Here is a 133,032-nt window from a genome sequence, read left to right as displayed (position 1 = left end):
TACAACAATAATGTGTCTCAAACTGTGTTTCTTGATAATGTTTCAGGGAACGTTAGCGAAAGACTATCGCAGGAATCTAGCGCCAAGTTCTGCGGGTCACTTGGTGCTAAGACTGGCGGATAAAATAAGTGATGTAATGGTAAATTCCAGATAAACAGGATAGCACTGACACCAATGTTCTTTATGTTCACATTGGAATCTGGAAGCAGGGTAGATTTCTTCCTCCTGTCAAAGAAATGATTTAGTTTTTCAAACCACAATTTTTAGCGTATTTACTCGATTAAGCAAGGCATGTACGGGTTTCAAACAGGGATGGTAGTCGCGTTCTTAGCCTGGCCGCAGCGGGCATTTTTTCAAAAGAGCTTTCGTTTGTGAGGTGAGAAATTTTCAAAGGTTCTTATTCAAACCCGTTTTGTGTGAGCATACGCGTGTACGTCGTCGAAATTTATGCCCAGTTTCGTTCTAACTTCCAGTCACGCGTCACGACACTGAGTAACCTCTCTCTGGCGCCGCTGTCATATATCATGCGTGGCTATGTTTTCGATCGACAGGTTTTCATTGGGTAGAGAGTAACACGCCATTAATATAATAAGATTTAACGGTACTCTTTCTTGACAAGTGAGTGCGCGTCCTTTTCGCGGTCGATGGCCGCATCGATGAGACAACTTCTACGCGCTCAGGATGTTAAAAAACGCCGTTTTTCACACCAAGTTTCGTGATGTTTGAGCTTCCAGAATCTCAAAGTCCAGTACTATGAAATTACTGTGCGTAAAAATTGACATGAGATGTGAGATGCAGAATACACTTGCTTCCCTAGTGTCGTCTCAAATCGATTCCCCCTCCCCAACCCCAAAGAAAGGGGCCAGCAGTCGTAACTTTTGATGATTTTTTCACTAGTTTTGTTTTGTAGGTCAATTGCGAAATCTCGGCCTGCTCCCAAAAGCAAGTTCAGGTGCCTACTTTTTTAGCTTGCCAACTCAACTTCTATCCCATGTAAGATTCGCTGTTATTGTTTATATTTTGAATCCTAGTTCGGGTCAGAATCAACCATAACATCGCAGTTTGCACAATGTACAGACTAGTTGACAAGCTGAATATTGTGCATCTCTTACATTTTGGGAAGTAGCCTAATATGGAAAGTAATGCCGGTAAACGACGAAAAGTCAATATGTGCACGTTAAATCCCCCTTCCCCCCCCCCTCCTCCCCGGCCGCTCATGCAAAAAATTCGGTGATTACATGCACCCTGGCTCGGTGTTGTTTACTGAAATTTTTGTATTACATTTTGTTCGATGGTGCTTTTTTTCACACAGTCGAAGTCCTTGCCAATTGTTTGAGAGTTCAATGACCCACTAGACACAGTGACAGTTTGAAGAGTCTCAGGTGACATCCATTCCCATAGGTGCCGAGCCGAGATGATCAAGATTGCAATAGACGAAGGAACTTATCTCAGTCAGAAGGCTTAGTGTCAGGAATCAAATGGATACCTTTCATCTCGAATCTGGAATACCTTCGATCGTATCCTACTCAATCCCCCCCCCCTCATAATGGGTAACCGATGAAATCGCTGTAGTATTTTATCTTTCTATTTGCTAATTGAGCTGTCCACTGGATTACTGCGCCATCATGAAAAAAGCTGAACCTTTGTATGCAACAATATGAACCCGAAAAGCTGAAACATGAATAAATGATTTCGTTTGTTTGTTTGTTTGTTTGTTTGTTTGTTTTGTTTGTTTGTTTACATAGCCGATCCAATAAGATTGTTTATTCTTTCCAGTGTAGAAAGAGGGCGTGTCGTTGCTAACATCCACCGTATAGAGTATAACAAGGGCATCCTTTTGTGATATGTGCAAATACGTGGATGTGTATGAGATTCCTTACGAGGAGAATAGAAACGCGTCACTTGGCAATCGTGATTTCTGTCACGACCAATGAATTGGGCGCTAGATCTGTACGAATGGATATTATTAAGACTGGGGATTAAGTATAACTTTTTGCAACGCGTAATTTTACTTTCTTATCAGTAATGTCTGATTACCGAAGTTAGTATATAGGATTCGGAAAAATTATTATGAAATGCCTCCAGTGCCATCGAAAACGATTTGATTAAAGTAGCCTTCAGCCTGGCGGGACTGATTAGTATTGATCAACGTATTTCCATTTCGTCACGTAATTACTTCTGCATTTACGAATTCCCATGGTCATTTACATCTCCAAATTGTGGCACCCCCGGTTTAACCTGTCAGATAAGAAGGCAGTAAGGTATGCATTGTAGTTTTGAAAGAACATAATGCTGATTAGCCTATTGACAGTTAAATGAGTCGTTGTTTTCGCCATCTCCTTAAAATGTCAAACGGGAATTAAATCGTCCAGTCCCCCTAAAAATAACGGCAACTACTTCGGACGCGATATTGCGTGATGGGTGACAGACCAAAAAAGGGGTAAAATTGAAATAGAGACTATTATGATTCGGGATAGAGTTCGGGAATTTTCCTTCAGCCATGTGTTCTCAATATCATTGGCTAATTGCATATTCGAAAGTTTTGACCCGTTAGCCAACTTCTTGCGCTCAGACCTTTAGAGTGAGACCCCCCTGATCCGCAGAATTTGACAAATCGATGCATGCATGCATACAGTAGCTCATCGATTGATCAGTTCCTCTCGCACAGAGTGTCGTGCGCTCACACTTCCTCCGCGCACCCGATACTCGTAACTCAGCAGAGATGGCGTTCCAGGGCAAGTGGCTCCACTTCAAGGATGACAACGTCGACGCGTTTCTGGACGCAGTCGGAGCCGCGGAGAGGGGCAAACAGATCGTGCGCGAGACTCACCCGGAGCTCGAGATCGGGCGAGACGGCGAATACTTCACCGCGAAGCTGGTCTTTCCGGGCGTTAGTGATATAGAGACCAAGTTCAAAGAGGGCGAGGAGTTTGATCACCCATCGAGCATCGTGGATGCCTCAAAGACCAGGCGCGCCGTCGCGACAAAGTTAAGCGACAACAAGTTCGTGATCAAGACGGTTTCCGGCCAGCCCGATATGACGGAGACCCGTGAGATCGTTGGTGACGAGCTGGTGACCACATTAGAAGTGGGAGAGGCCGTATGCAAACGCTATTTCAAGAGATTGTGAGGAGTACAATATTGCTCTGTAGCCGTTGGAGTGGCGTAGTTTACTTTACTAGTTAGGTATAGACTTTTGTGACTTTTCTGTGAACTCGATTTGCAATGAGGTACTCAGCTTTAATAGCCCACTCTAGAACTTTTGCCTCAGCCCAATATCATTACACGTTATGACGTCGTTCGCGGTGTTTCCTGGGAATGGTAGCGAGACCCAATAATTCCGAAGGTGTCGCTGATTAACTGACTCGCCCAGTTCTCGAAACATTAAATTATGTTAATTTATTCACACTGCGGAGCAAGCTTTCGGTGCGCGTCCCCAGTGAGGTCACAAACTCTAAATTGTGCGGTGTGATCACATCAAACAGAGACAGCTCCTTGGCTAGCTAGCTGCAGACGTCCAAGTCTCCTCTTTGATAACTTAGTCGCCACTCGGCACAGCAAATCCAAAAGCATGGCACTGCTCGGCGAATGGGTCCACTACAAGGACGACAACTTCGGTGCGTTTCTGGATGTCATTGGGGCTCCGGAAGAAAACAAAAAATTGGCCTCTTCAATCCACCCAACGGTCGTCTTCATCAAGAACGACGATGATACCTACACGATGCAGGTTAAAGGTCCCAAGGAAACGATGGAATCTACGTTCGAGTTGGACAAGGAGTTCAGCCACATGGCAGGGGTTGGGTCGTTGAGCGGCCGCCGACGTCGCGCCATCGCCAAGAAGCTGGGAGAAGGTAAATTTGAGATCAGAGGCCTCAGCGCCGATACAGCAATAGACCGGGTGATTGAGACTCGCGAGGTCGTCGACGGAGATATGGTGGTCACCATCGAAGCGGACGGAATCACGGCCAAGAGATACTTCAAGAGGCCGTGAGTGCATGGCTGGACGCTACCGAGAACCAAGAAACCCCCTCTCTTGACACCCTCGTCACCAGAGGATCATTAGCAATGAACTCTGAACTTAATTTTTAGATGTAGTTTACTTCAAGAGAACCGCAATACATTTGACTGTGCGTTGAAGAACTCTATATTTTCGCGACCTTATAATTTTTCACATTTTTATTCGATATTCCTCCGTTTATGTCATGTGACTTTGGACAAAAGTTGCCATGAATATTAAGAGACTGCCAATAGTAAACCATGATTTGCGTTTATCGTTATTCGCTTAATACTGCCAGTGTCATTATCATGGTCGCAATGCGAAAGCTCAGCTCGATTGATCAGTTATCTAGAATGACAAATTTCTTTGTTGAAAATTGACTTTTGCAGTTTCGTGCTGGTCGACCAGCTGTAGTATCATTCTCTGTTTTGTCATGGTTGGAATAAAATGTGCGTTGCATGCAAATTCTCTCTTTTGCCAGTGTCGTGTTTGTTGATTTGCTCGTCAGTTTGTTTTCGAATGATTCAACCCATTCAAAATGCACGGATACGTACCAAAGTGACTCTTCGTAACAAACGAAAACGAAATGCATGTGACTGTATCACATCTTGATATCATATGCAATAACTCCATGCCATCAGCTGTGGGATTAGCTAGTATCTCCCAATCAGATTACGCTACTGAAAAAACATTCGTCAAAGAAATTCCCCTTGCTTATGAAAAGATGACGCAAAAGTATGCCGGGGCCTCTAGCACGCCTAAAAGCATAATAAACGTGCCTTATCAAGTATTTTGATAGGGATCAAGTTAAGTGATTCCGCAATGCAGTATGTAGAAACTTCTTTACTGTTAAATTGAATCAGGTTGATGCGCGCGTATCAACGTCAGACGACAAAAGAGGCGTGGTCGCCTAATTTCCCTGTGTTCAGTCCTCGGGGGTTAGCACGGCGTACCTGCTATACAAACGCAGTCACTTCGCCAAAATGTTCGATACAGGGAACATGCCGTTGGAGCTAGTTCTGACTTTTCAGTGCCCGCCAATCAGTATTATAAACGTCGACTCGGCGGCATTTTCTGTTGCGTATTTCTTGAGAACTATCTAAATATCACCTTTTTACAAATAGTACGTAACGTGTGCGAGTCACTTTGATCATCTGAACGAGAAGAGCACGCTTTCTCAAGGACCAAACTCACCAAGGTTTGGAATTCTACCTGAAAGCCTCAAGGTGTTTATAGCGTTTTCAAAGATTCAATCAGATTTAAGTAGCTCACCGAGATTCAATTCCACCAAGACCGTCTGTAATTTTCTTAAGTCTCCGATTTCAATGAACATGGGGGAGCTGAACAAAAGAACGTCTCTGTACGGTTCACCGTTGCCCTTTTCTATGCAAATCTCGGCGGATAAATAGTCCTTTAAAAATTGAACCGCTTTCACATGCTGATAACCCAGACATAACCCTGGCAAACAACAAACATGTTCTCACGATACACAGCACAAGGAGCGACACAATCACGGGTCATATATGGTCATCGGATTTCCGGTGGGCGGTCTGCAGTGGTGGGGAAAACACGACGCTGTCGAGCGGTGAAAGGCCGCACCAGATAATTTTATCGTCTTCACCAAAATTCACCTGGTTTGCTAGTACTCTATCCACCACACCTTTGGGACGCCAAACTTAGGTTATATGCAATTTCATCACGTTTCAGCGCTTGTCAGGAAGCACAAACGTACAGGACATTATTTTCAAAGAACTTGCAATAAAAACGAGTTCACTTTTTTTTGGCTTGGTGGTGACGTCATAGGCAAAAATCTCGCTAGAGGCAAACAGACTGTGGTGACAACACTACACCCACTGAAAGTAATTTCCCTTTATTTGCACCTTAAAGATAGAACCCCAAAGAAATGGAGACTTGGGTTCCGGTACAACGATTCGACCCCTATCATTGGCATAGTCTTTATTCATTTCTCTCTAGTGACCTCAGCAGGTACAATGACCCCTATCTCGGCCCTGGTCATCTCTCATTGCAAACGACTGGTCCTTTTTTTTCTCTTTTCTGTCTCATTACCTCCATCCTTCAGCGTCATTCATCTCCCACCATTAAACAATTATCCCAGGCGAACATCACTCCGCAACAAACTCATATAATTGCAGTACAGGAAGCAGTACATGATGTGGTTGACGTTTAAGCTAGAGAGTTCAAATAATTTTTGAGAGAAATTTTGAATTTTCGTGACATCAATCCTGTACTGTCCGATTCTGGGCAGCCTGAAAATGCCAAGCAGACTTAACTGAGATCGAGGAAGGGGCGTGTAGACCGCGAGCTAGCTCAAATGCTCTGAAGGCCCCCTTTGAAAATGAGTGCATCCTTGCTACTTTCGTCAGCTAATTAAAATCTTAAGTTTAGATTAAAACACAAATATTGTATATTATAAATTCAGAGACTTGGTATACAACTTTTCCGAAAACTAAACATGAACAGCAGTACAATGAATTCATTATGCGAAAGGATTTTCATCGACACATCTATAATGGGTTGAAGTGGGACCTACATTTCCATACGAATATATTTTGGTTTGCTCCGACTCCAATAGTCTGAGTACTGTGTGTCCGCAAACACCACCTGTTATTTTGTGGCGTCCTTCCTGATCCGCTGATGAGATATTCATCAAAAATCTTCCGTTAAGATATGATAATGACGTCATTCTGTCGAGTTTCATGCCCGTACCGTCGATAGTTTGTGTCTACCAAAATAGAGAGAGAGCGTGAGAGAGAGAGAGAGAGAGAGAGAGAGAGAGGGGGGGAGAGAGGAGGGGAGAGAGAGAGTGATGGAAAGAATGAAGAAAACTTTGAAACGGTTACTGGTTTAAGTTGCGGCAAGGAAGGTTGGTAACATCGATTGCGTTATCATGCTAGTCGAGAAGTAGAGCAATAGCAATGCGACGCTCTCTCTCTGCGATCCACTGACACGCAAGACACAGTTCAGCCGGTCAGAGCGTGCGCTTATTGAGAACGTGTTCACAATCCTTATAAGACTCGGATACATTGTGTGAAAAATTATATCATTCGACTAAATGATACTGGTCAGTCAACGGCATGTAATGAGATTTCAGCCCTTTTGCAAGTTAATAGTGTTTTCAGCTCCCCAAATAAAATTCCTCCCATGCGCACACCTGTACATAACACGAAAACGGACGATTTTTAATTAGTATCAACCGGATCCAGATCAGCCTCCTTTGCTCCGTTATACCAGTATAATATTGGATGGGCCCAGTTCTACGTTTTAGAGGTGAGTTTGGGTGGAAACGGTCTGTCTCCTGGTGTTAACACTTTGTAGCACTTTCTTCGACTGTACGACGGTTTACTAGGGGAAAGTTCACAACATGGTTCGCAAACAACCTGGGGTAGTAAAGGTCACTCGGTGAAAGGGTAACAGCAGGAAGCGACTCCTTGCTGTACCCTCTAATCCATGGAAATCTTGCTGAATCCATTCTTTTGTATACGTGAAGATACGCTGTATTGAATTGTTTCGACCTGTGTGTTTTGTTTCTTTAGATCAACGACCGCACTTTGTGTAAAACTATGTTCAACCTTACACAGTATAAGGTACCCTCACTGTCTGTGGTTCAACCAACGCCCGGTACTTCATTCATGTCGGTTTGCAAAATGTGCATTTCAAGGTATATTGTGCGTGTCGCGCCGTTGAAAGACAGTCAAATTTTATTACAATTATTATAGCACCTGACATTCACGGTGACAGGTTAACGGGCCTGAAGCTTTAGCACCGACTCTGCATTTTCGTAGATTCGTTATGCCTTGCTTTACATATTCCAGTGCGGTCCATCTAGTTGTCACGAATCTATGCAGCTTACCACAGTAAACCGCATGCGCAAGTCTTGATTCCAGCTCATTTCGATATGATGCCGTGTTTTCATTTATCATGCTTCAAAGTGTGTATAATTGGTCCACTTTTGTCCACTTTGCAAGTATGGCAGTGATGAGTTGAATAAATGTTAAGCCTTGAAGGCAAAGATATTTGTCTCAATTCAGTGATCTCTTTAAAAATAACCATTGCCCTAAAATGTCTCCATGGACCATCGGAGTCATTTTGACGTAAAAATAAACTCTGCCCGGGGTACTTCTGGCATTACAGTCAATTATCTTTTCAACCTTGTTCTGTACTGATTTATTGAATTCACCGAAACATAGACTCTGGGTGGCGTAATCATTCCGTTTTGTTATAACATACTGTCTGTAATCAAAAACTAGCCCGGCAGAAAAGTACATGTACGCCCACAACATCACTTGCATGTATATGCAAACAACGATGAACTCTTAGCCAATCATTGAGCGACAAGTAGAGTTATCGAAGTTTATGATGCGTAATTGCACTGCGCGTCACAATTTAACTCTATATGCACTCAAAATATAACGTTAAAGTATGTTATAAAATCACGAAATGATTATGCCACCCAAGGCTTTTTGTTTTGTTTTTAAATCATCAGTTGTCTGTACTGGGCCCTAAAGTCTTAAATGTTGTCTACCCCAGCAATTATGAAACAATTATTAATAACCACAATCGTCATGCCGCCAAAAAGTCACTGACGAAGTAGCGATTCACTGAAAAACCCTGGCAGTGTGTATATCTCACCTACTCACGTTTAGGTGTTTCCCGGTGCAACGGGATTTCGTGTTCATGCGGGGGATGCCAATAACCAAGCGTTTGGACGCATGCGCACGTTTCGGTTCACGCTTTTTCCAACGACCCGGCTACAAACTGTCTGCGATCGGCCCGCTTTGGTTGATTTCTCGAGTATGACAGAGACGGATTGCGTATTCATGAACGGAAAACTTACTGAATCAATGCAAGCATTCATCTCCATGATCAGTGTTTCTTTAAATGACCGTTGTCTGAAAAAGGTCTCCATGGACCATCGGGTCTGATTCGCTTTCCACGTTAAAATAAATTATGGCCGGCGGACATGCGCAGCTTGCGGAGCTTTTCAACCTGTTTTTTCTAAGATTTATTGGGTAGAAATTAAGCCGTACAAAAGAAGGACAGTAATGAAATTTGGTGAAGTATGTGTACGTAACTCCGAGTTCCAATCAATCAAGTTCCAATTTAAGATGTACTGAACGTTTAAAATGTTGTCTACCAGTAGGCCCGGAGAAACTCGAGGGGCGTTAAATTTCTTCGCAGAAATCGGGGATGTGACAATAAAACACCGCGCGACTTTGAAGGGGAGACGTAAAAATACAAAAAGGTATGACTAAAGATTTATAGATGTACATCAGCAATGTTCGCCATGTCCTTATATAATTCGATGGATGGCAAATGATATCATTATACATATTTAACTTTTTATGGTGTGCCTGACACAAAGCTCAACTTCTGCTGGTACAACATAAACTATCCATTTTACTTTTAGAGTGTTATAATTGTGCCGGCAACACTGTTGTAAAGTTGTATGCAGTCTCACATAAGTAAGCTTTTGCGGGCTCTGTCGGGAAATTGCTCCTTTAACCGTTAGCAGTAAAACTACAACGACAACTCGTACAATTTCCGGCGTCTTTTACAGTCGGTAAATGTATTTGAGGTGACTAACAAGCCTTCTTCTTCGAAAAGCGACCGACCAAACTGTGACTATAGTGCCCTCTGTGGTGACAAAATCAGTGTCACTGTCACTCTGAACTGCTCTTTGAAAGCTCACATCAGTTTCACTGCCGTCACCATCGGTGAGATCAATTATTTCGTCAAATCACATCTGTGTCTGATTCTGAATCCCACGCTGACTTTTGTCACACTTATTCTGCGATCTGATCTGCGATATTCTGAGAAATTGCGTGTAACTCCTCCTCGCGGCTATTCTAATAAGTCTTACGGTCAGAGAGCATTTTCGTTATGTGTTCCTTTGCTGTAGAATGAACTGCCTTCAGAAATTGGTGGCGTCAGGGATGTTACATCTTTTAAACGTTGTTTGAAGACTCACCTTTTTAATAAATTTTACTCGTAATTGTAGTTTTTCGAGTTTTTGGCTGTCTTTTGTATCTTTTAAACAGTTGTGTACAGCCCACTGAGACGTTTGTGGAGTGCTTTTTTTTGAAGAATTAAATATTACATTATTATTATTATTATTATTATTGTACTTGGGCCTCAGCCCAAGTACATTTGTTTTCATTCCGTGGGAAAAAACTGTAAGGTATAACCATTTCTGGCTGAGACCAGGGAGGGCAAAATGTATTGGCTTCATCTTTCTTGGCATAATAAATGGCGTAATGATGTTAACTGAATGGAAGTGCTGCTCTCAGCCAGTCTTGAATAAGTGAGATGTGAATATAAATGCTTCTCTATCTGAGTTCTGGCCACAAAATCTTCTGAATATAATCAAAATGTGCATCGAAATGCAACAATTAATGCACCCTCCGTTTCCTAGGCGATGGCACGACCCTTGCTACACCCACTGGACGAGCCAAAGTGGGAGGGGTAATTTCGGTTTGGTCGAACAGGAGGGCTCGAGACCAGAATTTAACATTTAAACTTGAAACATGTTTAATCACTGACAAGATGTGGATTAGTGTTAATCAAAGAGAAAGTTTGAAAAGGAAAGGTTTTATATCCCGGACACAATGAAAAACATTACGACTGGAAACTGTACCCCCGGTTGAGAATAGTAATGCCCACAGCGATGGAGAACACTTATCCTTGAGCTGAGAAAACCAGACCATCATTTCGAAATAGAGCTGCAGATTCGAGAAGCTCGTTGAAAATAGCTAGGTACACCCCGTAAGGGGTGGTTTCGCGTCTTGAGGGCAAATTTCGCCTCCTTCATTTAGAAATCGTACGTTTGTTTTTCCAGGGGAACACATCATTTGACACAAAAATTTGCATGAAAAGGGGTCGCCAGTAAGCACGTGGTCAAATCTGGCATAAGAAACAATATGAAATGTTGGGTAAAGCCAGTCCAAAATAAACTGATTTGAACTTTTGTGTTTTGTAATTTATACCACTGCAGTAACATGACTTTTTTTTGACAACATCACACAATGTAATACGTTTTGAAACTGAATACTCCGACGTATTCTGTGTCCCCTTTGCTAGAAAATACGGTATGCCGATTACCATGTAAGGAGATGATGACGTCAAGACAGATTTGTAGTGCGTTTGGTCTTGGATGGTGCACGAAGTTTTGTCGAGGTAGCTTGTGTATTTATTTCCTAAATGGGAGATATTAGGGTCGATCTAAAAGAAGGCCGAAAAATGTTATGATACTCTAAGCGAGCTGAACTCCAATGCGAATGGTTGGATAATTTGGAGGATGTCTAGACTGATCTCGTCTCATTAAGATTATTTGGCGGTCAGTATTGAATTTCAACTGCGTCACAAGTTTGCGTCGAACGGTCAACGAACGATATTTTAGAAATCTGGAGACATGGCACATCGCAGTTTTATTTTAGTATTTTATATTTTACAAAAGATGTAAGAAGCTATGATTTTGTTGAAAATTCTGAAAAAAATATAGAAGATTTGATCGCGAACACATTTTCACTTGGGGGTCAACTAGCCCTGCGTACGATGCTGTGTGTTCCGCTACAGCTAACCGCCCCGCTCACCACAGCCTGCAAAGACCCGTACGTTGGGTCGGTGACTTCAAATCCATTTTGGGACTTGACGTAAAAAGCCAAATTACTGCCGAAATTCAGCGTTCTTGGGCCCAAGTCGTATCCCAGCCTACCTCAGCTACTCGATCGCTTCCAAAAATGACAGTCTTTTATTCACTTCTCGTAAATAACCGTCGATGTCGGCAACTCTCTCGCTGGCCCTGCGTACGATGCTGTGTGTTAGCTGTAGCACATAGCATCGTACGCAGGGCTAGGGGTCAACATGGGGTCGCAGCCATGTTGCCTCAAAACCTATTTCTGTCTGCACTCAAAACTCAAAAATGTCGCATATGAACCTGAAAAATCGATGTAATTTTGTCAAACTTCGGCGAAATTTCAGCCTATAGACAAAATTTCATCTAGGTAAGGTAAATTTACTGAAATTTGATCGACAAATAATCCTGAGCTTGAACGTGACAGCTCGCATCCGGCCAGCTGCCCATATGGCCGGGTGCATGAGATTGTTTTCAAGCGACGGCGGCAGACCGTACGGGGCTCTGGATATGAACCTACCGCCGGTGTAGCTGTAATAACTGTTGCGTTGTTTTTAATCACCATGGACGAAGTCCGAGGGGACTTATAGGTTTGGTCATGTCCGTGCGTCCGTTCACGCCTAGTACCCAACCCCATACAGATGCACGTCGATTTGTTTCACAATGCTTTCAAATTTGGCCGTGTTAGAGGACTTTTTAGTTACACCTCCATAGACTCCCATGTATAAGGCAGTTCTCCATAGATTCGCATGTATGATGCCAAGAAAAATAAAAATTTAGTTTCTCATCGTATTCATATTGCCTAAGGGGAGAACCATTTGATTTCTGGGGGGGGGATATGGAGGATTTTGAGAAAAAAAAATTTGTTGCAAGGTGTGATAGAAGAAAAAAAAATTTGATCCTGTCATGGCCTGAGAAAAAATAAATTGTCATAACATACAGAAGTGAAAAAAAAAATTGTCACAATGAACCAGAAATTAGCAAAATTTGGAAACCATATTCTCAATCATGTATTCTTTGCCGGCGCGCCGCCATAGGCGGCGCATATGTTTTTACCACAAGAAATTCTTATGTTGTTTTTTTCCTAGCACTTATGATAGAAGCATACACTACATAGGTCTACTTTACACCTCAGTACACTCAATGTTTTCCTTCCCTTCTCTGACCAAGAAGTCATATTTCAGGACTTCTGTTGCAATATCTCAATGGCATAGGCACTATCTAAAGGGGACCATTTGACTTCTGTAATTGTGAAAATTCAAAACACAAGACAGGAGTCAATAAACTAGTGTTAAAACCAATATATTATTCTCTCAATATAAATATGTTAGAAAGATGTACCTTGACAATGAAAAATTGAGAAACAACAAATATATGAAATACAATGTGTGAGCCTTGTTTCTCTGACCACAAAAGATATCATCTTCCCTGAGAACTTACATCTATGCTTGGTCATGTTAATCATAATATGACACCAGACGCCGGATCGCTCACTATAGAGTCCGTCAATAGTGGCGAACTTTCTCAATAACTAATCTGGCACAAGAATGACGATGACAATGTAAAAAATATCAGTGTTCAATGTCATTTTCAAAGAGTTTTACCAAGTGCAAAATAAACTGAAACTCCTCTCAGATTGCACCATTAAACACATAAATTTCTCAAAATTTCCAATACCAGAGGGGGAACCCCCCTCTCGTGCTCTCCCCCTTGGGGTATTCTAACAGTTTCACTTAGTAACAAAATTAAAAAACACCTCTCCGATTGCACCAGACTGCACCATTGCACACATCAATATCTTAAAAATTTCCATGCAAGATAGGGGAAAGCCCCTGTGACACTCTCCCCTAAGCCTCTCGCATGTTCTCCCCCTGTACTTTCAAATTCTGCCCAGTCAGATATCCTAGTGAAAACCCTGTCATAATACCCATCCAAACCAAACAATATACTATATTGTTAGATACTGTGTGAGCTTTTAAATCTTTATTTTATTTTGACTTTGAATTTCATTTTGATGTGTTCACCTTTTTTGAACCATCATGAGATAACTGATGATAGTGTAGCAGGGTACATTAGGATTTGAAAGGTCTTTACTGTTGCTGTATTTTGTAAATTTTACAATTACATGTATTGGTATTTAACTTTTCTAAGTGGGGGGGGGGGGTCAGTCAAAATTTCAGAGTTAGAGAGGGAGGTTACTCAAATTCATCAGGGTTGGCGAGGAGGGGGGGTCACTTGAAATTTTGGAGTTTCAGGCCATAAATAATGACAGCTCCCTTATATACAACGCATTACAAACTTGATGACCAATAAAAAAAAATTTGCACTGCTACTCCATTTGAAAAAAAAATTGATGCAGGTCAGACAGTAGAAAAAAAAAATTGCTGTCACTCTGACAGGAAAAAAAAATTTGCTCCCATACCCATTTCCTCCATACCCCCCCCCCCAGAAATCAAATGGTTCTCCCCTAAAGGATGCAGTGACACAGTTTTTTTGTCCCCCAGGATAAAGTCCAGGGGGCTTATAGATTGGCTCATATCCGTCCGTGAGTCCATCAGTGAGTCCATCGGTTCACGCAGATATCTCGGATATTTTGACAAAATATCATGTGACCTTGGTGACCTTTGACCTCAAATATACATTATTGTCCATAACTCAGTAACCACAAGTGCTAAACCTTTCATATTTGGTATGATGGGACACCTTATGACGCCATATATTGTACCTCATTAATTATGTGCATATCTTATTTTGAGCGAGCCAATAGAGCTAGAGGTCTGATTTTTGGTATATAGGAATAACTTAGCAATACAATTATTATGACAAAATGTGACGTGACCTCAATGACCTTTGACCTCAAATATATATATTTGTCCACAACTCAGTAACCACAAGTGCTACATCCTTCATATTTGGTATGATAAGACACCTTATGACACCACATATTGTACCTCATAATTATGCGCATATATATTTTGAGCGCGCCAATAGAGCTAGAGGTCTGATTTTTGGTATATAGGAATAACTTAGCAATACAATTATTTTGACAAAATGTCACGTGACCTCGATGACCTTTGACCTCAAATATATATATTTGTCCACAACTCAGTAACCACAAGTGCTACACCCTTCATAAATGGTATGATGGGACACCTTATGACACCACATATTGTACCTCATTAATTATGCGCATATCTAATTCTGAGCAAGCCAATAGAGCTGGATGTCCGATTTTTGGTATATAGGGATAACTATAGGGTAGAAATCTAAATATGCCCATCTAAATATTAGACATCTACCATCGAGAACAAAAGAAATTTGCTGTAATTTGAATATTTAAGGAGTTTAAGCAATTCCCGCTATAAATAAAGAACCCCTGCCTCAAACTCCACAAAAGTTGCTAGACATATTTTGCCGTTGTCATGCCATTGCTTCGTTTAATAACCAGTTAATCAAATGCCTCATTGACAGGAGGAAATTCAAGACCATATTTGAATAGTAGTATATATTGTCCTCAAAATTACTCTATCACGGCCCAAGTACTCATTGCCTTCAGCAATACTGCCTTGTTATTATTATTATTATTATTATTATGATTATTATTATTGTTGTTGTTGTTGTTGTTGTTGTTGTTTTCAAGGTATACGAATTTTCTGGATTGAGATCTTGAGGTTGTTTTGACGAGGGCAACTGTGATTTGAACCATCATCTCCCCAATTCCTTTAATTTTGACAATTCATGTGCACGATCATCAATACGTTTGATTAAGCTCTTTCAAATTTAGATTTTGCAAGATTTTAATATATACGATTAAGTCGCAGTAAAATTCATAGACCTGAAAATTTGTCGCTTGAGGGCGCTCTCTCCTATCGCATCCACCCTCTGTCAAGTACAATTCCCTTTTTTGTCTTTCCTTAAAGAATGTTGGAATACCAACTTTGCTCATCAGTCTAATCGACATACTATCAGATCGTTGTCCTTAACAAATGAATCTTAGTGCATATTGAATTTATCATTGTCAATTGCATGTTGTGTGCATGTTTACATACAAAACAATCGAACAATGTATGCTTTAATCCTTGAACGGTACAAAAAGCATGTTGAGCGCATGTACACGTGGTTAATACACAAAAAATACTGAAATTATCAAAAGAGACCACTAAGATGCCCTGCACATGTAATTGTACGTGGTTTGCTCTCTACCTCTGTTGTAGAGTTGGACCATACATGTCAGCAGCTGGCCCAATTCTCTCTTTTTTCAGAAAAGGTCCCAGAAAACTCATGTCGTTTAGGTTTTGAATACGCGTATCACAGAGCCCGTCCGTGACCATGCTTTAATTCAGGTGCAGCCAACGGAGCTATTCATTAAAAAAGCTGTTCCTTGGGCAATTTTTGAGGGCAGGGGAAATTTTAATTTTGCTTGGGCGAGGGACATATTTTTAGGTGGCAGGGGAGCAAATTTTAGGGGTTTTTTGTCGGGCAGGGCAGATATCGGTTGATTGTCCCGAGGACAGGGCTTGGCGAAAAACGAGGAGAGAGGGAAGCTACAGGGGAAGTAGAGCCATAGTGTTTCCTGTAGAGGGCCACTGCAGTATGTGTCTGCAGTATGTGTCTGCATGAGAATGTAAATTTTCAGGGGAAATTTTTTCACAGGGCAGGGGGAAATCGACAGGTGTTTTCATCTCAGGGTAGGGTAGGTTCATGTCTGCAGGGGGAATGGAATGACAAATATTGAGGGAATTTTTTTGGAGGGCATGGGAAATCGGCAAGTTTTTTTCGCAACAGGGCAGTGGAGCTTCAAAAATTGAGTGTGGGGAGAGGAAACAGGCAAAAATAAGTGGGGAGTGGGTAAAAATGAAGTTTGAGTGCGGGAGGGTAAGTAGAAAAATTTTCAGTGGGAGGGCAAATTATGAACAGCTATTTAATTACTCTCATGACTTAAAAGTAGTCAGTTCATATTACTTACAATTGTCATGCACAATATATCTTGTCGTAGTAAAGACCCCTTTAAAAGTGCATTGTTCGTTGGCTGCCTGCACCTGTTAATTTACAGTAAAGTGCCAGAACGAGTACAGGTACCGTTTACTAGACCAAATAAGCTTTTGATGTCAGAACATGAAGGTTAAAAGTACTATCAAAGGTTCCACGTGTATATGTTAAGCACCGTATGCAACTCTTGAAAATGTGTAAACATTTTACCCGAGCTAAAATGACATCGGTTGATGTGTTGTGTCCTTCAAAGTTGACCACTATTCATTAACTCAATACATGTAGGGTTGTTCTGAAAGTTTGTCTCCACTATCATTGTCTAACAAAGTCGGCAATCTTTTTTCCTATGTATAACAAATGGTATTATTGCGATAAACTTCCCCCGTATTTGTACCTTGGCCGGACGATTTGTGACTACTGAAACAAGCCGTGGTTTCATTATCTCAACTCTACAATGCATTCATTCTACCACACTTAACGTACTGCTTAGAAATATGGGGAAATACTTACACCACTTTCCTTGAACCTATTTACCGCCTACAAAAAAAATTGTCCGTTTGATTACTTTTTCTGATTTTCATGCCCACTCAAATCCCCTCTTTCGTCAACTAAACATCCTTCATATTTTAAATTAAGTAATTACTGTTCTTGCTTTTTGTTTTTGATTTCAAAAATAACGGTTTTCCAATCACTATTAACAATTGTTTTGAACTTCCTCGCCATGGGTACTCTACACGATCAGTAGAGTATAGCAATTATTGTATTCCTAAAACAAGGCTTACAGTCACACAACACAACATTAAAGTATGCAGCAATTAAACATTGGAATTCTCTACCTTCTTCATTTAAACAAATAACATGTAGACAAAGGTTCAAAGTAGAATTAAGAAACTACTTAATGAACATATAACAATATGTATCTTTTTTCTTGAGTTGTTTATGTATCTAATGTATTTTATTTCCTCTTTATCTCCGATATGTATTTTTTGTCTTACTTGAGCCCTTTATGGCATCATCGTTTGCAGTTATTAGCTGAGTAGTGGGCCATGGACTCGACAAGTCCTTATGGACTATTTCTATGGTCCAAACCAGATAAAGTCATACTTTCACAGTGACTGTAATATTTCTTGTAATTGTCCGTTTATCTGGTTGAATAAACAATTCATTCATCTTATATATAAATTGCTAGGTGCGTCTTTCAAGTTGATCATATTGGACAAACATATGGAGGTTTAACTTGCTTCGTGCAAGTTCATCAGTTCATTCGTAACATAATATAAATGTTAAGGGCTGGCGATTATGCACTAAAAACGCAATTCACTAGTTTAGTGGTGGGCGGGGGGAGGTTACGACCCCAATTCGTTTTCCGAGTGTCAATATCGCAAATAGAAGATCCTGCTGTAACAAAATATGAAACATTCAGAGCGCGAAACCATAATCAAGTGTAACACATGAAAACGGAAGAGAGAAACTCGACAGAAGAGAAAGAATGACAATACAGACACGGAACACGTATATAGTATTCGTGGACTCAACCATGACTCAACCGAATGTGACCATGCATACGGCTCCGATACAGTACTATCTCCGCCCTCATTGCGCAAAAATTGGACACAAATTACGACAACCTAATAAACACCAAAAAATGCATAATTTGACTGACAGAAGAACAATACCACTTAGAATGTTGAAAAAGTGTAAACGTCAAGTTTATTTGTATGTGGAGTTTTTACTCAACGTATGCGTTGAAGCAGGTTGGTATTCTCCATAAATAATAAACAGCGCGGTTTTACTGCAACCAATTTCGCATTATTTTTAGAGGAGGTTAACACTAAATTAAGGAATTACGTGTCCAGTGTGTCATCCGTCATAATCAGCGATCTGTCACATCTGTCACATTACAGCCATTTGTTGGCGACTAAAGTTTGAAGATCCACTCCAGATTTTGCCTCCGTTTCCTTTGAACTAAGTGGACCAAACTTGCCTATCACATGGAATATCTCCGTTAGACGTTGTTCGGCTTTGGAATCACATGTAACACAGATTTGTGTTGTCTCTCTGTTTGCGTACAAGCTATAAAAACACAACTTGAACGGCGCCAAAAGCGACGGCGAGAGCTCGTATAAAAACAAAGCAATATTGAGTTTTCACCGACTGCGGCGACAGTTATTCGACAGGATTTAAAAATTGTTCTCACTGTCACAGTCTCTCCACTCACGACCTGTGTCACTGCTCAGCACGACACGTTGTTTCTCGGGTATATCGCTTGGCGCTACACGACGTCATCAGGTGGCGATAAAAGTCCCATCATGAATAAAGGTTCGCAGAATCAACAAATCTCTTCTTTGTTTCACGCGTTTGAATACATTGCGTATCGCCTATATAGTAAATTTAGATTACGAAATATAGTAAAAATGGATTGTCATGAATGAGAAAAGAAATTCATTTTGGGAGAGAGATGATAGCAGAGGTTTGAAACTATAGCTCGTACAGACTTTCCTTTTTGTTAAAGCCTTCAACTACCAATGGCGTATTCGTCTTCAACTGCACAAGAATTACGGTTTTATGGTACCTCCGATGACTAATGGTTAATAGAAAATGCAACTGCTATTCTAAACAAAGGTTGAGTATATGCGAGTAAGGGAGTCTTGTGACAAATAATCGTCGATATAAGTGTTACAGTATTTAACGAAATTTGCATCGCAAATACTCTATTACCCTATCCTTGTGAAAGTAAAGTATGAATAATTTTGATATTCTATGCATTATCCAAATAAGCGAAGTCAGATTCGACTGTATTCGCCTTTATTCTCGACTCGTGATGGCGCTAGCGCTATTTACCGTGCCTTCAATATAAGTTGAACTATTTTCATTGTCAAATGTGACGTTTGCCAATGCCATCGACTGTATTTACTCTGATCGTTAAGTCTTGTGTAAGGTCAGCGCGTATTGTGGAAACGCCCTTCAGGTGAAAGCGCTGCTTGGTGACCTGAACCACTTCGCGTTGAATCTCGTATCGATACGTCTGGCGCGAAGACAGTAGGGTGAAAAGCGATCTAAATCGAGGTCCTACACGATTACTGGTGCTGTACACGAGTTAACGTTGTCTTTGGGTTACTGGTGCTGTGTTAATATCATCTTCGGGGTTTGTAGGAGTCACGCCACTATCGAATTACGTTATCAATATATAGGTTTGAGAAAGTTTGCATGTAAACACGTATTTGCTCGGTCAAGGTGAGTTGGTGTTCAATTTATATTGTCATAAAAGCTAACGCTTTCAACTGTTCTGTGAAGTGCGCAACCTTGTCGTTAATGCTACATTGAGGACAAACTTTGCAAACATGGCAACAGGCGATCGATTTCGGGACCGGTGACTGATAAACAATTTCTTATGATATTTTGTGACACTTTACGCTTGAATACATCAACGCCCTCGGTGAACAACGCCATTAACATTGAACCCGTGTGCATGGTTACCAAGAGCGATTTGATTAGAACTGCGCATTACATTGCTTTGTTCCACGGATCAATCTGAAACCAATGGCTCCCATCGAACGGCTGGTATGTTGTGCTTAGTCCGGCTATATAGAAACTATCAAAATGGACGAGATATGGAGTTTGGCCATTTGAATGGCTAAAATACCATTTGAGCAAACGTCAGCAGTGAAATTTCATTTATTTGCATTACTGTTCACTACTTCGTAGCGGCCAACCTCACAAACTTACTCTCATTTTGCATAAATTTAAATTACAAATCGGTAAAAAAGTCACAAAATGTTTGTAATTCCTTTCTCGCATAAAAAAAGCATTTTCACCAAACACAAACGACACTCGTCTCCATACTGACTTATAGTATGATTGGTTTCTGAAAGCGAAGTAGGAATAGTGGTTTTACGACGCGAAACATCCTTTTCTATACCCACCAGATTGTCAACAACGACATAGAGCGTCTTAGAGGGCATAACAATTCTTTTAACAGCAACTGATTGTTGTTTACTAAAGTGTTTAGTAAAAACAACTCGATAAATACTGTGTAATCAATCAGTGTATGCTATAGCATAATGTCTGTACTCGATGCATTCTGTGTGTTTTATAGTTGACAATGCCTTTTGTGTTATCGTTAGTCGATTGAAAAACCCGATCGGTCTGTCACTCATGTCAAAGTCGAAGCGTTTTAACCCTCCTTCAAATTACCTACTGGTAGTTGTCTCAAATAAAATTCATAACAACGCAAACGAAATAAAATTCTTATAATAGTGTTGCCGGCTGTTTTAACTGTTGACAACCTCAGCTAGGGAATTAACTCGCTGAGAGATATCACAGGATACTACTACACAGAGACGTCGTAAGTTGAAGTGGACGATCTTTATTGCAAACGCTGTCAGCTTGACCGACCAGAAAGTCCTCATGCCCTTACATCTCAAAACTTCTCATTAAATAGACAATTTTTCAGGGCGTAACCTGAACATGTAAAATACATTACAGGAAGTAACTGTACATTGGCTAAAAAGTATTAAAGATACTTGATTGGGTAAAAGATAAAAATCCAAGTACTTGATTGGAAGAAAGTTTCTAAAATATTCAGAATTATTCTGCTGAGTTGGCATCCCAACTAACGCTTTTTAAAATTTATAATGTTCTTTTGACAAATGCCGACTTCTAAACATAATAGTTACTATCGTTGCATGGTCAAGATTTGTGGAGCCAGAATTTGATTATGTATGTATGAGCCATTGTTTCATACCGAAGTCAATTAAATGATGACCACTGTGATGTAGCCATATCGGTGTCACACTTCATTGTTTTAGCTTAATTGTCCATTCGAGTACCAGTATCAATGTCAATGTCAGTAAACATCTTTTGTTCGTATTCATCTGACCGGTAGTGGCATTGTATGTTAATTAACACATTGGCAATGATACTTGAGTTAATGAAAGAACTACCAGTAACAATACTTCAGTAAACAAAAGAAAAGACCCTCCACGTTGTACCGTGTGAAATTGTTTATTCCAGTGAACGTTCGTTATGAGTTCAACAAAATTGTACATATTCCCTGTAATACTTTTACTTTAAAAATTACAATCGTAACAATAGTCGCCTTTAATATATTAACGCGGGTCCATAAAAAGACCGATTTGTCAACTCGCGCACGGTGTATGACGTCATTATCCTCATGCTCTATTGACAGTGTTTCTTTCATATATGCGAGTCTCTACGAGAAGTCGTTAAAGTTCAACAACTCTGTATGGGATGACCTCTTCCGGTTCAACAGCGACGACGTTTTGATGTGTTTTGTTGCTTTGTTTCAGAAGATCGTATCTTGGTAGCCCGCTGGACAATTCTGACTTCTTTGGTCGGCGCGTCGCTTCTTTACTTGTTCCCTTCTGTTTTTGCCACGCTGCGTCCGTATTGTCACACCCAGAGTTCACGCCTGCTCTGAAGAAGAATTGTTCCTGTGCGTCCTCAATGCCGTGGAAACGCGACGCTGAGTGGTGACACAAATTCGCAACGGCTATTGTGCGCAACCTGACAGCGACGTGTAATCATTAATCAACGCTGACAACGCGACAGGTGAGATTGTGTTAATTCGTTTTGCCATTTCTCAATTTTTTATAATAGAATACGGGAATATCGTGGAGCTGTTTTGGCGCAGTGCTATGGCAACAAACAGCTTTTGTTAGCGAGAGCAGATGGCTCAAAGCGGCCACGAAAATTCATGTTCTCAAACACGAAAGAGAAATTATGATCATTCATGTACTGTATGTTACTCAAACTCTACACGATCGATGGCAGAAAAATCGACGTTGAATAACCTTCTAGATAAGCCATATTTTCTTATCTTTTGAAAGGAGAAAACCACACTATCCAGAGGTGACCTAAATAATATTTGACACCGCGACCTCTCTATTTATGCATTGCATATCTTATGGTTAAAGTACCATTGCGACAGGTTGTGTGTTTTTCCACTTGACTGCAAAATAAAAAAGCGGTTATGTTTGTGTGATAAAGGTATAGAGGATACTATTGTTGTAACCGTCCATACTGCCACGATAGTTTGACTGTCGTCTCAAGCAAATCTCCTTTCCTTTTCTGTGTCTTATCTGGCTTTATAATTTTCTATAAAATTTGCCCTATTTCAGGACGAAATATTTTGAAGGTCTTTCTCATCACTGCAGTTTTCCCATTCATTTAATTTTCCCACTTAGTTCCTCTTAATTTTCTGTCGCTTTGTTTAAAAACGTCGTCAGAACTTACCGCCTTTTCTGTTTTCTTTTGGCCATAACAAGTAAAGACGAAAATCAACGGTGGAGATACAAACAAGATTGTTGGGAACCCATTTATGCGTGATTGCGAAGCCATAATACAAAAAACACTAAAATGTTTCATCGCCTTACTTGTGAAGTTGTGTCCCCATTTGTTGTGACTTTTAACTTGTCATGCATTTCCTAGAGTTGATTTGTTTCCGTTTGTAAAACAAACTTTCTTCCTCAACTGTTGAAACCATGTCAAATTATCTGGTGTCCAACTTGTTCCCACAGTCTGTATTTACGTAATTTCCAGTCATAGTAGTTGCGACCGTATTTAAGTTGAACTAATTTCTCAATAACTACGTTTTGTATATTCTACAAAGTGCGGTTCTTTGGATGAGCTGATGACAGTAAGAATTTCAATATATGTATGTATGTATGTATGTATGTATGTATGTATGTATGTATGTATGTATGTATGTATGTATGTATGTATGTATGTATGTATGTATGTATGTATGTATGTATGTATGTATGTATGTATGTATGTATGTATGTATGTATGTATGTATTTATGTGTGTGTGTGTGTGTGTGTGTGTGTGTGTGTGTGTGTGTGTGTGTGTGTGTGTATGTATGTATGTGTGTATGTATGTATGTATGTATATATGTATGTATGTATGTATATATGTATATATGTATGTATGTATCCTTGCATGATTGTATTGAATGATAGATGGATGGAATGCTTAGTTCATGGCTGTTGTGTAGACCTGAACTTGATTCTATGCCCGTTCGTTTGTATAAGCGTAACCATGAAGTCACAAGTTCACACACATGTAAACAGTTTGATCCCATAGACTGGAGTCCAATGAGGCGTGAGAAGCGATGCTGATTATAACTCTGTTTTACCTTGCAGGTACCCTACCATGGCGACTACACTCAGTCCCGATACAGGTATGTAAATAGCAGTCCTTTGTCTGTAAGTTCCTTTTGTCGGGACAATTGTTACGGATTAAGCACCTGAAGGATGAGCAAATGGGACAAAGAGCATAAGTAGTCCATATTGCCAGCCTGTGGTATAAATGAATTGAATTGTACATTCTTAAAGGCATAAAGTTTTCTTCAGAATGTCTTATCGGGTGCAAAATCAGCCCCACTTAAACGCTATTATGCAGCATTGAATCGATCTGTTCACACCTCCAAGGGATGTACAAGTATGCTCCCGATCTAGTAAAGGCAACTCTATATAAAAGATTCTTTTTCTTCCCGACCACGTAGAAATTCCAGAAATCCAAATAAATTACATAGGTATGGTTATCTGCCCTACATAGCGAAATATATCACGAACATGTTCCTCATTCGTGCCGTACTCTTGAACCTTGTACCGACAGTTCAGAATGATTTGTGAGTGATTTGTAAACAGTAGATTGGAACTTTTTAGATTTTTGTTCCTCTTACATGGTGACTGGACATGTCAAAGGCATACATCATCACAATATATCTGTTATTAGGGCATGGCCCCGGACATAGCCCCATCAGTCAAAGTGGCTGAAAATGTACACGCGAGACTTCGAATTTCTTTGAGACTTAGTTCTCAGCGCTTTGCTGTACGAATTAATTCAATGTGATATTTCTGTGTGCTAACTGCGTTGTGATATATAAGTATGGTATTTATATACACAATTCAGTGCATGCTTACTAAACTTAAAGCTGTACATGTCATTATTCCAGTAAATTGATGGTGAAAATACAAATGTCTGATCAATCGAGACGCGAAAACGAGAGTTTTGTATTCGCGATATACACCAGTTAGAACCCGAAACGTGGATCAATTTCTACGATGTAAATGCAAGTTATATTTGAGAAAATTGATGAGAAGTTTATTACGGATTTATCTGCCAACTATATAAGTAAATACACTGAGGTAAAATAAATACAGTAAAAATGTATTATTTGTTCCCTGATGGCGCGTAATATTTTCCTAATATTTGTGATGTCGTCTGCAGCGACGAATCTTCTTGTCACCGGTGCGCGTGCACTTGTCAGCTGTGCAAAACGACGGTCAACTTTTATCGTCCGTATTTCTGGAGTCATATAATGTGCAAACACTACTTGAGCTTTAATCAGAGAAAAATTACGATTAAAACGCTCTCCAAATATTTATGGTTATAGTTTAATAATATAATAGCAATAAACCCCATCGATTGGTAGATCAGTTTGATCAGCTCACCCCGTATACGCACTCGATATTTGAAGTGAACTTCTAAAATATACACATATTTCTACACCCTAAAAACAGTAAAACAACGGGAGTCTGCTTGAAACCTTGTTCTAATACCGCATAGCCCTTGCTTCTGGTCGCCAACTCCAGTAAAGTACACTGGATCATTTTAATTGCTTCAAAACAAGAAATTGTATGCTAGTTGACACGACCAAGCAATAATGAAAAGTAATTGAAAGTTCTTTTCGCTTCACGTCGAAGTCTTGCTAAGAAAGTCCTTCAATAACATGTGTTACACTAACAAAGTTCGAGATATTTTGGAAATTTAAGTGTTTCGGTCTGAATGGCAAATGCCAACATATTTGCAACGGAATGAAATCGATTCGATATTGATAGCCGTTTTATCAATACCAAATGATGATCGAGTATTGCTGTTCACCATATTCCATCGTTTTTGGCACCAGTCTCAACCATCCACAGCTGGTTGCCGCTGAGTCGATTCAAGAAGAGGCCATTACAAGATATGAACACAGCAACTAATATACATGCTCACTGTTTTTTATAGCGAACTTGAAGATCAGTAGGTACATAATAAAATATAATACAAGTTAAATCAATACAGATCTGCTTTGGAGTCAGTGTCCTGCCATATTTTCGAGCTCGGCTTAAGATCTAATCTCGGTTACCCAGACTGCTTTGCGGGGCTCTCCCCGAAGAGCAGTCTGGGTAACCGAGACTACTGGGGATCCTGAGTTCCTGAGGATAGTTCCCTTTCGGAGTAATGTCAACAACTATTGTTGTTCAGTAGCAGTTAAAATGAGACAGCGCCAAGTGCAGCACGCCCTCTATACCCAAACTTATGCGTCGTGCGTGCATTTCTTAATCCGTGTAGGCTGATATGATACGCAATACATGACAATCTGAACGGATTCTCACTTTTTCTTCGTCAGCGACCCAGAATTCATCGTTTGAATTGAGCCCTGGTACAATACAGATGATCGGAGTCAGCGTCGGATTCTGCATTTTACTGTTGGTCGCATTTTTCCTGTTTTCTAACTTAAAACGGTAAGTGGTTCATTATCAAAATCTATAAGAATGGTTTAACTAAAATACATGTATCAAAATATTTATTACATCGAATACACACAATACTGCCCTAAGCTGCTGTCATTGGATTTCGTAATCTGGTGTACGAATACGCTGATATGACAAAGGCAATTCAAGTGACAGGTTTTTTCCACTTGCATAAATGTGATAGCCGGAGTAAAATCGGTTTCGAGTACCAACATCTTGCCAACTTGAAGTTTCCTTTAAGCACTATTTAAGGTAGAACGCGCCTTGGGGACAGATACTCGGACTCTCAAACTTTTACAATATTCTTTTGGCCAACTACTTGTGAAGACTCATATTGAAGCTTATGGAGTTTATCAAGTTATGACCGGCGTATTTTTGAAAAATCGCAAGTTATATGTTCCCCATAGTAATAACACGGGGATGGCGGACACTTTGAATTTCAAGTATCGGTAAATATTGCGCACTTTGTTTCCCTGGTCTATAAATTTGCATGGTGACCTGGTGACCTCTCCCGCCCCCGACCCAAGTTTTTTTAATCTTGATTTTGAGAGACAGTGGTTGAAAGTTTGCTCGAGGAAATTTTGAGGAAATTTTAAATTTTCATGTCTTTCGTTTACGATATTTAAATCGTGGGGGCTTTGTCTCCCAACAAGAATAGGTGACCCTTTGTGGATTTTTTTTTTAAATTCATGATTTCTGGTGTTAGAGAATTGACCATGATAGTAAAATAGATGCCCTGTGTTCTACGTGTTTTGTATGGGCATGTTGGGGCTCTAAGTGATGCGTACATCCCAGGTTTACAAACTGCACCTAACACGATTGTAACTAATTTGGGATAATTGGATTTTCATATTTTGCAAATTTCTCAAAGGTGTTAGCTGCCGTATAGCTGAATGCTGCAATATCGCAAATTACTCATAAAAACAAGTGTGTCATATAAAAAGGAAAGCAGATGAGATAACATTTGTACATTAAATCGGCATTACTTCACCATCTAATTATCCAAAATTAGTTCCAATCGTGTTAGGTCCTTCATCAAGCCAAGAGGAGCAGTTGAAACTATGATTCTCACAAGAAAAAATATCGTAGACTGTTATGTAATCTCTCACTTTCAAGCGTTCTCAATATGCGATAACAATTGTTTTCTTTTCCCACTGACATAAGTCTTCCTATTTCCTTCTTTTGAAATCTAAGCATTGCTTACACTCAGATAACATAACTTATATCTTGCATGCCATTATGATCTTGAATTTCTGAAGTGAAGTTCTTTTATCGCTGTTTTTACTCTTCGCTATCACGATGTGTCTCATATTTTCTAACGGTAATAATATCTCCTTCTATTCTATTTTCTCAACCCTTTCTGTGTAATCTTCTGTGTCTTGTATACAGTGTAGCGGACATATCGATACCTCGGTTACGATATAAGGTAATAAACGGATTGCGATTCATGGCGTTTGCGAAAGTTAAAATGAAAGACAACCAGCGATAGGTCGCTCTGTCGATAATTAACAACGATGTTAATAGGTTGATAAGTATTTTCGCTTGCCTCGTGATAACTTTTTGTGTGTGTGCGTGCTGTGTGGAGCCCATTCGCCTCAAACGTATGATTTCAAGAAATTAACATACACGGGAAAGGAGAAATACTGGCTCGCAAGAGCGAGAGCGCCCGCTATGGCAAAATGAGCAATTGCTATCGCCGGCATCATGCCTATGTGGTCCGATAACAATTTTTTAAAGAAAGACCTGACCAGAAACATTTCTCTCTTTTTTTGGCCTAAAGTGCAGTTTGCTAAACGCATAGAGCCGTTCAGAGAGTTTCCTGTATTTTCCTATTAACATGAATGGCATTGGCAAATGGCAGGAATACGGCAACAAGATTTCGGGATTGCTGGATTGGAAGAAATGCTTTGGTGATTTGATGTGATGCGGTTGGTCTGTGTTTTAGTTTCCTTCAAGGAAAGCGCTATACCATTGCCAAATTTGCATGGTGTTTTAAGCAAAAATATTCGTACACCATTTTTTAGTTTAGTACGATGTTAGTCTCCTGAAACCAACAAACCAAGTTTTAAAGTGGCACTCCCACTTGGTAACATTTTAAAAACATTTTTTTGATGCCAACGGTCGATATTGACGTGGCGACTGCGCGCGGATCACGAGATATCGATAAAAACATGTCCTCAAAAAAGTAAAAGTTTGAATTCCGGTGGCCCACCTAAATTCAGCTTCCGAACATCGAACGTTCGGCACTGGGGCCATTGTCAAGTAAGCTATGGAGTACGAGTCTACGCAAACGCTGCTGTACGCCACAGTAAAACTCGCGTCGGTGATCGGTCATGCCCCGTGGGGGAAAGCCGAGTCTTACTGACTCGGAGAAAAAACGGAAAACAAAGTTTGCTGATTCCACCAGAATTCGCATAGGTGACTAGCACAGATACGAGCGGTTGATACATAGCAGCCGCCGCGTGTTATGCACGCATACCACGCGGCGGCCGCTTTTTATCGAACCACGCGCAACTGTGTGGCAGACAACAAAATGTAGTCATCAGAGGCGGCCAATATTTTACACGTAAAAACTGATATCTATGTGGTATTGGTTAAAAATATAATAGAGCTGATTGAGAATATTGAAAAAGACAAAAACTAAGGAGAAGTTTAAAAAAAAACTTACCTGAAGTAAAGGCATAATGCTGTATATAAAGTCCTCGCAGTGGAAGGTAAATTGATTGCGTCGTTGGAACTTATTATGGACTCCCTAGAATATTGTCAATCAGCACAACAACAAACCTTCGGAGGATTTCGGGTCATAATCAGAAACGATCGTAAAACTTCGGGGTGTGAAAAATACGCTCGGGAAATGACATGTTTTTATCGATATCTCGCGATCCGCGCGCAGTCGCCACCTCAAATATCGACCGTTGGCATTAAAAAATGTGTTTTAAAAATGTTACCAAGTGGGAGTGCCTCTTTAAGCTAGAGATCACCACTAGTGATGCACATTTCGAAAAATTTGTCATGCTAGATCGAACAGTGACCTCATATGACAACATGCTAAAGTTATCGCACTTAAGACACGCAAACGGACGTCTCGTAATCCCCAAGTTAATGTTAAATTTGCGAGTGAGAAAAATTCGACGACAAAATTATGACTTGAATTTCCTCAATACGACTCATTGCTGGAGTAGCTTGTTACAGCTTTTGAACAACAAAATGGTTCAAAAGAAAATCTAAGCGGTGATTACGTACGTACGCATGTAGGGTTACTCCATACCGTGACCGTGGCATAAGGTTAGAGTGACTTTGAAAATTGAAATAAAGCTATATCCGCCCCATTCCCCGCCCCAGATGCTATAAGATTTTGTTATGTGTGATGTGCGGTTTTAGTTATGCACGACCCGAGATGACAAGCACCATTGATGTCCAATACCTGACAACGACACTTCAAACTCTACATTGTGAACATTTTTATCTATGTATTATTGATTTAAACTTTGTTTAATGAGGGTGGTCTGATTTACAAAGTAATTGTAATTTTTATCAGAGCCCTAAAATGCATACAACATCATGTACCTCTGAAATGCAACGTGTGTTCACTGACTAACACACTGTTTTCCTTCTTACAGCTTATCACATCTCCCTATTGGCCGACGCGACTGGACAGATAAAATTCGTACTTTTGCCGATGACGAAAGAGATCAGCGGATAAACGCATTGATGCTCCACATAAGAGCCAACAAAAGCCGTCGACCAGAAGCCCAACAAGACCTCACGACTGTGTCGCCCCCGGGTAGCGTGCCGCCGCCGCCCTCGTATTATGTGTCACCAACTGGGCAGTAGCATAACTGAGCGAACAGCATGGGTAATAACACTGCTGCTGTAGAGACCCGTAATCAAAGCACAGTTGTTTATTAAAATCAGTGGTTCACACTATAGGACATATCCTGAAGATGAAATATCAGTAATTCATGAATTTTGAAAAATAAATATAGAGAACAATTATTGTAAGACAGAACACACAGCTCAACATTACGATATGCTGATACAAGAAAGCTGTTTGTGTTCGAATGCCGATCGTTAAAACGAGTAGTTCGTTGGGGTTTTTTTTGTAGTTGATGGATATTAAAAACACTCCGTCATTTTCACTCAGTTTCACGCACGCACAGAAGTTTTACAAAAACCATGATCAAAGAATTAATGTAGCATTAACACACGCCGTGCTTTACTTGACTTACAAAGGAGATATATCAGTACGATAACTTTTGCTGAATTTTGTCGGTACCATTATTTCTATGATATGATGCCGAAGTGGAACTTTTGAACCATGAAGTATTGACCTATGGTTGAACTCACTGAACTGAATAGTGAATAAGAATGAAATTCTTTCACGCTGTCGATTTGAATTTTGGAAAGTTGTATTGACGACGCGCTTTAAATGCTTGGAAACTCCGCTATACTTCTGTTTATACCGAGTTATGTACCTACCGTCCATGTTGACTATAGATTTCTAATTAAGATGTACTTATACCTCATGAGAGAACGAATTGACTGAAAAGTAAAAGTCAGCTTTTGTTTTTAAGTTTCTGAGTCTAAGAATTAGGTGTACGCAGATGTTGACAACCGTTTTGGTTATACGTGTGTTTAATGTCTCATCCAAAAGAAAGTTAAACGCAAAAAACTATAACATTGTGAGGATCGTTGAAGATGAAAGGAAGCGTTTCTGAACTAGTTAATTACTTTAATGCGGATACCACTATAGTAACAGTAGATCAAAAACAACGTGCGGCAATAGCGCCCTCTTACAACGTCGTGTGAAAAGTCTACCCCGGCAAATGAAGACAGTAGAGTAAAAGGCGTTATAAATCGCGGTCCTATACCGAGTCAACGTTGTCTTTGGGTTACTGGCACTGTGTTAATATTACCTTTGGTTTCAACTGTTCTGTGAAGTGCGCGACTTTGTCGTTAATGCTCTAGTGAGAACAAACTTTACTAACATGGCAACAGGCGATCGATTAGGGACCGGTGACTGATAAACAATTTCTTATGATATTTTGTGACACTTTACGCTTGAAGTACATCAACGCCCTCGGTGAACGACGCCATTAACATTGAACCCGTGTGCATGGTTACCAAGAGCGATTTGATTGGTTTAAAATTTTTGAACCTGCGCATTATATCGCCTTGTTCCGCGGATCAATCTGAAACCAATGGCTCCCATCGAACGGCTGGTATGTTGTGCTTAGCCTGGCTATATAGAAACTTTCGAAATGGACGAGATATGGAGTTTGGCTAAAATACAATTTGAGCAAACATCAGCAGTGAAATTTCATTTATTTGCATGACTGTTCACTACTTCGTGGCAGCCAACCTCACAAACTTACTCTCATTTTGCATAAATTTAAATTACAAATCGTTAAAAAAGTCACAAAATTTTTCTAATTCCTTTCTCGAATAAAAAAAATGTGCTTTCGCCCAACACAAATGATACTCGTCTCCAATTCTTATTTCTAATGACTTACGGCACGATTTGTGTCTCAAAGCGAACTAGAAGTAGTAGTTTTACAACTCGAAATATCGGTTTCTATTCCTACCAGACTGTACATTCAGCCACTGTATAGAGCGTCTCAGAAGCCATAAAAAGTATTTTTCTCAGCAACTAATTGTTGTTCACTAAAGTGTTTTGTAAAAACAACTTGGTAAACACAGTATAATCAATCAGTGTATGCTTTAGCATAATATATCTGTACTCGATGCATTCTGTTTGTTTTATAGTTGACAATGCCTTTTGTGTTATCCTTAGTCGATTGAAAACACCGATCAGTCTATCACTCATGTCAAAGTCGGAGCGTTTTAACCCTCCTTCAAATTACCTTCCGGTATTTGTTTCAAATTAAACTCATAATATACAACGCTAACGAAATAAAATTCTTGAAATTGTCGCCTTTAATATTTTAACGTGGGTCCATAAAAAGACCGATTTGTCAGCTCGCGCATTGTGTATGACGTCATTATCCTCATGCTCTATTGGCAGCTGAGTGTTAGCTTCATATATTCGAGTCTCTACGAGAAGTCGTTAAAGTTCAACAACTCTGTATGGGATGGCCTCTTCCGGTTCAACAGCGACGACGTTTTGATGTGTTTTGTTGGTTTGTTTCAGAAGATCGTATCTTGGTAGCCCGCTGGACATTTCTGGCTTCTTTGGTCGGCGCGTCGCTTCTTTACTCAAGTTACTTGTTCGCTTCTCTGTTTTCCACGCTGCGTCCGTATTGTCACACCCAGAGTTCACGCCTGCTCTGAAGAAGAATTATTTTTGTGCGTCCTCAATGCCGTGGAAACGCGACGCTGAGTGCTGACACCAATTCGCAACGGCTATTGTGCCCAACCTGACAGCGACTTTGCAAGGTTCAATCAATAATCAACGCTGACGACGCGACAGGTGAGATTGTGTGAACTCGTTTTGCCATTTCTCAATTTTTTGAAATAGAATACGGGAATATCGTGGAGCTGTTTTGGCGCGGTGCTATGGCAACAAACACAGCTTTTGTTAGTGAGAACAGATGGCTCAAAGCGGACCCGAAAATTCGTTTTCTCAAACACGAAAGAGAAATCACTGAACGTGATCACTTATATACATATATACTCTGTGCGATCAATGAGAGAAAAATCGACTTTGAATAAACCGTCTAGATAAGCCATATTTTCTTATCTTTTGAAAGGAGAAAACCGCACTATCCAAAGGTGACCTAAATAATATCTGACACCGCGACCTCTCTATTTATGCGTTGCATATCCTATTGTTAAAGTAACCTTGCGACAGGTTGTATGCTTTTTCACTTGACTGCAAAATAAAAAAGGCAGTTATGTTTCTGTGATAAAGGTATAGACGACACTACGGTTGTTACCGTCCATATTGCCGGGGTGGTTTGACTGTCGTCTCAAGTAAACCACCTCTCCTTTTCTGTGTCTTATCTGACTTTATGTTTTTTTATACAATTTGCCCAATTTCAGGACGAAATGTTTTTAAGGTCTTTCTCATCACCGCAGCTTTCCTATTCATTTAATTTTTCCACTTAATTCCTCTTAATTTTCTTTCGCGTTTTCTAAAGAATGACGTCAGCATGTACCGCCTTTTTTCTGTTTTCTTTTGACCATAAGAAGATAAGACAAAATCAACAGTGGAGATACAAACAAGTTTGTTGGGAACCTATTCATGATTGCGAAGCCATAATACAAGAAACACTCAAATGTTTCATCGCCTTACTTGTGAAGTTTCAGCCCAATTGGTTGTGACTTGTAACATGTCATGCATTTCCGTTTAACACGATTGGAGCTAATTTGGGATGATTGGATAGTGAAGTAATTGAATGTCGGTGTAATCTGCCAATATAAGCTCATCTGCTTTTCGTTTTAAGTTATACACTTTTTAGGAGTAATTTGTAACATTGCAACATTCAGCTATACTTTTGAGAAATTTGAAAATTATTATGATTCAATTAATCCAAAATTAGTTCCAATCGTGTTATTTGTAAAACACTTTTTCTTCCTCAACTGTAGAAACCATGTCAGAATGTCTGGTGTTAAACTCGTTCAAACACCCTGTATTTGCGTAATTTCCGGTCATATTAGTTACAACCGAATTTAAGACAGGACTAAAACTCATTTGTCAATACGTGACTTTGGAAGAGCTGACACTAAGAATTTCAATTTGTATATGTATGTATGTATGTATGTATGTATGTATGTATGTATGTATGTATGTATGTATGTATGTATGTATGTATGTATGTATGTATGTATGTATGTATGTATGTATGTATGTATGTATGTATGTATGTATGTATGTATGTATGTATGTATGTATGTATGTATGTATGTATGTATGTATGTATGTATGTATGTATGTATGTATGTATGTATGTATGTATATCTGTGTGTCTATCTGTGTTTATCTATCTATCTATCTATCTATCTATCTATCTATCTATCTATCTATCTATCTATCTATCTATGAATCTATGTATGTATCTATCTGTATCTATGTATCTATCTGTATCTATGTATGCATGTATCTATCTATCTGTCTATGTATCTATGTTTCCATGTATTTATGTATGCTCGCATGCTTATTTGAATGATAGATGGATGGAATGCTTAAAAATGATGGCTATTGTGTAGACCTGAACTTGATCCTGTGCCCGCTTCGTTTGTAAGAGGGTAACCATGAAGTCACTAGCTAACACATATAAACAGTTTGATCTCATAGACTGGAGTCCAATGAGGCGCGAGAAGCGATGCTGATTATAACTCTGTTTTACCTTGCAGGTACCCTACCATGGCGACTACACTCAGTCCCGATACAGGTATGTAAATAGCAGTCCTTTGTCTGTAAGTTCCTTTTGTCAGGACAATTGTTCAGGATTAAGCACCTGGAGGATGAGCAAATGGGACAAACAGTATAAGTAGTCCATATTGCCAGCCTTTGGTACAATTGAATTGTATTGTGCATTCTTAAAGGCATAAAATTTTCTTCGGAATGTCTTATCGGGTGCAAAATCAGCCCCACTTAAACGTTATTAAGCAGCATTGAATCGATCTGTTCACACCGCCAAGGGATGTACAAGCATGCTCCTGATCTAGTAAAGGCAAATCTATATATAGCGTTCTTTTTCTTCCCGACCACGTAGAAATTCCAGAAATCCGAATAAATTACACATGTATGGGTATCTGCCCTATTTAGCAAAATATATCACCAACATGTTCCTCATTCGTGCCGTACTCTTGAACCTTGTACCGACAGTTCAGAATGATTTGTGAGTGATTTGTAAACAGTAGATTGGAACTTTTTAGATTTTTGTTCCTCTTACATGGTGACTGGACATGTCAAAGGCTTACATCATGACAATAAATATGTTATTACGGCATGGCCCCAGACACAGCCCCATCAGTCAAAGTGGCTGAAAATGTACACGCGAGACTTCGAATTTCTTTGAGACTTTGTTGTATGAATTAATTCAATGTGATATTTCTATGTGCTAACTGCGTTGTGATATATTAAGTATGGTATTTTATATATACAATTCAGTGCATGCTTACTAAAAATAAAACTGTACATGTCATTATTCCAGTATATTGATGGCGAAAATACAACTATCTGATCACTCGAGACGTGAAAACGAGAGTTTTGTATTCGCGATATACACCAGTTCGAACCCAAAACGTGGATCAATTTCTACGATGTAACTGCAAACTATATTTGAGAAAATTGATGAGAAGTTTATTACGGATTTATCTGTCAACTATATAAGAAAATACACTGAGGTAAAATAAATACAGTAAAAATGTATCATTTTTTCCCTGATGGCGCTAAAATTTTCCTAATATTTGTGATGTCGTCTGCAGCGACGAATCTTCTTGTCACCGGTGCGCGTGCACTTGTCAGCTGTGCAGAACGACGGTCAACTTTTATTGTCCATAGTTCTGAGGCCATATAATGTGCAAACACTACTTGAGCTTTCAGTCAGAGAAAAATTACGATTTAAACGGTCTCCAAATATTTATGGTTGTAGTTTTATAATATAATAGCAATAAACCCCATCGATTGATTGACCATTCGGTTTTGATCAGTTCTCCCCCGTATACGCACTCGATATTTGAAGTGAACTTCTAAATATACACTGATCGTATTTCTACACCCTAAAAACAGTAAAGCAACGGAAGCTTGAAAACTTCTTCTAATACCGCACAGCCCTGGCTTCTGGTTGCCAACTTCAGTAAAGTACACGCAGAAATTAATCAGTTGTTCCGTGATGGCCAGCAAAATTTCCCTGATACAGGATGAATTTATATCGCTTCAAAGCAAGAAATTGTATGCTAGTTGACACAACCAAGCAATAATAAAACCGAATTCAAAGTTCTTTTCGCTTCACGTGGAAGTCTTGCAAAGACTGTCCTTCGATAACATGTGTTATCGCATTAATAATTACGAAGATAATTAGGAAATGTGTTTCGGTTTCAATGGCAAACGCCAACATACTACAGAATGAAAATGATTCGATATTTATCGCGCCTTGGTTAATACCGAATGACGAGCAAGTATTGCTGTTCACAATATTCCATCGTTTCTGGCACCAGTCTCAATCGCCTACAGCTGGTTGCTACCAAGTTGATTCAAGCAGACACCATTACAAGACATGAACAGATCAACTCATACATGCTCACTGTTTTTATATCGAGCTTGACGTTCAGTAGTTACATATGAATTCTATACAGATCTTCTTTGGAGTCATGTCGTGCCATATTTTCGAGCTCAGCTAGGGATTCTGAGTTTCTTAGGATGGTCCTCTTTCAGAGTAAGAATGTCAACACCCATAGTTCTTCAGTGGCAGTCAAAATGAGAAAGCGCCAAGTGCAGCACGCCCTCTGTAGTACACCCAAACTGAATTATGCGTCGTGCTTGTATTTCTTAATCCGTGTAGGCTGATATGATACGCAATACATGACAATCTGAACGGAATCTCACTTTTTCTTCGTCAGCGACCCAGAATTCATCGTTTGAATTGAGCCCTGGTACAATACAGATGATCGGAGTCAGCGTCGGATTCTGCATTTTACTGTTGGTCGCATTTTTCCTGTTTTCTAACTTAAAACGGTAAGTGGTTCATTATCAACATCTATATGAATGGTTTAACTAAAACAAATGTATCAAAATATTTATTACATCGAATACACATGGAGGATTGATCGACACACAATGCTGCTGTCGGCCCTAAGCTGCTGTCATTGGATTTCGTAATCTGGTGTACGAATACGCTGATATGACAAACGCAACGCAATTCCATTGACAGGTTTTTTCACTTGCATATTAAAATGTGATAGCCGGAGTAAAATCGGTTTCGAGTACCAACATCTTGCAAAGTTTGCTTTAAGGTATAGAACGTGCCTTGGGGACAGATATTCGCACTCTCAAACTTTTACAATATTGTTTTGGCCTACTATTTGTGAAGACTCATATTGAAGCTGATGGAGTATATAAAGTTATGACTGGCTTATTTTTTTAAGTTATATATTAAGTTATATATTCCCCATAGTAATAACACGGGGATGGCGGACACTTTGAATTTCAAGTATCGGTAAATATTGAGTAACTTGTTTCTCTGGTCTCAAAATTTGTATGGTGACCCCCGCCTCCGATTTTTAATCTTGATTTTGAAAGACAGTGGTTGGATGTTTGCTTAAGGAAATTTTGAGGAAATTTTAAAGTTTCACGTCTTTCGTTTACGAAAATTGAATCATGGAGGCCCTGTCTCCCGACAAGAATAGGTGACCCTTTGTGGATTTTAAAAAAAAAGATTCATGCTTTCTGGCGTTGGAGAATTGACCACAGTAAAATAGGTGGTCCTGTGTTCGATGTGTTTTGTATGGGAATGTTGGGCTCAAAGTGATGCGCACATCCCAGGTTTATAAACAGCACCTTCATCAAGGCAAGAAGAGCAGTTGAAATTATGATTCTCACAAGAAAAATATTTCGTAGACTGTTAATCTCTCACTTTCAAGCATTTTCAATATGCGATAACAATTGTTTTCTTTTCCCGCTGACGGAAGTCTTCCTATTTCCTTCTTTTGAAATCTAAGCATAGCATTACTTATATCCCGCAATGCAATCGTAGAGTTGTGATCTTGATGTGAAGTTCTTTACTCTGTCTTTACTCGTCTCTATTACGATATATCTCTTCTGTTTGTAGATAAATTCTTCTAACGGTAACAATATCTTCTTCTATTCTATTTTCTCAATCCTGTCTTTGCAATCTTCTGTGTCTTGTATACAGTGTAGCGGACATATCCATACCTCGGTTACGATAAAAGGTAATAAACGGGTTGTGATTCATTGCGTCTGCGAAAGTTTAGAATGAAAGAAATCTAGTGATAGGTCGCTCTGTTAAGAACTACCTATATAATCAACAATGATGTTATTAGGTTGATAAGTATTTTCGCTTGCCTTGTGATAACTTTTTCTGTGTGTGTGCGTGCTGCGTGGAGCCCATTCGCCTCAAACGTATGATTTCAAGAAATTTACATGCACGGGAAAGAGCGAGAGCGCCCGCTATGGCAAAATCAACAATTGCTATCGCCGGCATCATGCCTATGTGGTCTGCATGTAACAAAATGCCATCATTCATTTTATACCGGAGAGTTTTTATATCTTCTTTCCATTCCATAACCATTGCTCGATAAAAATGATTTTCAAACATGGTACTTTGAAAATACCACCATTTTGTCACCACACATTGGTTTCTAACCCACATAAAGTGCAGCTTGCTAAACGCATAGAGTCGTTCACAGAGTTTCCTGTATTTTCCTATTTACATTTACATTGAGGCACTGGCAGATGGCAGGAATACGGCAACAAGATTTCGGAATTGCTGGATTGGGAAAAATTCTTTAGTGATTTGATGTGATGCTGTTAGTCTGTGTTTTAATTTCCTTCAAGGAAAGCGCTATACTAGTGCCAAATTTGCATGGTGTTTTGAGAAAAAATACTCGTACACCATTTTTAGCTCAGTACGATATTAGTCGCCTGAAACCAACAAACCAAACATTAAGAGATCACTAGTGGTGAACATTTTGACAAATTTGTCATGCTATTTCGAACAGTGATCTCACATGACAACAATGCTAAAGTTGTCGCATTTAGGATATGCAAACGAAAGTCTTCTGATCCCCATGTAAATTCGACGACAGAATTATGACTTGAATTTCCGACACATGACAAATTGCTGGAGTAGGTTGTTACTGTATAACAGCTTTTGAACAACAAAACGGTTCAAAAGAAAATCTAAGCGGTGATTACGCATTACCTACGAACGTAAGCATGTATGGGTACTCCATACCGTGGCCGTGGCATAAGGTTATAGTGACTTTTAAAACTGAAATAAATCTGTACCCACCCAATCCCCCGCCCCAGATGCGATGAGATTTTATTATGAGTGATGTGGGGTTTTCATATGCACGACCTTATAGATGACAAAGCGCCCTTCATGTCCAATATCTGACAACGACACTTCAAACTCTGCCTCGTGAATATTTTTATTTATTTATTCATTCATTTATTTATTTATTTAAACTTTGTTTAATAAGGGTAGTCTGATTTACAAAGTAATTGTAATTTTCATCGGAGCCCTCCAAAGCATACAACATCATGTACCTCTGAAATGCAACGTGTGTTCTGACTAACTGTCTGTTTTCCCTCTTACAGCTTATCTCATCTCCCTATTGGCCGACGCGACTGGACAGATAAAATTCGTACTTTTGCCGACGACGAAAGAGATCAGCGGATAAACGCACTGATGCTCCACATCAGAGCCAACAAAAGCCGTCGACAAGATGCTCAACAAGACCTAACGACTGTGTCGCCCCCGGGTAGCGTGCCGCCGCCACCCTCGTATTATGTGTCACCAACTGGGCAGTAGCATAACTGGGCGAACACCAGCATGGGTAATAACACTGCTGCTGTAGAGACCCGTAATCAAAACACAGTTGTTTATTAAAATCAGTGGTTCACACTATAAGACATATCCTGAAGATGAAATATCAGTAATTCATGAATCTTGAAAAATAAATATAGAGAACAATTATTGTAAGACAGAACACACAGCTAAACATTACGATATGCTGGTACAAGAGAGCTATTTGTGCTTGAATGCCGATCGTTAAAAAAGTAATACATTTTTGTAGTTGATTGATATTTAAAAAACTCAATAGGGTACTCAGTTTCGTGCACAGAAATTTTAGAAAAATCACAATCAAAGAATTAATGTAGCATTAACACACGCCGTGCTTTACTTGACTTACAAAGGAGATATATCAGTACGATAACTTTTGCTGAATTTTGTCGGTACCATTATTTCTATGATATGATGCCGAAGCGGAACTTTTGAACCATGAACTATTGACCTATGGTTGAACTCACTGAACTGAATAGTGAATAAGAATGAAAATCTTACACGCTGTCGGATTAAATTTTGGCGTTTTAAGTGCTTGGAAACTCCGCTACACTTCTGTTTATACCGCATTTTGTAGCTACCGTCCATGTTGATATATGATTTCTAATTAAGATGTACTTATACCTTATGAGATAACGAAGTGACTGACAAGTGAAAAGTCAGCTTTTGTTTTAAAAATTTTCAGTTTCTGAGTCTAAGAATTAAGTGTATGGCGATGTCACACCCGTTTAATGTCTCATCCGAAGTAAAGTTATACGAAAAAAATATCATAACATTGTGAGGATCGTTGAAGATGACAGGAAGCGTTTCTGGACTAGTGATTTACTTTAACACGGATACCACAATCGTAAAAGCAGATCAAAAACAATGTACGGCAACAGCGCCCTCTTACAACGTCATGTGAAAAGTCTGCGCCAGTAAATGCTTTCATTTTTTATTCACTTTACACAAAAGAGGTTGGGGACAACTCGTGAGGTTTTGAAAACTTTTGAAAACGTGAAGTGTACTGTGAACATCGCTTCGGTCGCATATGTAAGTAACTGCTCTCTCTATGCACCCCTGTAATGTGAACTAGATTTTTCGACGCACACACCCATTTGCAAAAAATCGTTGGTATTGTATGGAAACAAAATATTATTTCGTTCTTCACAAAGGCGACAAATGACCTTATCTCAATGACAGGGGGTATAACACATGAGTGTAGAAAGATATAAAAGGAATATGTTGTCTTTTTTTTCAATAAACTCAGTTCAACTGACCCTCTTTCACAGTCCTCGAACTTTGTTTTCAACGATCACTTAGTGCACAAAATGCGACAATAGCGTGAGCTTGTGTATAAGTGGCTTTAGACTAATCCCACGGTCACGTTATAAACAGAAAAGGATTTATCCTTGTACACTGCGTGGGAAGGTCGACACTGCCTATGAAATTAAACTCTCGCTCTTTCAAGCCCCTTCTTCAAGTCCGTGCACGGCTTTTAGATGCACTTAACCAATCTATTGAGGAATGAAACTCCGTGTGACCATGGAGCTCCTTTTTAGTTCTATGGTGAGACTGACTGGAAACTCTTTGACCTTTGACACTAACCCGCGAGCAATGCTTTCAAATGACAGAACTCAGCGTGCATCCCTAGGTATGAGTGCAGACTAAAAACGCCATGGTGACCTGGTGACCATGGCACCCGTATCTCTAAAGAGACAGACTTCTCTTGTTGCCATAGCATTTTAAAATTTCAGGCTGCGTTCTCATTTTTTAATCTTATCGCGTATCCTAACGATAATATATCATACAACAGGTGAAAGGTGGATATTTTGTTAGCAACGGGAAAATTTGTGAACTTTATGTGGACTGAATGCTCCAGCCGAGGTTGACCTCTGACACTAATTACATAAGTTAATATTGCAATTGCTATGGCTGTTCTCGAGTACGAAGGAATTTCTACTTAAAAGTAGAAGATTGCCGTGTCCCCAGAGGTCAAAGTTCACGGACTGTACGCTCTGGTATTATGACTTCAGTATTTCATTTTCGAGGCGGAAGTTATGACAATTGGCGCATATTTGCGCTATTGAGTAAGGCTACATTCCCATGCCATAAAATGTGATATATGAACAAAAAAACACGAATCGCAGAAATAACGATCTCTTTATTTCTTTATAAATCTCTACAATGTTTTTGTTAACTTTTACACTGCTGGAAAACACAAAGAGTGGACGGCCAAGGCTGGATTGGAGTAATTACCCGTCTTTGTTACTTTCTGTCACGTACTTGCAAGCGAGCTTTTAAGAATGCTGTCATCTGGTTTTAGCGGATTTATTTCTACAAAGTAATCATAACATAGAAATGAAATCGACCTTCGATAACGACCCAATCTTTTTTTATACACAGGCACTAATCATATATCATGGTCTCACGTGAACAGGTCACTCAATTCGTGACGAGTCGTACAGTTGAAATCGTCGATAGCAAACCACATCTACGCATGGTCATCGTATTCTAAACTGAAATTCACACATGCGTGTTTATCCTAGCCTCGATAACAAGCGACCTGAACGATCACACTACATTGCAACCAAGACTGCTGGAATCTTACATATGGTATCGTTCGTCAAAATATTAGTTGGATGGCTGAATTTCACACACACCACAAAAAATTAACAGGCGTGAATTCTTCCTTTTAATGATATATTGGCGAATCTGATTTTAAGAACTGATAAACAGGTTAGTTGTTGAGCGCATGCGTAAATGCTATACATGTAAATCAGCTATTGACAATCTTCAACCTATGGAATTTTGATGCGGCCGTTGTTACTTGCGAGGCACTCAAATTGAATATTATTTGCCGATATATCAGATATCCTAGTCGGACTGGAGATGAAATATCCTATCATATTAATACTTTCCTGACTTACATGAAAATATTTCAGTAACTTGAATTTTGAAAAAAACATATTGACTTCAAGATAAGGCAAAAAAAGAACATGAGGTCGATGGGTCAAGCAGTTTTGAAATATGATCAAAAGTTAATGGAAATCACTCAGGAAAATAATTATTCTGATCAACGACAATTTGAAATCTTATAGAGTACACGTCTAAGTGCAAAAGTCGACCCATGACAACACCAATCAACATTTGTATAGAAATATTCTGGTAGCAAATTTTCGATCGATTTAAAAAAAAAACAATTTTGCATTCAATGAGAGTAAAAGTCGTTTTTTTTTCTTTTTTTTCCATGCATTGATTCAAAAGGTAACTGTTATCAGTTTTGGCGTGCCAACAGCAGAGATGACTCATTGTGAATTTTCTAAAAGCGTTGTTCAAACCCTCGCTGTATTTCCAGAATTCGATATTTATGTCAGTAACATCTGCGACGGTACGTATCAACACAGTGTACGGGGATAGGCTACAAACATAGAGACAGCCATCTTTTTTCAGCCCTGGCTACCTACCCACAATGCATCACGTTTTCTGAAAGTCGACTTCTTCACTTTTATCAAGCATAAAATATTTCTTTTACAGAGCAGAAAATATACAATTATAGTGACGCCAAGTACAGAAAAGAATAACATTTTCTTTATACTTTAAAAGACTCCAAAAACTCTAAATGGTAACTTATAATTATCTACCAAAATTATCTGAATTCTAACCGTTTGATGAAAATCTCCTAGACTCACATAAACACAATCTATGGTATGCCATTGGTTTGTTTTCGATTAGTGAGCATTTCAAATGAACCTGCTGTCTTGGAGAGTTCAGTCACCGTGCGATGGGCTGTGTAGTAGATTTCGGCCAAACACAATACCTTTCTGTTCAAAACAACATATTACACTTACGCCCAACGTGACGTGTTTCGCATTGTTAAAACACCCAAAATATTCCAGATAAACGTGTTTGGAATGATGAAAATTACAATTCGTAAGGCGAGAGGGCGGTGTTTTTTTTAAAATGGGATCTTGATGGCATTTGCTCGCGTACTTATTGGTTGCCAGAGAAACTAGCAATGCTCGAGTGCATTGATTAACATAATATTGTGCGGGGGTGTGATAATATATGTCGTAAATTACACTCGTGTACTTTACAGCTGGCTTGTGAGTTCCACATAATATCAAACTATATCAGTAAATGCATACCTTGGCGTGTACTTAATTAAATTTTACACTAAAAAAATTACTTCACGTTTACACCAATCAAGTTGGTCAAGTGATAATAGATCTAACGGTCAGCACATGTACCATGCACAACATTCTGTACTGATATCAGATATTCGACAGGAAATGTCAAAACGATTATTAATGGTGTATTTCACCCCTCCCTAGTTCCGAATGTGTTGGTCCTGAAACACCGCCGAGAAAAAAAAAAACGGATCTTAAACATTAAACAACGAAGTGTTCGATACGGATTTGATTAAAATAGCGCATGGCGGACTTCGGGAGATCGAGGCAGGAATGTCATTTCAACCGACGGCGAATTGAAAACAGTCGAGGCATCGTTTGTGAACAGTGGTTTAAAATTAGCGTGCTATCATTATGTGAGCTGATGTTAACCTATTCACATAAAAATAACATTTGGTGCGTGATAATAGCACTGCGGTAAACCGACTGGAACCAGATCGGTGACGATGATGTCAACGCTGATCAGCGACCCGACGCAGTAATATATACAGTGGCTTTTCACGATTCCATTAACTTTGTGCACGACGAATTATAGTATGCTCTATCGTAACTAAAAATCTGTCCCTGCGTGTTTGTTTCAACAAAATGATTGCATCGCCAAACTACATGTAAGTCCCCAGTTTTACAAATATAATCTCTCCCTTGTTCATGAAACACATTGACCCCAAGATAAAACACACTAACAGTATATTCGATGTAAACCAACGCTTCATCAATTTGGAGTCTGCGTGCGGTACCTGGTGCTCGAATTCTCTGAGGAGCGAGCTGAATCACCCGATCATGCATTGCATTGGTCCCCGAAAACCAAGGCGCACGGAAGACGAATCTCGATACTTCTCGTCCATTTGAATGTTACGAGATCAGATCTATACGCAACGTTGATATTTTAAGTAGGCCAATGGTAACCTCTTATGGAAATTAGTTCGTGACTGAAGCTTCGAAGAATTATAGATTTGGCGGGAAACTGTTTTACCAGAGAGTAATTTTCTGAAACGGTCAGACGTTTAATGTGTATATAAAGTTTTAACTAACTCACGCTCCTCGTCAACTCTCAAAGGCATTTCAAACTACGAACACAATTGATAATTAATAAATTTCTTTTCTGTCATATTATTTTCAAAACGAATGCGTGCTTTTAAATGAAGAATAATGTTGCCTTGGAAGTGGAGCACAGCACGCCATATATATTCATCTAATATGCATTGTATGCGATGAAGAACAAATAATAGAAAACATTTTTCGGGCTATTAAAATGATCGAGAACAATATACTGACATCTGGCGTCATTTTGCAGTCGTCAATAAAAATGCATTGTTCACAACCAGTAATATTTCACACAGAATTTTCTAGTTCACACTATCACTGATGCATCTTAAGCAGGATTACTATTTTGATCACTCCTGCTCGGCAGCGGCGCCTTTGTTCTTTCTAGGACTGCTCTCCGCAGCCGCCCACTCTTGTATCTTCTCTTTCAGGCCGTCGCTCTCTTGAATGGTGTCACTAGCGAGGACGTTATCATTGATGAAGGATTCGCCGATTTGACTGAACCTAACCGTTGCAAGGACATCCTGCAGAGCGGCCTTACGGTTGTCAGCGTCGTAGCGCACCCAGCTCATGATCGCCTCGTACACCATCTCTTCCTTGGGGACGCAGAGGTCATCCGAGGACGTGAGCTCGATGAGGCGGTCTTTGCTGATGTGAGGGAAGTAGTCGTACTGACATGCTGCGATGAAATTCTCCAGGGCGAAGGCCTTTGCCCTAGCGGCGAGCTCTGTCTGGCCAGCGGATTCTGCGGCCTTCAGGATTCTCAGACACGTCAGGGCGCTCAAATGCTTCGACATGACTGAGAGACAGGCATGTGCGGCACCGCTCACCTGCATCTTCCTTGCGCCATCGAACAGCTTGAAGAGCTCTTTCTCGGTGACAGTGAACTTCGACGTGTACATGAAGTCGACGAGTTTTCTCAAAATGTCGGGTTTGATTTCAGGAATGGGAACTTGGTCGGTTTTGGTTTTCTGAGTGAACCACGAGAAGAAGTGTTCGCTGCAGGCGGCCAGGAGTGCTCGGTGGCACGGTAAAACTTCATGCGCCGACTTCAGGACCACGTCCACAAACGAACTCGACGGCCTGAAGTCATTCAAGGCATGAACTACTTTGCCACTGTGGTGGGGATCATGGAAGTTGAAGTTGTCAGTCGATAGGCGTTTGGCAGGTGTTGGCTGTTGCTTTGCATCTTCGGCATCTTCTGGTTGGTCTTGAGGACCTTCTGCCTGTTCGTCCTTTGTTTCTGTTTCTTGACCGGTAGCGTCTTCACTGGCGACAGTTTCGGCTGGTGGAGTGTCTTCTTTTTCATCAGCTTTCTGTTCGTCTGTGCCCCTCATCCCAGCATCCCCGTCGGTGACGAAGGATTGACAAGCGTGGCTAAGCGATTCAAAGTTGAACAGTTCAGCTGCCTCCAGGATTGACGACACTGTTCTCTTGGGAACAGAAATGGTAGCCGAGTAAGCATAGTCGACGATCACTTCAAGAATACTTCCCTGCACTCCCCGTATGTCGATGATATCTGTCTTTGCTGAAAAGGTGTTTGCCAGTGTCTCTCTGAAGTAGCTGCTGCAGGCTGCCATCACCATCCTGTGACAGTGGATCTCCTTATCCTTGACACGGAGTATCAGGTCTGTAAATTGCTTATTTGCTCGGAAGTCGTTCAATCGGTGCAGGACTTTATCAGTGCGACCAGGCTCGTGGTGTTCTATGATATTTCGCACGGCGGCTGCCGTGTGTGTTGGTGAGTTTAGGGGCGATGACTTGGTCGGTTCTGTTGGTGTTAGGTTTAGAGTGTCTGGACGATGGCCAGGAGGGCTGCTTGTTGATTTTTGCGATGGCGATGAATGTTTGGTTGTCCTGACCGTTGTGGTGTGAGTAGGTGATCCGGAGGACTTTTGAACTGTTGTTACGGTTCGTTTTGTTGTTGTTGTTCCACTTCCTGGTCTCGTCGTGCCGGAAGTCTGTCTTGTCTGTGTTGTTGTTTTGGACTGGGGTCTGGGACTTCCTTTCTGAACTGTAGTAGTTGTGGATGAGGAGACTGGGACACCGTCTCTTATTACTCGAGTTGTTTTAGTTAACACTGTCCTCGATGTCGTGGTCGATGAGCCCGCTTTTGAGGGAGATGACGTCGATGTGGTTGCTGGTTTCCTCGTGGTTGCTGATGCTGGCCTCGTTGGGGATGAAGTCGATGCGGTTACTGGTCTCCTAGTGGCTGCTGATGCTGGTCTTGTCGGGGACGACGGTTTTGTCGTTGATGCTGGTCGTTTGGCGGTCGTTGTCTTTGGTTTTGTGGATGAATCAGTACGAGAGGAGATGGGCGCACTTGCTGGTCTCCTAGCCTTGGTCTCACTGGGGGTCTTTGCTGCTGTGGCTGATGTTCTCGGTTTCGCAGGAGAGGTCTTTCTTGGGGGTGGTGGGCCGAAACTTCCATAACCTGATTTTGCTGGTTTAGTATCTCTCGGTGTTGCTGACGATGGGACAGCTGGTCTCGTCTTTTGAGGTGCAGCTTTTCTTGCTGGCGGTGGTCCCCAGCCCCCATAACCCGATGGCTTTTTCTTATCCGCTGCAGTCTCTTTTCTTGGTGAAGATGGGGTCTTCTTGTTAGCAGGTGGCGCACTGACCGGCCTTGATCTTGGAGTAGTGGACTTGTGCGTTTTATTAGGTGATGCACTGGATGGTCTTGTACCTTTAGATGAGTATTTGTCCTTGTCTATTGTCCTTGGTGATTTTGCTTGACTCTCAAATTCTATCTTGTCCTGATGCTTTCTAAGTGAACTTGCTGTCGGAGCAAAAAGTCTCGATGACACTGCTTTCTTTGGGGCTGATTTCTTTTCACCTCCATCGGCAGCCTTTTTAGGATCTTTTGGTTTGGCTGGTTTCTTTGCCTTTTGATCTGTCGTAGGTTTTGTTGTCTCTTTCGATGGAGCTACTTTGACTTTATCTGCAGGAGTAGCGGGTGTCTGGGGTTTACTTTCTTCTTTAGCAGATGCGTCGTTTGCGGGAGTCGGCTTGTCAGCCGCCGCCTCCTCCTGTGGTGACTTTGGGGGCTCCTGAACTTCGATCCCCTCTGATGACGGTGCCGGGGCTGGTTCTTCGTGGTTCTCCTCTACTGCCCCTGTATTTGATGATGGTTGTTCTTCTGACACTGATGTCTCTGGGACCTCGATCCCATCAGATGGTAGTGCCGGGGCTGGCTGTTCGTCGCTCTGTTCAACTTCCCCAGCCTGTGACGGCTGTTCTTCAGACTTTTGTGTTTCTTCAACTTCACCACCGTCCGAAGATGGTGCTAGGGCTTGCTCTTCGCTACTATCCACCACTGACTCAGATCCATTTTCTGCAGCACCGTTTGCAGAATGCCCTGCAGTGTCTGCGCCAAGTCCCTCAGCTGGCCCATTTTCAGCGGAGTCTCCGTTCTGATCGGCAGCGTCCTGCACCTCTCCTCCGGACGAGTCTTTACACGATGCCGGTTTGAGATCGCTGACTTCGGCGCTTATTTCAGATTGTGTGGCCGGCGTAGCATCTTGAATTGCTGCTTCTGTCCCGTTTGGCTCGACGTCCATCTCAACACTGCAGTCGGTATCGCCCTACAAATGACTGGGAAATGAATGAATTCAATTGTAAGACAGATACACTCGTAGAAAGTAGAGAGCTCTAAAAAGTACATGAAAGTAATAAAGTATATATATATATATATATATATATATATATATATATATATTACAGATTTCCCACGAGAGGATATCTGTATATATATATATATATATATATATATATATATATATATATATATATATATATATATATATATATATATATTAACAACGAACAACCGTACCGTTGTTCAGACTGAACACAACCACTCAACGTTTGTAGCCAGCGATACAAATTTGGAGAGAGAGAGAGAGAGAGAGAGAGAGAGAGAGAGAGAGAGAGAGAGGTTCTAAATATAAAGGTCTATACTGACAGTCATCGAGAGGACAAAGGTTGTTTGTAATGCATCGTTGAATTCCTGTTTGGCTGCCAACAGGTAAGTCATTGTTGGTGTACAATGCAGCTTTACCTGTTTTGCAGCATAGCATAGAATCCTATAACCTTGTGTATGTGTTTTGTTTGAATCAAGAGTAATAAACATCATCCGATTTCACCCACTCTTCGTTTTAATATTCGACTCAGTGAGAAATCAAAGAATGCGTTGATTGTTTTAAATGGTCAAAATATCGTGCAAAACATAGACGGGTTAGGTAAAGGAGCACGGAATGAGCATTCCGAACGGGTATAGGCACGCAAAAATGTAAAGTGGCGCTGCAATACATATATTGAGTCCTCATCATTTCGGCAATAGGCTTAAATTTGCAGATTTGTCAAAACACGAGTCGTAGGTGGGATCAATAATTTTTATGGAACCAAATAAAACAAGAATGCAATTAGCTGAGAGGGTGTAATGTCGTCCAGATACAATGACCTTGCGTGACCCCTGCGGAACAATGCATCAAGGATAACGAGGAGCAGACAGTACAATACACTCACATAGCTTGTTTGGTTGTTTAAGATGCTCGCGCTAAACAATAGGAAAAATTTATTGGGCCTTTGAAGTCGACTCCATCCCAATAACTTATCAAAACGGCTTTGACTGGACGAATTGATCACTGCACCGTCGGTATGAAGGATAACTTTTATTATGTTCAGGACAAAGGAGATGGTGTCTTGCTATGCTATTCACGTACAATCAGAGGCGTTTTAGAGTCGCTCTGTAGGCATTCAGACGTCTATAATTACGGTTGTTCCCAGGTTTGGAAAACACCAAGTCCAAACAACACTCTATTTTCCCACGAGTAGCACTGTCTTGCCGGGGTAGGGTTAAGTTCCTCATGTAAATGGCGCACCCTTAGAGATCATATTTTTCGAAAAATGCGGCTATTTTAGCTAGTTTGTGGAGAAGTGCCGAACTCGCCAGGCGCTTGAATAACTGACTCAGGCTTCAAAGGTGGTCTTGCGCGCAGCAGTCAGGTAACTGCCTCGAGAGATCAAGTATTGGGTCCGCCGGTTCTGTCTGGTTCGGCGTTCAGTCATGGCAACCGCCGAATTTTCCGAACTTTAAAACTGTCAGAAATGACCCTTGCCGTTGTACAACTGTTACCACAAGTGGCGTCATTTATTATCGCTGAACCCTCTTGACAGTAAAAATAAATCATCTATATGCTGTCAAGAAACTTTGAACAGCAGGTCCTGCGCACCGATGAATACAGATAATACAACCTTTACATTATGAAATGGAACCACGTAAAGGTGAAGGAGACAGAATCAGCGGAAAAGAAACTAGTTCTGTGTCTTCAAGACTTTCTTTGACAATCTGACTGAATGAAAAAACTGAACAAGCGACAGGCATAGGCAAATAGGACCTTGAAAAAAACAGCACTCTCAAAATGAATAAACATCCCCTCATTGTTGGGTAATCTCCCGGTTTCAAAACCCAGACATGATGAATGACACCCAACGGACTTACCTTCTGTGGAGTTTAGTTGCTGGCGTGGCCGTTTCCTTTTATGCTAGAACACCCTTGCAATGGGACACTTTACGTCTACTTTCGGTTGACGGCTGGCCGGTCGGAAGCGAGCCCTACCTGTCTGAGCCGGACTTGCGGCAAAATGGCGGCTGAGATGTGTAAGTCTATATAAGGTATACTGGGAACAGACTAGCCAGTGTGCGCACAGTTCACCTGCATAACAATGAACCATAGAAATCGCAATGAATGCCTTTGAAAGTGGGGTTTATCTCCGCGAAAGGTTTCCCTTTAACCCGAAAGATCTAGCAAAAGAATAAAGGACAAATCGGTTACCGCAGGCGATGGTATCAAAAGGTGTCCTCACATTTGAGGTTGATGGAAGTTTTGCGGGTTGTAGTATTCTACGGTATCACAGTCCCTATCTAAGGTGAGCTTTGGTGATATTTGACTCCGAGACCTTTAGCCACCGTAAAAGATCACCGTCACACCCAAGCCTGCATCGCCCCTTGCCTGGAGCACACAATACCACGTTCTCTCTCCCTCGATCGTAAATCTCGCGCCTGTCACCAAGTTTCAACGGCAAATTTGGCACTAAACTTAACGCTTCAATGGGCGCATGGCCTTAATCGCGACTGCTGTATGTCCGCTATTAACATCCCTCCATTATCTTTCTCAGGGATAACTTTGTTGTCAGGTGTGCAATCAGCCAAACCACCAACGGTATATCTCTAAATTAGCAACCTATTGTATAGATTTAAGCAGTAATCTGATATGGTGAGCCATCCGCTTTCGAGGGTTTGTCGCTGGATGTGTTAGACTGCTCAGCCTACCTTACGGATGGACCTTGAGGCAGCGGTCGTTGACTCCAGTGGTCAGGCTGTTACTTGAACGCAAGCCTTCGTTAAACCGTTCACTTCGACCGTCCAAGCGTTGAACCGCGCCGCTCTGTTTAAACACTGGTCTGGCGGGAGCAGGAGAACCAGGTGTTGAGGAAAAAAAGTATGGAGGATAGAAAAAAAAAAGAGCTGACGTTTTCAGATCCTGTAAATCACAGCAGGCAATGAGTCATTGGGCAGACCACGCCTCCCATCAACGAACGATACACATGCGATAGTTTAGCCTAACACAACTACGTAAAGATGGGGAAATAGGATGGAACCATATCACGTGACCAAACAACGCTGCACGTATACAATTATCTTATTTACATACTCTGGCATGAGTGTAATGCAACTCTGAGGTCAAAGTGGGAAATACAACGCCGATTAAAGCTGCAGTTAAATGTGCCATATGTCGAAAGTTCACACAGAGTTCAAACGCAGCATGGAGGATCAGTGGTTGCAACCGTTTATACAGAAGGGTTAGGTTATAGCGAAATGTATGTTAACGAGATTTAATACACTCTCTCGTTACCTAGAAAAGTATATTAAACAATAGACAAATACGCAGTATCGATATGTATGTATGTATGTATGTATGTATGTATGTATGTATGTATGTATGTATGTATGTATGTATGTATGTATGTATGTATGTATGTATGTATGTATGTATGTATGTATGTATGTGTGTGTGTATGTATGTGTGTGTATGTGTGTGTGCGTATGTATGTATGTATGTATGTGTGTATGTATGTATGTATGTATGTATGTATGTATGTATGTATGTATGTATGTATGTATGCATGTGTGCGAGCATAGACTAAGATGCGAGCGAGCATGCATGGACAGATGGATGGATTGATTATCGAGCTGAATTTTTTTCTGAGAAATTAGATACAGTAAATTTACTTTTCAATTGAGGAATGCGTGAATAAATGCCTTAGACCTTTTTTCACACTTAATGATTTGAAGAAAACTGTAAACCGCTCGTTTTGAAATAAACCTGGACCACAGTTCCATGATACAATTGCAAAACGTTTTATCAGTTGAAGGTAAACCAGAAAATAACACGCACTATATCATATTTTGTTGTCGTCGTATATTATCGTATTATCTTACAAAAATTTAAAACATTTAGAGGTCGTTCACTTATTCTTAAATCTCTGTGTCAAAGAAAGAGAAGATTATCAACACGAATGATATGAATAAGTGACGACTATACGGCAAGCGGCTGACAATTACAGTGTACAGTTTCAGTGTACAGTTACAGCTCTGGCAAGAAAACGAAAAGCGTACATGACAATCGCTGCTTACTACCAATACCTACTCATTACTGAAACGCTGGTGGCGTTTTCTTGTTTTCATGTTTGTACCTCCTATTTCATATTAAGTTTATAGTATTGAGGCTTGTTTTCCCACGTGCACCAAAAACTTCAAAAATGCAGGACGCGCATCGAAGTGAAATACGGGTGATACGTCATCAACAGAAAGTCAATATTGGGACATATTTTGTCTCGACGATAGCACTGAAGGATTAATAGTCTTGGATTACAATATTCTTGATCTCTTTTTAACACAAAACAATTACATGTCCAACATCGCTATATTTTCCAATGACGTGAAATTTCAACAAAACATATATTCAGTGCAAAATCAAAGATTCTATGAAAGATGCTGTATAAATCACTATTTAGGCTTAACATTCAGACAACTAACAACAAGGACACACACACACACACACACACACATAAACATATATATATATATATATATATATATATATATATATATGTATGTATCTATGTATCTATGTATCTATCTATGTATCTATCTATGTGTGTGTGTGTGTACATTTTATATATGTAAATTTAAGATGCTTTCTTAAGATTTTATCAAGGACTTCCTGCAAAATTCAAAGAATTCTTTGAGAAGTGTTGGCGATTGTGTTTGTCGAGGTTATTTGGAATGCTGTCTCATTTCAAGCAGTTTCATCTTTATGACCTATAACCTTGTTCCTTATTCAAATGTAATGAAACGTAAACAAGGCGTGCACACTGGCAGGGTCTTTTATCTATTTTTAAAGACTATTTGATGACAATATGGGGCACCCAGAAAAACACATATGATATCATTACAAATTGCAACGTGCGAGTCCTCTGAACCCACCCCTGCCCTCAATAATGTATGAAAACTCGCTTTCTTCTCTTACCCGGCTTTTCGGTGACGATGAACAAGAATTCACCCCGACCATTGTGATGGTCGCCCGGACCGAGCATCAGTCTGTTATAAATACCCGCATTTACATGGGTAGACCATGTCTGCACATATAACTTATTCATAATTTAGTCACAGCTACGCGTAGGTGAAATAAAGATGTAAAATAAAATGGCTTATATAGAAAATAACGTTGCCGTCTTGGTAATAAAACCGTACCTACATGCTGACTTGTCTCCGACTCTTTTGAGTTTACACTATGCGCGAAAAGAATATTTCAGATAAATTTCGGCACAAACAGAGCCATTGTTACCACACGTCTAGGATTACTCAGCCAACCAAGGCCTTTTGTTACAATGATATGCTGAACGCGTATTTACACCTTGGTGTTCACGTTGCCCTTCAATCTGTGTACACGCTCCCGGCGACTCGAAATCAGTGTGACACTACCTATAATGTCTTGCGAAGGACAATGTGCCTTACTGACCCCCAGGTCACTACTCTTGATCAGTAATTTTTTTGTTTTGTTAACTTTTCTGTTTAAACATAGATTGGTAATATAAGCCGCCATTTGAGAAAGACTTGCATATCACAGAAACCCGAACCTCGCTAATTTCGTACAGAATCCCATTCATGCATTGTTTAAACTTTATGCTGTCGAATTCTCTCGAATGACAAAAGATGATGTCAAAGCTTCACCGTTAGCGTTACTTAAATAAGGGTAAGCTTATATCTCCAGATATAAATATTTCGGCGGAAAAGCAGAAACAACCATCGTGGTTGGGAATTTTCTCCGTTTCCGTGTAAATCGCGGCGATGTACCCTGTCTATTCGGATAGACGGCCCCTCTACAAATATCTAAATATGATGCAAACTTATGTCAATATGTGTATGCTACACGCGCGTATGGGTATGCATATATATATATATATATATATATATATATATATATATATATATATATATATATATATGTATGTATGTATGTAACATGTATGTATGTATGTATGTATGTATGTATGTATGTATGTATGTATGTGTCTGTCTGTGTCTGCCTGTGTATTCCTACTACATGACTGTCTTTATGTTCTATACCCATGTGTCTTTGTGTGTGTGTGTGTGTGTGTGCGCGCGCGCGCGAGCGCGCGCGCGTTACTGTACGGGCCTGTAACAATTTATCTTCCAGGTATGAATATTTCGGTGGAAAAGCAGAAACAACCATCCTGGTTGAGAATTGTCTCCGTTTTCTCGTTTACCCTAGCTAGGTACATGCAAGATACAATCAGTACAATTTCCATTGCACTGACTGATTGTATCTTCAAGGATGAGGAGAGACAAGGAATGAGAAAAAATAATTTATCGGCATTGAACCCACGTTCAAAATCACGGTTGACTTTCAAGGATTATTTCAGACCCGGATTGCAGGACGACCGCAGCGAGTCGTCACAATATTATTTGCTCCGTGTTTGCGTACTAAATAAACTGTTGTTCTTAATCCTACTTCTCTTATGAATACATACATACTCTCTCTCTCTCTCTCTCTCTCTCTCTCTCTCTCTCTCTCTCTCTCTCTCTCTCTCTCTCTCTCTCTCTCTCTCTCTCTCTCTCTCTCTCTCTCTCTTGCGGCCGCAATCAGACTTATTCTGCTAGAAAAAAACCGAAAAACACGATCTTACCTCATAAGCATCGATGACGAATACCCCATTAGTCAACGATGCCAGGTCAAGGAGACAGTCGAGACGACGAGAATTCGTCAGTTTCCAAAAATAAAGGAGGTAGTCAATGTCAACACTTAATGGCTCACTTTGAATTCTAATTGACTTCAAAAAGGATGGTATTGTTGCCCAAGTGACGCAGCATGTGTGGTTAACATCGCCTGCAAATAAAGCAAACAACTTTATTTGTCAATTGTTTAAACAGCGTTTAGTTAATGGAGGTGGGTAAGAAACGAACAGGCGTGTTATTTTGTATTCAGGTCAGTGAAGGCAAGATCTCTGTCTCACCGTTTTGCGTCGCACTTTTATTTCTAAGAGATTTTATTTTCAATAACTAGTATATATTTCTATTACCGGAAAATATTATCGTATTACGGTGTTACTGACAATTGTGATAATTCGCTCACCCCGACGAAATGGATGACAGGACTTGCATCAAACCATGGAGGTGGAAACAAAAACAATGGCAGACAAACAGACAGAGAGAATGGCAGGCAAAATGGCTGATCGAGCAAAACATATATTTGTTCAATAAATTCATGGCGGGATAGATGGGTAGATAGATAATTGGATAAGAAAATATTATGGACACACACATGCATATACATAGATACATACATAGATACATAGATACATAGATAGACATACATACATAGATACATTCATACATAGATACATAGATACATAGATACGTACATACAACCACACAACCATACATACATACATACATACATACATACATACATACATACATACATACATACATACATACATACATACATACATACATACATACATACATACATACATACATACATACATACATACATACATACATACATACATACATACATACATACATACATTCTCTTACAAAATCAAGTGTCATCGTGTAAAGTTTCGTACTAGAGAAACGAATTACCGAACAGTTACCGGTATTAGAAATTCAAAATGGCCGCTATCTACGGGAAAAATAAAACTTCCAATTTCGAAAAACTAAGTCGGTGAAAATTGTCCAAGAGCTTCAAAATGAGCCCCCCAATTTGGAAGATAAGAAAAGAACTGTAAAAACTATGAGATTCCAAATATTTGTCCTGGGAGGCGCATTATACCTTTAAGGGACTGGTCAGTTTCTTCGGACTGGGGGAGGGGGGGGCGGTGGATTCATGGGAGTCACCCTGTTTTTTACTTTAGTGATAGGGTCACCATGATTTTGAAAAGCCCAATTGGGGGAGGGGAATTTTTTTTTTTTGAATTTCGACACGGGCTCATACTTGCCTAAAATGCATCGTGCTAGCCACAAATTTCATAATTCAGTTGCATTTTACGGTGCGCATAACTTTAATATATATATATGGTATATATATATATATATATATATATATATATATATATATATATATATATATATGGTATATATATATATATATATATATATATATATATATATATATATATATATATATATATATATATATATATATATATATATATATATATATAGTTTTACCTTTGTTGCACGCAGGGGGTCACCCTGTTTTCGAAATTTGGAATGGGGGGTCAGCCACTTTCGACGACGGCAAAAAATAATCCACCGCCCCTCGCCCCAGACCGAAGAAACTGATCAGTCCCTAATGACAAGCGATGGATTTCACGTTATATTGGCACATCTGCACGGGTTGCATACAATCTTGCTTCATCCATCCATACATATACAAACGCTCAATACCTGACCACAAGGTCTGTATCAGAATAGCATTGGCCATGAATGTGAATTCAAACCACGTAAACCAAAAGACAGAAAAGATGTTTTGTTTGTACGGTTTTGTGGAAGAATTTACATGCGCCTAGTGCGCGATGTCGATAGCCTTCCAACCGTGTCGCAAAGGAAGGGAAATAATGAAGATATTCTCGTCTCAAAGGTCGTGTAACTTGGAGCCGGTAAATGAACCAAGACGTTGAGCGGCAGCCTTATCGTGTAACTGACTTCTTATGTGCTCTTGAGCTGAAAACAAGCAACAAAAGATATTCACGGCGTGTGAGATGATAAACAGGCAGCTGTTGATGTGTTTTTATCCAAGAGATATGTCAACACACGCTTCGTCCAGCTATCCCCACTATTTCCCTTATTTACAGAACGAGTCTGCAAGGCCCATGGTAAAGTTACCTGACGATTACGGCGTCTCCATCGGAATGCGGCTGTTTCGTGCCCGACTCCCAGGAAACCTCCGACTTGCTTGCCGTTAAACAAAGGGAGCTGTTTGCCAGCAAACAAGTAGAAGTAGGGGTTTGAGATGGTGAGATAGTTTCACAGTGTTGAGTTTCATAACAACATCTATCACGGAGACAAACAGACGTGCCTGGGCACGACACACAATGACGAGACAGACTGTTTCACAAGTATACTGTATAAAGTATAATTGTCACAAATCCTCGTCTCACTGGGTCAGAACTAAACCGAAGCTTTCGGAATAATAATCATTTATATATCGGTTATGGCTACCTTCAGAATTTTTCAGGCTTAAATCAATGTTATGATGATAAGCTGATAGAAAAAGCGATGACAACAGGTATTTTACAACTACTTTATTCAAAGTGGCTGTTTGAATTTCATTCTTTTACCTCTTCAAGAATCATGAAGATACAAACGGTAAGATGTTCAGTTTTTTATGAACAACACGAGGAAACAACTATTTCTTTGTTATATCGCAGAAATTAATGAAATTTTGACAATAGGTCCAGGTTACAACCGTACAATTAAAGTAAAACAAAAACGTTTAGGTAAAACGTTCAATTCAACACCAGCTCCTGTGACCCGATATTCAAACCATTGGATGCCAAATTACTAAATCATATTTAATCCGTCATGTCCACTCAAAATATATACCTGTATATATCGATGGTACTTTATTTTCATGTGACACTTCGCATCCACGGTTTCGTCTGGGTATCTCACTTAATTCAGTAGGACCGTCGGGTATTTTCAGGCTATTATTATTTCAGGCGATTCGATGATTATATCAATGACGTATGTCGTGACAGAATCCTGTACCTGGCATATTTATCGTGAAGTAACATTAAACATAAGATGATGAGGTGGTTCACTTGTAGTACAAGTCTGGTTGTCATTTCATGGTGATTTATGAAACACCGAGGCAGCGTGCGTCGCACTAATTCAACAAACTCCGGACCTGGGAAAGGTGAGAACGCAGCCAAAGCCGATAAAAACAAAGTCTTACATTTTATAATTTCGACGGTGGCGGCGCCCTAGTGACAGTTGCCTTTGTTATGTACAATATAGTTATCACACGCAAGTGACGTTTCATGTTGATTGTGGATATATCTGCTATCGAAGTTTTATTCGTAAATAAGTTTACCTTTGAAAAAACACTAGTATATTCAAGTCAGACTCAAAATACTCAGAGTTGTCGCTGCATCTATTCTACGTGTCGTGTGATAGAGCAAGGCGAGGGCACACATCCATCAATCTGCTCACACATGTCCGTAGGAAAAGCAACATGCATTGGCAGTGTTAATTACAATGAATATATGAACTAGGAATATCTTTAAAATGATGGATCGCCTAAATTTTAAGGTCTCCGTCACAGAGCTTTGAGACTTTGAAAATATGGATTTTTTACACATATCATGTACCTTCTCAATAGACTGAACAAGTCTGTCGGCAACTACACCAACCAAGCGTGTTTTGTTTTCGGGTAAGGACCGCCCTCAAAAGACAACTACGCCGACATAAGCAAGCCGTTTGGACCGGACGATGGTCTTTCGATTGATATTGGTCAATCACAATATGTGGCTAGCTTGGTGAGAACGTCTCTGGGTGATGATATAACCTTATAGGTCGGCAGAATATTCATTAAATCTGAGGTCTTCAATGCTCATCATTTTGTGATCAGGTTTTAATAGCAAACTTTGCTTTAAATGGATACATGGTATTGGACTTACGTAGTGTACTAGTTGCAAATCAATCGTAGGAATAGGAGAACAATGAGGGGAAATGAAGGGAAATTCTCTCTCAGACTATTAGGCAGGAGAAGCTACGACCTGCCTTCGAGTATCCGTTTTGTGAGGACAAACGAGTGCCAGTGTGTTCATCTGCAAGTACAAATTTAATTTCATTCCGGTCCCGGGGTAATTGGATCGACCATTGGCTGGAGAGCACATACTATCTAGGAGAACCCATTCCCATCAAAAGTGATTGAAATGGGAAGCAAGAATGCCCTAAAAACCCAGACGGCGTAGATGAGACACCACTATCGAGTTACAAATCCCGATTTCTTAAAAAACAAATGATGTCGTAGAGTGTTGGTTACGGGTCACGAACTGGAGTTCAGGTGGGTACCTTGCCAGGTAAGTTTACTCTATCGACTTCAAAAAACGAAATTATAATGACATTCAAACTGAATGACAGCAATAAATGATTACCACAATGCGCGCAAGTCTGATCGAATCAGATTCCCACATTCAAACGGATAACTATTATAGTCGCAAGTAGGCCTATAAACATAATTTGTAAAATTAAATCTCAGCATATTGTCACACTATGTCAAACTGTGCGGCAGTCACGTAAAACAATTGAGGAAGATAAAAATAAACATATTGTTCAAACTTTTAGATGCACAATATCGCCATGCTTAAAGAATGAACAGGATTACGTGGAGAAAGGCAAGATACATTTGGGTACATTTATTTGTGCGGGACTGCCTTTCTGTGGTAAAATTAATTCTCACCGTAGAGGGCGATATTTTGCTAGGATAACAATCGTGAGCATGGTCACCATATTTTCAGAATTCCACAACACCAAAATGAGATCTTACTTTCAAGTCATAAAGAAAAATGGGAGTCTCTTGCTTAAATATGCGGTCATAAGAAAGGCGAAATAGTATGGCTACGGGATGCGAGGGAAGATAACATTCGCGGTCACTGGGTCCCATTGCACAGCAAGAAAGACATCAAATTAAGCGATACCTATTCCCAACGTATACACAAGCCATAAAGACATTCATTTGTTTACAATCAAATTGTGCGAGATTTCAGGATATCTTGCAATCAGAAGTAATTTCAATGACGGAATAGAACTTGCTACTTTCACTATTAGCTACTATGACACCAAGCTCGAAAACGCGTGGAAACTGTGATGCCTTCGCCTAAAACTAAATTGACGCGACATTAGAAAGCAGACGTAATCACAAAGGATTATGCGACGACACTCCATGCATTTGTATCCTTAACTATAGAAACTACGCACAGTTACAAAGCGATCCAAGTCGAAGCACGATAATCTGAGTAGATTTGACAAAGAATAAGCTTATTCGAGTCAAAATTGAATACTTAGTAACAGTTTTGAAAAGGTTTCAATAATTTCACCAAAGACAACGCAACCACAACCACCATGGTCAGTCATTTGAACCAGGAAGTATTGGTATTCTACGTCGGTCCGGGTACAGAAACCATGATCCGAAAATTTCTATTTCAAGTGATGAGAATTATTTGAGTCTTGACCATACCTTGTTCAAATCAACACGCAATTTCGATGCCATGGATACGACCGTAGGCCCTATTCCGGAGCCCTATTACAAGGAAAACGTGAAAACGTAAATTACATTGAAGCAGCATGTTCCCAATGACATTTCCTCTTTTCTACGTAATTGTTGCAATACATCAAAATAAGCGATGGGAGTAACATATCCATGACACCACATCCTGCCCTACCTCGCATGCGAAACACTATAGGCCTACTGCTACAGGCCTGAACAGAATCGTAGAAACTATCGATCGCTTTAAACCTGTGTGCCTAAACCTGTAAACGTTCTTGCTATCTGTAGGCCCTAGTCCCAAGCCTACAACCAGACTTTTTTGAGACGTCAACCAGACAGACTGGGCAGAACTTTTAATGGCTAGTGCGGGTTCAAATGTTGACAATAAGTTTTCGTAAAAGCAAATTAAAGAAGAAACGGACACTATTCGTTTCCGCACAATAATTCATGCGAAAATGTTAGGCTAAATACCATAAACTTGTCGTTGAGTTTGCGTAGCTTTAATAGTATAGGCCTATAGTCCCAGGCCTCTTGCTGCTGCGTCAATGCATAAACAAGGAAATGTTGATATGAAAACAGTGTTTTGAAACATTTTCTACTTAATAAAGCACATATTCAAAACCGCTTTCTTTTTGTTCCAAGCGCCACCATAGTATAACTTGAATTTGGACATCTTGAAACCATCAGATATTATTGATAAACTTATGGCATTTCCAACAAAAAATTAGTGTAGTTTCAATAACTGTATATTTTATTGAAATAGATAAAGATCTTGTGAAGCATGTTAATATTTACAATCTATATTCGTAAGCGCAATTTTACAGATATATATGTCAGAGTTTCATATGAATGTCAGCTTTTTCCTCCCGCTGTTCACACTGAATCACATGTACCACTGAGCGGACACACAGCATGACGGGAAAGGGTAAAGGTCACAATCGCCATATTGCTCACTTCACGGAGACCGCTGCACTGTTTGAGTGTTGTTCGTTCGATGTCGTTCCACGCGCTACGTGCCACGTAAAAAGTCGACATTCTGTCTTGCTGTGGTCGCAAACCCCCTTCTAAATGCACAGAGATGAGTGCAGTGGAGTTAAAAGAGCAAGGCAACAGATTTTTCAGCGCGCGAAAATATGAGGATGCCATCAACAGTTACACCAAAGCCATAGTGAGTATACATATTTATTTATTATCTTTGTTTGTTTTGACGTTTTGTTTTATTTATTTGGTTGTGTCTTTTTCCTGACAGATATCATAGTTAAGTGAGACCTTTATTGTAAGTTAAATCCAGATTCTGTAAGGCATGAGATTTTAATGAAGGATTACAGTACACAAACTGATGTCCAACACAATCGAAGTTCTGAGTTGAAAACTTGAGTGCATGCACCATGGTCCACAGCCTGGATGTGCGTTATAAACCTGTAGGCTGTAGGGCGCAATCTTCAGCTCAGACTTATTTTGACGCGATACACAAGTTCATCACAACCTGTATAGTCTGTTCGACCTGCGATAGTTTTTGAGTTAATGTGCCCTTGTAAACACTCTTCTAACTGTTCACTAACACGAATAAGCAAGGAGTATAGTAGCCCTGCGTACAGGTCTGTGTGTTCCCGGCGTCCTATAACGCCGGGAACACACAGACCTGTACGCAGGGCTGTAGTACACAAGAAGACCACAGACCCTAGGAATTCTGGGGTCTATAACTAGACCCACTGAATCAGTACACTATGAGGAAATATTGCGAGACTGTAGCTCAGTACTACTACACTAAGAAAAAACTTGCAAGACAAGCGCGAGAAAGTGATACTTTCTCCCGATTGGTGAGAATCTCTTGTCATTCTCACCCCTGTCAGTGAGAATTTTTTATAATTCTGTCTGGTGAGCTGTTAGAAATGCACTCCTTGGTGAGAATCAAGTATGATGATGTCAGATTCTCACCAAATGAGACTGGAAATTCTCACCAAGCACAGTGAGAATGGAAATTCGCTTAGTGAGAATGTACATGTATCATAGCCATCATTCACACTGGTGAGAATCAACCAGACTTGCCATTTCTCGATGAGAATCAACCGGACTTCTTGCTCACTTGTTTCACTTTTTGTTTCCTATACTGGTACTTAAAGCAGTTTCTCAAGTTAAGTCCGGCGCTGCTACACCGCGACCATAGTGTCGTCTTCAAGCTCTTGGTTCTATCATTTTTATGCATACTGCTCTTACTTTCCCTTTCCTGTATTTTGTGGCGATGTAAATTTACCCATACACCCACGTATTACCTCCATGTGCTATGGTAAAGGGATCAAAGTCTGAAATCAGCTACATGCATGAACAACAAATTCAAAGGGGTCGCCTTACCTCCATTCACCCATCAGAGAGCATGACTGTTGTTGCGGCTTGTACCATGAGTCTAAGCGGTTAATGTGTCCTTTAGTGTTCATTGTAACATTAGCAGTCGCCTATCAAGTTGTATTTTCATCATTTCTGAACACGTAAAGAAAATTCTGTGTTTGCCGTCTTTGGATTTTTGAAAAACCTACAAGCCAGCCTGGAAAAAGACCAAACACAGACAAAAAACATGAGTGTATTAACATAAGCTCAATTTTAATTTGGTCACTTTTCGAAAAATAATATTTTTATTTGTAATAGCGTTAACATTGTGTTTGTTTTCTTCATTTTCTCTAAAAACGTATAAGCACACAGATGGCAAACAAAGAATTTTATTTAAAGCACGTAATGTAATCTAAACTTTTGCATATTAGAGTCATTTGCGACCAGCCGTATTATAGTAGATCCCACATCACAGGATTTGCTCACACCTTATTTGAGTTCCAGCCATGACTTCCAACCATTGTAGTTGAGTTGAAGTCACAGCATTAGCAAGTAACCAATTTAAGACTGAATACCAGCTGCAGTCAGGTTCAGTCTTTAAATCTTGTACTAACTCTGTCCAATCTCGCTGGGATTTCAATCAGATTTGTTCAAACATAGTTCATTAAATAACTTGTCGCATATAAGGATTAAATTTTGTTGAATGTCATTTTGTAACTACTTTTTCTCTGAAACTATGAGAATGCTAAATCAAAACAATAAATATATTTAATCTTGATATTTCAAAAAAACGAACATCTTTTTTCAAAATTAATGAACATTTAACAAATGACTTATCAAGTCATAAGAACTTGTTGAGGATGGTTTGATCAGCAAGTTAACCTAAATTAGATACTTGTTGAGGTAAATTCAGTGTACATAATTATACATGTAATCTGTCACCTCGTCTCAGGAGTAGCAAGGTCACACTTATCTTGTCCTTTCCTTTCCCTCAGATGAGAAATCCAAACACACCAACGTTTTACACGAATCGGTCTCTGTGTTACCTGAAGCTACAGCAGTGGGAGCTGGCCATGAAGGATTGTAAGCATGCGATAGATATGGACAGCTCGCTGGTCAAAGGGCATTTCTTCCTCGGGCAAGCCCTGGTAGAGATGGGAGGATATGATGAAGCAATGGCCAGTTTGAAGAGAGGTATGTCACCTTTTCATCACAGTAGGTAACTGAAATTTGCAGATGAACTGATCTTCTTGTTGCACTGATGGTATTCTTTTGTCCCTATGATACTAACCCTTTTCCTGCCAAGCTGGTTGAAATTGTGCATTAACTTTCAGGGTGCTGAAGACGCTGGATAGCCACCCGGCCAAGTCCAGTGGTACACACCAGCAGCTGGCTGAAATTTACAGATGAAGCGGTCTAATGTGTTTCACTGTTGGCATTCCTTTGTCCCAATGATACTAACCCCTATCCTGCCAGACAGTATCACTTCCCCATCTGCCAAGTCAGTGAAAAGCAGTATTGAGCCAAAACCATATGTATTTTCACCCACTTGGCTTGATATGTTATAGCAGCTTTAGTCTGTAAAAATTATGTATACAGTATCTCTGTCTTTTGAGGGACCTTCAAATCTTCAAGTCTTTGTTAAAGGCACCATACGGGACATGTTTTGCTTTATTAGCTCCGCTGTCAGCGACATGGAGCTTATCAAATAGGTTGATTTTCCGTCGTCGTCGTCGTCCGTCAACAATTGCCTTCTCCTCTGAAACCGCAAGTCCAATTGCTTTGAAATTTTATATGCAGTTCACTTGAGGTGACCTCACTTCAGTTTATTCAAATCATGGTGAAATTTGCATATTTGTATTTTTGGGGCATTTTTTGGTGATTTTGGTAAAAAAATCTTCTTCTCTGAAATCTCTTGTCCGATCGCTTTGAAATTTTATATGCAGTTTGCTTAGGGTGACTTCAGTCAGATTTGTTCAAATTGTGGTGAAATTTGCATATTTGTATTTTTAAGGCAATTTTTGTCATTTTTGGTAAAAAAATCTTTAAAAATCTTCTTCTTCAAAACTACCAGTCAGATAGCTTTGATATTTGGTACCTAGGTCCCTAGGGATGATCTGTTATAGATTTATTCAAATTGTGCAGAAATATGCAAATTTGCATTTTTAAGGCAATTTTTTTCCATTTTTGGTCAAAAAATGTATTTCAAAAAAAGTACTGGTCTGATAGTTTTGAAATTTGGTATACAGGTTTCTATCGACAAACTAAGTAATATGTATTGAATTTCTGATGAAATCTTTAATTTTTAGCTCCCATAGCCATATGTATATATGGCAATGGAAGCTATTCTTATAGGCTAGGAAAATGTCTGTATGTCTGTATGTCTGTATGTCTGTATGTCTGTCCGTCAACATCAAAAACTCCAAAACCGCTGCACATTTCATCTTGATATTTGGTGTGTACATGGATGATGGGCTGTAGATGAGATTTTGTTCAAATGAAGTTGTCATTGCCAAAAATATGCAAATTAGTGCCAAAAAAGGCGTTTTTGGTAAAAAATCTCCTTCTTCATAACCGCTGGTCAGACAGCTTTGATATTTGGTATACAGGTCCCTAGGGATAACCCAACTTGGATTTGTTCAAATTGTGATGAAATATGCAAATCTGTATTTTTAAGGAATTTTTTTGTCATTTTTGGTTAAAAATTTATTTCATCAAAACCGCTTGTCTGACAGCTTTGATATTTGGTATACAGGTCCCTAGGGATAGCCCAACTTGGATTGTTCAAATTGTGATGAAATAAGCAAATCTGTATTTTTAAGGAATTTTTTTGTCATTTTTGGTCAAAAATTTATTTCATCAAAACCGCTCGTCTGACAGCTTTGATATTTGGTATACAGGTCCCTAGGGAGAGCCCAATTTGGATTTGTTCAAATTGTAATGAAATAAGCCAATCTGTATTTTTAAGGAATTTTTTTGTCATTTTTGGTCAAAAATTTATTTCATCAAAACCGCTCGTCTGAAGCTTTGATATTTGGTATACAGGTTCCTACAGATAAACTAAATATGATATACAGAATATATGATGAAATCTGCAATTTTGTATTTTTGGTGCAATTTTTGCAATTTTTGGTCAAAAAATGTGTTTCTCAAAAACTACTTGTCTGATGCCTTTGATATTTGGTATACAGTTTCCTGGGGGTTCTCTTAGTGTGATATAGTGAAATTTGATGAAATCTTCAATTTTTGTATTTTTGGGTCAGTTTTTGCCGTTTTTGGTCAAAATATTTGTTTCTCAAAAGTTACTCATGTGATAGCTTTGATATTTGGTATACATTTTTATACATAATTATGATGAAATCATCAATTTTGTATTTTTGCAGCTAATTTTGCCATTTTAGGTCAGGCCATCCTGAAATGAGCTATCAAAGATCTCAACCTTCTTCATCAATACATATGTCACAAAACGTTGCTCTCTTCATAACACAGCAGAGCTCTGTCGACCATTGGGTCGTTTGTTAGCTCCCATAGCCATATGTATATATGTTTACAAGTTTACATTTTATTGAAAATCTCAATAGCCACTGAGCAGATTAGATGAAAAATTAGCATGTAAGTACTTTGGGCTGACCTGAAATGATTGTGCACATCTTGGGTCAGTATCTTGGACTTGCTATTTTTCATGAATTTTTTTGTAATTTCTCCATTTTTGGTCAAAAATCTTCTTCTCTGAAACCACAAGTCTGATTGATTTGAAACTTGGTATGGAAGTGCATAGGAGTGACCTTTCTCAAATCTGGGCAAATCGTGGTGAAATTTGCATATTTGCATTTTTTGGCTCTTTTTTTCATTTTTGATCAAAAATTTTTTTTAACTCTGAAACCACACGTCCGATTGAGTTGAAACTTAGTGTAGAGGTTTTTACGGGTGACGTCAGTAAGATTTGATCAAATTCTGGTGAAATTTGTATAATTTTATTTTATTGGGGGAATTGTTTCTATTTGTGATAAAAAAATCTTTTAGCTTGATTTTAGCTTGTTTTGATAACTATATGGGAGCGACCAGTGACATTGTCACTATTTTTTATTTTGGGGGCAATTTTTGCAATTTTTGGTTAAAAATGTGTATTTCCAAAACTGCTCATCTGATAGCTTTGAAATTTGGTATACGGGTTCCTACAGATGAACTAAATGATATTTATTGAAATTATGATGAAATCTGCAATTTTGTAATTTTGGGGCAATTTATACCATTTTTTGGTCAAAACATGTGTTTCTCAAAAAGTACTGGTCTGATAGCTTTGAAATTTGGTATACAGGATTCTACAGATGAGCTAAGTAATATGTATTAAATTTCTGATGAAATCTGTAATTTTGTATTTTTTGTGCAATTTTTGCCATTTTTGGTCAAAAAATGTGTATTTCCAAAATTACTCATCTGATAGCTTTGAAATTTGGTGTACAGGTTCAGTGTTCTCCCCAGGATTTTTTTAAAAGAGGGCGAAGACGTGGTGCGAAGCACCACAGGCGACCGCGTAAGCGGTCGCGGGGGGAGGTCAGGAGGGGGGTGTCCCCCCTCGTGCCGTTGAAGCTTTTGAAAAACAGAGATTAAAATGGTGTTATTTGGTAGCACTTGGGGAGTATTTTTTCAGATTTTTTTCGTATAAAAAACTCAAAGGAAAAGAAATCTGAGACAGTGTTCCACAACTTTTATTCCAGTTCAGTGATTCCAATGAAGATTACATTTTTTGAAAACGAAAACATAAGCTTAGCGACAGACATACATTTATTCATCGATGTCAAAATTATCACCATAGCACTCGCGTGTTCTCATCCTCCGGCGGAGCCTAAAAATAGGTCGTTTTGCTTTGGGAAGGAATACACAAGCGAAATTCTAACCTCCTATAAAAACTTCAGTGTACTCTGCTGTCCTTGGTTCGGCTCAAGCTCCTTGGCATGTTTACTCAGCCATAAAGTCGGTTACCTAATGCACGGTCCCTATGGAGGGACCGTGGCTAACGATACGTTACGGCCTGAGCCATGCAAACATGGTTGCCATCGATGAGTTGCACATGGGCTTATGATCTCGGATGACATCACAAACTCGCGAGATTTGCAAGATCGATGAGAATTACGTTTGCAGCCTGCAGGATCGACGATCACGCTTGCATTTTGCTTGTAAATCACTGTCAACTTTTTCCCCGTACATTTTATTGTTTTATTTTTCAAAAAAAAATAAATATTTTTCATTTCTGGCAAGGGGGCGCTCGGAATTTACAAGAGGGCGCCACGCCCCTGTTACCTTATTCAGGGAGAACACTGAGGTTCCTACAGATGAACTAAATGATATTTATTGAAATTATGATGAAATCTGCAATTTTGTAATTTTGGGGCAATTTATACCATTTTTTGGTCAAAACATGTGTTTCTCAAAAAGTACTGGTCTGATAGCTTTGAAATTTGGTATACAGGATTCTACAGATGAGCTAAGTAATATGTATTGAATTTCTGATGAAATCTGTAATTTTGTATTTTTGGGGCAATTTTTGCCAATTTTTGGTCAAAAAATGTGTATTTCCAAAATTACTCATCTGATAGCTTTGAAATTTGGTATACAGGTTTCCATAGATGAACTAAATGATATTATTGAAATAATGATGAAATCTGCAATTTTATTTTTGGGGACAATTGTTGCCATTTTTGGTCAAAAAATTTATTCTCAAAAATTACTCATCAGATAGCTGTGGTTGACATGTTCATAGGGATGATCCGATGTAATATATTCAAAGTATGATGAAATCTTCAATTGTATATTTTTGCAGCTTATTTTAGCCACTTTTTTCTGGCCTCTGCATCAAGCTATCAAAGATTTCCACCTTCTTCATCAACATGTGTCAAAAATAGTTATTCTCTACATAAACACAGCGGAGCTATATCGGCCGCTAGGTCGCTTGTTAGTTTTAATAATCAACTTGACCTGATGGTGAAATATGAACTTGGCAGGAAAAGGGTAAACTTTCAGAGCATTGAAACATGTCCATTCAGTCAGTAGGTAATTATTCATTATAGGCAGCCAAGTCCAGTGGTAAACACCATAGGTGGGTTTTTAAGGTGCTCAAACTGCATTGGTGACCACCTTTCAAGTTACATTTGTATAAAAGACATTACATTACATTTATATTGAAGACTTGCTGAGTCAGCAATATATGTTATGGCTCAGTAGTGCTTTTTCGTACCTTTGCATGATGGTGTGGTTCTAGGTCGGGCAGGAGGAGCATGGCTGCAGAAACTGCAACTCAAGGAAATTTATTCAAGTTGTTAAAGGGATGGAGTTGTCCCGTCTGTAGCTGTGCAACATTCTTGTTGATAAAAGTCGCCCCTTCCAAGAAATCTGTGAAGAATGTCAGCAAATTCAGCAGTTGATACATGTTCATAGTTCATGAGTTTTGTAGCTTTCCACTCACTGCAAGACTTTGCCAAATAAACTTTGGTTGCATCATATGAAGCTGCTTTGGGTGTGGTCGCTGGTTTCAGTACAGCCACCATTTTGAAAATTTCTGTTATGCACAAGAGATATTATGATATGTTGTGCAACAGACCCATTGTATGTGTGTATGTACAGCCACAGGCATGATGACCCCCTCCCTTTACTGTATACCGGTATGTCATTGTTGGTACTGTTACTCCATATATGATAATGGAAGGCACTTTGGTGATATGAGCAGAAAAAAATCTCATGAATATATTGGTACGGTGTTGGTATGCTGGCATGCATTTACTGGCCTTAACAAAAACACTGATAAAATGTGACTGGTATTCAAAAATGACACAGGCAATTATTATTTTAACTTCAGATTTTGTTTGGTATGTACATATGTATGGATTAGTGCTGTTATGTTATCAAGTCTGTCATAACATAGAGAGTAGACTCGAGGGCTACTGTCTATTGTCATAATCACATGCCTTTGACCTCACAATATTACCATATTCTGAATGAATGGGTGTGAAAGTTTCCCAAATGTATTTCACCTCATGTGTACATGCAATGAGTACATTCATGTATAAACCATTATCCTGACTCCATTTCTTCTCAGGCCAACGAATATTCAATATAGTGATTAAGTATGCTGGTCATATACTGCACTATCTCTTTATCAAATTTTGTGGTTAGATTTATACATGCACTGATATGCATTACATTTGTTCTGTGGTTGATTCAGTGCATAGTGTGGAGTACATACACGTAGCTATTCTGCAGTGATGATTTCTAAGCTGAATATGCACTTTTCAACCACATCATTCTGAATCTAGCCATGTAACATAATTGACTTTTACAGCAATTTCCGTAAATACTTATCTCCTCACTTATATCTTGGTTTGTTTATGCACAAGTGCATTTTGTTTCATATTGGAAAATACTCTCAAAAGTGTTTTTTTTACGAGCAGTGGCATATTTGATGTCAGTCAAGGCTATCGCCATGGTGACTGGTGTAATATTTTGATTCTGAATTATGTAAAATGTCCAAAAATGATTTATTATATATTAAATGATCTATATATTGCATTACTGATGCCCTTTTATCATGCTATTTCAGGAAATAAGCTTTGTGAAAGGTTCTTTGATTATTTCAAATTATTCTGGTAATAGAAAGGAAAATGTCAGCAGTCACGATTAATCAATTTGTTCTCTCTCTCTCTCTCTCTCTCTCTCTCTCCCTCTCTCCCTCCCTCCCCTCCCTCCCTCCCTCCCCACATCCATCCTTTTCCGGAGTCAGCGTATGACTTGGCCAGAGAGCAGAAACTGAACTTTGGTGATGACATAGCTAGTGCCTTGAGAACTGCCAAGAAGCGACGATGGAACCACATGGAAGACAAAAGAATTCAGCAAGAAATAGAGCTACAGTCATATCTCAATAAATTAATGCTTGAAGATAAAAACAGGTACCTATATGCAATTTAAATATGTGTCTTTCCATTCCTTCCCTCGCTCTGAAGGTTGAGAGTGCAGATATTATGTGAACCATAATCCTGCCAAGTTCATATATTGCCATAAGGTCAAATCAGTTAAAACCAGTATGGCATAAAATTAACATGCCCTGTATGCTGTATTTTAACGAAGACTTGAAAATGTTAAGGCAGCTGAAAACATAGATACTGTAATATGCACCCAGCATACCCAGGGCAGGTGAAATTTTGGCTCGGAAAGTGAATTTACCTAATTATAAGGAGATTAAAATAGTTTCCGATATTCAGTTTGCTGAGATGAGAGGTGAGGTATGCCAAGTATAGAGCATGTGAGACCTAATTATTAGGACAGGTAACCAACAAGGAACTTTTCAAAGTCACTTGCCCGGATATCTGGTCGCTATTTTCCCCTAATTTCTTACATTGCTACCTACACCGTGCAATTCTTTGAAAATTAATTTGATAATTGATAAAGGCTGAATTTCCAATGGTTTTGGAAAATCTACCAGTTCTTCCAGAGTGGAATTTTGTAATTGAATGACATGTCTTCTTTCATTTGGAAAGATTGTCTCATGCGAATATGCCATCCAAGCCAATATTTCAATGTCAATCTTCATTAATGTTGTTATTTTACTTCAACCTGTCATCATCATGCCTTGCCTAGCCCAAGTACAAAGAAAGAGCAATAATATCAATGTGGCTCTCCTACAATTGACCAAGTTACTTTATTCTGCTGTCAGAATTACAAGATCACTAAGGTGTGATCGATGGATTTTTTCAGAAGAAATGAAATCGGCTGTTATTAATTTCCTTTACAGGCGAGCAGAGGAACTGGAGAAAACGAGTAACAAAGACTGCAAGGACGAAGCGAAAAAAATTGAGGCAGAGTATGTGAGTAGTCAAGGCAGTATAATTTGTGGTGGTTTGCATCTGGCCATCTTGGTCAGTTTCTTATACTTACAGCAAAAAATAGTAATTTATGTTACAAGATGTAACAAGAAGTTTCCATATTCACCGATTTTACTGCATGTGTACAGAATGTACAAATGCAACACAATATATTGCTGATAGTATAAAAAACTGGAAAACTGGACAGCCATTTTCAGAAATGGGGTAAAGATTTGTAGGGTGTCAGCCCATAAAAACCACTGTTAACCAAAAAAACCTGTTCTGAAACGGTTTTCTTTTATCCAGACAGTCATGTAGTTTTTGAGAAAAGGTCATAGTAGTTTTTGCGTGGAATTTTAAATTCTGATGCCTGGTACCGTATGTTCTACTGAGGTAACATGAATGAACTCTTCAGAACCATGTGTAAATGTATGTTAATGCTTACATCACTATGGTATGTATTCATGAAAGATGCCAACATTTCGAGCCGAAAGGCACTATTCAACAAGACTGAATTTGCCCAAAAGAAGATAAATTTGTATTTATTTAGTGATTTTGCCATCACTTTTATTGGCAGGGCAATCTACTTTGTTTGTGTTACAAATGATTTTACTATAAAAAGTTACCCACCATGCTCCTCAACATATGTTTTTTACCTGTTAGTGTTAGAGGAAGCATGGCTTTGTAAGCCCATCATACATGCATAATGATTTTTTGTTCATTTGCAATTTTTCTGGCAAAGAAGGAATTTCCTTTGAAGGGACAACGAGCAAGTATGCTCACACCGACTGAAGCAAAACAAACATTTAATTTTGTGAAAAAAATTCCCTAAAAAGACCTGCAAACTTGTGAAGGAGAGACAAACTGTATGAGTGAATGATAAATTTCAGGCAATAGTGATGCTGCAACTGATAATTATGTTGGCAATGAGAGATCCATCATCTCTTTTAGACTTTTTAAACCGCTTCGACTGTTTTGTCTCTACAGGAAAATCATCTCAAAGAACTTAATTCATTATTTGCAGCTGTTGATGAGAGGAGGAAGGTAAGACAAAAGTCTTGACAATTAAAATGAAAATTGGCATTCAGTTAACTTTCAGAGGTGTGAATCACAAATTTATGAAGCAGATTGACCATGATACCTGTACTTCTAAGCTAAGATTTATGTATTACCAGTGTTAAGATAGAATGTGCCTTGGGGACACATATTCGCACTCTAAAATTTTTACACTTCTTTCCTGCCGTACCACGTGTAGGAGTTCATTTTAAAGCTGTTGGGCTAAGAAACATTTTTACTGTCTTGGTCTTTAGAAAATCGAAAATTTTATTTTTCCCCAGAGTTAACACAGGAATGGCGGCTATTTTGAATTTAAAATATCTTCTGTTGCCAAAATTTACACGGTGACCCCTGACTTTATTCTTGATTTTGCAAGAGAATGGTTGAAAGTTTTATTGAGGAAATTTTTAGCAAAATTTCAAGTCGTTTCCTATTTAGGCACACACAATCTTAAGATACATGTATCGTGAGAACATGGTACTCAAATGATTTCCCAACTATGTCCCGTACATGTATTATTTTTAATTTGTGCATTTTTATTGAGCCACTATGTGGTACCGGTGATACTTCAGTGTCAGATCACACTTTCTGGGCACATTAGATAGATATATGACAAAAATATGCACACATACTATAAATTCTCCATTATCTCAATTTTTGTTGTATAGTGAAAAGTGACAGATTTCTTTACTGTCAGTGTCAAATTTTCACAATACATTGTTGGTCTGCCAGTGTGGACCCATTGTGAAACCTTCGGGGTAAATGAAGTTTAAACTGTCTTATTTTCATGAAAGTCTAAATTTAGTTTATCTCTATAGTGTTGAAATAGGTTTGTGCCATTTTGAATTCAAATATCAGTTAATTTTCAGTGATTTGTTTCTCTATACCAAAAGTTTTATTTTGACCAATAATTTTTATTCTGTATTATGCAAGAGAATGCTTTAAAGTCCCTTTAGGAAGGTTTGGGGACAAGTTTAAAGCTTTTCACTTTTTTTGCGTACACTATAAGAATGTATACCGTTCACTTACCTATATCCATATTGACTGTCTCTGCACTTGTAAGATTCACATACATATAGGATCTGTGGCTGGATGTATATGTATTTTCATGTACTCAGAATGGATGGTGCTTCAGTGTTGCTTCGGCTCTGTTGTCATTTACAGAAACATGATGTATGTATATTTTCATGCACTCAGAATGGATGGTGCTAAAGTGTCGCTTTGTCGTTCGTCTTTTACAGAAACGTGATGTACCTGATTACTTATGCGGTAAAATTAGTTTTGAATTGATGAGAGAACCGGTGATAACGCCGAGTGGCATTACTTACGACAGGAAAGACATTGAAGAACATTTACAGGTTAGCATTGTTCAACTGCAGTTTAATAATACCTTGTGCAGTGGCTCACTGATATGCATGTGTTACTGCAGTACGATTTGATTTGATTCCTACGGTGATTTTCAACTGAGACACAGCTCATTGGCATCAAAATTACTGAGACAAGGTTACACAACAAAAAGATTCGTTAGGACTTTCAAAAAGTTCTACGGTCGATATGACGACATTGTGACCAAATATGACACCTCGGTCACTCAAATGATTAACGACAGCATTCCCGGCTTTGACTTATTACAGTGATTCATATCCTGTATCTTTTCATACAATATTTAGACAATTTTGGGGACCATTCCTGATGGGTGTAGCATGCTAGCAGGGTACGCTTACCCATTCCGGACACCTGGTACCACCACTAACTATCAGTGGTTCAGGATGGTCCTACTTAAATTTGTAAATCACAATTGTCCCATGGACCTGGTAATATATTACCTTGAATGGAAATGATTATTGGACCAGTTTAATGTCATATTGAATGGCATTTTTGACTGTATAGTTGTCGCCATTGCAATCCCATGATTCTTGTGATTGCAACATCAAATGTCACAGCCCAGCTGCAATAGTTTTTACTAAAGCAAGATTTGCAAGCAACAAAGCTAAATACTACTAAATTAACAGAAAAAAATTGATAATAAATTTAAAAAGCATCGTTATATTTTTGTTTGGGATAGAACATATTATACAGTTCAGTAGCATCAGCCGTGGGCGCGCTGCACGCTGGCGGCTGTCTTGTCTAACCCTTTTCCTGCCAAGTCCATATTTCACCATCAGGCCAAGATGGTTAAAATTAATGAAACACAACATAGTCCATATGGTGTATTTTAACATAATACTGTACATTTGAAGGCTGTTAAAAACATAAATACTGTAAACTTGATCTTTTTTTTACTAAAGATGCTATAACAGACCAAGCCAAGTGGGTGAAAATACGTCATGTTTTGGCTCAATACCGCTTTTTACTGACTTGGCTGATGGGGAAGTGATACTGTCTGGCAGGAAAAGGGGTAAAGGGTACTGCCATTGCACAAAGTGAGCTACAGCCCAATAAGTAGTTGGTCTCAGCAAGCTGCCGCGTGCATAGCCAGGGAAGCTATCAACACCTGTGACAAAGACGAGTATCTTAGAAATATCTTTATCCAAACTCATTTGACCACAAACAGTGAAATTCCACTTTTAAATTACATAGCAGCGTGAACTTATTATAGGCTCAGCCCTAGTGCGATATTATGAATCTGTAAACAATTTTATTTCATTGAATGGAGCTGCTATCATATGCTGTCACGGAATACATCTCACATTTTCAACCATGTTTGTTTGCTGTCTCAATTCTCCACCAGCGTGTCGGCCATTTTGACCCCGTGACGAGAACGGATCTGACGCAAGATCAGCTGACCCCAAACCTTGCGATGAAGGAGGTCATCGACATGTTCATAGCGGAGAACGAATGGGTGGAGGAATTTTAACAAGTACTGCACCCCATAAAAAACTAATCAAACCCCAAATAAAGGAATACAGAATACAGCCATTGTGTCTTCACACGTAAAGTCGCACCGAGAGTGCCACACAACTTTGTCATTGCAAGCGTTTCAGTCACTTAAAACCAACTAACCCACAAAGGGACAAAAATTTAAACTTTTGCGAAGAAGTTAGTGGTGAGACATGAATCTATGTGTGTACATTGGACGACATCTGAGAGGAGGTACTTCTTTTCAAAAAATTGTTTTCAGCGTACTTTAACCTTTTCACCCCCAATTCCCTGTATAGAGGTCCACAATTACCATTGATAACAATGGGTTTGGACCAAACCATGGTGGTGAAAGGGTTAAACCTGCACAGTATCCATATTTTCTCTAATACATATATAGAATGATTGACAGATGTATCTTTCTTGGTGGTACTTTGTAGTTTTTTCGACAAATAACATTTAGGGTTCGTTTTTGTAATTTCCATGTTATGTTACAAGTGACCCTACCAGTGGAAGGAGCCTGTAATTTTCCTAATGGTATGCAGCTTCTTTGGACATTATCTCTCTTTATTCGTGACAATTGCTTCCAATGTTTGGAAGATTATCTATCTATGGTTGGGTTTTCTTCAGAATCTGGTTTCCTTTTACAGAGACTTAGCCTGGTTTGCGAGACAAAACATTTTCAGAGAGTGGATTCTCGTCATGTTTTTATTCTCTGACAAAAAATGTTGGAAGTATAGAAGCACCTGTATTTTTCAAATGCCACATGGTGATGTTACGTGATGATGTACAGCATTCTTCAATCTTCAATCTTAATTATTTATGATGAGTTAGCGCAGGAGTATGAAGACAAATGAGTAAAAGAATCAATGTACATTACAGATAGGCAGCTTCTCAATGATACTTATTTTAATTTTCCTATACTTTTCCGAAATTTGTACTCTGTTTATATTTATGATGGATGGCACTGCCATTTTTTCCTACAGAGTATTTTGTTGCTGACTTTCCATATGTCATGTGGCAAGGCAATTATTGGCAGATTGAGTGAAATTGAGGGGGGGGGGGGCAACAAGGATGGCTTCAAGACGTGATCCTGGGAATCTGACATCTCACGAGAGTTTTCCCTGCCAGTGCACTGTTTAAGGTATATTGTCAAAGATACGACGCTTGGGAGTTCACAAGAAGCAAAGGGCGTGCCATCACGCTGCGTCACAGTGTATGCTATTTGTGTCTACAGTGTGTCTGTACTAAAAGGCTCAGATCATGAGAGCCCCACTGGAGATTGTTCGGCCTTCAGATCGCAAAATTTCTGTGGGCCACCGAAATGCAACATCCTCTGCATACGTCATGTGATTATTACAATTTCACGAGATCTGCATGTAACCGCAATTTCAAAATTAGGCTGTTGGTATTGAAATAAAGGGTTTCGAAGATGATACAAAAAACTTAATGCCACTTTAAGAACAGTCAGGCCGATCTTCCTCATGGCACATGTATTTTCCCGTTTGCCTCTGGGTTCCTGTAATAATATACAGTAGAAGCAAGTATAACTTATCATGACCTCAAGTCTTGTGAGTTACAGAGTTGACTCAAAAGGGAAACCGGCTGATAAATCAGACAACAGTATCATTGTCTTAGACATACTCCAGATTTCAACAAATGTCCAAAGTTTCTTTATTTTGTTTTGACAAGTAGCAACTGGCAGAACACTGTTTTTGTTTTTAAGACCATAAACGTCATACCTGTAGTTTGTCAACATTAACTCCATCATATGTTTTAAACTCACCTGTGTGTGACGTACTTGTGCTAATATGTATGGATACACAGCTCATGAAGTGTTTCTCAGTACCATTGGTAAGGTCTTTCTTTAGACTGGAGCTTCCTAAAACTATAGGGTAGGAGTTTTTTGTAGACTGGAAGGGGCCATCACATACGAGGGCACTCCAACACTACTGAGAAAGAGAGTGTGGAAAAGCGCCCTCATAAGACAGACCTTCCAGTACCTCATACTCAGTACAGTTGCACACATGTCATAGGTAGGACATCTATTACAGTTGGCAGTGTGAAGAACAGGGTTTGAAAACACATTTCTGCCCAAGTGACAAGCTTCAGTGGCTCTCTGTGTACAACAGGAATTGATCATGTTCCAAGAGGATCATGTGGTTGCGATGAAAAGTTCGCTGTTTTTCAGTCTTTCAATTTTTTTGCATCAGTCATGATTTATGAAGTATGTCTTTTATGGACACTTAAACACTGAGGCACACAGACACATGTTTCTATGTACATATACATGTGTGAATACTCCCTGTATTGTTACAGTAAATGTTTTGATTTTCAAGAATGTTAAATACCAGTTCTGTATCTTCCAATTGAAAAATTACAAGGTAACTACTGTATTTATGACAATGTTGGCATAACCTGTAAAGAGAGATGGATATAGATATTTGACAGTCATCCTCACTGTGAAGATGGTCTAAATAAATTTCAGATATTTTGTATCTTTGGTCGACTTCTTTTGAACAGAATGCCATGCAGAAGTCAATTGAAAGTCACCATTTGCTCGCTCTGGACATTTAGGGACAGCACAGAATTAAAATGGATGTGTTTCTTACCTCGATCATCGACTTATGTTGAAGTGCCATGCTGACAAATTTCAAAGGCACTGAAGCCGGGGTTTTATACAGGAGGGGGTGTACACATTGAGAGACCTAAACCTTGTCCTACGGTGCTGTTTCTATTTCACAAGGTTAGCAATTCCCTGTGAAGAGAGGCGTTTGGCTTTCAATTGACTGGTTCACTGCATGGACCAAGTACCTACCTTCATGCTTCCAATATAATCGAGGGTTTAATCATAGTGTGTATTACCAAACCCGAGATTATACTGTATTGAAGATCAACACAGCTACTTTGTCAATGTGTCTTCATGCTTCCAGTAGTGCAGTCACGTACTTAAGGTAGCATGCCTCTCAAAACTGAAAGACTTACGCATTTGCTCAAAACTTTTGTCAGGGAAACTTTCAACCATTCTCTTTTGAGAATAATAACCAGGGGGTATCACCATTCAAATTCTGGAACTATGAAAACATGATCCTAAAACTGGATTTTCATTCCTTTCCAATGTATGTTCGGCTGATAAAATACTGAACAATGTTATGTTGTGCACATCTGCCATAAAGCCATACTTCGCAACCTTATCTCATCCTTCAGCTGGTAAGGCTATGGTGTTTTACCCACTCTTTGTGACAGACACTCTTCTGTAGAAATCAAAATATTCCAGCAGCCGTCACTTACAGCAACTCTTGAAGAAAATAGTCCCATTCATGCCGTCATTTGAATGGGCTGCAGTACAAACAAAACCAACGGCGTCAAAGCCCAATATGTTAACAGATTCATCTATGTTTGTAGTAGTGTCACGGTATGGTATTTCTTTTCTGTCTTACATCCATAGAGTATTGAAGTAACCAACGGTGATCATTTTGTTCCGGAGTAGGTTTACAACTTCCCTTTCCTAACCTCACTCTTCCAGTTCCTTCCTCAAGTACCCCTGCCATGAAATTTGCGCACAGTCCCTGTTGTATGTCCTCAACAAGTTAGATCTCTAAAAGAGACAACCAGGGTAGAGACAAAAGTACACCATCAACAAAAATTGATCAGAATGCTGCAATCAGTTAGATCACCTATTTAATACAAAAAATGACATGTCTATATGGACAAATGTTTTATGTCACAGATGTGACTGTAAATAGCATCACTGTAATGCATGGTTTGTGTTCACAGTATTTAACTTCTGCAATTTCTTCATTACATTTGTGAAACTAGAGAAGTCGCACATTATCCCTTTAATATTTTATAGCTGTTATAAATTAGGATATATATTTTGTAATTTGTTTTTTCAATTTTCTGTGTATCATTCACAGTTGTTTGTTAATTCTACTCTGTATACAACATGCATCCGCATTTTGTATGCCAAGCCATAACGTGGCCAGTATTCAAGTATTACGTTTGTGAGTTGATGCCAAAACATACATCTGGACAGCATTTAAAATACGCCAGTACACTAGTGAACGGTACACAACATTGCATCACTCGGAAAGTTCAAGCACATGTCAGTCAGATTCTAGCATACAGCAACTTGCAAAAAAACACTCCCGTAGTGTGAATCTTCATAGCTGCTTTCTTGTGACTTTTCTGTGTACACGTCATCTGAAGTGGCATGAAACCATGCTAACTCTCATCCATTTCATAGTTTAGAATGTAACTTCATTGACATTGAACTTCATTCCACTTACAGTCAACTTGCAATGTACAAATGTAAATAAAATGTTTATGTAAACAAGTTCACCATGTACGTATTTGTATCAGTGGTCATGTAGTTGACACAGTGCACATTGTTTCACTTGCTATATCTTCACTCTAAGATTTGACCAGATTGTTCCTCTGAAACGTTGTGATCTTTTTTAAAAACAAATCCGTGTTCACATAATATCTGTACAGCATGTAAGCACCTGTGTGTGTATGAGAAGCGTTAAAACAGGCTTTCTTGCTGCGTAGGTTTGTGCAGCAGTCATTTTGTGCTTTGAAATTCCAATTATAAGAATCTGGGTCCAGCGATCATCATCAAACTGACACTAATGAAACTATTTCCCTCTGGTTGTCACTATGAAACCATTTCCCCTGGCTGACACTAATGAAACTATTTCCCTCTGGTTGTCACTTTTAAAGATTCAGCGATCTTAAGACATTTATTTCTTTGTATTTACTTTTCATTTGCTTTTTCTGACCGTTCAGGTTTCTTTGTGTCATGTAGTTTGATCAGAATATAGTGTTATCCTTATTACGATTTGACATGAGAAAACAGCCTCACAATCAGACTCCTCATCAAAGATATTGCATTTCACTGGCAAATGTTCCCATGAATAATTTTATTTATTTATTCATTCATTCATTCATTCATTTCATTCATTCATTCATTCATTCATCACGATTTAGCATTAATCATTTGGTCATTACTGAGTCCAGCATTGTGTTCAGATTTTGTCAAGCTAGGTACACAAAATATGTGTAGCAAAAGGCTCATCAGTATGCTATTATACAAATATTCTCATTATTAACACCCTGATTAGGGTTTTCTCCAACTGGCTGTCTTGCTTCCTGAGAAAACCCTCCCACAGCAAATACGGATACCTGCCATTGGGATCTTGTTTAGTACCTTCAGCAGTTTTTGTCATGATTTTCTTATGTAATAATTCTGCAATAGATCCCATCATAGTTCTTCTTATTTTGCCGGCAGAGAAGACGCAAGCCACGGAATTAACTTAGTTCTAATGATGATATAAGTTGTTCTAGGCTACATTTCTACATAAAATAATGGTGAAAATGTTCCTTTCATTTATGAAACTCTCATCAATCGCCCAAGTGCGTGTTAATTCAGTGCACTGACGTAAGTATACCGGTATATAGCACATCAATATCAACTTTTTAAAAGTTGGTTATTGCTTCCCTCTGAGTTTTAGGCGCTTAATCTTCCCTATAAGTTGTTCTATCAACTACAGCATCCCCCTCCCCTTCTTCTACCCATTTCCCGGCACCCACTGCCAGGAATTCTCTCCGTATCCACAATAAAAACTGAAATTTCTTCCTTGCCCACAATAAAAATTTATATTGTCTCCCCGCCTATCGAATGATTTAAATTTTCCCGTCCGCTGAAAAACTGGGCACGAACACCTGTTTTCACGAACAGGTTCCTTGGCTGTATCTTAAGGTTGACAGAACAGCGCCCCCTCATGCAATGTCACATAGGATGATAATGATGATCGACAACAGCACACCGGTGTACTCGCTAATGTAGTCAATATTGTCGAAATACCGGTAGCACTCGGGCGTGGACGCAGTTTGCCCCACTAAATGTTGTTGCCTCAGTCATTACATCATATTGGTGAGTTACAACAGATATCGAAACGTCGGACATGCCATCACTTGGGAGGGGCCCTCTCGAATCTCTGAAATGCTTTATTTTGGTGGTCTGGTGGCCTCTTCCTTGTTCGTTGGTGTATTACAGTATGGATTTGCTTTGACAAGGGATTTCACAGGAGATCAAGGATTCCATAATTTCCGATCGCATCATAGTTAACACTTTGGTCTAATATAGTCCGTCCCTTTACAGATTTTGTCAAAGCCAAAAGCTTTTGACAGAAAATCATCTGAAAGGCGAGACTGTTGAAAGGAATACCTTTATTTCCAGAACACTGCAGTTCACATATACATCATGCATATCCTGAAGCAATACATTTTTAATATGTAAGTAATCACTGTAATTATATCGAGAAATAAAACGCCAACACACTGCAGCTGCTGACAGGCAGTCTTTAACCACAGGTAAATGACATGCTACCAGCCGGCCTGAATTGGTGAGTTTACAACACTGGTATGTTACTTAGATAAAATTCAACAGTGTTCACATTATGTTCATAGCTCTTATTAGAAAAAAAAACCAAGGGTATTAAAGACTATAATTCTCGATAAAGTGATAGTCAACGGCAAATAGTCTAGGATATACCTACCAATTCTTACGTTTCTCGACTGAATAGCAAAGATATTCTCATTCAGGAACCACAAATAACCAATACATTATGATAAGGCTTCGATTGCAATTTGTCAGCCTATTCAAGCTGATAAAGACAGTGATCAAACGAAATCGGCGAGTGTATGACTAGTGTCAACCACTTAATATGTCCTGGTAACATATTCGATTTGGTCAAACTTTAAAACTTGCAATGATTTTAATATTTTCTCCATGTACTTTGAATGTTTTCTTGATTCTTTTGTGCATGAACAGATGATTTCGTAACCGGGCGCTAATCGTTCACTATCACCAGAATGTATATCCAGGTGCCTCTTTTTCACGAGGAGTAAATTTTTTAGTTTCACTTTCCGAATGCTGTGTCAATCTACGGAGCTGCCCCTTATAGCTACGATCTGGTACATTTGAATTAGCTACACTATAAACTGAAGGACAGATACAACGTACACTCGCATAAGAGAATGTGCTCTATCGTTACGCCTTTCAGGTAGTATGCGCCTCGAAAGTGAAAGACTTAAACTTTCGCTCAAAGTTTACTCAATTATATGTAAAACTTTCAACTCTTCTCTTGATCAATTAAGAATACAAATAAGGGGGGTTACCATGCAAAATTTGGTACAAAAGAAAGTACCTAACACTTGAACGATATTCGAAATTCATTAATGGCCACCATCCATGATTTAACTCTATAAGGAAAATAAACTTTTCTATTGTTCAGAAACTAAGACAGTGACCATTTTTCTTACACTAAGAGTTTTAAAATGGGCTCTCATAATTGTGTTAGAGGTAGACCAGAAATGAACTGAACAAATGTGAGGGCCTGAATACCTGTCCCGAGGCGCATTCTACCTTACTGAGGGTTTACTGCAGATTGTCTTGCTCATCACGTGCCATCTGCTCGCGGGACATACTCTCGGCGTCAGGTCGAGATACTGTAGTTGGAATGTTACTAGGGTACGACCGACAAAGATGCGAGTCCATTGCGACTATTTCTGACAAGACAACTTACAGACGTCATCACCTAAGATACAGCTTCTCCCATGTGTCGGTATGTCGAGGTGTTAGTCCTGGCCGATTGTGAGTCTTGCTGGGTGTCATTGTTTCCAGTGGGTTTTAAATAACAGCTTAAAGGCATTACATAATTCGTAACATAGTAATGAAGAAAAGAGGAAACGATAACAAAACAGCCGACTCATAATCTGATAGTACTTGCTATTCCTAACTGACACACTATTAATTGCAAAAACATTGAGCTGGAAAACAATGTGTTTCTGTAAAAGTCACTGCTAAAAACAAACTCTTAAATCAATAAAAGAGTGTAATAAAATTTCACTTTCAAACAAGCTCGGAAAAATTCCTAACTTCTGTCGTTTTCGTCAAAATTATTCCAAAAAAATAGCTTTTGAATAATCGGTGGTGTTATGGCCCTGTTCATGACGTTTACTCAGAAGGGGAAAGATAACAGGGGAACGGCCTTTTGACATGATATGATAATGATAAAAAAGGTTTGCATATTGTACCATAGTGGACCTCTATATGGTGAGTGAGATTAATAATGGAATAACCTCTGTAATACTTTTAAAATACCAATATCAAAATAAAAGATCACTTTATGTGCAATCAATCAAAAGAGTTAATGTTTTGTATACATAGGTTCCTCGGGGTGGACAATTATGAAAACAACACTTATAGTAACATGTTAACATTTTATCCATTCTGAAAATGTTTGAAACACGATTGTTTTAGTGGTTATCATCGTCACTAAATTAATCAAGATTTGGAAGATCGAGATGCAATCGTATAGCACAAGTCTAAAATTTGAGGAAGTTAAAATACCTTGTTGATATTATCTATCATTTTTTGTTGGACTAACCAATATATTGGCTCAGTACGGCTGATTTCTCATTTACAATTACGGCATCCGTTTGGAAAAGTTAGGGCAAATATCTCTCATACAATATCCTTGCTAGGGTTCAATTTCACCGGACAGGGTCACATATTTGGTTTTATCAAATTGTAAAGAAAAATGTTCTTGGCTGTTCCGAATCAGGATTAAGGGGAACTTCAGACCACAGTACGCGTAGATGGAGTGAATGCATAGATCAGGCGATACAGGAATTAACGTTGCGCTCGAAACTTTATTTCCCCAGGTCAGCCTGATGGCTGCCTGGGGCAACACTTAGCTCCGAGAGCCTGGAGATATGCTCACTCCAAGGCTCCCAAAGTCCGACTCCAAATTTGCAATACTTTGTCGACAAGAAAGCTTGCCAACGCTAGTTTCACAATGATTAATACGCAGTATGTATGAGACATGTCACAACACTATTGTTTTAAATCCAAGCTGTGAAAATATGAAAAGTGATACTTAACAGCTATAGTTCTGATAAAAGTTCGACTACTTTGTCTTTCTATCGTCCAACCTTGCGTGAAACATTTCATGCATAATCATAGGAATTCACGAGACACGCGGGTGCCTGGAATGGCGCTGCCATTGAATTTAAACAGAAGAGACTTGAAAATATAACTTGCCGCCATTTTGAAGAATTACACCTCCGGTAAATCGTGGGAATTCAAGCCCAAGTGGCAAATGTTGAAATTTGGCGAATTACAAGAATGAAGATTTACAGTAAACCGGTACAAATTATAGAAACATGACAGTTTGATGAAATCAATCACGAATTCAAATAACAGTAAAAGTAAATGATAAGAGTTTCAAATAAACCTTCACCGTGCCTTACGCTGTGGTTTGCAGTATTTTGGGGGGAACCCATTATCTCATAAGCTTATCTTTGTAGTAGACACACAAATGTATTTAATCGTTTTCTGTATTCAGAGGAACGTCTATAAAAGGTCGATTATACGTTTTTCAAAAACACCCTGTTTACATGTTCTGCAGGTTCTGAATTGTCCAATGTTTAACTTCATCGATACGAGTTAAAAAAAAATACCAAAATTTACCCAAAAAAATGATGACCACAAGCATAACGGCAAGCCATAAATAATATATCGATTTGCATAGATGCGATGCTACGGGAAAAATATACATACAATGCTCTATATATGGTGATTGCAACACGCTTGGCAAGATCTGAAGTGGGAAGTTTACACTCCAGATATCGTTTTTCGTTAGAAATCACCAATCTGATTATGGGCAATGTAATTTTGTATGTCGGCTCATGAGTGTGCTGACTAACTTTTACGTGGAAGAGCACAGGAAAACGCCACAGACTGAACCAAAAATACCTTTCTCAAATTTTAAGAGAAAGTATGTGTGCTCTGCATGTAGAGCCAGATGTATTGGTTCCTTGTAGGTGAGCAGGTATAAGCGACGTTCTTTACAATGTGGGTGGAGTCGCTATCGCCTTTCTTTTCGTGGTTGTATCACCAAATGTACGCGTCGTTGCTTAAGACAATTCAACTTTATTGTTAAAGGCTGTTGCGATCTCCTCGACCGTCTGTCCCTTGAATTCAGTGTCGCCATCACACAACCTTACTAATGCTTGAGTGAGATTTTTAAGATGCAGAATCGCAGCAATGTGCAAGAGTTCCTTTGCTTCCACGTCCCTATGAAAGTCAATGAACAACTGCACAACTTCGTCATGTGATGTCTCCGGGGTAAGTTCAATAGCTTTATCAAGGGCAATGATCGCCGAGTTTGGCACCCTGGCCTCTCCCTTTTTATTGATAGGTTTTTTCGTGTAGCATGCTTTGAGTAAGTAACAGATGCTTTCCTGATTGCAACCTATGTCTTCTAGGTTGTCACTGGTGTTGTAGAAAGCTGTTCGCAACGTTATCTTTATAAAGTCTGTCATTTCGCTTCCATGACCAAGAATCCAGTGATACATCTGTAAATTCTCTTCAGGTAACGAAATTCTGTCAATAGGTCTTGGTTTAGACGCTGATTTTGTAATCACCATATCATTCTTAGCCACGTCCATGCGTTTCAGAAATTTATCGAACCATCCTACACTTTGGTTTCTGAGACAATGGAAACACTCGGGGTCGATGTCCTCTTTGTGATCTTTTATGTGTACATCAAATGGGGGTACATCGTCCACAAGTTCTGACAATAGCTCATTGCGGCCAACTGCGCAAGCCCAAACTGCTGGACTTAAGCCTTCTGATCTACGTATTGTTTCCGGTGCAATGTTGTTCCTCAAAACCGCAATAACACCATCACTTGTACCTGCTGAAAATACACCATCGAGAACGCCATCGGGTAATTTTGCACCATAATCTATCAGCTTCTGAATAGACTCTTGGTTATCAATCGTCGAACAACGTAATAGACCACGCCTAAAAGGTGCCAGCCATTGACAGGAGTCAAGAATTTCATTTCTGTGAACCTCTTCATGTGCAGCCAGAAGAAGATCAATTATATCTGTGTAATTGATATTTACAGCTGCTGATAAAATTTTGATAAAATTTAAACGCATAAATCTATCTCCATTCTGCCAAAAATGGGGCATATCAATAGCACTAGCTGTTATCATACATTTAGCTGCTTCTCTAGCATCAAGCTCTATTGCCTTAGGAATATCAAAAAACACGCGTCGTCTTTCATTTAAATTCTCCTCAACAATAAAAGCTGTGCTGCTGGGCTGTAAATCCACATGATTGACTTCTTTTACATTTTCGTTTGCTTGTAAGTGCTGATGTAACCATCCAAATGGACAAATGGTCTCGCATTCCATAATTGCAGATACTTGACCATAGTGGTTATCCAGCACACCATTTTCTTCAAGTTCAATCCTACAAAGCTGCTCATACAAGCTGCGCCGACCTGTAACCAGGGCGTACGCCGCTGGTGTCAGATCACAGCCATCCTTGCGAGACTTGTTTGCCACACCAAGTCTTACAAGAGTATCTGTTACATCCCTCCAACCGAAAAAACTGGCCACGTGGTACAAAGAAAGTGGCTCAAGCTCATCTGGATATCTTATTAATTCAATGTCTGAACCTTGCTGTTCAGCTTTCTGCAATAAAAGCGTTACTATTTTGCAATGACCATGAACTGCAGCTATTTCCATGAGAGTGGGAGAAGGCTCACAATCAAATTTAAATTTGTGCGACTCCTCCCACAGGTGTGACACTTTCGTTCTGTTACTAGAATCAAGGTCCCAATTTTCGCATAGGTAGCTAAATACAGAGCTATGTCCAGCTACAGTGCTCACATACAGTAACTCCGTCGCATCAAAATGTTCAGCCATGTCTCCTTTTGCTTTTTCTATGCCACCTGCTATTCGTTCTAGGGCATTGAGAACATCAAATTTGCCGCTATGGCATGCCCAATGGAAGGCAGTCCAGTGAGGTCTATACTGTGTGTTCTTGAGCACTTTGGACTGGCCATCTAAGTTCAACTCCAGATGCGCTGGCATCACGACGCAAACCTTGATATAATTCCAAGCTCGATTGACATGCCATTGGCATGTATCTTCATATGAAAATCCATCTTTGAATTTAATTTCCCACAGAATTCCCGGTTTATCATTTGCAAAATCAACTTTGGTAAACACCCCGACTTGGCCTGCCTGGAGCAGCATTTCGACTATTTGTATGTGACCTCTCTGGCAGGATGTATGCAATGCTACCAACAACAGGTGTATCAATCCAGAATCAAGACCACCGGTCATATCTAGACTTGCAAGCAAGCTTTGTACGACATTCACTTGGTTTTCTTCTGCGCATATCAGGATGAGTGATACTATTGTCATACCATCCAGCTGAAGATTAAACTTGTCAACGAGAATGTAAATGACATTCCACAAGCCATTCCTAACACACAATAATAACATATGCTTTACACTTTCATTTTCAGCCTTTTGAAGAATGGCATTCAGACATGTGGCTATATTAGACTGGGACATCTTACTCATTGACGTGGCACAGATGACATAAGCTATCGATGTTTTCATATCGATCCATGACTTCGGGACGTGAACATCTAATGGTTGATCTTTCATTACATCAGTGAGAGCAGCGATCACATCAAATCCATTTGATCGGAACTCATCAGCTGTGGCTTTGTCACAAAGAATATTGAAAGCAAGAAGCAGTAATTCTTGCATCTTTAACACATCTTTGACTCTAGGCAGTAAAAGTTTAGTGATGGCTTTCCACTTAACTGTCCTCCGTTTCGAGTCCAACAGGAAGTTGCATCTTGTCGTCATCAGTCTTTTGACTTCCTCTGGAAGAAATTTGCGCAGAGGTGAATTGAATACATCATAAGAATTTGCATTGGTATCAATACCTGTGAGAAACCACATAGCCGTGCTTGCAAGGAGAGGAGACACACCTTCCTTCGGATCTGCACCATTTTCAAGAAGGCAGCTTACTGTTTCTTCATGCCCTGCACGGGCAGCATAGAACAGAGCTGTCATGCGTGAAGAGTCGAGACAATTTACCAGGTCTTTCCTATACGAGACAGTTTTCTTCAACAGTGTTATGTCACCTGTACCAGCTGCAACATGCAGAAGTGTTGCACCATTGTTAGCTGCATACATGGCGAGATCGTAGATGTGACGCACATCTTTCATGGCTTGCAGATTTCCAGTATCGGCCCGTACCTCCTGGGCACTGCCTTTATGCAGCAATCCTCCCTCTTTATTTTTTCTTTGTTTGTTTGTCTTATTTTTGAGTATTTTAGGAGCATCCTTTACAACATCTATTTCTCGCTCCTTCATCTGTTTTACAAGAGTTTTGATGACATCGGGCCGTTTAAAAATAGACTCATAGATGCCAGAACTTCCATATTTTTCTTGGAGAGCAGCGTCAACAATTTTACGACCTGTTCGCTGTTTTATTTTTACTACTAATTGTTGCTGTAATATTTCAGGCATTTGCTCTTGTGGAGGTCCCTGTCCACCCAAATATCCTCCAAGAACCACAAGTAGCTTTCCCACAGTAAAGACGGAGTGAACATCCTGGCCAACTATGTGTGTCTGTTTTTTGTCATATTTTCTAAATGTGTGCATGAGGCATTCCATGTTGATTTTGCATTTTATTGGACAGCATCCCAACAAAAACAGTCTTTTGGCTACTTCCCAGTGTCGGAATGCAATTGCATACCAGAGCGGCGTTCTCATGCTACAGTCAACACTGTCAAATGCAGAGCTTCCCTTCAATGAGCAATCTTTTAAGACATGCTCGAGTTGGGTAAGTCTTCCTGCTTTTGCCAGATAATGAAGAATCGATTTACCTTCTTTGTCCTGAATAAGCTTTTCCTCGATCGTTAACTCTTCGAATGGTTTATGTTTCATTATATTTTCCAGTCCAACCCAGTTGCTGCAAGCAGCAGCTGCCAGTGCTAATCTAGAAATGCCAGATTTACTCACGGAAACACTTTCGGCGTGAAGAGCATCAAGACACTCAAGAGCACCATCAATACAATGTGGAGTACTGCAAACTGTTGAAATGATCAAATTTTCTAGCGTGATTGGGTCAATAGAAATTGCTTCTGTTTCATCATCTCTTCCAAAGTGACTGGTAACCAATAGCAAGCGTGGGAGGACCAACTCCTTGATGGCGTTACAAAGATTGAATCCCGCATTCAAGAAAAGTTTCAAAATTTTCTCATCATGCAACAGGCACAGGAGCAGCCCTATGAATGGGGCTGATTTGCTATCAGTTAAACATTCCGTTTCAGAATTTAAAAGGAGCGACATTATACCAATCTGATCATTCATTTCAATGGACAGGCTGTTCGTAAGAACTCTTCTTTGCTGCCATATCAACAGAGACACAATTTTATGACAAACATACGGAACTTGATTTCCTTTCATTTTGCGTCCATTGAACTTATGATTGTGTACTTTAATTTGCCAATACGTGCAGTCCTCTCCCGGGTCAGTGTTTTGGACACAGCTTTCCTCTCCATTTTGCTTTCCATAGTCAGTTATTTCATCATTTACACTGCCTTTTGAATGGATGTGAGTCTGTGATAAACCCTCGTGGTTAATGTAATAAGCCAGGAGTAATGTGAAGAGCGTTGATGCATGATTTTTGGATGCCCCCATATCAAGAATGAGGCGCACAATTTCTTTGTTTCCTGATAGACCAGCATAGACTAGAGGACAGTGTCCCTCACTGTCAGCCACAGTGACAAAGTCAGGCCTGAATTCTAGAATTGCTTGAACATATTCGAAGTGTGATATCGCAGCAGCTTCATGAAGAATAGATTTAGAGCTCATTGCAGCTTCGTATGCTAATTTTAACAGTAGTTCTATCTCCCGACATTGCTTTTGTTCCTTATCATCGACTTCCGTAATCAACTTGTGCGTCCCCTCTGTTTCCTTATCTTCAAGACGGATGTTGATGTTCACTTTTTTAGGATTTTTTGTCGCGGTAACTTGTTCCTTCTTCTGCATCACAACTGAGGAGGAGTCATCATATTGCTTGAAAACTGTTTCATGGACACCAAAGCTGCTACACTTAAGAACTTTGCGAGGTCGAAGAAACATTTGCACCAGGCTCCGCACGTCAGCTTGACATTTCGATGGGCAAGCTCCATGTAAAATAAGCCTCTTGGCTACTTCATAATGTTTAAATGCAAGGGCATACCAAAGAGGTGTTCTCATGCTGTGATCGACACTGTCAAATACCGAACTTTCGTTCATAAAATCCTTCTTTAAGACTTCCTCGATATAGCTTAACTTTCCTGCTTTTGCCAAATGGTGAAGAATTGACTTTCCATGTCCATCATGGATAGGCTTATTCCAGATCACCCACTCGTGGAATGGTTTGCATTTGATAAGTTTTTCAAGTACAGCCCACTCACCACAAGCAGCAGCTTTTACTGTCAATGTTGACATAGCATCCATACTAATGGCGCTATTCTCTGCTTTTAGAGCTGTGAAACATTCAAGAGCACCATCAATGCAGTCCAATGTGTACGCGACTATTGAAATGATTAAATTTTCTGGTGTCATGGTCTCAAAATTGTGTTCTTGGTTCAACTTCTCGAGAGACCCATGGAGATCAAATCCTACATCCAAGAAAACTTCTAGGATTTTTTTATCGTGTAGCAGGCACAAAACTAAAGTTACAAGCTGTGCCAATCGGCTGTCATTAATACATTTTGGGTCTTTCTTTATAAGTAATATTATTAACTCAGCCAGTTCATGCTGCGGTATGGACAGTGTGTCAATGAGAGTGTATTTTTGCATCCATATTGACGTAGAAAGTAGGGCAGGTATCAAGTGTACGGAAGAGTTTGTTCCTTGAATCTGCCTACACGGCATGCCTGTTCCTCCCTTCGCAACTGTGGTCCTTCTTTTTATGTCATATAAATAGACATCATACAAGGACAATCTCTTGGAGTTTATATAATATGCAAGTAGTAATGTCAAGACTGTTGAAGCATGGATTTCACATTTTTTGTTTCCAAGAAGGTAGCTGATAATTTCCTCCTTTCCAGCCAGAGCAGCATAAAATACAGGAGTGTTTCCCTCACTATCAGGAACATTGAGAAGATCAGGCCTGAAATCGAGAATTGCTTGAACATGTTCTAAGTTGGACCCCGCAGCAGCAAGATGGAGAACGGAGCTCGAACTCCTTGCTGCCTTTGATGCTAGTTTGAACAGTGCTTTTACCTCTTGGTATTGTTTCTCATCATCTACTGTGGTGGACGGTCTATTTACTGTGTTTTCAGAGATTTTATTAGCTGACGTTGTGTATGGGGCCTTTTCATTTGCAGATGTTGCATGTTTAACTGTTTCGTCGCAAGATAAAGTACCTTTCTCAGAATGTCCACCTGTTAAAGACTTGGCATTATGTGAGTCGGGTGACTGTGCTGTAGCTGTGTCCTGGCATTGAAACACAACTTCAGCGACAGACTTACTACCGTAGGTAATTTTATGGGCATTCTTGGCTCTTTCTGTTGGCTCATATAGCTTAAAAGAAGATGTTTCAGCAATGACACATCCCCCTGTCAATGCGGAATCGAATGGTGAAATGATACCCCTTTGGAACCGATGCAGAAACCCTTCGACTGACGCCTTTGTTATCAATGGATTTGAGTTGTAAAGTAATAATAGTTTGGCCACTTTCCAATGACCATTTGCAATTGCAAACCACAGGGGAGTTCTTTCATTCTTAATCATCATATTTACAGCATTTACATCCTTACACAACATTGTATGCAGCATTTTCATTTGCCCCGCCCTGGCCATGTGATGAATAATTGTCTGACGACAATTATCATAGCTAAGTTGTACATCTATACTAGTTTCATTAAATTCATCAAGATTAATTAATTTGTTGACAATTGACCATTGGTCTCGTTTTGCTGCTTTCAGTACTAGATCAGCCAGTCCCGTGTCACCCACCATATCATACATATTGTCATTGGCCATACAATGTTCCAGCACTGCAAGAGCAATTTCTTCATTTCTTTCATTGATGCAAACATCGAGACAGGTTCTGGAAAGGAACAGAAAATTGGTTCCATAAAATCTAAGGGTTGATTTTACAATACAGTGATAACACTTACATGTATCGAGCAGGTAGGAAGAAAGTCACTGAACGCCAGTTTATTGTTATTTTGAACAATACTTACTGTCCCTTAAAGGCGACTGTTATGTCGGCCCCTTGTTTTAGTAATTCTTTAACAGCTGATGTGTTGCCTAATTTGCATGCCCTATGTAACTCAGGACCATATTCAGGATGGATAAATTCATGATGATCCCTACAAAAAGAAAAAGTGTGATCCATATGTACGCACAATCATACATTACATACTCATTTGTAAAAAGTAGGTAGGTAGGTAGGTAGGTAGGTAGGTAGGTAGGTAGGTAGGTAGGTAGGTATAGACTTAATTCGATAATTTAAAACTGATGACTATCGCTAGATGTGTGTCAGCAGTTAATTTGCAAAAATACAATACATTAAACTTTAGGTTATCCACTTGTAAATCATTATTGAGCTAAACACCTCTTTTGTGGCTCATATGACTGACATGAATAAGCAATACACATAATAAAACATCTACACAGCTACTTTTTACCTTGGACTCATGATTTTCTTCAATTCATATTCACATTCAGCTGATAGGGCTGGTCTATCTATACCTGTGTAGAACAGAAAAAAATGTATATACATGTACCAATAGGCACAATTTGTGTCCTTGCCTTCTAGGAGAATTGACAGATTTGACTATCTGTATCTCCACTCTCATTTATGCTTCATCTGGAGAGTCTAGTGCCATTGCATGGTCATCTTTGAACGGAACTTGTTGATCCTGGCAGATCATTGCAGTCTGCATAAAGACGTTCACTGTTTTATTTTTAATAACACTTTCATTGATTGCAGTATTACCACAATCAATTGTTCCGTGACTGTATTTGTTGTTCATATAAGTGTTTATCGAGGAAGTGAGTTAACATACCTTGCTGTCTGTATTTTTCAAGCAAAGTGTCAACGATGATGTTCTTATTACATGAAACTGCCAGTTCCAGTGGTAAGCAGGAATCCATATCATCTCCATTCTTACACAGAGCCAATACCGCATCGAGGTTGCCAGATATGACAGCCAAGCAAAGAGGACTTTGTGTGGAAGTCACGCTTTCTCTCTCAGACTCGGTACCCGATATTGCCAAATTACAACGTTCTTTGAAGGCTTTGGATAAACGTTTAACGGGTTGTAGTTCATCGTCAAGATGAAAGCTCCAGAGTTTATCAACCAGATTGTAGTTTACATGACAACCTTCCTGGTTTTTATCTTGCAATGCATTCCTCTCCTGTTCTTCATGTTGACGTTCTGACTTCTTTATTGCAGCAACAAATTCTTCAGCATTTTCTTTAAACAGGTAAGTAAAATGCAGAGCTGTATGACCTAACCTATCCATGACAGACAGTTGGAGTTGTTCACCGAACTTTACTACCATACTCAGTGCCAATGTTGTTTTCTTGCTGTAGAGGGCAGCAAGAAGAGGTGTTCTGCCACTGGTGTCCTGTATAGATGCCAGAACATTCTCTCTTTCTAGCAGGAAGTGTGCTATATCATTATGTCCTTTCTCACAGGCATAATGAAGAGGTGTTGAACCTCGCCAGTCTCCTATATTTGGGTCTGCTTGAGTTTTTTCGAGGAGATATTGCACTAAATCGAGATCTCCCTTTTGGGTGGCTTCATGGAGAACTGTGCGGCCTAAGTAGTCTGGCATTGAAACATCAATGTCTGTACTGACGAAATGTTGGACATGATCTTTTGTTCCATTAGTGGATATCCAACCGAGAAATCTTTGATTTATGAGAGTGTCTCTGCATGCCCTTAGAATATTCAAGATATCTTCACGTTTTAGTCTGCCACCATCAAGTTGTCTAATCAAGACCACGCGGGTGACATCATCCAACTTCATAGCTGGATTGTTTAGCAACCTTAAAATCACACTAACTTCCTTCCTTTCTACAGCATGAACTAATGCGTGACACAGTTGTCTTTGAACAGTTATGCCTGGTAGCAGCCTTTCAACCATTCCCTCGTCACCTTGTCTACTGGCAATGCAGAGAGGAGTGCATCCACTGAGATCTTCGACGTCTTTACGCACTTCTTTGTCAAGAAGTAAATGAACTGCTTTTTCAGATTTCGCCTCCAATGCTTCATGTAACAACGTCCTGTGAAGTAAATCACGTGCGTTTACATCTGCGATATGATCAACGACCTTGTCAAGTTTGTCTGTCCTGTTTTCAACGATCATTTTCGATGCCACATGCCTGGCTAGATCTGTCGGCAAGACTAGGCTGTCGATGTGAGATTCCCAAAATGTGAGGGGCAGTTTTTGTAGAAGTGACATAGGTGTGTTGCCGTTGACATCTTTCTTTCCTCGAACACTTGCCCCTCTTTGAAGCAACAGTGCAACCGTCATGAACTTCTTATAGTAGATCGCAAGATGTAAAGGCGTCCGATCATTAACGTCCGTGACATTGATGTGATCCTTGCAAATATCATCTAACAGATACTCTAGTGCAAGGTTATGCCCGTTTGCTGCAGCGTAGTGAAGGGGAGTTGCTTTTCTCGTGTCCTTTAAATGAGTGGGGTTTAGGGACTTGAACGTTGATAATATTGTACTTATGAAATCCGTTCTTCCGTAAGTCGCTGCTTCATGCAGACCTGTCATTGAGAATTAAACAATAATATTAAGTGAATAGATGAGGTAAAGGAAAACAAGCAAACGAAGTAAATTGAATTCGATTAGATTTGAAAAGAAACGCCCCATGTATTCTTCAGGAAATTGCATCTCTTAGATTTATATTCATGTCCTATACACACAGGTATCTTTAATCCCAAGTGAACATTACCTATAGCATTCACTTCCGATCTTAAAATAGTTCTATGTATGAAATCGTACCTGCTGGTGTAAGTGTCATCATTCTTGAATGCTGGTCGAATGGAATGAAATCGAAACCGGCATCTGGTATATCTCCTCCTTCAATCCTTGATGGTCCAAGGCACTGCAGCACTTCTTGTACACTCCCTCCTTCTGGTACAGGTACAACATTGATGAGTGCTGCAAATAGGACCACTCTATCATTCCATTTAGTTGACTGGTAACAAACTCCTTGGTAGCGGAAACCTTCTTCCAAATTCTTGGAAGGCGCTTTTGGTAAGACTTGAAAGGCAAAGATTCGTCCTTCTTTTGACTTTGGGATTACATTTCCATTTTTTAAAAAGAAAAACATGTCATTTCGAGTCTTTTCCTCTATCTTCTCTCTGCAATGTTCCAGTGTGGTTGTTTTGTCCACCGGCAGTATGACATCTTCAAATGAGTTGTATATTGCGCGAGGTTCTTCATCAATCGACTGGTTCTCTTCTATTTCTTCGCTTCCAATTACTTTATCGCTTTTGGTTTCTCCTCTTCCACTGGCTAACTGGTCTGTAGTGTAAGAGTTATTTTGCGCCCCTGATTGTAAACTACCACCATCTGGACTTGTTGTTCTTGATTGATTATCTTTTTCTCCATTTAACAGGTTTGCTCGATTTTTTTCTGTCTTGATCATGACTTGCTCGTTGTTTCCTGACATTTGTTCGCTTTCTTCAATCTTTCGTATATTTTCGAATTTATTAATGTTAACGCTATCAACATTGTCAACATCCTTCGAAGGATATTTCTCCGTGCCATCGTTGACATCGTCGACATTTCCAGTAGAGTCATGCAAAGTTGCATCATTCATTTGATCTAAGTTTAAATCATTCCCCTTATCTTCTTTGGATTCTGATTTACCAGTTTCCTTGGTCTCGCTATCTTCCGCTAGGATAATATTTTGTTCTTCTGCCTCATCTGTTGGTATTCTTTGCCCACGGTCTTCTTTCTGACTCATAGTCTGCTGCTCTGTTGGCTCGCGATGTGTCCCTTTTACTATTGGTGTTACTGTTGAATGATGTATGCGAAAACACACAGATACTATTTCAGGTATATCTGCTTCGTCAGTCACATCAGCTTCGTTCACCTTCCCAATCTCCTCATCAACAACTTTTTCGTCTGGGACGACAACAGCGTTGACAAGCGCTACGACTGTCCTTTCTTTCCCTTTCCATGTAACCGTTCTATACTTTAGCCCTTTAAACTGTTTAAAATTGTATGTATCTTTCAGGGGTTTTCCGGGCGTTTTGGAGAGAACATGAAAGACTGGTGTCTTTGATTCCTTGTCTTCTGGAATCACGTTTCCCTTCCTAAGAAAAGAAAATCTTGGCTGGGAAAAGCTTTCTGCAAGTTTCTGCCTGCACTGGTCAAGAGTCGATGTCACTTCCACTGTTAGCAGGAAATCTTCATAGGGAAATGAAGATGGGTCAATAGTTTTGTTCTTGTCATACTCTATCTCAACTGAGTGATCGCATCTCACCATTCGAAAACATATCGGAATACCATTAATCTTTGGTTCAACTTCGCGTTTGTCTGTCGAAACTTTGTTTTGCCCTGTAGGGTCCTTGTCATCAGCACTTTGTGGAGGGACCGTGTCATCAGCAAGTGGTAAGGCCGAAGCGACCTCTAATTGAGAAGAATTCGATTTAATTCGGCGATTATCTGTCGAGTCTGTATTTGATTCTGTTATTGGACAAGAACAATCATAGAAAAATTAGAGAGAGACAGAGAGAGAGAGACAGAGAGAAAGAGAGATAGAGATAGAGAGAGAGACAGAGAGATAGAGAGTTGTAAATAATAACATTACTTCAAGTATCCCTATACTATGAAACACAATGACCCATTCACTGTATCGTATCACTAACACAGGTAGAACCGATGTGTGAAGTAGCCTTCATTTCCTTTGTAGCTTCTATCTATCTGTCTATCTATCTATCTGTCTATCTATCTGTCTATCTATCTATCTATCTATAATATATATATATATATATATATATATATATATATATATATATATATATATATATATATATATATATACACACACACATACAACTCTATGAAGTATCAGAGGACAAATATAGAAGCACATCAAGTACACAGAATATCCATTACTAGAGTTTGACTCGCAGACGATCATTGAACAAGATCTTTAATCATTGAAAGTGATGTACATGAGTATGACTTTCACCCGGTTGAATCGTACCATTTCGGCATTAGAACTGTCAGAAGTTAGAATATTACCTTGCCAACGGGCCATTTTCGGATAAATATCAATCCAACACTAATATTGACGACATTGAACTTCTGATTTGCAACAGTCTTTTTCAGGAAGAATCAAAGGATTTTTACATTGAAAATTGACGGTAAAAAGGTTATCCTGAGCAAAATGCGCTGTGTTAGATGCCTTTACTGGTCTCGGTGTTCCATCCTAGTTGAGGCGCCCGTTTTTGCACTGGTATATTGTTATGTTACAGCATCCCGCGTGAACTCTCGTCAAACCAGAAGGATGCATTCATGTACTTGACACATCAATGTTATATAATGATTGTTTTATAATTTTTTACTGTCAACAGGTTACCCAAAGGTTATGGAAATCGAATAGAGGCATTTGCATTCGATGCCCCAAAATACATGGTGTTTTAAAGCTGAAGATTCATTCTACTCCGAGTAGCAATTTGTATATCTCTTTCGGGCAAGAACCACGCACGGCTGATATACGATTCTCGGTGATAATTATCATAAAAAATGCTGATGTCGATACTTTGTGGGCCGATTCGTTTTTAGGTCGGCCGTCCGACCCAAATACCCAGGGAAAACCTCGAGCTACTGTCCTGCAGCTAATACAGTTGAATACTGACAGCAAGGCAACAATTTAACAAGAAAACATTCACGACACTGGACAGACAAAATGCCTTGCGTTTCCTGATTTGCTACTTCCTTTATTAAATGCATCTCAATGTTCAATATGTGATTAATGAACGCAAATGCGTCTCCAACAGATTGTTCAATATCTGATTAATGAACGCCTTTTGAATATTTTTATGACTTTCTTCTAAAGTTTTGTTGGGTAAGCAGAATCAGGTCTAATTATCGCCGGAAAACTTTCCGCAGGTACTTCCCTGAGTACGAGTGTTTTTTTCTATAGCAAGTTATTACCGTGATTGCAATAACGAAGAGGTCATGATATAAAACAAACAGTTTCATAAGACATAAATTTCACATCTTCACTTAACCCCCCCCCCAAAAAAAACAAAACAAAACAAAACAAACAAATAAATGGTGTGGTTCCAATAACATGCTTCTAAAAAATAGTGTAGATAGATAATAAACAAATATTTTCTCATGTTAAAAAAAAATCAGTAAAGCGTGCAAATAAATTGCAAAGGGTTCAGGCAACTGATTCTATTACATTTTTCCCATACGGAAATGATATTGAAAACACATTGTGTTTAGTACCGAGTGCAGAATAGCTCACCATGTCGATGTCGAGAACAGGCTGGCGCAGGCTCAGTATTTTCCTTGGCCGATGACGTCATATCGCTCCAACTCTCGCGAGGTTTTACTTTCTTCAAAGGGGTTTTCTCAAAATTATCGCGGAAAGTACATTAAGTGTTACTTCCGCGTTGACGGACGCATAAAAAGTTTATGGTTGGGGTGGGGGGGGTGTTAATGTAGCGTAGGCCGGGTTACCGGAACCACAAGTGTGTTGTTTGTTTTCTTTATCGGCCTAATCGCGACATCACTCTGAAATAGTTTGGGGGTTTCGCCGAATCTTGACAAGTGCATTATTCAATAAGCTTGAGATGAAATATTAATTCAGAGGACGTACACTGAAATACCATCGTAGCTAAAAGTCGCTGACGCATGTTCAGGTAACTTGTCAATTTGGATGGAAGTAAGACAGCGATATAATGGACTATTGTTGTGTGCGTAAACAATGGAGTACTTTGAACTGGGTGGTTGTTTGAGCTGAACCTGACGGAGAATAATAAGCAAGGAACGACCCCATCGTCGGCAAAGCTCAGGATAACACGTAAAATAACCACTTTTCTTCTCTTGAACAACGACTCAACCGGAACAACCAAAGTTTAAATAAATAGTGCATAGTTTAAACCGACGATTTTCGCTTGTAGTTTATGATGGGAATGCTTTTCTCCTAAATGGGGACGGGAAACGGTTGGCACGGGAAATGTTTTATCGTCAATAGGAGATTAAATTTGCTTCTGCTCAGCGAGGACTTTTAAATAAGCCTTGCTAGTTGGCCGGGAGGAGGATTTCGTTGTTTGTCAAGCGGAAGGGTAATGGTGGGATGGCGAACGTTTTTAATAAGGTCAAGGCCGGAGAGGCTATGGTGCAATGGCTAACGTTTGTAATAAGGAGGAGGCCGGTGCAGATTTGTCTTTGTTAGGGAGCTAGAGGGGAAATTTCCAAATCGTCACATCGCAGGAAGAGTGATGCAGACAGCTATCACTTTCCTCTTCAAATTTGTTCAAAATGCCTCAGAGTGGTGTATTTTCATTTTAATTGAAAACATCTCTTGACAACATATCAATTTGAAATTGGCCGAATGACTCCCGTTGACGTTAAGCCGCGTTGATATCATCCATAGCAACTGAAGTAAGGATGGGACTGCATACCAATGACTCTTGGGATTTTTCATTAACGCAGCGATATCTGTCAAGGGTGCTTTACAGAGATACACCATGAACAGGTCAAAGGTCATTGGTACGATTGGTTGCCTAATCAAAATAAATTTGGTGATGCACACAAACGGAAATGAAAATTAATTCCTTTCCCTTTAGGCAACACTTATTCACTGTCTGCAAACATCTTACAACCATCTATGCGTGTCTATTTAAATCCAGCCTCGACCAAAGTAATTGTCCTGTCACACAGACAAACGAAAACCAAGGACAGTCATTCACAAAATGTTGATTCTTTACCAAATAATATTTTAGAAATAAGATTCGCCGTATAAATTTATATGTGGACTATATCATTCATTTCTTTAGCCTAAAGATGTTTCCTAAGATTTAAATGGCGATATTTTCAAAATTCTTGTTATTCTCCCACGAGTGTTTCACTTGTTTGATATTTTTCAGAAGTTTGACGAATTGGCGAAGTCTATTCCATTGAGGTCTCTCTATATGTCCCCAGTGTCTCTTAAAGCTTGTGTGTTGATATTTTTAATATTTTCGAATATTCCACAAGATATCTGTACAAATTCATTACGGATTGTGTCTGCAAATGTGGAGGAATTTCTCTCTTATCGTATTGCGAACGGTGTAAAAGAGTTCTTTGTGGATCGAAATACTTGCCTTGTGAGCTCGGTTGTGTTGTGACGACCGATGACCTCTCCTCGTCCGGTGAAGACCATGCTAATGCGAACAGGTAAAAATACGCATTGTGAGAATGACGCATCTATGGAAAGTTTGGAGACGCCATAAAGTGCACGCTCCTTTTACCAAATCAGTTTCACTCCCACTACCACTACAAAATTGTATATTTAAAAAGTGTATGCGTAAGATGGGAAAAAAACAGAATAATTTTGCATAAATTAAGCAGCGTGGTCAGCGCACCATCGTTGCTGTCTTTTAAAAGCAATTTGCTCAACCTTTGTCGACAGTCTCGCGCGCAGACTGTGCACTATGCATTTTTAGTTTTATTAACTGGTAATCTTACTGCCTTTTTCGTTTTGTTCCGTGATTACTGTGTACATCATGTCTATTTTTGGTTGGTTTTTGTATACATATTGTAAATTTTATCTTGGGAAGTGATTTAAATGTATGAAAATCTGCCCATGACCCGTGACTTTTGTCAGAAATAAATAAGTAAAAATAAAAATGAAATAAATATAGTGCAAGAATATCAGAGGGTGCTCGAGACAGCTTGACCTGAAAGTTCCCTTCAAATGTCTTTGAATCGATCACAATACATTTGTAAATCAACACGGAAGTGACCATTGAGATGCACAAGTTGAAATCATATGAACTCACACACATATATCGACTACTTTTTCCCGCGTTTGATGTAAGTGAGTTATCTGCAAACCGAAGTCGTATTTCCATGCGTTCTCAAATCATATGGGTTCTAGGGATAGGAAGAATTCACCGTACATACCTATTTTTGGTTGCGGTCTGTCTTCAACTACTTCTTCGGACGTGGGAGATACTTTAGATGGCTTTGAACATGTGCACCCCATCTTGTTGTCCTTCTTGCACCTCAGAAAGATCTGCCAGTGACAACAGTGACTATACCGTCAGTAGTTGTGCGTTTTAGTGACTGCGTGTAACAGGCGTCAGTAGACACCGTGTGAGCCAAACTGGAGGCTGTCAGCGTAGGCTTACGGTAACCATGTACACAAACCGGGGGTACCTACCGGACGGCACAAGATAACACAGGGCAACACGTCATGCATGCATGAATTTGGAAAGAACAACGGGATTTGCAAAATGAAACTAGCTGGACGAGTTACCGATGCTTGAGCTACTCTGGAAAGTATATATAACGAACGCTCAGCAGTGGACCCAGGAAAGGCTTGAAAATTTGTCCTAAAAATGTCAATCCATGGACATTTGACTGGAATCTAGGGCAGTACAGGTGTTCTCGTTGGATACACATGTATTCACCGTAACAGTAATACGACCCTAGTCTTGAGTCTCGTTGAAACATGTCAGCTCACGTCACCGATCACGGTTCGCGGAAATTCAATAAGGGATCGACAATACCCCATTATTATTTGTGGATAGGCTGCCTGTAGGGAAGGATGTTGCGTCTTTGCATACACTTTTTACATCGCCTTTAGATACTGAGGTCAACAACACGCATTAATTCACTGGTTTTGCCAACACAATCACTTGCGATCAATGATTTTAAGCAATTGCCATTTAACTTGTGTGTCTGAATGAATGAACTTTGCATGATATGATATTCATAGCCATTTTTACATAATATAAAAGATGATTTTACAAATTATGACTTTTAAAAACTTAACTTTGTTTACTATGTTGAATTTCGATTTTGAAGTGCTGTTTGCAGTCAAACTTGTGTCGGTATTCTGTTAAATGTCAACCAAGATACTCACCGCACCAATGAAGATGTAACCCTTTGAGTGCTGTAATTTTTCCCACCTAAATTTTGGAGCAATATTTTACCAAATTATATGGATTCCTTTTTTTCATTGTTGGATAATTTTGGACCAAAGAGACATTAGTTTTCATTAGCTACAATTTTATCGACATTTTGGAAAAATCTGGAAAAAAAAATTGCCTGGATCTGAAAAGAATTGACTGCGTCACGTTTTATGAAGGGGACAAAAATTGACTTTGGCACTTAAAGGGTTAACACACAATTCCAGCAATGACAGTTTGAACAGTACCTGAGTAAAACGGGGAGGAAAACTAAAAACGGAAAGTTAAAAAAGCATCAAAATACAGGATCTAATTCTTTTGATTGTTTTTTTGTAATAATCAAAACCGTGTACGCCATGCCCTAACTCTTGCTCGAACTTTGTCGATCACGTTTCTTCTTCTACAGCTGAGCAGAACCACGTTTGCACTTGTATCGGATACTTGCCGATACAAGTATCTACTATACGCCTGTGACTGCACTGGCCAGGGTGGAACTAAGCTGTAAGCTCCAAGGCAAAGTAATTAAACAGAAGTCACAATACAGGCCCTTCAATGACAGTGAGGACTCACGTGACGGAACGCCATTGTTTGAATCTTGTATCGAAGCAACAATCATAGAACGATTGCCGCTTTTCAACTAGCATATCACGAAAGCTTAGCACAGTCCATATTGTTCCCTCCTCAGCGAAAGTGCCGGCTTTTCTTTGCCGCACCTCGATTATTTGCTGTCACATAGCAAATAAGAAGGGTCAAAAACCGAACCCATGCCCCTTGCAGAGAGACATATCTCACCATAAGTTGGCTTGCATTTGTTCCAGGTTGCCTATACATAAGGCAGCATAATCAATCACCAACTTTTACTGTGACAAAGTTCATCTTTCATCGTTTAGCTCTTCGATAACGTCAAGATATTCAAGTACACCTCCCAAAATCAATAGCGATGCATTAGTTGAGGAACTTTCCTGTTATTACATGGAATGTTGATCTCATCATTTTTTCTAGTGGATTTGCCCTCATAGCCACTGCAGCCACGAACATCCTTATAATTCCACTGCATAATGAACGCCAAATTTTCAACCCAAACATATCAAAAATCTTTTTATATTGAATTTGTAAGCTGCAAATTTCAATTCCAAAAAAACTTGTAGTCATATTTGTGTCGATATTTTTGCTTGTATCGACAAAAAATGCTCTCCATACCTATGAACATTAAACGTTAACACACAAGTGCAACAATGAAAGTTCAAATAGTACTGAGAAAAAGGAAGAAAATACGAAAGCACAACAAAATAAAAGAAATTTAATTCTCCTGATTGCCTTTTTTTGTAATCAAAACGGTTCATGCCTTAATCCTTGCTTTAACTTTACTCTAAGTATGCAAAATCTCGTATATTTTTCCTTACATCGATGTGAGATTGGCGTCGATGACTTTTTCTACAGCTGAGTACCACCACATTTGTACTGGTATCGGACACTTGCCAGTATTAGTAACTATAGTTTGTCAGAATCTATCGCAAGTGACTAAACTGGCCAAGGCGGAACTAAGATGTGAGTCAACCCCGAAGCGTGGTAACTTAATACAGGTATACAAACAGGTCCTTTAATAAGCACACATGTAAGCGAACTCCATTGTTTAAATCTTGTGTCTAAGCAACGGGCACAGAAAGATTGCCACTATAGCAAACCATGAAAGGTTTGCACCGCCATATTGTTCCCTCCATAATGAAAGTGTTGCAAAGAACAAAGGATCAATAGCTGAATTCATTGTCTGTGAAGAGGGACAGTTATCACCATACGCATTTTATCAATGTCACATTTGAAATGTTTCTGTTTTTGGAGGGCCTCCTTTTTCGATCAAAGTTTAACAAACTTCCGGACTCTATTGACTGTATTAGTACAATCGGCACAAACACTATTGCTGAATTGGCCCGCAACAATGGATTTTACCTTCGACAATGTTCTCCTGTTTCATTAGCACATTAAATCTACTAGCCTAGAATCCTATTCGTCCGCTTGCCTCCGTACCTCCGACCCATTCCGGGAGTTGGTCGGAGGTACGGAGGCAAGCGGACGAATAAGATTCTAGGCTAGTAATCTACCTGCTAGTCAATTTATTGTCATTTACGCTAAAATTTGATCTGTCAGGAAAAGTCTAAATAAAGTACCCGGGTGAAAAGACAACACAGCCAGTGTTCTCTTTAATAACTACTGCAATTCATTACTACTGTACTGTATAGTGTTCAATCTGAAAATCAGAACGCTAGAATTGTTTCATGGTCCAAACATCACACCATATACATCCAATCCTCAAGCACCTTCACTGGCAACCAGTTTAAAAGAGGCTTGACTATAAAAAATTCTGCAACTAACTTTACAAAGCTCTCAACAGCAAGACTCCAGTCTACATTCAAGATTTGAGTAAGCCCTGAAACCTGGTCGTGTACATGTGTTGCACTCTGAGTCAAAAAATCACTTGTGCTCACCACAGTATAGACTGAAAACATATGCAGGAAGAGCTTTCTAATCTGTGGCTCCACGACATTTGAATTCCTTACCGTGTGACATTTGACAAGAATTGACTGTGAACAGCTTCAAGCATAAATTGTAGATTCATTTGTTCGTCGATGCATATAAAGTACACTGACTTTTTTAGATTTCAACTGAACACTTTATTTCGTCCTTTAAGGAATCTTACAACTCGGGGAAAAAATTCCATCAAATCCCTTCCAGAATCGTAACAATATATCAAGTTTTTAAACTTAAACTCACTGATAAAGGTCATTTCTCACAAAAATTGCTGAAAAATAGTACTATTTATATCACACATCTTATATATATGAATCGACCATCTTCAAAACCAATATAACAAAATTCACAGTCTTTTCGACTTCCCTTTATTTTCAGTTTCACTCCTCCAATGACATTTTCGAATCCCAGGGTCAACTTTTTTTCTAACATACCACTTTTTATGTTTTCTGTTGTTCTTGAAATATTTTTCGCAACATTACAGTATCAAAATGTATGTCTAGATGTATCTGTTTCGTTACAATGCTTACACAGGAGAGATTCAATTTTCTTCCATTGAAACAATTCCTGAAATGTTGGCATGCAACAAAAAGTAAATTTCCATGTAATTTTGTTTCTCATGTGACTGTTTTTCCTACTAGCCATACATCTTTCCCATTGAATGTACATTTACATCCTCTATTCCACATTACACTTGCAACTGTATTTTTCACAAAAATCTTCCATTACCACCTCATCTACAATTTTCATTGAAATCCTTGAAATATTGACCCCCTTTACTTTTCTTGCTCGAAATAAATGCATGTGTGTAGGTAATCAGATGGTCCTGATACATAAATTTGCCTGGAAGAGTTCCACAGCAGTTTCCTTTTGTTCCCCTTAACATTTCTAGCGCATAAGCCAACATAACCTTCACGCAATCTCTTAAAAATCCAAACGGATGTTATACATTTCACTAGACAGATTGCTAGGATCAATTTCAGTATATTCTCACTACAGTTTGGCTGAAATAAAATATCAATATTTTCCATGTTCCTTTTTGGTCATCAAACTTCAACTGGCCAATAGTAATTCTCCTACAGAGAACTAAACTATTTATCAACGACAATAGTCCAGGTTTTAGGTGATGAAATTATAAGTCATTCGTGTCAGTTTCACAAATATGAATGGGCTCACGACAAACAAACAAACAAACCAACCAAAAATAGAAACATAAAGCTTTTAAATATTTTATTGTATTATTTCTGCCAATATCACATGAAATACCGCGATTCTCTCGGGTATGATAGACAGCCAAAAGGTGTGGTACACGTGCATCATACCTGCATCATATGTGCTCCGTCTGCCTTGAGGAAATCGAGCCCCTTTCTTTTTAATATTCGCCTGTCAATTTATTCAACGGCTTGCCTATTTTCCACCCAGCAATCGGAATCTTCGCTGAGGGAGTGTGTAGCTGTCGATGACGCCATGAAAAGGTGACGGCTGTATTCAGACATCGTGAATTCAAATATATTGTCTGAGTTTCCGCGACAGAATCGACCCCGATGGACCTTTGTTGTATACAATAGCGGCACTTGATAAACCTTACATTTACGTCTAGATATGCTTGGCATCGGACAAAAGGCCTTGTGATCGTAGCATGAAGAAACGGAACTCAGAAACAAACTAAGAGGGAAAAAGGCGGGAATGAAGCTACCGTTTCTGTGCTCTGTCACGGCTGAGACTGAGACACAGTACGGCCAAAGAGGGCGCCCCGCAAAACCACTGTCCTAGCAATTAAAGAAATTTACTAAAGCAAATTTTACATGATTATTTACCTCAAAGTTTTGAAACATAAATTGATAATATATACTAAACGTCTACAACAAATATTGTGTTACGGTCATGATATAGCAACAAAGATCCACTCCGTTGAGGGCGTCCCTGATTCAGTCGTTCGACATGTACTGCAGTACCAATCAGTCCCGTTACAAATAAACACCATTGGGTAGGCACAGTCCCTCCACCAAGAGGGACTGTGGGTAGCGAAGTTGATACGACGTGGGTCTCAGAAAACTTTCTCACTCACAAAAATCTGCGAAATTGTGAGCATGCTTCAGTAACTCGATCGTTCTGCGGCTGCGAGTGTGTAATAAACCGATCTCAAAATATCCTGAGTTTTCCAAGAGTTTTCTTTGAATAAGACCCATTAAAGACTGAAAAAGTGTATAACACTGTCATAAGTGTCGAAAGTGGCATGTAAATTCAAACGTTTTAACAGCATTTAAGATTTCCCGCCATTTCCAAAAACTAATAATATGACAGAGAAAATAAAGATTACAACGACAAAATGTTGGTATCCATGTGTTGTGCATTCAAGTAAATGACATCATGCTTATTTCTTTTCTGGTCACAATGTGTATATGCAGGAAATACTGGATTTTTGCACTTTTCCTAGGGGATTATTTTTGGAGGGGTCGAACAATTGGAGCTGTAAAAGTGTTGGTTCGAATGCCGCTACCTCTAAATATCCGAAGCAAGTCTTTACCCCGACACTGTTGCAGTTTTCCAGAAGCGACGTGTTGGTTGCTGCTACCTCCAATCACGGTAGTATCTGGGTGTTCCAATCAAGCTCGTACATGTGAACACACCGTTGAAATCCCTAAAAATCCTTATTGGCACTATATGGTTGTGATGAGCGGGACGGTGTCCTGAGGAACACTGACCTTATTGTTGAGCAAGAAACATAAATGGCCAACAATACGTCAGAAGCAACATCTTTCCCAAAAGAGAACTACTTTACGTCGGCCACCATTCCATCTATTCAAGGTTAATTAGTGTAGAATCTAATCGGACGCTCAACCGAGGCTTTAGGGAGCCGTCATTATTTACGGCCTGGGGAGTCGGAGGAGTTCGAGTACCCCCGCTTGCCAACCATGATGAATTTGAGTAACCCTCTCTAACACAGATTTTGACTGACCCCCGGGCCCCCCCCCATTAGAAAAGTTAAGTATCAATACCTGTGTTTGTAAAATTTACAAAAATACAGTAATAGTAAAGACCTTTCAAATCCTGGTCTACCTTGCTAGATTATCATCGGTTATCTCATGGCGGTTGAAAAAGGTGAAACCAACAAAATGAAATTCAAAGTCACGATATAATACAGATATACAAATTCACGCTATAACAAGTATACAACCATATAGTATTGTTTACACAGGGTTTTCACTAAGATATCTGACAGGGCAGAATTTGAAAGTACCGGCGAGAGGCCGAGGGAGAAAGTGTCAGAAGACGTTGTACCCTGTCTTGAGTGGAAAATTTTGTCAAATTGATGTGTGAATTGGTGCAATCTGAGAAATGTTTCAATTCATTTTGCACCAAAAATTGAGTAACCCCCTTCTTTCTCTCCACATTTGAGCAACCCCCTTGTAGCTTTCAGTTTTTCGAGTGACCCCCTCAGTTCCTCCGACCCCCCAGTCCGTAAATAATGACGGCTTCTTTACTATGGGACCTCGCCTGAACGCCTGGCTGGGTTTTATCGTTGAAGGAAACAACGTTTTTGAATTCCATGCTTCTATAACCTATCGTGTGCAGCATAGTAATTCTACGCCTCTCTAAACATACTTTTGTCCAAACAGGAACAATCACAGATCTGTTTGTTCTGATAGTGGAGGAGAGGGTGGGCAATTTAATGTATTCTTATGAGTACAATTTGGAGAACCATGAGAATCAGCGAAGTGACCACTACTGCTTAGGTTCACGAAGTAGCATTTTCGGCAAAACGCCCAAGTTTTAACAGACCTCGCACAGAGCACTTTTTTCTTGCTGTTCTGTAAGGCATTGTGCTCCTGTATTATATTAAAAGACAGTTCTGACATATGTGTTGAACCCGGCTAATTTCGATCAATGAGAAAAATAAAGGAAAATTGGGAACTATAACAGAAGCGACCAGCAATGCAGATTGAGCCATCAGTTGCAGATTCCATTTTTCCCCAAATAAGCAAGAAAGCGTCTAATAACTACCAGAAAAGCAAACCAGGTAATAAAAGTCACAAAAATCTACACCCCAGGAACTTTCTTCAAACGGTTTGAAATTCGTCCAATGCCCGTACTCGGTGCAGGTCGAATAACTTCAAGAATATTTAGTCGATTGATAGTTACGTAATTAGACTTTTTTGGGTAGATGAAGTTTGTAATTCGATTCCACGTCACTATGTTGGATAGTTTCAGCATTAATTCATAGATCCTCGGATCTGTGATAAATCTCCCTACCATTTCACAATTTTCCGTCAAAACACACTACATGGTCTGACGATCGTATCATTTAAGGTGAACCTGGTTGGAAGTACATGTATCAAAAATATGCCCAATGTGACGTTGAAAATGACCAAATTATCGTCAAAAAGTCTGAAAGTCGGGATTTACTGCTTTTGGGTTGGCTTTGGTATATCGTGTATTACCTCTGGGAGTTAGTGCAGATGTCAGCACTGATCCTGAAACTGTGAGGTCATGTGACCACTACAGTATGGCTTCGCTCGTCAACTTATAGTTCATGGTTCAGCTTTATAGCTATAACAGGGTCTCCCAGTTTAACTTTCGCCTAAAATGCTGGAGTCGGAGCGGCAACAACTGCATGCTGAATTACGTAAAGCGGTATGTGCATTTAGTAAAGGATTGTGACCATACTGGTTGGTAGAATGTCACATTTTGGCGTTTATGAAGGGAAAAGTTGGATTTCGGAATCCTTATATTACTTATTTACACGCATTTTACCATAGAGGCTCTACTTCCATGGCATGGACAATATTGTTGTGTGAATTTCTCCATTGACACCTATCGTATTAGCCGTTACATTGTTCACAGGTGCTTTGAAATGACTTCAAAGTGCATGAGTTGTACCTCGCCTTTTCTCTCCTAAATCTCATTTGTTCCGCTTCATGACACGTTGTCTGGTAAGAGTGAACATTAAAGTGATTAAAAAGGTGGCGGAAGTGCCCTGTTCACGACAGTCGCCACATAAGACAAAGGGTAAAAGCACTGACTCTGGTGAAGATTCTACAATTTCGCGGTTCATTTCTGGCTTATCCGCTCTAAAGATGTCTTGCTCGAGTTTAAGTTCAAGTATCTCTACTCATCATCGGCAATTTTAATGTCTGCAGATTCATCACAAACTTAAAAACATCATGATTTCTCATATAGTTTGCCGAAACACTAGAAAATTGAAATAAGAATGCACTGTGTTGTACCTTATAAGGCGTTTCTGTTAGAAAAATACATGAATCGTATAGATACACGAATAATGCTGGAAACTGTGGCTATGTTGATTTGCACCTCAGTCTGCTAGGTAATAAATATAACCCGCTGGACACTCAGCCTTAGCCCCATTTCATGCACGTGGTGAAGTTGAATGTCAAGGGGTAATCATTCTCACACCGTATGATGGGGTCGGAGTTAGCTGATGGTGTTCTTAGAAGGCGTTCAATACCACAAAATGTAGGTGCTCACCCTTGCCCTTTTCCGAGCCCTGACCAAGACCTATAGCCCAACTTAATCGGTGGTTTATGGCCGATTTGTAACGTCGTTATAATTTGTTCATCTACAAAGATTTAATGTTTGTCAGTACAACATATTAAGAGAAACAAGGCAAAATAATGATTTACACTATGTCAAATATAACCTTGTAAAGCTCAAGATTTGTCATTTCCTGTCTTCGTTTGTTTACTGAGTTTTGCTTTTTTATTATTTTGTACATAAATTGTATTAAATATAAATTATAGAAGACTGCATCTAATATATATCCACTTCAAATATTCATGCGATCTTCTCAAATTATCTCGTTTGTTTTCGTTTCACGTGTACAACTATTCATGTTGTTCTGATCTCTTTAGCGAAAATGTCTGTCTTCAAATTTCAGCTCTGTCCCTGCTTGCACATAAGAAAATAAATTCTTCGATGACATAATTTGTGATACGTACCACAAATTATGTCATCAGCATATTTGCATGTATGGCAAGGTGTGGACAGAGCTCTGGTGATTAATATTTCAACATGACATACAAATAAGTTCATTACGTGACTTTATGAAACATTGGAGAAAATGACGCCATCAACGTTCTGTATACACATGTCGAATTAGTATGATCCATAACGCTATCTCGCGAACATTGCCATATACCTTTACATGTCTCTTTTACGTCATCGACCATGGAATCCCATGTGTTTCTGTCTCCAGTCAATATATTACCTGTATTACATTGTACCCTTGATAGGGTCTCTCAGCTTATACACAGTAAAAGTGCAGATATTTTTAAAAAGTGTACACGATTCTTTGAATTCTTTTTGAGGCAAAATTCGATCAAGAATTCAATAGTCAGTTTTATCTCTCTCTCCCTCTCACTCTTTCTCTCTCCATACACACACACATACATACATACATACATACATACATACATACATACATACATACATACATACATACATACATACATACATACATACATACATACATACATACATACATACACACATACATACATACATACATACATACATACATACATACATACATACATACATACATACATACATACATACATACATACATACATACATACATACATACATACATACATACATACATACATACATACATACATACATACATACATACATACACACACACACACATACATACATACATACATACATACATACATACATACATACATACATACATACATACATACATACATACATACATACATACATACATACATACACATGCATGTGAGCATGAAAGGAAAATGTGTCAAAGGTCACAGCGAAAGTAAGGGATCAATATTTTCGCATCCGCCAGCAGGTTGAGTTCATAGTTCAAAATACGTGTCAATGAACCGATAATACCTTTCCGCTCGATTTAAACTGTCTGCATTGCATTGTTACAAGCTGCAGCAAAAGGCTCAAGGAAAATATCTTTGTAAAAGTTATGTAATGCTCTAGGGGGCAATGCGCCGGGTCATCAACATCGGCCAGCTTACTTAGTAAACACTCGTCTGGTTGAAAATGAAAGAACAGTAAAACTGACCTATAACTGTCTACTTCAGAGTTGCTATTAAGGAATATCTGTGAGAGTGTAAATATTTGGTCTCAAATTTGTTCTCTGACACTGTAAAGTCTTTGTCAATGCACCTTTTCATATGCAGAGTTCGGAAGAGTGATGATCGTCTGCTGATTAAAAGGATCCCTAATCCGAACAATAGACCCTCGAGAAAAACGAGAGTCTATGTCCGAACAAACGATTTGCGTCATTCGTCTGGTCGTATGGTTTGTCCAGGCTGTGGGCCTACGCGTTCACCCAACGATCCAAGCAACAGCCCACCACTAACACGACAGTCTGCTAAAGGTTATTCCTTAAATTTATTATGTGTTGATATTTACATGCCCACAGACTCGGAGCAAGTCTAATTGTTGACCTTTGCTGTCTCCTTTCATAGGTAATGGGCGAAAGGAACAACAGAATGATTATTGGCAATTATGGTGAAGTTAACTCGATAATTCTTCGATTTTCACGCAAAAATCACGGTATACGACAATTACCTAATTGGTGAGAATCAAATAATTTTGAGTTACGTCAGTTCAAAGTTTTTTTTCCCAATTTTCAGCCTTCGATACTGATAAGAATTCAATAACATATCTGGCAAAATGCCATTATTTATGGTGCAATAATATAATGCCGGCAAAATGCCAGTATTATGGTGTGAGAAAGTCAATTAATATCGCTGTGTTGTGCGGTTTCATCTTGAGGCTAACGATAACAATTCTGTGGTCAATAACCATTCTCAACAGCTTATTTTATGACGGTTTTATTATATTTTTTATGAGTACGTTTTTTTAAAAATAAAACCTTCACTTCCCTTAATCGTTTCACTTATTTTCGCCCCTTCGGTTGGTTTCTTTATAAATTTCGTCATGTCTGGACTCACAGGTGCCTGGCATTGCAAGTGTGTATACCACCCTGGCAATTCAGGTACCTGTGGTCTGACTGGCCATTTCGGGTTTGGTCCTGTCGATGTCATACATCTTTGCCTGTTTTTACGTCCAAAGCGTACTCTGTATATCTGTTAGTTAGTTTGGGTACATCTCGGCACTCCTAAATGACATATAACCCCTTCTTATTAGATTAAGAGATTCCTGAAACCCTAACTTTCTAAAGACATGCATACAATTTTCGATGTGCTCTAACGACCCCAACGGAAAATTGTCTCGAATATGTAGTATGATGCAAACCGCGGGTAACATTGCATCATCTACGAACCTTGAAAAGTCTGGACGGCGTTGCACATAGTCACGTGAGTTGACAGTGCTGAAATTTATTGATTCTTTTTATTTAGATTTTCTATTGCTGTGAACCAAAAACGTAGTCAACTTCTACACACGAAACGTATACCTGTGTGTGTCTTTGTATGCTGCTGCAACGCAGGACGTTATCACTTTGAACTTGGTGCTGTAAACTACTGTCGGTAAGTATAAACACAGACATTTCTTTTCGCATCCGTGGGACTGCATTCATGAAAACGTCTTCACACCGATAAAATAAAATATTTCGGGAATACAACCCTCCCGTCGTCACTGTCAACATTTAAAATTTCCAGATTTTTTTGAAAGTTCTATAATCATTGCAATCACGAATTTCATCTTATTGAGAGGCGTCGCACACAGCTAGCTGCACGTATACATACCACTGCATGTTTTTATCTCATTGAACCGTGTCTGTATAGGCCTACATACACGGTTTACATGCTATTGATACTCTTGGATACTTGTTTTTAAGGTAGTAAGTGCCTTGAAAGTGAAAGATTTAAAACTTTTGCTCAAACTTTCCTCACATAATCTTTCGACCATTCTTTTTCAAAATCAAGAATAAAAATCGGGGGTTACTGTGCAAATTTGGCATTAGAGAAACAAATATAACCCAAGATTGTCCAATACTTGACATTCAAAATGGCCGCCATCCCTTTTGTTAACTCTATGGAGAAAAATAAAATTTGCGATTTTCAAAAACTAAGACGGTGGAAATGTTTCTTGCACCAAGAGCTTTTAAATGAACCCCCACAATTAGTGGTATATCAGGAAAGAATTGGAAAAGTTTGAGAGTCTGAATATCTGTCCCCGAGGCGCGTTCTACCTTAAATGTATGAAAAATAGCTCGTGTGGTATACCTCACATTTGACGAAGGCGAACTTGGGAGGTAACACGATGCAACATGTTGTGACCGAAAAGTGGAAGTAATTTCTATTTTTTACGAGAATAAACCGATACCACTAAAACATGGCGATGCCGAACATTTTTTTCCGTGTTGAGTGGGGTTGTATTTCTTATGGCTCCGGAGCGGCCTTTCGCTGCAAAAGCGAGTAGCATGCATGCCAATCGTAAAAGCATCGAAAATCAATATCCTTTGGCGGCACTCGAGGTGAACGTGGTGAATGAATTTCAACTTCAATGCTGCATGCTGTGGCGGCATGCGCGCCAAATGGTTTCGAAATTGGTTTCGAATATAGCTACTATACGCATGCTCATTGATTTCAATATACACAATATAGCATGCCGTGTCTCCATGTACATTAACAAGTTCTTCAATGTAACTGACCATTTGCAATGAACTTTGACTCTATTGTCGTGGCTGATGCAATTTTCAAAATCGGCGGTAGTATGGCGGGAAGAAAATAACCAATACATTAATCGCAAGGAGGAAATGTATGAGACAGGAAAACGGAAGCCTTAGAAGCGAAAAACAGATTTATATACCCAGCAAATCGAAACCAGGACAGTTTGTGAAAATGGCGTGCGATCATTCTGGAAAGGCCCGTACAAATTAATATCAAGACATAATCACTGCATTCGATGTGAACTTTTAAACCTTTTGGTCGAAAAGATGTGGTCCAGGTGTATTATTTCTTCGTTATCAAGTCAAATACACGATATCCTGTTTAAACGGATGTGTACTTTCGGAAGTTGATTCTCATAGTAAACCGCATTCCAGTCGTTCATATCAACAGAACAATTGACATGCAATTTACGAACTATTTCTTGACGGAATCTTTCAGAAATATTTTTTACTGAAAGTGTAAAATAATTTCTCTTAGACCTTCTGTCCATTCCACGGTTTATTTGTATCGACGTCAATACACCGATCCATGATATCTGCTGTGTCATGCTTATACATGCAGTTATATTGTACTTGTAGAATGCCTTCACGTAAAGACAGTTACGCCAGATCAAAGCAGAATAACTCCAAAAAAGGCACATAAATTACAAGTATGGATGATGGAACTTTTCGTTTCAAAATTACAATTTTGTTGTAAGAAACAGAGTGGTTATAGGGCCTAATTGCGAAGAAATCCAATCTTTCCTTTGTCAAAATCACAGGATGGCATCGTCAACGCTAAACTTCAACTGCCTTTCAAAATTAATATGGCGTACAAAATTAATCGTTTCGAAGTACAAAATTTTTATTTATGAATTCCCAGGACAAAGGATGCACTGTATTTCACATGCTGGGAGTAAAAAGGCGAGGCCATGACAAAATTGCACAGCAAGCACCGATCACGCGTTCAGCTCGTGATCACGCTCGGCTTCTGGCGGAGCACGCGGAGGGTAGTCTGCGGAAGCTGTCCGCATTGCAGCTTTTCTCAACATGTAAAGGTTTATTATGTGAAGAAACCGTACAAGGGCGACTCGACGGATCAATAAGTGGAAAGATGACCGATAAATTGTATGTGTGCCGTTTTAGACAGTGTTTCGAAATAAACTTACTGCGCTCAAAATTTAAACAGTACGGTACTGTACCTTAGCTTTATCCATAGACTCTCGGAGAAAAACGGGTTTTCTCGAGAGTCTATGCTTTATCAAAGTTATGCTGTTAAATTCCAACTTTCAAGTGGGTTCCCGTATTCAATGTTTACTTTTCATCTTCATCTCAATATTTTACCGACTATGCACGTGATAACGTAATCATCGCTGCCATCGCGACGACGTTTTTTCCGATGACGTACAGTTGTGCGCAAATATGAGAGTTCTGACATTTGCATAAGCTTACAGGTGAGCATGACAGCTCAGAAGACACAATTTCATTAATCTTGTCTGAAGAACTAGAAATCGCAAATGTTTTCTAGCGAGCGAGTCTTATATAGTATGCATTTCATTTCAAGGAAGATGGCGACTATACAAAGTCAAAGGGAGTTACGGTGTACAATGTACGTCTACATTTTTATGCCAGTCATGGCCATGCCTTGTCGATATGTGCTTTTGTGACAGAATCATAATGTGCATCTTTTGTCTGCATGCGCGCGTATGGGTCCGTGACGTCATGTAGTTACAGAATAATTCCTCTACATCCGTATGAATTTTATTTTTGAACAAATTTCAGTATTTTTGGACAAAACCAACGATGTCATTAAACAAATATAAAAAAATATTATCGATTCGAAATTTTGAAAATTTAGCTTTCTTGCAGTTTAAACTTTGACAAATTCATAGATTTAAGTGAGTTACTAGTCAAACATCGAGAAAAGTGTGTTTGTTTAGGTCGTGGGTGACTGTATGTTTGCCAGCCGTAGTAAAAACAATAACACACCCACAAGGAAGGGAAAAAAGCTGTACAAAGAGCAGGTTGTTTTCAACCTGGGTAGATAGGTCTGTATCTTAGTTGCTTTCAAGTTTTTTTTTCTTTTTTAGAGATTCTTTTGCAATTTTTTTGTAAGCTTATGGATTTTCCGCCTCACAGTAACATGTCTCGAATAGATTGACTTTAGCCTATTCTCTAAAAAATAACATGGTAGCGTATTTGAAGTTAAACTTAGATGGCATTGCATGTGTAAAACTTTTGGGGAGGGCAGAAAATAAATATATAAATATACAATTCTCGGAGTCGGTCGGTTCCGTCAAGGTGAACTGATTGTTTATCTTGACCATTGCAAATGAGCAGAGAGAAAAAACGTACGAAGCTGCGGCAGACAATACTTGCCCCCGAAGACAACGTCTAAACTTTTGATCTCTTACAAAATGTCACACAAGAGAACGAAAATATGATTCGAAATCTTCAACCAGTTCGGAATCCAACTCGATACTGAATTGTGCAGTATTCTCGTCCGCAGGGACATCCGAGTAGGGCACAGTACAATAAATTACCCGATTTTCTCTTTGATTTATACCCTTGAAGGTTACTTTTCTTATAACTTTTTCAGTTCTTTATGCAAACAATAATGTGCAGCATCAGAATTATTGATAAATAATATCAAGTAAAAGTACGTTTAGAAATTTCAGCAAGAGTTTCGAAATAACCATTAAACAATAATGGAAGTCACGTTTTGTAGGTACTACAAATGCATTACATTTTAGACAGCAAGTTATGACGACCCAAAGGGGTCATTCCGCTCTGAGAAAACTTAGAATACAAATTTCTTTTGTCATTTCCATTGGAAAAAAAAATCAATATCCTTTTCTTTCAAAAAACACGTGCAACTGATCTCCCTACTTTCCGTCACATTATTCTATATGGCTGAAGACAAAATCAGTGGGAAATTTTACAAACATGCTATCTCCTCTCTCAATCTTGCATAATTTTCTAAATCATTTAAAATGGGAATTGAGAAGAATGGTGTCCTTAAAAGTACGTCAGAATTTTTACAAACTAGTCTATGAATTTCTCTACACATGGGAGACCTGGTAGACTTCTATGGGGAATCTCTGAGGATACAAATCGCAATGAATTATAGGAAATTTACAGTACTGTGTAGGGTTCTTACGTCATTTTTGCGTCACAGCGCGGCGAAACAAATAATAGAAGTTCGGATTTTTCAACCACCAAACCAATATTCTCAGTTTCAAGGTACATATAAATGACATAATTTTCAGTTCAGCTTTTTCACACAATTTCTGTATCATTCGCGTTTCAGTATCGTCTAATCTCTCATTAACTTCGCTCACGTGCGTTTCACCTACTGACGTCACTTTGCCGTCAAGAATAAACTCACTATTTCTGTTAGCAAACATCGTACTTCGGCTACAGTTCACAGTTTGACTTTGACCCGGGGACTGGTTATGTGTTGCAAGTGTGTTTTGCTGTGCATTGTGTTATTGCCCAAGAAATCGAAATCTGTGAATAAAGCGAATTGCGTGGAACGGTTATCAGTTTATCCGATACTAAAAAACGGACAGCTTTCGACAATCTTAATAAATTATACATGTAAGCTAAGCTTATTGCGTAGTAGTAAAATTCGATTGCTTCGAAAATAGAAAACTAGCGCCTGAACCATAAGAAAGTATATGCTCAAATTGACAAGTGTAGTTGTCACTATCTTGCCACGTGATACTCAGTGCCGAAGGTCATGTATGACGATGTAAGCATAAACAATATCACGATCTTTTTTCCACCGCGTACCTGTTTCGTTATGAGTACTGTGCGTAGGTGGGAAGGCAAGGAAATTCCTGTGTTGCTGCCCGAGTTCATTCGCTCTCCTCGTGTCTATTTGGATTTATGTTAATAAGGCGATACTATTATTTAGGGGATGTTGCAGACGGGGATATCCTCATTGTGTGGAGGGATTGATATGTCAAAATTCAAATTGTATTGAATTTAACACAAGGATGTTCCTTTTTCAAAAGTATGTTCTTTATTTACATACATAGAACCAAAATCGAAATTGAGGAAAGGGGTAAACGCGCGATTTCATTAAATGTCCATAGTTGACCACCCCTCAATTTAATGTCATGACCTTCCATTCATATGAGCACGCACAACACCACAACACTTTCACGTGAAAGATATTCCATGTGGTTTCTGTAGTAGAGCGAAAAGCGTTAGTTGCATCATACTTTTTCGCCGGGCTAGACACTAGTGTATGTTGTAGAGGAAACACATAGTAGTCACCGAGAATTTTATGGTAGAAGCTTTACTAGGTAAGTTTTACATTTTAGATTTTTCTTCCGTGTTAATGTATTTGAAAAAGTACAGACCCATGAGTGTGTACATACCATACCATGAAGTACTAGTGGTAACACCGTCCAGTGTGCAAGTCCGGGGCATGGCATGACGAATAGTAAAACGCTCAAATATTTTGAAGTCTACAAAATTTAACGGATTTCATCCTGTACATCCACTAAAATAAATACTAGATATGCACCGTTAAGTGTAACCTTAAAACCATACTACCTCTGCGAAAATGCCGTTCGTCCGGGCGCTGAAGCAGCGGTTTGTTTTCATTCATTGACGATCCATCCATTCATCACTAAGCGCGGCGCGCCAAAAGACCGTGCGGCTTTGGCGCGAAACACCAAACAATAACAAACCAATTTAATTGAATAATTCCGGCGTTAGGCTGTCCTGACTGAAAAATAAAGAACGAGAAAGCATTTCTGTTTATCTGTCAAAGGATAACTTTCAAAAATCACCCTTTTTTTACAAGTGTTTCAGGTTATCGTTCAAATTATTGATACGACGGTGTTGTCTCGACGCGTCTCCAGTCGGCCTTCCAAATCTCCGAAACTACCGATATTGAGACGTTACAGTCGTACACATGGTAAAGAATTGCGTAAGCACTGGCATTTCTTAGTTCTCACCAATTAACGTGTCTGCCAGATTTTAGATAAACATGTCGTCTGCCGGCTGACGTCAAATTCTTTAATTTTCGTTTTTGTCCTGTCCATCTCATCTCCCCATAGCGGGGAGTCGTTATTTTTTGCCTGTCTCACTGTCATCGAGACAGATTTACACTCGGTAGTAATCCGCTGCTTTTTCATAGGAAAGAACCGTTTCATCTGTTCATCGTACAAAGTGTGTTATGTAATGATTTTTTGTTCGGTATGAGCATGATTTTGAAGCTGCTGCCACAGTGCTCGTGCCGTGTAACGCTTCCCTTTTGTTGACTCAAAGAATGTGTATAAAGAGTTCGCTGACCTCGCGAAAAATAAAGTGGGTGACTATTGCGTCATCAGTCTCCGCGCGGCACGTCCCTACGAGGTCAAAGCCGTAAATTTTATGACTGTCAAGGTTGATGGCAGTCGTTTTGGATCACCCTGTACCGCTCTGCTGTCACGGCTGCACGTGCAGCTGTTTCTTGAAACCGAAACTTCATAGGGTCGCTCTGTAGAAATATGAAAATGTTTACCTGGCTATCTTAGATGTTGAAGTGTAACTCTGGCAGCTTGATAGACACAGGAGCCGTGTACTTTACAAGTTTGTTACAAAGCGCTTTGAAAACCTGTTGGAGGAAACTTTGACAAAGACTACCGTAGTTAGGGTTACCATGGCCTATTTCTACATGTAAATAATTATGAAGAATATGCCAATTTGAAATACAGTGAAGGCTTTTCTATTCTGTTGTTCCACATGACTTCGGCAACTTCAAGTTCAGGTGTTTCTGCCAAAAAAAAACCAAAAAAGTTTACGGAAATTTATTTAAAATCTAACACCAATCAACATCCTAAAATGTTTGTAAACTGCGGTTCAGAAAGGTAGCAAAAATAAGCAGGATGACTAGTTCTTACAGAAGCTAAAGATGAGTCATGCTGAAATTGCAATAAAGATTTTTAACTCTGTATTTCCATCTCTGAACATAGCTAGGACAATATGACAACCATGCAAACAGACAAAATTTTTTAGATGGCTGGCCTTTTTTAGTTTGCTCTGTGTAAACTTTACGAGATGGCTTAAACTCTGAATGACCACTGAACTCAGAATGAACTTTTTGTCTCTGGTGAAGCGGTGGGCTGTCCAATGCAGATAGCCTGCATTGATAATATACAGCATTTCTGACAGGGCAAGGTGTGACCGTGTTTACAGTAACAATTTACTGTTACTTTGGAGACGAGTTTTAATGAGCTTGTGCTAAAGTTGGGGAGCAAATTTGGTAAATGATATTGATTTTGGAACTCTGGTAATGTTTCCGGTGTCCCCTTATCTCATTGCATTGATATACTTAGGGGGGCGCTGTAAAATGACCAGAGAACATCTATAACGCTTACTTGATTAAAAAAATCCGCCCTTTTAATATTCACTGCTTTATGTCATTGTCTGCAGTGTTCAGGTGAGGCCGTGTAGCCAGCAGCCAATCATTCCCGACTTTCACATGAACCCAGCACAAGGACAGTACATATGTGGGTAAAACTCGGGGTAATACTGGTAGCTGACCCCAGGGTACCTCAGTTACAGATACCATTCTAACAGTAACAGAAGCCTGTTCTTATACCACATGGAAATTTCATGAGGAGTTCTGAGACTTTTTGCCACCAGGAAGGAAGGCTTTCTATCACTTAGCCATGCAGGTCACTCACAGTTTAAAAAGGGTGATGCAATGCATTTTAATTGATATCTGATGCAGATCATGCATTACAGCAGTGCAACGCTGATGTTCTTCACGTAGTAGCAGTCTTTAATTATTCCCCTTAGGGCCTATAAATGCATGTAGCATATTAATTAGCAGCTACTGCAAAGGTAATTTTTTTTAATTTATCACAATATAATCAATTGTGTTGGGTTTTGCCTGGTTAAATGTGTAGATTAGTTACATATTAATATTTTGTTTATTTACATGTTTTCTTCCGTCCATTCGGTTTAAAATGTTATTCGAAATACGGTAAAATTAGAAACAATGCTTTAATTTTATTTTTTGAGTATATTTTCTACCAGCAATTTTATATCATTAGCAGCCATGATTCATAAAAATAGTAATGTTCCTTACCCTTATATTGCTGCACAAGGACAATTTGGGACGGGGGTAAATTTTGCTGCAAAACATTCTCTAAAAATACATGAAATGTTGTGATGTATATAGTACTGTCACTTTGTGTACAGAAACAAATGAATTCAGATTCAGATTCAGAAAACTTTATTATCTCCTCTAGAGAAATTTACAAACTAAACTGCTCTGAAGTGTCTTGTATTCAGCACTGAGAACCATCAAATGTCGACGTTTCAATGTGAACCTGGGTGGAATAGGTTTGGAATTTTATTTCATTTGGAGGCAGCGGCAGTGTTGGAAATTTTCATCTTCACCCCAGAACTGATAAGAGGAATGGCTCGCGCAGACAATAATAACACAATATTATATAGTTTTTAAAAAGTACAAAAAGTAGAAAGAGTTTTGTGGCAGGAGAAGATTGTTTAATAGTACAACCATGGCGTGGGTCCATAAAATGGACTTTTAAACCCAGGATTCGAATGGACCACAGCCCGAACAAAACCACATGCACAAACCCGCATAGAAATGCCCATAGATACGTGTATTTGGTGTTTACGTACGTATGTTCTTCATTTGTACCATCATGTGATCTCTTAGGTGTACTTAGCCTGTTGAACATCATGCATCCATTTTATTTGAGAGTAGAGCTAGATCTTTTCACCAGCTTAGAAGTGGTGCATTTTACACTCGTTGTACACCAGTCTATAAATGTCCATTAAGTAATTTTGAAATCGTTGTTGTTTCGATTTCTGGTCCTGGACTAGTCACTCACTGAGTGATGGATTCCCCCCAAAAACGTTTTGTAGTTTGTAGGAAATGTCTAGACTGAGTTTACTAGGGGCTTTATTCCTCACCTTTTTGACCCCTGTGAAGTGTCATAGCCCCTATGCAACACTCCAATGTTGGGCAATTCAGACCCACTTCATGACAAAATTGAAAAGTTTCCAAAGGCTTGTTTCTGTCAGAGCTCAACTATCAAAATATCATTTTGTTTATTTATTTGACGTGCTGGGATTAAATTTTTAGGACAAAGTAATCATTGCTCATAGTATATCACACATATAACCATAACCTCCCTTCCCAGCTTAACCTCAAGTTCAATGGCCTCCCATGACCTTCTATAATCACTAATGAGGAAGCGATCAGTCATGTTTGTCCATGCCGTGTGGGATAGGGGCATTATCATATATTTTTGCATAATTCATGTGTTTGGGATTAGCACGCACATCCTTATAAGGACATGTCTATTCTTAGTAACCCAGAGACAAATTTTACATCATGAAAATGCCATATGGCTTAAACCTTGTTTGCATGTTATCTGTATTTTTGAACACCTTTCCGTGAAAATCTACATCAGTAATACAGTATGTAGTGTTTTGAAGGATTAAAATTTATTATACAGTTGGTTAACCGCATCGATCGATCGTGGGAGAGAGAAATGCATGTGTTCAATCTTTTGGATAAATTCGACAGATGTCATGTTATGAACTGGAAAATATTTTCCAAGGCCAGTGGGGGTCACTGTCCGTCTGACCTTTTCACATTTGCGATGTTTGTAAACAAATTCATGCTTATCAAAATGTCATATTTCCTGCCTATGCAGTGAAGCAGAGGGATACTTTCAGTCAACTGATGAAGGAAAAATAAAAAGAAACAATTTGTCATTTCACAGGTGTGTTTGGGGAAAATAAATGGATCATAACAGATAATAAGGCTCATGTAGTGATCTGTGTAAGCCGGATTATGGCACCAATGACTTTAAAACATCGCCGTTTTGTAACCTCATCAATAGTATACCATATCAGGGTATGCGTCTCTGCATATTTGATGACTTTACCCTTTTCAACTTTGTGTTTTCATGTGTTAATCTGTTTTTAAAATTTTACAAACACTGTAATATTTTAATCAATTAGCAGTTTATGTTTGCTCCTGGGCAGTCTTGTGTGTCTCCGCATATCAAGGCTCCAGATCACGTTTTTTTTCCTTCAAAATTATGACCTTTTTTCTCAATTTGGTCAACATATGGATTATATACTGTTATGTTTTCACACAGTTTGTGATGTACTCAGTCAACACTATGGGGTTAATGAGTCACGATAGAGCGGAAAATTATTCAAGGAATTTGCACATTTTTTTGTCTCTGTGAAAGAGTTTCCTGTGTAGGTACAAAACCTGTATTGAACTACTGTGTATGGGAAGTTGTCTGATCAAAAACCTGTGGCTTTTCGCATGTGGTTCCCTTTTTCATGGGAAGTAGGCCATCCGTTGTAACCTTGGACTGATATCTGAGACGGATATAATTCATAACAATGTTTGCATGATACTTCACTTAAGATGACACAGATCGATCATCAATTACCATGGCCATGCTTATGTGAATTTAAAGGAGTATATGTTACTTTTGTCGGGAAATCACTCTACTTCGATAGGAAATCTGCAAATGGCAATAATGTGTGTTTATGTACAAATTTGACTGTTTGCCTAAAAATTCATTACAATTTGCATTTGTTATTGAATGTGTACAGTACATAGAGATATGTAAATTAAATGATCTATGTTCATATTTGTGTTTTTGTCTTTGTTTCAACAGGGCATTATACTTATTATATCTGGGAAACCTTCAAGATGTCATTATCAGTGGTTGTCAAGCCGTTCTTTGCTCTGGTTGGAGTTGTCGGATGCGTACAAGTAATCGTTACTTTGTACCTGATGAACTTGCCCGACAATCACCACAGATTTGTACCCAGGCACGTCACGGAGAAGGAAGTCCGCGGTCCGACGTACCACGTGCACACGATCGACCCCATGAGCGTGGACCTGCGAGACAAGTACAACGCCAGGCGGGCCCAGCTGGAGTTCAGCAGACCGCACCTGATGGCGCGTCGCGAGATCCTGAACTACCATCGGGAATCCGTCGACTACTCTCCTGAGCCAACGGACAGCGATGATATGTACGAGAGTCTTGGAATTGGGAACGAAATGACAATGCACTGCCGGTCGTGCTCTCTGGTCTCAAACTCAGGTAAGGATCGTCGTAAAAATTCTAGAATGATTGAAAAATGCTTTTAAAATTTGAAATCATGCCTGCAGGGGAACTATAAAATTAATTTTGGAGTGTTTTTCTCATGTCAAGTGGCTGGTCACCATTCATACAAAGTGCTTGGGAGTGACCTTGCATTGAAGAGAACTCAGTATGATTCCATAGCGACCAAGGGAGGACTTCCCATTCGGCGTGAATTAGCTGTAGTTATGAAAGTGAGACATAATTACACACACCAACCTTGGACTGACAGTGTTTGTCACGTTCACTTCCTTACACAAGAGAAAGCCGGTCTCTTGGTGTCTTGCAAGAAAAATCAACAGTGCGCACAAACCTTGTAGAAATGTTAATTTAGTGTTAATTGTTTCAGATTCGTCCTTTAGAAAGATTAGTGTATCTGTTAAAAATAATTTATTCTGTAGTTCATGATTTTGATAATTTTTGGAAAAAAAATTGAATCCTTTTTCAAAAAAGATTTGACTTTCCCACAATTTTACGAAATTGTCATGTTTATTTTACAGGTCATCTCCTGTATTCTAATGCTGGTGATGACATTGACTCAGCTCAGTGTGTGTTTCGATTGAACACTGCCCCGACTCATGGCTTTGAACTTGATGTCGGTAAACGAACCACTGCCAGGGTTGTATCCCACAGGAGGTGAGTTACTGCAGCGCACACCGTCCCATTTTTTAAACCATGATCATTTTGTTTCAATATGATCTATCAACAAAAGTGAACTTGTATTTCCAGGTTGAAATCTAAATACCTCAGATTTATTTTGCTTTGTCACTATGGTATTGCATTACATAACAGTCAAGCTGCGGTAGCCAGAATTGTTCGATAAATTTTACCACTTGCTGACTTCTGTATGATTCCTTTGACATGCTGTTTCCATGGTTGCCAGTTTCATCAATCTGGTGTGATTTCTAAAAGTTATGTCAGAAATTTGTGACAAAATCTTGCTTTTTGCAAAGTAAATGATAGCAATGACAAGAATAAGTTCTGTGAAGATCTTTAAAGCGCATATTGATTCCTTAAAATTGTGCATACATTAGTATTTCTACTATTATTTAATCCCCTTGTGCATGTAAGAGACAAATATTTTGTATTTAAGGTAGTTTGCGCCTCAAAAATAAAAATGACTTAAACTTGCTTAAACCTTACTCCAGCAAACTTTCACCCTTTCTCTTTCAAAATCAAGATAAAAATCTTTGGTATTAGAGAAACAGATTACCCAATATTTACCGATATTTGAAATTCAAAATGGCCGCCATTCCTGTGTTAACTCTATTGGGGAAAGTAAGATTTCTGATTTTCACAAAACTAAGCCGGTGGAAACTTATGTTCATATGCTTCAAAATGAGCCCTCCACAAGTGGTAGGCCAAAAGAATAGTGTGAAAGTTTGAGACGCACTTTCTACCTTAATAGAGAGAAATACAAATCACATATAAGTGGAGATGACAAGTTTACAGGATATCGCTAACAAGTTGCTGCATATTTCTTTCAGTATTTCTAATCTGGCCGGCAATGCATCAGATTTGATCAGTCAAAACAGATACCTCAGCAACATCATCTTCCATGGTCCGGAGTATAAATTTTCGACAGGAAAGACACCAACAGTACTAAAGAGGTTGACAAATAAGTATGACAAAGTAGGATTCTTCAAACTCTCCAAATTTGCAGAAACAAAAGCCGACAACGACTGGGAAATGTACACAGGAAAGTCAAGGTGGGTGCAATTTCTGCTAGCTGTCATATTTTGGAAATAGGTCACAAGTCGAGGGTTGTACTGACTCTGAAGACAGTATTTTATGCAAATCCAAATACAACAGTGAAAGTTGTTATATATCATCCTGGCTTCCCGGAACTGAACCAAAGTTCTTGGAAATGTTTGAATAATTGGTCATTATTTCTTTGTTCAGAACCGGATGTACAGTGTTAGATGGTTTCATATCTTTTCAGTTATACAAATGTGAAACCTGTGGGTGTATAACTGCCTTGTTTGTGAACTGAAACAGAATATAGAAGGACTGGAGCGAAAGCAAAAGTTAGGAAGAGTATTTTATGTGAGCATATGAAAAGCTACAAATTGTGCTGGAAAAAAGAGAAAGTATGGATACTGATTTGTTTCATGGGAATTCTGTTCTTTCCTGATCTTTGCAGGATATCATCCGGAACTGAATACTCAACAGGATTTTATGCCTTAATGGTGATGAAAGATGTCTGTGAAGACATTACAGTTTACGGAATGATTCCAGAGACGTACTGCAGGTATGTGTCTGACTTACCGCCGCCAAAGTCATTTTTTGTTGCCTTTATAAAACATACCCCAGTCAATTTTTTTTCAGATTTTTGCCAAAATTTTGATAAAAAACTATAGCAGATGAAATGTGATGCCCATTTGGTTCAAAATTATCCAAGTAATAACAGAAAAATTTATAAAAATTGGTAAAATGTTGCACTAAAATTTTGGTGGGAAAATTCCAGCGCTCAAGCGGTTAAATTAATGAGAAATCTTTCCATGTGTTCAGAATTTTTAAAATTGTAGAAATTTCCATGTTTGCAGAGATTGTAAATTTTGATCAATGACAAAATTTTAATGTTTTATTTTACATGGTGGACTTTATAAGATCTATACAATGGTACAGGTATAGATGAAAAAAGTAAAAATTCAGAAAATTAAATTCAGTAATTTTATGAAATAATGTGACATTCTGTGGCATGTATCAGGGTTTGTCGATGTCATTGTATATTGTGTGTTGAAATATCAGTGAATTTTATGAAAACGTTTTATGGCAACTTAAAAAAATTTTTTTAAGGTGCTCTAATGCAAAGAACTCACATTTTTTATTCCATTTTCTTCTTCTGCAGGGATAATCCCAGCAATAATATTCCATACAGTTACTATGAGACTCCCTCGCTATCGGAATGCCTCGTGTACAACTACCATGAAGACGTGGAGAGTGGCGGACACCGACTCATGACAGAGAGACGAGTTTTCAAAGCATGGACTCAATCAGATAACATTACTTTTGTAAATCCCAGCTGGCCTTCTTTGTAGATTTGCACCGAATGTAATGATAGACAACTTTTTAAATGAAATTATTTATTTTTTACAAAAGACTCGTTTCAAATTTGGATCGCCGGCAAAGACCACAAGTTGATGGTCTTTGGGAATAATTTATTCCAGAAATGGCAGATTTTGATTGGACAGCACCTGTCATGTGCTCTTGTCCTGTCACGTGATACGCTATCAGTGTAGCCACAATGGTCACCAAGCGACACCATCGAGAGAAATGCCTCGTGAGTGGGTATGCAGTTTTCTCTCTGTGATCTGACAGGGATAAGAAATATACACATTGTTAAATGTAACGTTGTTCTGGATCTGGGTGTGAAATAGACACATAAAGTGTAACGGTCTGATTCTGCATAAGAGTATCAAAAATTGCCAGTCAACTACGGTACATTGAAAATCTGTGATCTGAATTTCCTTGTGTCCATTTCATTCAGCTGAGAAAGCTGAAAGGATCCATACATGGCCACATGTATACAGCAGATTGAAAAAATCTACAATTTTTGATAATATTACTTTTGTTTTGCAATGTCGTGAACACTGAAAGTTTGAATGAGCAGTTAAAAACTGGACATGTGTAAGTGATCTTATCGTGGAGTGTTTATACATTTTTCTAGGAGCACAGTTCCTCAAAGATATAAGGTGGAATATAATACGACTCTACAAGATCTTCGCAGGTGAACTCAAAAAATTTGAAATAGATCAGCAGTAACGACTCTTGAGACTGATATTATGAGGCAAAGATTGACCATGAAATGTACAATTTTGAACCCTTCCCAGCAATTGAGGTTAAATCTGAAGAATTCTGCCCTCAATTATACACCAGCCACTTGTCTAAACAAAACAAAGTATTAATTGAAGGGCATTCCTTGTATTCATTGTCAATTGCAGAGTTTCAACAAATATTTATTTCAACGCATTCCTATACTGTCAGTAAAAATCCTACCAGCGCTTTCCGCTGGACATCTGAAATATTGTCTCCTGAAATCCTGAGTTCTAAAAACTGCCACCTTGTTCTTGTGATTAATGTCTGTATTTTTTGTTCACAGAGTAAAGAGTACTGATGATTTTTGTAAAAAAATGCCAACATTGTACAATGCAAACAATTTTAAAGAAAAACTGAACTAATGCGACCGTTGTGTATGTAAATTATTTATGTTATGTACTGCTCAAAATTACCAAAGGTATGTGGTCTCTACACACGTTAAAATGCCACTTTATGAGAGAAAGTTACTGTACTACATGTAAAATACCTGGTATTTTTCTATTTATTAAATACTTAAAGTTATACTAGAATTTACGAAAACGTTAACTTTACAAAATATGAATAGATATTGCTAGCTCCTGAAATTGACCAAAATACAAGTTGTAATCTTGTACCAGGTATTCTGGTTGAGTTAATATGAGTTCAATCTTTGTTTATCTAATTTTTTATAGGATTTCAAAAGTTATTTATTTTTTACGGAAGACTGCTGACAATACCTGTACACTTGTGTCTATTTCTGTTTTCAGGAGCTAACAATATTGTCATCAACATACATTCAAAAATTAAACAATGCAAATATTCATGTTACTTTTAGAGGTTTGGCATGCAAAATGTTCATATTTATTTTTACAGTTCATACATTCATTCAGTTTGATAGCTATACTTTACAGAGTAGATTTCTGAAAGGAGATTACTTTTTAGAGAGTGGTTTTTTTGGGTCTTTTTGGTTGACTACACGTCGAAACAGTACTGTTGGATTCGTCGTGATTTTAGTGGATGGAATATCACACTACAGTCAAGTTTACTGTGTACAAGCTATACCTGAATTCTGTTTAAATGTTGAAATGACTTCAATGACATTACAAATGTACAAACAGCATTTCACATCAAACTGCAAACATGCAGTTATGACTGTGTATTCCCAGATAATTAACAATCTCCCGAATTACAGTTCTATTTTTGATAAAACTACATTTTCAGTCTTCTCAGTCAATGCAGTGTATTACACATGCCTATGAGTAGTGTTCCTATGTACAGAGGTCTACAAAACCTTGTCATTAACAGCAAGTCAACTCCTGTAATTACTGGTTTTTCCCTGCACTCAGTATGGTCTCCAAGTTGGGTCAGAGGTCAAATACGGTTTCCTCGTACCTGAATAGGTATTCCGGTTGCTTGAATTTGACCTATACAGAGGATAGAAACCATGGATAGACTTGTAGAAACCGGTTCACTATAGCACAGTTACAAATTTAGGGGGGATCTCCACTACATATATAGACAAATTAGAATTTAAGATTTGTAATTATGACAGAAATAGAAAATAGCAGCATTACAGTACTTCTTGTATAGGACTTTGCAGAACTGAGTCTTAGTTAGTCAGGGTAAGCCATATAAGATACAATTCAACATTATTACAGGCATGTATTTATATTTATTTATTATGACAGGCATCCTCAGACACAGAAATTGCTACCAGGAGAATTTGACCCATTATTCATTAGGGTGCGCACAAGTTACATACAGAAAATAGCTTTGTAAAATAGTAGGTTGTGGGGCGTACAATAGAGATAGATCTTTCAGTCCTTGGTAAATAAACAGAACAATGCAACTTTTTAAGACGGGAGTTATGAGCAGAAAGACTGTCCTTCTGACAAGAAGGAAGCGTTTATCAATGCAAATACATGCAAGTGTGATTCATCAATGCAAATGTTAGGTACAAAGTTTACATTGCCGGAACTTGACCGTCACGGCAAAAAAACTATATTGTCAGAATTTCAATAAATTTTAATAACATTTTTTGGTCAAATGTGCATGTGTTTATGTCTTTGTTTCGGTGTTGTGCTGATTGGTTGAATGCTTTGGGTGTTTGATATTTCAAATGTTGCAAGATGTCATCAATTTCCGACAACGTTTGATTATCATCTCTGCTGTAAATCGGGACTTTGTGGAAGGTCTCACTGTTCTATGGAATACAATACTACAGTTCCTCAAAGGAAAAAAGCTGATAATACCCATCTGGAAAAAAAATATTTATCACTATTGAATATTTTTTCTTCAAAAACTGCTGTGACATTACACAAAGTACTTTTATCATCATTGCATCCCTGATGATTGATCCAAAGGATAAGTGCTAGTGACCTTTGAACTGCTGTGAAGTATTTTTCATGGAATGGTACCCAAAGTCTGGTGGTAAGGGTTGAAAGGCTTAAAATGATTCTTTTTTGTTCAAATTCTACAAACTGCAGAAGTGCACATCTTGAGAGTATCGTAGAGTGGGTATTACATAAAATCTGCTCCCATCTTGATTCTGTTAGTGGAACAACTGTGACTCATTGGACAGTCTATGATTCATTGAAACCAGTAGAATAGCCATCCTTTGATTATATGAGCACTAAATTAGCTTCAGCAGCCAAGTTTGTCGTTGAAAAGATTTCCATCCTTTCAAATTCCTGTCAAGCTTTGGCAGGTTTAATGAGTCATGGACGGACAACAGTGTATCTATACACAGGTGCTGGTTGTGTGTCAGTGGCTCTCATGCCAAATACACCAAACAATGAACCTCCAAGCTATGAAACGATCGGCAACATAAAAATACACCACATTGGGGTTGTTGGGCGTTACAGGGCGTCAGAGCTGCCGGCCCGCCATTGGCACCTGTGCATTTGCATCTCTATCCCCAAATCAATTTCAGATTTTTTTTAAAATGCAAAAACTACAGTGCAGCTCATGTTTTCACGTATCACAGTTGAAAACAGAAGTAAATATGTTAGTTCTTCAAAAACGACTTTATGCTTAGAGGGTCTGAAATTTTCAATATTGTTTACTATATTATCCAGTGCTGATTTTTCTCCAGGTTGGAAGTAAAACAGGCAATTATTACAATACAATTTGAATAGCTAGACATGGCATGAAAAATGTTGGATAAAACTTTTAAACCTTCTTAGCTCTCCAGATCTGTTTTTCAAATCACATTAAGATGAAAAGAGGGATCTGTTGCAGAGACATCACATCTGAAATCATTGATAATGATGTAGAATTGCAGTAAATGTATATTATCATTTTGCAAAAACAGCTAAATCAATTCATGATGTAATTTATTACTGAAAACAAAGCAAGACACTTTTCTCTGCTGATGTGCAGCGTGTTCGCAAGGTTATATCTATTGGTCCATTGTCACTATTCACAGCAACTTAAGGAGTCTATTTGTATTATTCAATTAAAACGGTCAGATTAAGCCCACCAATCGGATAACAGCTTCCCAGACGTTGCACATTTGCCTACTTTTCTTTATCAGTTTAGTCACATAAGGGGTGCTGGGGAAAAAAGCAGAATAAACTATCTTGTCGTTGAGGGCGCTCTTTGGGGACCATTCATTCAGAGACAAGACTGTCTATGATTCACTGAACCAGTAGGTTTATTGTTTTATTATGTGACATTGACTGACCACTGCTGTTGATTTTGTTTCTTTTTTAATGTAGAGATTAAAATATGCTTCATGGTGAATTAGATTTATAACTCATCCTTAATTTTGAGATCCTCTCTTTGAAATGATATTTTAGATGATTGACCACCACAACTTTCTTTTGTGAAAATTTGGTTAATCTCCAGGTTTTAGCAAGTTGTGTGATCATTCTTCAAGTAAAGCTACTGAAAGGGAATATGGACTCTTCCATTAGAAAAAGCAGAAGACATGAAAAGATCATCACCTTATGAGGGATGTTTTGGCAACATTTAAATGCTGTGTTTATAAAGACCATTTGGTGGTTACTTGTC

General features: G+C 39.1%; 7 protein-coding genes across 14 annotated transcripts; 5 read left to right on the top strand and 2 right to left on the bottom strand.

Moving 5' to 3' along the window:
• Window positions 1-2,722: 2,722 nt before the first annotated feature.
• Window positions 2,723-3,130, top strand: LOC139152298 (fatty acid-binding protein-like). The gene has a single exon (XM_070725441.1). It carries the CDS (start codon window positions 2,723-2,725, stop codon window positions 3,128-3,130), a length of 408 nt encoding a protein of 135 aa, XP_070581542.1.
• A 441-nt stretch (window positions 3,131-3,571) lies between these two features.
• LOC139152297 (fatty acid-binding protein 10-A, liver basic-like) lies at window positions 3,572-3,991 on the top strand. Its single transcript, XM_070725439.1, has one exon. It carries the CDS (start codon window positions 3,572-3,574, stop codon window positions 3,989-3,991), a length of 420 nt encoding a protein of 139 aa, XP_070581540.1.
• A 15,599-nt stretch (window positions 3,992-19,590) lies between these two features.
• LOC139151557 (uncharacterized) lies at window positions 19,591-40,947 on the top strand. Of its 4 annotated transcripts, none has more exons than XR_011556457.1 (8): window positions 19,591-19,871; window positions 21,950-22,208; window positions 23,803-23,840; window positions 26,058-26,172; window positions 29,802-32,611; window positions 34,498-34,535; window positions 36,709-36,823; window positions 39,428-40,947. XR_011556457.1 is itself a non-coding variant. In XM_070724451.1 (4 exons), the coding sequence occupies exons 2-4, from the start codon at window positions 34,508-34,510 to the stop codon at window positions 39,639-39,641; spliced, it is 357 nt and encodes a 118-aa protein (XP_070580552.1). In that variant the 5' UTR covers window positions 32,240-32,611; window positions 34,498-34,507; the 3' UTR covers window positions 39,642-40,947. The 4 variants fall into 4 exon arrangements, 1 of the variants encoding a protein (XP_070580552.1); XR_011556456.1 differs by having other exon boundaries at window positions 21,947-22,208; XR_011556455.1 differs by lacking the exon at window positions 19,591-19,871 and having other exon boundaries at window positions 21,629-22,208.
• An 850-nt stretch (window positions 40,948-41,797) lies between these two features.
• On the bottom strand, window positions 41,798-57,506 carry LOC139151556 (proteoglycan 4-like). 4 transcript variants are annotated; one of them, XM_070724448.1, is made up of 5 exons: window positions 57,368-57,506; window positions 55,162-55,361; window positions 51,221-51,351; window positions 50,391-50,603; window positions 41,798-48,481 (listed from the first exon to the last, which is right to left on the bottom strand). In XM_070724448.1, the coding sequence occupies exon 5, from the start codon at window positions 48,445-48,447 to the stop codon at window positions 45,238-45,240; it is 3,210 nt and encodes a 1,069-aa protein (XP_070580549.1). In that variant the 5' UTR covers window positions 48,448-48,481; window positions 50,391-50,603; window positions 51,221-51,351; window positions 55,162-55,361; window positions 57,368-57,506; the 3' UTR covers window positions 41,798-45,237. The 4 variants fall into 4 exon arrangements, with proteins under 4 accessions (XP_070580549.1, XP_070580550.1, XP_070580548.1 ...); XM_070724449.1 differs by lacking the exons at window positions 55,162-55,361; window positions 57,368-57,506 and having other exon boundaries at window positions 41,798-48,471; window positions 51,221-51,539; XM_070724447.1 differs by lacking the exons at window positions 55,162-55,361; window positions 57,368-57,506 and having other exon boundaries at window positions 51,221-51,534.
• A 4,172-nt stretch (window positions 57,507-61,678) lies between these two features.
• LOC139151555 (E3 ubiquitin-protein ligase CHIP-like) lies at window positions 61,679-78,345 on the top strand. The gene is made up of 7 exons (XM_070724446.1): window positions 61,679-61,923; window positions 64,076-64,274; window positions 70,855-71,020; window positions 71,863-71,935; window positions 72,920-72,976; window positions 74,230-74,346; window positions 75,720-78,345. Exons 1-7 carry the CDS (start codon window positions 61,834-61,836, stop codon window positions 75,843-75,845), a joined length of 828 nt encoding a protein of 275 aa, XP_070580547.1. The 5' UTR covers window positions 61,679-61,833; the 3' UTR covers window positions 75,846-78,345.
• Window positions 78,346-85,831: 7,486 nt separating this feature from the next.
• Window positions 85,832-98,042, bottom strand: LOC139152296 (uncharacterized). Its single transcript, XM_070725438.1, has 6 exons — window positions 98,027-98,042; window positions 95,771-97,465; window positions 93,811-95,532; window positions 93,430-93,493; window positions 92,983-93,111; window positions 85,832-92,846 (listed from the first exon to the last, which is right to left on the bottom strand). Exons 1-6 carry the CDS (start codon window positions 98,040-98,042, stop codon window positions 85,832-85,834), a joined length of 10,641 nt encoding a protein of 3,546 aa, XP_070581539.1.
• Window positions 98,043-113,737: 15,695 nt separating this feature from the next.
• LOC139151553 (alpha-N-acetyl-neuraminyl-2,3-beta-galactosyl-1,3-N-acetyl-galactosaminide alpha-2,6-sialyltransferase-like) lies at window positions 113,738-131,065 on the top strand. 2 transcript variants are annotated; one of them, XM_070724445.1, is made up of 6 exons: window positions 113,738-113,942; window positions 124,750-125,181; window positions 125,721-125,856; window positions 126,708-126,929; window positions 127,364-127,471; window positions 128,072-131,065. In XM_070724445.1, exons 2-6 carry the CDS (start codon window positions 124,785-124,787, stop codon window positions 128,259-128,261), a joined length of 1,053 nt encoding a protein of 350 aa, XP_070580546.1. In that variant the 5' UTR covers window positions 113,738-113,942; window positions 124,750-124,784; the 3' UTR covers window positions 128,262-131,065. The 2 variants fall into 2 exon arrangements, with proteins under 2 accessions (XP_070580546.1, XP_070580545.1); XM_070724444.1 differs by lacking the exon at window positions 113,738-113,942 and adding an exon at window positions 119,216-119,379.
• Window positions 131,066-133,032: the final 1,967 nt, after the last annotated feature.

Source organism: Ptychodera flava, chromosome 15 (assembly GCF_041260155.1).
Source record: "Ptychodera flava strain L36383 chromosome 15, AS_Pfla_20210202, whole genome shotgun sequence".
NCBI classification, from domain to species: domain Eukaryota; kingdom Metazoa; phylum Hemichordata; class Enteropneusta; family Ptychoderidae; genus Ptychodera; species Ptychodera flava.
Note: the sequence above shows the minus strand (reverse complement) of the source record. Positions and strands in the feature narration are given on the sequence as shown.

Bases quoted from the DNA above. Each gene is read 5' to 3' on its own strand.
- LOC139152298 (XM_070725441.1), top strand. From the start codon at position 2,723: ATGGCGTTCCAGGGCAAGTGGCTCCACTTCAAGGATGACAACGTCGAC.
- LOC139152296 (XM_070725438.1), bottom strand. The intron at 95,533-95,770 runs GTACGATTTCAT...TCTCAATGACAG, and splicing joins GATGACACTTACACCAGCAG to GTCTGCATGAAGCAGCGACT. The intron at 93,112-93,429 runs GTAAAAAGTAGC...TTCTTTTTGTAG, and splicing joins AAGAAAATCATGAGTCCAAG to GGATCATCATGAATTTATCC.
- LOC139151557 (XM_070724451.1), top strand. From the start codon at position 34,508: ATGGCGACTACACTCAGTCCCGATACAG. The intron at 34,536-36,708 runs GTATGTAAATAG...TTTCTTCGTCAG, and splicing joins TACACTCAGTCCCGATACAG to CGACCCAGAATTCATCGTTT. The intron at 36,824-39,427 runs GTAAGTGGTTCA...TCCCTCTTACAG, and splicing joins CTGTTTTCTAACTTAAAACG to CTTATCTCATCTCCCTATTG.
- LOC139152297 (XM_070725439.1), top strand. From the start codon at position 3,572: ATGGCACTGCTCGGCGAATGGGTCCACTACAAGGACGACAACTTCGGT.
- LOC139151556 (XM_070724448.1), bottom strand. From the start codon at position 48,447: ATGGACGTCGAGCCAAACGGGACAGAAGCAGCAATTCAAGATGCTACG.
- LOC139151555 (XM_070724446.1), top strand. From the start codon at position 61,834: ATGAGTGCAGTGGAGTTAAAAGAGCAAGGCAACAGATTTTTCAGCGCG. The intron at 71,021-71,862 runs GTACCTATATGC...TTTCCTTTACAG, and splicing joins ATGCTTGAAGATAAAAACAG to GCGAGCAGAGGAACTGGAGA. The intron at 71,936-72,919 runs GTGAGTAGTCAA...TTGTCTCTACAG, and splicing joins AAAAAATTGAGGCAGAGTAT to GAAAATCATCTCAAAGAACT.
- LOC139151553 (XM_070724444.1), top strand. The intron at 125,182-125,720 runs GTAAGGATCGTC...TTTATTTTACAG, and splicing joins CTCTCTGGTCTCAAACTCAG to GTCATCTCCTGTATTCTAAT. The intron at 127,472-128,071 runs GTATGTGTCTGA...CTTCTTCTGCAG, and splicing joins ATTCCAGAGACGTACTGCAG to GGATAATCCCAGCAATAATA.